This window comes from Danio rerio, chromosome 5 (assembly GCF_052040795.2).
Source record: "Danio rerio strain M-AB ecotype USA chromosome 5, GRCz13ab, whole genome shotgun sequence".
NCBI lineage: Eukaryota > Metazoa > Chordata > Actinopteri > Cypriniformes > Danionidae > Danio > Danio rerio.
The window spans coordinates 34,027,204-34,171,382 of NC_141025.1; the positions used below are offsets into that span (position 1 = coordinate 34,027,204).

Consider the following 144,179-nt stretch of genomic DNA (forward strand, 5'->3'; position numbering starts at 1 on the left):
CTGCTTGTTAAAAAATGTTTTTTGTGATAACAAAATGTTAATGTATAGAATAGCTAGACAGACAGAGGTCAAAAACAAGCATACCCAGCAACAGAGGAAAATCCAAAGCTTAATCCAAATAACAGGCAAAAAAGCTTGAGACGTGGCAGGTATCAATATATTTAAAAAAAAAATTTAAAATTCAAAAACACAGGAAGGCAAATACAATAGAAATGCTTGGTAATGCAACAAAAGCTAACAAGATTAAGCACTGGGAGACGGTATAAGTGGTGTTTAAGTGTGTGTTATCAGTGTAAATAATCTGCAGCTTTGTGTGTGTGTCAGTGTCAAGTGTTCAGCACTATCAGTTGTAGTAGGAGTTGTGCAATGTCTCATAGGAGTTGCAGTTTGGCAAGATACAGGAAGGGATCTCCACATAAGGCCAATCACAACAGGAAATGTGGACAGAAATGTGGAGTTGTGGAGGGTCTGGAGCATGGAGCTGTAGAGGGTTTAGAGCGTGGAGCAGTGGACTCTGGAGCATGGAGCTGAGGAGAGTTTGGAGTGTGGAGCTGTGGGGACTCTGGAGTTGGGAACTGAGAAGGGCCTGGAGCATAAAGCTATGAAGAGTATGGAGCATGGAGCTGTGCAGGGTCTGGAGCGTGGAGCTGTGGAGAGTCTGAAGCGTGGAGCTGTGCAGGGTCTGGAGCGTGGAGCTGTGGAGAGTCTGGAGCGTGGAGCTGTGCAGGGTCTGGAGCGTGGAGCTGTGGAGAGTCTGGAGCGTGGAGCTGTAGAGAGTATAGAGGATGTGACTGTCGAGAGTCTGGAGCATTGAGCTGTGAAGGGTCTGGAGTGTGGAACTGTGCAGGGTCTGGAGCGTGAAGCTGTGGAGGGTCTGAAGCATGGAGCTGTTGAGGGTTTGGAGTGTGGAGCTGTGGAGTCTGGAGCATGGAGCTGTGGAGAGTCTGGAGCTTGGAACTGAGAAGGGCCTGGAGCGAGGCACTGAGGATAGTCTAAAGCGTGGAGCTGAGAACGGTCTGGAGCGTGGAACTATGGAGAGTCTAGTGCTGTGAAGAGTCCAGAGCAGGGATTGGCAAACTTGATAATGAAGGAGTGGTGTCCTGCATAGTTTTGCTCCAACTGTAATCAAACACACCTGCCGGTAGCTTTTTAGTTATACACTATTGAAGACACAAAGAAGTGTGTTTAGGTGTGTCTGATTAGTGTTGGAGCAAAACTATGAAGAGACACCTGCCCTCAGGTACCAAGTTAGACCAACCCGGGTCTAGAGCATGCACTCTGGAGTGTGGAGCTGTAGAGACTGGTGCTGTGGAGAGTCTGGAGTGTGGAGCTGTGGAGGGTCTGGAGTGTGGAGCTTTGGAAAGTCTGGAGTTTGGAACTGAGAATGGCCTGGAGCGTGGAGCTGTAGAGAATCTGGAGCATAGAGCTGTGGAGGGTGTGGAGCATGGAATTGTGGAGGATTCAGTCTGGATTCAGTCTGGACCTATGGAGTTTCGAGCATAGAGCTGTGGAGAGTTTGGAATGTAGAGTTTTGAAGAGTCTTGAGCTTGGAACTTAGAAGGGCCTAGAGCGTGGATCTATGAAGAGTCTGGAGCATGGAACTGAGAAGGATCTGGAGTGTGGAGCTGTGGAGAGTCTAGAGCTTGGAATTGAGAAAGGCGTGGAGCAGAGAGCTGTGGAGAGTCTGGTGCTCTGAAGAATCTAGAGCAGGGATTGGCAAACTTTATCCTGTAGTGGCGGTGTCCTGCTTAGTTTTTCTCCAACCATAATCAAACACAGTAATATTAAAGTATTTCTAGTGACATTTAAGACACTAAGTAGTGTGTTCTGTGTTCGGGTGTCTCTGATTAGTGTTGGTGCAAAACTATTCAGAGACATTGGCCTTCATGAATCAAGTTTGCCCAAACCTGGTCTAGAGCATGGAGTCTGGAGCTGTGGAGAGTCTGGAGGGTGGAGAGTCTGGACTGTGGAGCTCTGGATAGGCTAAGATCAAGAGGCATCAGCGGATAAGGCAGCTGCATTTACAGCTCTTGCAGCTGTAGCTCTGGCGATAGAGGCAACCACACTTAGAGATCAAGTGGCTACATCAAAGGTTTTGGCAGTGACAGGGGCTCTAGCAGCTTCAGAAATGGTAATTTGTAAAACTCAGGAACAGACACAATGACAAGAAGAGAACCAGGACAGGAAGACATCTTGGGAGCTGGTGGCAGACTGAGTGTGACCTGAGAACTCTGCGGGCTTTAGGACTGTTAGATCAGCGTGAGCATTAGAAGCCATGAACATTGAGATGTACATCGGCTGAACAGAGGGAATACAGGTAAGCCAGAATTGTGGTGGTAGTGATCTTCAGCAAAATCAACAACACTGATGATCCCAACATGTATGAGGTCATTCAATGAAAGCTGACTTACAAACGCAACTTTATGCAGGATGGCCAGGCAGGCAGGGGTCAAGTCAGGAGCAAACATCAATGGTAAGTGTAATTCAACAAAACTAAATCCAGGAAACATGCAAAGTGTCGAGACAGGTACCAAACAATCATTAAAGCCCACATGAACCGGAAGCTGCAACCTTTTTTGCATTGTGATGGAGTAACCAGATTATTAAATGACAAAACAGTGGGTGTGACTTTTTTTTCTACTGCAAGCTGATTGGATGTAGTAAAGTAGGCATTTCATAAACAAATATCAACAAATGAGTTTTAGAAGAGTTATTACAACCTAACAGACAAGTCTCCTTACCATTTCTATTTGTTGTCAAAACTGACAGTTGAAGGGGCGTGGTTAAATATAGTTTCCACGCCCAATACCTAAATGATCTAAATCTGAGAATTTATATGACAAAAAACTAAGTGCATTTTCAGATTTCAATTATAGATTGCAAGGGCTAACAATTTTTTTCTTAAAGACATAAACAAATTAAGTGTTCACTACAAATCTTCCAATGTGAGCTAACAAAATCATATGCTTAGTTTGGATTTCATTTCTACTTCAAAAGACAAATGGTCCGGGAGTTCCGGTTATGGCGCCTGAGGAGTAGACGTGCGCGTGGTCAGCTCCCAAAAAACTTTTCAGTTTTATCTTTTAACATCAGTACTTTTGTAAGTTTCTGACAGTATTCGTTTATCTACTGTTCTATGACATATTTCAACTATGAAATGTCAAAAGGAAGGGGCAGACAGGTCGATAAAGAAAGAGAAGGCTCTCTTTTGCCAAATGCTAAAATCACGTTGGCCGAGATTCGTACGTTACATGACGACCTTAGAGCCTCGATCGCAGAGGATTTCAAAACATCTTTTGAAAGTTTGGCAACCAAGCTTAATATTATTCAATCCACGGTGGCTGATCATGACCTTCGCATCGGAAACCTTCTGGTGCTACAGAGTTTCGAGGCTCTAGAAGGACAACGAGTGGCAAAAAACTAAAGTCTACGATCTTGAGAGTCACAGCCGGCGCCAAAACATTCGAATTGTGTGCTTACCCGAATCAGTTGAGGGGCCGACAGCTTTTTTCTCACAGCTTCTGGCTGATGTCCTTGTCCTTGGTTCCCAGGTGTTAACCTCGTCGCCCGAGCTGGACAGAGCTCACCGCAGCCTCGCACCTAAACCTGCACCAGGACAAAGACCGCAACTTGTCATCGGACTTGGTCGTCCGTGAATCTTGCAAAAAGGGTGAGCTGCTGTATGATGGCCACAAGATCTGTATCTTTGAAGATTATTGCCCTGATGTTGTGAAACTTCGCGCCAAGTATAAAAATGTGATGTTATCACTCTAAAAACGAGGACTCAAGCCTGCTCTTCTCTACCCCGCTAGACTTCGAATAACACTTCCAAACGGTGAGAAGAAATGGCTTGCTTCGTTTTGCTGCTATGTACAGTCATTAATGTCTTTCTGGCCGCCTTCCACTCTAAGGATACTATAGGATGTCCCTGTGGATCTAAGATTTAAACCTGCTCAGTATACAGACTTTTTCGAGTTTGAAATTAAAAGCTAGTTTTATTTTTAGTATGCTGAATTGTAGGCTTTTAGTTTATTTTCCTCTTTTGCATAACATATTATGCTACTTTGTTTTTTCTATTCTTCTAAATGAGGTATGAGTCCAGTACTTAGATTTTGGTTTAGATTCACAATTAGCTCAGTCAGGCTTTATTATACTGTGAGCAGAATTTACTTTTTGACCTTCTTTTATTAATTAAAGAACAGCCTGGGTGGTTGGCCCAGCGGATTTTATATTGGACATTATGTTAAATTTGATAAAGCTATGTTGAAATTGCTTAGCGAAAAACTTACTCACTGCAGACTCTTTAATGTTAAAATAAAATCCAATTTACTTAGATTTGTGCTAATATCGTGATGCATAGTGTTACTGCCCTTTTGTATTTTGTTTGCAATTGCTTTGCCTTTCTTTTCCTCTTCCTCCAACTTTTTTGATGTCTAAGTTTGTCAGTAACCATTGAATGAAAATTTAAATTTAATATTACAGATGTAACTATAATGTTTGGGAGGACTAAGAGTTAGGAAACTTGCCTGTTATGGTAAAGTGGGTCCAGCTGCAGTTCTTGTTGTCAGCTGGGGAAAGGGAAAGGGTGGGTTTAAGAGTGGGTTTGTCTTTTTTTTTTTGCTTTTCTTTCTTTTTACCCTTTGTTACTGTTGTGTTGTGTTTTTGTTTTGCTTTTTTTCTCTTTGTATATTTGTGTGCAATCACTTTTACTGCATTTTGTATACTCATTAGGCTTCTAGCCACTTACTATGTTGGCTGTGCATGCATACTTGGGGGTGGGTTCTCAAAGACATGATCACGCTTGTAGTATTTGTAATCAATGTCTCTTATGAGTAACAAGGTAGCAACTCGTGGTGTACTAAAATTCACTAGTTGGAATGTTAAGGGGCTTAACTCTCCGGTGAAGCGAAATAAAGTTCTTAACTATTTAAAACATTTAAATACTAGCATTGCCTCTATCCAAGAAACGCACCTTATGCCTAAAGATTAGAAAGGGATGGGTAGGCCAGCGTTACCATTCTAGTTTCCAGAGTAAGTCCCGAGGTGTAGCTATTCTCATCCACAAATCGATTCTCTTTTCTGTCTCTGAGGTTATTTCGGATCCTAATGGGCGTTTTATTATTCTCAGAGCACAAATAAACGGAGCTCGCTTAGTTTTGGCTAATGTATATGGACCTAATTAGGACGATGAGGCATTTAAAAAAAAAAAAATGTTTTCCCTCCCTGATCCTTTAGTAGGATCATTCAGCTTTTTATGGAGCAATATGCTGTTTCTGATGTTTGGCGCTTTTTAAATCCGAATACAAAAAAATTCTCATTCTTTTCTCCTGTCCATCACTCTTTCTACCATATAGATTATTTTTTGGTTGATAATAATTTGCTTCCATTGATTATTTCATGTGTTTATAATACTATAGTAATTTCAGATCTTGCCGCTGTTACATTTGATCTGGCTCCTCCAGGCTTTTCAATGTCAAGGCCACCTTGGCGTTTTAACTCCTTACTACTTAAAGATCCTGAGTTTATAGCAGTTATTAATGATCGTGTTGATCTATTTATCTCTACAAATCTTTCTTCAGGAGTTTCACCTAAGACTATTTGGGAGGCATGCAAGGCTTACTTAAGGGGAGAAATTATCTCATTGCCAGCATACAAGAAAAAAGCCATGAACGAAAGTAGGGTCAAGCTTCAGAATTTGTTGTCAGACCTCCAGGCTAAATGTGCTAACTCAACACACTCGGACCTTTTCGCTCGGTTTCTTACATAAAAGATTTATCACGGATGAGGCAATTGATGCTCTACATAAAACTCATTCCAATTATTATGAATTCTGTGATAAATCAAGTAAGTTGCTTGCTCATCAGTTATGTCAGTCTGTAGCTTCACATCATATTACTTAAATTTCCACCCCCACTGGTTTTTCAGCCAACTCACTATTAATGACATGTTTAGAGATTTCTATGTCTTTTTATATACTTCGGAAAACGTAGTCGAAGAGGCTCAATTTGTCATTTTTTTTTATTTTTAAATTTACCCTGTATTGATTCGGATATCTCTGATATTTGGCAGCTCCACTTGCATTGGAAGAAATTAGGACTGCTCTAAATCTGATTCAGAATGGCAAATGCCCAGGGCCTGATGGCTTTCCTGCAGAATTCTTTAAGACATTTTCTGGCAAATTGTCTCCTCTTTTACTTAACATGTTTAATGAGTCTTACAGTTCAGGTATCCTTCCTCCTTCCCTCTCCGCAGGCTATTATTTCCCTTATTCTTAAAAAAGATAAAGATTCCTCCCAGTGCAGTAGCTATCGTCCCATCTCTTTACCTTGTTCTGATGTCAAATTATTAGCTAAAGTTTTAGCAAGATGTTTAGAGACTTCTCCCAGTTATAATTTCACCAGACCAAACAGGTATTGTTAAAAATAGGCATTCTTTTCATAATGTTAGTCACCTTTTGAATATTCTCTACTCTTCTTCTTCAAATGCATCTCCAGAATTAGTTATTTCTATAGATGCTGAAAAGGCATTTGATAGAGTCGAGTGGAGGTATCTGCTTTACACACTGAAGAAACTTGGGTTTCCTGATCAAATTATAGCTTGGATTAGACTTTTATACACCTCTCCGATGGCCTGTGTACAAACAAATAACAATTATTCTAAATATTTCTCACTTGGTCGCGATCCTAGACAACGCTGCCCACTCTCCCCTCTACTATTTGCCATTGAGCCGTTGGCAATTGCTTTAAGAGCCAGTGCAATGGCTGGCAGGGGGAGTTGGAGCACAAACTGTCTTTATACGCTGATGATCTCTTGTTATACGTGTCTGACCCTTGTACCTCTAATCCTTTGGTGTTGAAATTGTTAGCAGACTTCGACCTGATTTCAGGATATAAGTTAAATTTGAGTAAAAGTGAATTGATGCCCATTAATACAGCAGCCTTAGATTACCCATTAGGTTCTTTACCTTTCAAATCCTTACAAAGTTTCAAATATTTGGGCATAAATGTCACAAAATGCTTTTCAGACTTATTTGACCACAACTTTGTCCCATTAGTGAATCCCCTCACACAGGATTTTAACAACTGGTCTCTCCTCCCTTTATCTTTGATCAGTAGGGTTAAATGTATTAGAATGAATGTACTTTCTAGATTTCTATACTTATTTCAATGTATTTCTATTTTTATTCCAAAGTCTTTTTTTGTTACACTTGATTGCACTAATTGTAGTTTTCTCTTGAACAGAAAAACCCCAAAGATCCGTAAAAGTATTCATCAGAGAACAAAACAACTGGGTGGTCTAGCTCTTCCAAATTTCCAAATATATTATTGGGAAGCAAATATAAACTCTACTCTATAATGGCTACATTCAAGCAACTTAGTGAATTCCCCCTCTTGGCTGCACATTGAGTCTGCCTCTTTGGCTGCTCTTTTATGCCTCCCATATACAATGACCCCAATTTAATATTCAAATAATATAATTGTAAAAAACAGTCTCAAAATTTGGACCCAATTTTTACGGCATTTTGGTTTTCATAATATACCTTTATTATCACCAATACATTCCAATCCTCTGTTTTACCCTTCTATCTTGGACAGTGCTTATGCCTCATGGAGAGATCTGGGATTGGCTTCTTTTGGTGATCTGTACATTGATGGTGTTTTTGCCTCTTTTGGTCGGTTGGCCTCAAAAATTAATGTCCAAAACTCAAATTTTTTCAGATATTTGCAAATTCGAGATCTTGCAAGCAAAAAATTTGTTAACTTTCCAAATGCACGTCCTACTTCAGATCTAGACATCATACTGGGCATAGATCCCTGTGCTAAAGGTTCAATTTCTAAATTATTTAATATAATTGTTAATCTGCAATTTTCTTTTGATAACCTACGGACCACCTGGTCTCAAGACATTGGAATTGACATTACAGAGGAGACATGGACAGCTGTCTTGAACAGGGCTAACTCTTCCTCAATCTGTGGACGTCACAGGCTAATACAATGCAAGGTAGTGCATAGAGCTCATTGGTCCAAGAGCAGGCTAGCTCGCATCAACCCGACCCTGAGTGCGACAGGTGTCATTATGGTTCAGCTAATTTATTCTATATATTTTGGTCATGTCCTTCCCTGCTTTCTTTTTGGAGACAAATATTCCTCTCGCTATCAGCTATTACCACTGTTGATATCCCACCATGTCCAATTATTTGTTTTTATTTGGGGTTCTTCCACGCGACCACACTTTAACCTCTTATTTTTTAGACTTTGTAGCCTTCTTAACGCTTCTGGCTAGGTGATTAATTCTTCTGAACTGGAAGAGCCATTAAACTCCTTCTCACACTTGTTGGATAAGAAAAGTTTTTTTATTTTATGAAATTAGAAAAAATGAGGTACTCTCTTCACCGACATAGCACTATTTTTATTGAATTGTGGGAACCCTTTCGCAAACATGTCCAAACTCTTCAGCTTGACCCTGCTCCTTCTGATTGAGTTCACACCCCCTAATGCCCAGCTTTTACGGAAAACTATTTCTGGTCAGCACATTGTAGACTTGTTTTTTCTGTATCTAAGATTGCACTAGTGTTGTTGTTTTTTATTTATTTATTTATTTGTATTATTATTATTTGCCCAAAATACTCTTCAGTGTGTTTGCTTATTGTTACATGTTTATGTATTTGTATATTTTTGTAATGTTTCACAATGTTTAAATAAAACATAAAAAAAGATAAATGGTCCAAAGGCAACAGGGCAAAAACAGAACATTTACATGAGAACTATGTACTTAAAATCTAAACTTTTTCAGCAACATTGTCAAAGTTACTAAAAGTAATTTATTATGAATGCCAGCAGTTGACAATATCACATAAAAACACAAACACACACTACGCACCTGTGCACAGACGGTCCTGTGTTCCACCTTTGTTTTGGTTTTGGTCATGTACTCATTTATGGCTAGACTGAACACACAATACACATGTACACATACATGATTTCACTGTTTTCACAAAATCAAAATCTCATTACATAGATGATAGTTGTATTAGTGTTAACTTTATGCAGAGCATTATCAAAAACTAAACTTTCAACCCCATTTTAAAAAATTGGACTTCCAGACAAATTAAACATTAAACAAACACACAGTCTGAATGATTATACAGTTTTGTATTTTTATTTTCATGTATTAAAACAATAAGATTTTTTTCTCTTTCATTATCTTTTAATCCTCATATCAGTCTTCTTTGGTATTTCTTATTTGTGTATGCGTTTATCAGAATTTTAATAGTGTGTTTATCACTTTATATTAAAACAATTGTGTGTATATCGCTTAATGATTGTATCCATTGTTTATGTAATCTGCAATGCTTTTTTAAATTGAATTGAGAAAGAGATAGAGAGAAACTCACATACATAATATGACTATAAATTAGGGCTGCACAATATATGCAATGTTGGATATGAAATATAGTTGACCAGGAGCCACAGAACACATCTGATTTGTAGAGTCACTGCTAAGTTTAACCATAATTGAGTGAAAGTTTATCATTTACATGAGTTTTTAGACCTTTGACTGAGCATTTCAAGAGAGTTTGGGCATAAAAACATATGTTCGGAGGTGTAGCAAAGATTAATTGTATTTATTTATTGATGCAAAATTGTTTTTGTCTTGTTTCTAGCTCTAAATTTGAAAGTTTATTTAAAATTAAAATAAGTTTTCTGCAATTACTCTATTGGCAGATAGTTGAAAGAAAAACTCCCTATTTTGACTTATTTCTTCTAAAGGCGAAAACAAAACAATAGTTTTAGTTAATTGGACAAAAGAAAAAAAAAAAAAGCGAGACAAAGCAAAGTAAGAAAAGCATTTTTGCATTGTGATTATTATTCTATTTCTATACCTGAATACTGTTTGACTCCCACCCCCCAAAAAAGTCAAATAGAGCAATTCAAACCATCTTGTGAAACTGTATAGATGTCGCAATATTTAACGAAAAGAAAATATTGCAATAGCAGATGTTTCTAATATCGTGCAGCCATACTATGAATCTAAATTCATTTTACTTATTGTACATATAAAGGAACCGATAGTATCTCTATCAAAAGTTTGCATTTAATTAATATTTACTCTTTGCCAGAACAATTTTACTTGATAAACTTAGCGCATATGGCCTTAATAGCTTTTGGTTGGGTTTTCAAAAGGCTCTTATCATAAGCCAAAAAGACCAGAAGAAATTTCAGTGGGGGAAAAAGGGGGATTTATAGAGCACATTTTCATTAAACCTATCCTGTCAGCTGTCTGTGTCCGTATGTACTGTCATTGTGGACTGGCTTATACGGGTGGCCCATTCAATCTGTTCTTATGAAGAGGTGCTCCTCAGGCTCTAAGCATTTGTATGCAGTATACAGGGTGGCAGAGGCCCATCTGTGCAGCCTAAAACCATCCTAATTTATGTTTCACACCTCTTGCTGCCGCCACACTTTGTATCTCACAGCACATACTATCTCTCTCTCTCTCTTTCTTTTTCCCCATCTCTTTTTTTCAGTGGCAGTGACAGTGAAGTTGCTTTGGCTGTTAAAGAGCAATCCATCATCTGTTTAGAGCGCTTCATCAACATTGTGTACATAGCAGTGCTAAAACAGAGAGGATTTATGTTGCTCAGACAGAAGCTTTTTCTAGTGCCATATGGATGAGGTATAAAATCAAAAAAACCAATTAAAAGGAATAACATGCATGCATTAGGTTGTGAAAGCTGAGACAACAAAAGATCGCATTAACGGCTCTTACATGAGCTTGTGCTCACAGTATCAGTTTGAGGAATACAATCTGTTGTGAAGCCATTTCTTAGGATTTTTTATGATGTGAAGGTCTTGCCATTTGCTGTAGGTTCTTGATCTGAGTTATTTTATTGTATAACATCTTTTATTAAAAATATGGATTACAAGATAGAACTGAGCCTTTGCTAGAAATTAAAGTGGTTCTATACCTGGTACATATTAGGCATGCTCTGATCGATTGGCCGATAATCACATTAAATGACTCAATCGGTACTTGCTGATCCGGTCAAGCTCATGAACCAATCGCAAGCAGTTGTGTTAGTTGGAGATGAGCAAAATATTTGAATGCCCTTGCATGTGTTTAGGCCTATTTACATATAAGAACTGAAAGTTGTGTGTTTTTGACAATATTTGCAAGTTCACTAAAACCTGGCTGAAAATATTAGATACATTTAAAAAAAAAAAAAACTTTAAAATTATATATTTTTAACATGACTATTTAATAATAACTTCTTGTATTTTACTTATTACAATAAAAAATACTTTACAGACCGACTTCTTTTTAGTAAAGAAGTAATGGATTTATAGGTTTGCATTTGAACTTCTTATGCATCAAATATACGCTCCAAACTTTTTCTTGATTGAGACACACTGAATTCTTCTTCCATCATTTCCAATGTTTCCAAATTGCATTGTTAATCTTAAAATTATAATTACTTATACTGTACTTATAATAAATACTTACTTATAATGGTTATAAGAGACGTGTTTAAGGGAAGCATCCTTAATTTATTCTCTGCATTAGGAAGAGATCTCCACTTAAGTATTATCCTTAGAGAGATATTGTGTTTTACGCATTATAAAGCTTAAAGCATCAGACTCGACACTCAGTATCGGCTAATTACCATGACAAGGAATCAGTATCCAGTATCGGCTGCAAAAATCCTGATCGAAGCATCCCTAGGATAGTACTTATGGTTTTCCAGTTTTCAGAGGGACTTCACAATGTTTTTTTTTAAATATTTGCTAATAAATAATAAACAGTTGCAGTTATTTTTTATTTTAAGGCTGATGATTGGTAAATGGTGGATATAAAAATAAACAATTTTGTCTTATTGTGGGAATATAAAAGTAAATACCAAAACCTTAGAAACAACTTTAGAAATCACAACATTATAATGAAAATTGATATCCATTTAAAAATTTTAATTCCTGTTAAAAATTTTAATTCCCAATAAAATGGGAAACATGCAACATTAAACATCAATAAATATCAGTGATGTTTATTATTGTTACAATTATTGTTGGTTTTATTATTAGTGTTTTGAATTAGTTTTTATATTTATATTTTCAGTTTTCATAGTAAAATCAAACATCATGTGACAAATGTCATTTTGTTCTGTTATTTTTATTTGTACGTCTGTTTACTGTTTGTTATATTTATTTTAGTTCATTTAAAGGTAAACTTCATGAAGATAGGGGCGACACTGTCGCCTCACAGCAAGGAGGTCGTTAGTTCGAATCCCAGCTGGGTCAGTTGGCATTTCTGTGTGGAGTTTGCATGTTCTCCCCGTGTTCACGTGGGTTTCCTCTGGGTGCTCTGGTTTCCCCCATTCCAGAATTTAGCCTACATGAGCTCATTTGTCCCATTTTTAAAGATTGTTAGCCATCACAAATTGTGAAAATAACTGATAGAAGAAGGCTTTAAAACAAAATTAATTTATTATTATTTAAATGGCCAAATTTGTACTGAGAAAAGTTGAGCTGTCCAGTTTGTTATCGGCCTATAGACTGTTACAGTTTTTAATTCAAAACAAGTTGAAGGATGGATGATAACAAAGTTGTATTTAAAATGAAGTATTTTTTCATATTTCTTTATTTATTTTTATTTTTTGTAAATTCTTATCTCATAACATTATTTATCAAACTGTAATAACCTACAGTTTAAATGTACATTTGTAAACATATACCTTATAGTAAAATAGTATGGTGAGCATTTTGACAAAACTAATTTATCAGGCATACTGTGAACATACTGTGATATTTTTAGTGAAATTAACAGCATTTAAACTTGATAACTGAATAGAAAATGATGCAAATAACTGCAAAAAGGTCCACTTTTTGAAGAACCACCCCTTCCAAAACGCTGGCTAGGGGCCTTGTGTGTATGTTTGTTTCCTAGAACTGGGTTGCAGCTGGAAGGGCATCCGCTGCATAAAATATATGCTGGATAAGTTGGCGTTTTTTTCTGCTGTGGCCACCCCGGATGAATAAAGGGACTAAGCCGAAGGAAAAATGAATGAATGAAAATGACAAATATTTATGCTTTTATGGGCTATTTGATTTTTAAGTTGGATTTTAATTAATCTAAATAATTTTACATTTATAAATGAACTAAAATGAACCTGATATACCGTAACTGTGTTTTTAAAGTATCTAATCACCAGTTTGCTGAATTGTGCATCATCACATTAAACAACTTTAAGACATACCACCATTTATTGCATCGCCTGTGCACATTAGATGTATGAAATTTTACAATGATCCAATGTTAATCTACAGGAAGTCGATTTAGAAAATGGCAATGTCTGCGGTCACTGCAAGCTTATACAGAATCTGCAAACTTCAGACACCATTACTCAATAAATGAAGCCCTTCTCTGTGATCTTGGATTCACAACACAGTTAGTTGACTCAATTAATGTTCCTTCCTCTGCTGTGGACTGAAAGCAATTCAACCCGCAGTTTCATTCCTTCAATGTTCCATGAAATTGGGCCAGATTGTTGTGTCACGTTAATTAATGTAATCCGCGTTGCATTGAAAGAGCTTCAAGTTAATAAGAAGGCCGGACTAGATGATGACAACATTTTATATGATTTTTAAGCAAAGCTCAGTAAAGCTCATCTGAGGTGCGATTTAGCTGTGGCAAAAACCATTACGCACAATTCTGTGTAGCATGGTAGGCGTTCAAACGATGTATTTTCAGTGAAAATGTGACTCACGTACCTTTCCTTTTTTTTAAAGAGAACATTACAGCATAGACAAAAGTTTAAATGTTAACAGTTTCTGGACGTTTTCTGTGAAGTAATCGGGCCGTAATTCTCTGACGCTCAAATCATATGGAAGAAAACCTTTTCCGTGACTTTCCATCGCCATCTCCTGGCAAGAACATGAAATTGGGAAATTTATAACAAAAATGATTTTGGATACGTCAGGTCGAGTCAGGATTAAAAAACATCAGCACAAATGATACTCAAAGGCACTTTTGCACTGATTTCTGTCTATACAATCTAAAGTTGTTTGATCCATAGACAAACACTAGATGGATGTCTTGTTTCATTAAATGATTTGCAAAACTGATAATTTGATTTATTTCTCATCCATTTTGCAACTGCAAAGGGTCTTTAATCAATGCAAAGTTGCCAGCTGGTTTTCTCAGGGGATATTTCAGATAAGGTATCAGTTTTTTTTTTTTTTTTTTTGAGTTTTCAAAAGAAAATACATAATTTACATAATCTCTCATACAGAAAGAGAATTACAGAGCTTTGTATTTTCTTCCCTTTAACAACAACTATAAACAGTAAAAGATGGGGAGCAACAAATCCTTTACAAATTTCCTTAAAAGAAGAAAATATACTTATTTAGACACATAATATTACATTTAAAAGTTACAATTCAAGAAAATTTCGGGCTTATTGGTAAAATATACTCAATCCATTTACTAAAATTGGAAAAAAAAATAGATCAAGTATTCAGTCTGAGTTCTTAATGAAGAAGATAGCCTTTCCATGACATGTAGGTAATTGTCGTGACTGTAGGTAATTGTAACATTTTGTTTGCAATTACTTTTTTATTAGCTCCCAGAGGAATAAATAACAGGTTCTTGTTTTTATTGATTCATCCATCTACATTTTTATTACCTAAATATACAGATTCACAAGTGAAGAAAATCTCTTCTTTAAAAATGTGGTCTAAATGTTTTTTAATCAATTTCCAGTATAGGGTTAATTTCTGACATTCCCAAAAAAACATGTGATTTCCTACTTTTCCCCCCACACCATCTCCAGCAACTAGTACCCTTTCCTCTGTGTATTTTCTGTGATGGTGTGATGAAAAACCTTAGCACATTCTTCCAACAGAATTCTGTCCACATGGCTGAGCTGGTACATTTTCATTGAGCTTTACAAGATTAAGAATCAGTTTCATTTATTTTATTTTCGGCTTATTCCTTTTATTAATCCGGGGTCACCACAGCGAAATGAACCACCAACTTATCCAGCATATGTTTTACACTGCAGATGCCCTTCCAGAAATCAGAGCATCCGGTGAAAACCCACACGAACATGGGGAGAACATGCAAACTCCACCTAGAAAGTCCAACTTAAACCAGTGACCTTCTTAAAGTGAGGTGACAGCGTTACATACTGCACAATCCAGTAACAGTTTAAATTTCTCTTTAAATTTGACCAAAAACAGATTTATCTGAATATTCTGCTCACAGACACTGACTTCAGTATGGAAATGACTTACTGCATTCTTATCCCCTTTAGAAAAAAAAAAGCCTTAGTATGCAATTTGAATGAAATTTCTGAATTGTCATTGCCAATCATATTCACTTGTTTTGGCCAAATTTAACATTTACACAACCAGCGCAGAGCTTTGGGGGTTGAGAGGCTGAACTGACCTTACCATGATCTTGATACATTAAAACTATGTTTAAAAAAAAAAAAAAAAAAAAACACTCCCAAAGGATGTATTTGTACATTAAAGAAATGAAAATATCTAATGAAATGTCTTGTTTTGAGAATGTTAAGAAAATTGTCAAACCTGAAGACTTAAAATCACAAGCAAGAACAAATATCAAAAGACAGAAAAGACACCTCAAATAGCCATCAAGAATAGATTTTATTGGACATTTGTGTACAGTAACTGATTTTAGCTGCTTGTGAAACTGCTTCAGTGGACAAAAAGCGATTGGAACGAAATGACAAACAAACAAATTGAACAGAACACTGCACCAGAACTTGAGTGCTCCATTCTTTAGGCAAGCTCCTCCTCTCCCTCTTCCTCAAACTCTCCCTCTTCTTCTGCAGTGGCATCTTGGTACTGCTGGTACTCGGACACCAGGTCATTCATGTTGCTCTCGGCCTCAGTGAACTCCATCTCATCCATCCCTTCGCCTGTGTACCAATGCAGGAAGGCCTTGCGCCTAAACATAGCGGTGAACTGCTCAGAGATTCGCTTGAAAAGCTCTTGTATGGCAGTGCTGTTGCCGATGAAAGTGGCTGCCATTTTGAGACCACGAGGTGGGATGTCGCACACAGCAGTCTTGACATTGTTGGGGATCCACTCCACGAAATAGCTGCTGTTCTTGTTCTGGACATTCAGCATCTGCTCATCCACTTCCTTCATGGACATGCGGCCTCGGAAAACAGCAGCGACGGTGAGGTAGCGACCGTGGCGTGGGTCACAAGCTGCCATCATGTTCTTGGCATCAAACATCTGCTGGGTGAGCTCTGGCACTGTAAGAGCCCGGTACTGCTGACTACCTCGGCTGGTGAGGGGGGCAAAGCCTGGCATGAAGAAATGCAGACGGGGGAAAGGCACCATATTGACGGCTAGTTTGCGCAGGTCAGCGTTGAGCTGGCCAGGAAAGCGAAGGCAGGTGGTGACCCCACTCATGGTGGCAGACACGAGGTGGTTGAGATCACCATAGGTAGGTGTAGTGAGCTTGAGAGTGCGGAAACAAATGTCATACAACGCCTCATTGTCGATGCAGTATGTTTCATCAGTGTTCTCCACCAGCTGATGGACGGACAGCGTGGCGTTGTAAGGTTCTACAACAGTGTCCGAGACTTTTGGTGAGGGCACAACACTGAAGGTGTTCATGATTCGGTCTGGGTACTCCTCACGGATTTTGCTGATGAGGAGAGTGCCCATGCCTGACCCGGTGCCTCCTCCAAGGGAGTGTGTGAGCTGGAAGCCCTGCAGGCAGTCACAGCTTTCAGCCTCCTTACGGACCACATCGAGAACAGAGTCTACAAGTTCAGCACCTTCAGTGTAGTGACCCTTGGCCCAGTTGTTTCCAGCACCACTTTGACCTATGTTGGAAGAAATTGAGATTACTCTAGGCTCATTTATTTAAAACCTACATAAAAGAATTTAGTTTATTGAAAGGTAGTCATCACAAAACCACAAAGGATAATTTTGTTAATTGTTCCTCCATGGGAATTAAATAATCAGGTTTGTGATAACGACAACTAACATTGGCTGTTTTATTCAATATAATTTGTACATACTCATATTCCACTGTAATGTAATTAAAGCTTACATTTTTTGCAAAAAAAAAAAAAAAAACACACTTATGGGTATGTAATTTACATTGCAGAGCTTAGTTTTGTTGCTTACACAACCAACCATATTTTACCTATAAAAGTCTTTTTATAAAAACCCACAGCAAAATGTTTAAGCAACAGCTCTTAAACGCACTCACCAACAATGTCGGTTTGCAATAAATATACATTTAATACTTTGTTCTTGTAGTGCAGCCAAAAAAAAATAATTGAGTACCTGTACTTTAGAGTGCTTCATTGCAAAGCACAATCAAAATCACGTCTCACTATGTTTCATAAAACCGCTTCTTTCCTTATTTAGAAATGGAGAAATCCCACATACAATGTACATCAAGTGTACAAGTGCACTTTAACCCATTAAATCGCATCACACCAAATGATTCATTTTTGAGTTGAACTGCATCTGATTTTTGATTAACAGAATTTAGAGATGCAACAAGTAAACCCTGCTATTCCTGCTGTTCTACAAGCTCCACCTATCGGAAAGAGAGTGGATTTGCAGTTTTATTCAGTTTTTGCTTTGTACAGTTGTTTGTTTTTTTTTAATGTAGCATAAATCATAGGTATTTATGTTTTTAGTTCATGTAAATTAAGTCACTACCTGCTTTCTAGCTTTAAAAGTTGATAAACTCTGAATCAGCAATGTAAAACCAAGATTGGGTCATCAATAATAGGGTTCTTCAGTAAATACTTATGTGAGGATTTAAAAACCTTTATGAGTGAATATAAACCTTAAAGCTTCTTCTGTTTTGTTTAACACAAAGAAAATTGAAATCCGTAGGAAAAATAAATGCTATGGAAGTCAGTAGTTACAGATTTGCTTATTCACAAAATATATTTTCTGTTCAAAAGAAAAAAATGTGATTGAATTTTTGGATTAACTAACGTTAATCTTATTCTAACTTTAAAACTGATAAAGAGAGTACTTTAATTTGGAGTAATGTTTTATTTGAATATGTTTTTACTCAAGTGCTTGTTGTGTACTTCATCCGCCACTGCTTACCGAAGACAAAGTTATCAGGTCGGAACACCTGTCCAAACGGTCCAGATCTCACTGAATCCATAGTTCCAGGCTCCAGGTCGACAAGAACCGCGCGTGGCACATACTTTCCACCTGTCATTGGAAAGCACACCTTTATTCAAGACTTTTATGATGCTATTTGTTTTGTTAAACTAAACTGCAAATGCAAACTGACCAGTGGCTTCGTTGTAGTAGACGTTAATCCGCTCCAACTGCAGATCACTGTCTCCATGGTAAGTTCCCGTCGGGTCAATTCCGTGCTCATCACTAATCACCTCCCAAAACTGATCACACAGAGGAAAGGAGAAAAGGGTATTTACTTTTAGTTAAAGCCTAAAGTTATTTTAACTGTGATAGCGCAAATCCATCATAAATACGTTAAATAACGGATTAATTTTGCTATGCTGTCATGGCAACTCAAAACTACAACCAAAGTCCAACAATGGTCAGATCGCAAATCACTCATACTATCCTGTTATTTTCCAACAAAAAAAAGCAGTTACATGTTGTTAGTGGAGTACGTTAACGTTATATTTTATAGAAAACGTATTGCTACTTGCGACTAACGATAACCTTTAATTAACGTTAACAAACATTGTTAAGTTTATCGTCACTTACTTTGGCACCGATTTGGTTTCCGCACTGACCAGCCTGCAGGTGAACAATTTCCCTCATGATGAATAATCAAAAGCAGTCGCGTATTTAAAAAGCAAATGTAGTAAACTGAACTCTCCTCCACCGCGTGCCGAGTCGACAAACTTCTGCGCAAAGCATAACGAACGCTTTTCGGTTTTAAATAACGCCAGCCTTCGAGTTCAAACACAGTTGGATGAACGAGACGTCAATCATTCTTTGTCCGCTTTTGATTGGCTGAGGGACACAGGCTCTTATTTCGCCTCTGTTTTTGATTGGATCGGGTTTGTTTTAATATGTTGCTTATGGTTACAGCGAAGACAATTACCCAGAAACCGTTTTGTATTGGTAACCACCAGAGACGTATTTAGACAGACAGACCTGCTTTTATCATTGAGTAGAGCGAACTATTTTTTTCCCTACTGTGAATCGAGTTACCAAGCACCACCTGTACAAAACAGTGCATGGCATGATTTGACTTGTTGACTTGGACATTGAATGCGTTTCTGCACAGGAGTTTATCTAATTATGATTTAATTTTAAAACAAATGATCATTTTAAAACAATACAAAGCTACAGTATTTCTTCATGCACATTTACCTACATGGCAACTCTTTCTAAGGTGGCTTGACTGTCGAGATACTGCATTCTGGAACTGTTAAAATGTTTAGCAACGACCATTGCAATATATCAGTAAATCATTTAGTTTATTGGCTAGATATTTATACTGGAACGCTCACCTTAGTATCCTGAAAAATAACATAATAAATGTTTTATTTCATTAATTTGACTCCAGGCATGCCAGCTCAAATAGACATGAAAAAGCGATTAATAAAGGAAACTGCATAGATCATCAGTGGTATGTCATGGCTGGAGGAGATGCTTGTAAATACATGCAAAAAAGCTATTTTTAGCAACTTATTAAACATATATGGCTTACATTCAGAAACCAAAAGTGTCTGTGCTGATTCATAGCTTTTTATAGTTTTAAAGTATGCACTTCATAAGTTGTTTTATGGAACTTTTATAGTCTTGTATGAGAAATACTACTGTATATATAACATATTGTCAGGCATTATTAGAAGAAATGTTTGATGACATACACACATTCAAAAATACATACATACAGTACATACATACATACATACATACATACATACATACATACATACATACATACATACAGTTGAAGTCAGAATTATTAGCCCCCCTGAATTATTTGCCACCCTGTTTAATTTTTCCCCTAATTTCTGTTTAATGGAGAGAAGATTTTTTCAACACATTTCTGAACATAATAGTTTTAATAACTTATTTCTAATAACTGATTTATTTTATCTTTGTCATGATGACAGTAAATAATATTTTACTAGATATTTTTCAAGACACTTCTATACAGCTCAAAGTGACATTTAAAGGCTAAACTAGGTTAATTAGGTTAACTAGGCAGGTCAGGGTAATTAGGCAAATTATTGCATAATGATAGTATGCTCTGTAGACTTTCGAAAAAAAAATTGCTTAAAGGGGCTAATAATTTCGTCCCTAAAAAGGTTTTTAAAAAACTAAAAACTGCTTTTATTCTAGCCGAAACAAAACAAATAAAGCTTTCTCCAGAAGAAAAAATCTTATCAGACATACTGTGAAGATTTCCTTGCTCTATTTAACATCGTTTAGAAAATATAAAAAAAAGGGAAAAAAATGAAAGGGGGGCTAATAATTCTGACTTCAACTGTACATACATACATACATACATGCATACATACATACATACATACATACATACATACATACATACATACAATTGCAATCAGAATTATTCAACCGCCATTTGAATTTTTAAAAAATATTTTCTCAAATGATGTTTAGAATTTAGAAATGATTTATTAAACTATGTTTGGAAATGTGTTGATAAAAACTTTCTGTTAAACAGAAATTGGGGAAAAAATTAAACAGGGGGGCGAATAATTCAGGGGGCTAATAATTCGGACTTCAACTCTAATAGTTGCAGCTTTGAAATGGATATGTAGGTCTCTTTTTATCACTCCTTTATTTAACCAAAAGTGTTTAAGTAAAGTGTTGCTCTCTGATGTAAGATTTAATATTATGCAGTCATGTCCAAAGCACATGGGATTCACAACATGGATTAATTTTTTATGAGCATCGCAGGTGTCATCCATGCTTTGAGGGGATTCAGTTCATGCATGATAGGACAGAAGCACACGTAGGCTGAGCAAGCATAAAACAAAATAGGATTAATGATGAGGGCAGAATGACTTTACACCGCAGGACTTACTTTGCATTATGCTTGTGACGTACGACATACTTTGCAGTTCTGAACAATCTGAACAAAGTTCATGCTTCAGAACTAATTCAGGCCACAGAAAAGCAAAAAGCCTACTTTTGGACCAAAAGACTTGAGATTTAATTATGTGTAGAGTATAGATACCAGCTTTCACGATGGTTAAATTCTATTTTAGTAGGCAAGATTATGTTATTTTAACAGAGCAGCAATATCTGCTATGGGCTATGCACACAGACTTTTAATTTTCAGATAGCCAGCCCAAGGGATTTCGGTGAACTGTTTTTCTCATTACAAAATTGCCATGTTTAAGATCTGATTTCTTTAAAAATCTCTCTTAGATCGGACAAGAAGCACTGCCTTAAATTCCATTTCACCCCCCACCATGTCTTTAAAATATGACAGTTTCTTTTACCCTAGTATTTTCAATGGAATTTCTGCGCTAACTTGTTACTACTGATGGCGCTAGTGGTTACAATGGTCTTTTTTTTTTTAACCATCCTTAAAGTAGTTTAAGGAAGACGGTTCCAAATTATCATACGCCAATTGATATTGCATATGAAAATGCAAAAATTAGATGCATAAGACATTAGTTCTTCAAACTGGAGCAGTTTGAAGATTTAAAACCTGACAGAATGTCTTGAAATACAACATCTGAATAATATTTGATAGCTTTGTTTAAGGCAAAAGAATTTACTCTGGTGCTTTGAATAAGCAGAATATAATGCACACCACTTCTGGCAGTACATTATAATTCAATGCCCCATCCCCTGTTATTCCTTACTGTTCATTACTCAGCATTTCATCAAAGGAACAAAGACATTTTTAAATGTAAAATGTAATGCATTTAAAATGTATTAAACAAAAAATTGTTATTTCAAATTGTAGTAATGTTTAGGTTATCCCTGGTGAACATCAGGCAAATATTCATACACACCTCTAAACCCTTCAGAAGTGTATGTTTTCAAGATTGTGCAGTTATTGTTGTATTAAAAAATGTGAGTCCTTTGCTGAAAATGCATTAAGTCTCGTCGAAACTAGTGCACTGATGTGTGAATGAGGTACTCCCTCAGGGATTGGGAAAGTCTAAACTTGAAAGGTTGTCTATGCTTGGTGTGTGTAGTAGGGTTGTAACGGTATGAATTTTTCACGGTATGATAATCGTCTAAAACAATACCACGGTTTGACGGTTTCACGGTATACGGTATGTTACAAATGTTACAAAATAATAGAACAGTGAAGCAAATTTGACTTTTTCCAAATAATATATTTTTAGTTACTATAAACAACACCACTTACAATGAACAAATAAAAATAAGAAAATAATAAATAATGTGTCAAAGTCCAAATAAAGTCCAAATAAACATGGTGCAAATCCTCAGTAAAAAATAGATATAAATATTTACTATACTATAAATAGTTACATAACGAAACTACACAGCAAAATATGGGGACCCAAAACAACTCTATGGGTGTTAATTTCAACCCTTTGAAAGTGTCTCATGGGGTCCACTCAAAACAGACTTAAATCAACACTTTCAAAAGGGTTGGCACATTGACACCGAAGAAAGGGTTAATTTTAACTCTGGGCAGAGTTAAAATATGTAACTATATTTAACACCGCCTGGTGTAATATATTGTTATTTTATTCAACTCTCTTGAGTGTAAATATGGTAAAAAGGTAAAATAGACTGTAAATTACAAAATAAAAAACATTTTATTTGAAAACATTCACCACTTCAACAATTCATTCAGTTTTTAAAATGCAACAATGTCAAATATGCTTTAAATGTTTTATTAGTACAGACAGTATCAACAAAATATGTATGACCAGTGCTCAAAAAGGCTGTTTCAGTCCTTTGGTCCAAACTTGATGTTTCATCAGAGCAATTTGAAAGTTCAATATATCGTCACTCATAGTTTTCTTCTGAACGCATAGTTTTCTTTTGAAATTACATTTTAAACAACTTGGCGTGCAAATCTTTCACTTCTGGTGTTTCCTTGGTCCTCCATATCAAACACAGCAGTTTAAATGAAGGTATAAATGCTGTAAACTTGTGTGAAAACAAACTGGAGCTAGGAAATCTCATCAAGCATGTCCTGTAAATGAAGTGCTTCCCAGCCACAGGATGTCCTTTATATCCATGACGATGTAGCAGCTGCTGATCGCTCGTCTGGTGGTTTCTGATGCACGGATATACTGTAGGGTGATGCTCATCTAAGAACTCTTCAAGACTCCAGCATTACTAAGAAAAATGTTTGAAAACAAATTGCAATCAAATTCTATGATATATTTAAAAGAACATTTAAAGTAAATAAAACATTCAAGAAATCTAAACTCACCTTTTGAAAATCTTCATGATGATCCACAACTTGACTCTCCCAGCTGGTTGAGGTGACAGGATATGGAAAAGTAGAAAAAACACATATATCACTGTTGGATCTCCAAAAACAATTAGGTTAACCACTATGACTAGAACTGGAAAAACAGGCAGCTGTCTGTCCAGAATCCTGAATTTAACACAACACTTGGAGCAAAATTTAGAAGATCTTAAAATCTTTTATATCATTTAGTGATGCTGACTTCCCCAAAATATTGGCCACAGTGTAAAAAATATTCATAAACTTACAGTTTTCTGTGAGCGTGTGCGTGCATGTGTGTGTGCGTGTGTGTGTGTGTGCGTGTTTCTTTACCAGATTCAACTTGTTAGGCCCTTTCAGGTCCAGTATTGATGCCACCTTTCCTGGAGTCTAGCAGATGTTTCAGGTCCAAATATAATCTAAAATATTAGGATAAGCAGAAGAGGAAAAGTGCAAAGCAGAGCAAAACATTATTTAAGTAACAGTTCACCCACAATACAAAACTTATCACCTTCATGTCATTTGTTATTCTCTAATGCTCTAATACCCTCTCAGCTTATTGTGAAACAAATACAGAACTTTATCAAACATACCTTCATTATTATCACCACATATGACCAAGAAGGTGTGCTTGGTCATTTCACCAACTCTGGAAATACACCATCCGTCTCTAATCAGCCACCGTCTCAGGGTCTTGTGTTATTGTATAAAGAACTGTGGCTGTTAAAAAACAACAACACATTAGTATCAAACACATATGCATAACCTTCAGATAAAAGGAGAGATGAACATCACAAAGTATGCCTCACACTTTTTCAGATATCTTTTGATTCAGATGTTGATTATTGATAATAAATCTACAAATCAAACTTGTATCATCATTAGGCTGCTCAAATATGAATCAGTTGATTAATTTTACAGACAGGTGGCTGTTTACAACGCACTAAATTGTCTTTAATAAAACGGAAATGTTGTGTACAGTACATGCTAAGTTCAGACTATAGTTTTAAGCACAATATCATGTGGGAGAAAAAGCTTGACTAAGATGTTCCTGACTACAGAAATAGCCTAACTTACTAACGTCAGACATCCCGAGTTGGGAAAAGTCATTTTCGGGGGATACAGAGTTGATTTGCGGGAGGTAACGTTAGCGGGAGATTAGTACCTGAAGAGCAATGAGATGAGTTGCGCGCGACGTACCTAAAGAGCGGTGGGCGTGACTTGCGCGCGACGTACCTAAAGAGCTGGGAGGGATGCGGTGGAGAGGGGTGTGCAAAGTGTTTAATGACCGGGCGGGAGACGCGCGATTTCCAGGAGATTATCATTCATTTGCGGGCATTTACTTGGGCATCTGGGAGTCTCTGTGCATTTGCGGGATAACGTTAACGTTAGTCCCGCAACTTCCGGGAGACTTCTGTAACGTCAAATGTCTGATAAAGTGCAAACGCGGTCATTTAAAGACATTAATGTTAACATTCCGACTTTAATGGTTGTCAACACTTAATATAATCCAAGCGTAACTGTTACGTTATCACACGAGTCTATGGACTAACGGTATATGGACGGCCACGAATGAACCAGTTTAAAAGGGCTGCGGTGTTTAAAATAACCAAATTAACGTACACGAATAACAAACAATCATATGTTTCAGTCAGGAAGCCTTTTACAAGTAAGCATGTTCATTTACTCACAGATATGTTTTAGAAACTCCAGAGCTCATGGAAACCGTCCTGTGTTGCCGTTAGCATCTGGGCAGAGTAGGCTAGGCGCTCCGGGGATTCCCTCGCTAGTTTGCTTCGAATTAAAGGAGAAGTGTCGATTTTATTTTACAGATGGGTAACAACGCACAAAATAGCATTAAGCGTGACAGAAATGTGTTGAACATGTACATTTGATGTTTTTATGCACTATGTATGCGTGAGCATATATAAAAACATTCTTGAAAAGAAGTCAATAGTAATGCAGTTAAGCTAGATACACAAACGACCATGAATGAACCGCAGAAGTTTAAAATTGTCACTCCATTCTAAAGTTATTAACTTAACAATATGTTTACAACTGTATTTCCTTAAAGAAAGTCAGTAAAATACCAACATTTAGGTAGTTTGACTCACCAGTTGCTGTTCTAAACCTCAGATGGAAAATGGCGTCTGGAAAATTCTTCAGTGACTGGGGCTGCATGAATTCCCGGATGTTGGAAATAACACCACCAAGTGTTGAAAAGATAACTCCTTGATTTCGCACTGAATAAAATCAATTCTAACTCTTATTATATTCATTTATCAAAATCTAACTCTTTAACGTCAACACTTTACTCTGAAATGCTTCAACACCGAGAATTTAACTCTGATGAATTTGCTGTGTAGATTCAATATGGAACATCCTTAGGTTTTATGTGCCAGCATGGATATGGTTGTCTATCGATATGGATTTGGATATGGTTGTCTGCAATGCAGACAAACAGCTGCATCTTCATTTGTGTCTTTTGAAAAAAGCAAGAGCAGCAGTTCGTCTTTGCTGTGTCACTGTTTTGTCATGTTTCTGTGCTGCTGTGCATGCAAAAGTACTTAGTATGAGAATTATTTCATGCAAAACTTTTTTTTTGCGTTTTATTTAGCCGCGCAGAAATGTATGCCTATCTCTCATTCAGTGTTGTTCAAAAAGCTTGGTCCACAAACAAAAGCGAAACCTATGCTTATTGGTTGTGATATAGCGAGTTTAAACCAATCTGGGCATGGAGGAGGGACAATGCATCAATAGCCCCTTTCACACATACAGACCTTTCCGGAAAATTACCGGCAATTTTCCGGAAAGGTTGTATGTGTGAACAGGTCCTTTTTGAAAATACCGGTAAATTCGTTCTGGCTATTTTCCGGAAAGAGAAGTTGTAACATTACCGGCAATTTGCCGGAATGCTGCGCTGTGTGAACGCAGAAGGAAGATTTCCGGAATAAGCTCGTGCACGTCTAGAACGTGCTGACGTAAGACTTCTGCTTTAGCCAATCACAACAGTCAGACGCGTTTACGTCCGCGCGGTTTATGAGAATAAAAGCCTTTGAATATTTTTCCAGACACATTTAGCTGCTAGAAGTTAGTCAGATCACGTTTATATGTTCTTCTTAATGCCAACTGTGCAAATAATCATCGATAAGATGCTTATGATAAGCCGTTGTTTGTTTACCTTCAAGCTTTGCGTGTGCCCATGAAACAGCCTGTGAGCGTCAGCACACGCACATATTATGAACATCTCGACATGCGAATATGATCCAGTGAAAGTTGTTTACAATATTGATCATCAAAAGAGTTTGTAATTTAGTCAAATGTTTACAAATACAAGCGCAGCCGTTTAAAGCTCATTTGTGGTTGATGATGTCAGAATTTACCGGTATTTTGGAATGGATGTGTGAATGCTCTTTTCCGGAAAATTTCCGTAACGTCCTCGCCTGTGTGAACAGCGCTTTTTTCAATATACCGGTAAAGTCGTTCCGGAAATTTTCCAGATATTTACCGGTATCACTGTGTGAAAGGGGCTATTGTATCATGTCTGATTTGTCCGGAGACACAGTGACGAGCGTTTCTTTGTCAAATCAGCGTTGTCAAATGTTGATGACGTAACCGCACTGATTCCGGAGCCTCTGAAAGTCCGCGAATGTTATGTGATACAGCACTGGAAAGCTGAGATTCTCTTCTTTATGCCAATCTTTGAATTGTATGAATCGGATCAGCGGATCAAAAGTTATTAAACATTTAAGACTTATTAAACTTATTTTTAGCCGCGGGCGGCTGTCTCGGTCTTTAAGGAGACAGAAAACCGTTAAAGGTTAAAACCGTTGATATGAAATTGTTCATGGTATGATAATCGTGCACGTTCAAATCGTGGTAAACCGTCATACCGGTATATTGTTACAACCCTAGTGTGTAGAAGTGTAAGGCAAAACTATGCTCTGCATTATTGATTAACACTCAAAGTGTAACAACACTGCAAGCAACAGCTGTCTTGCACGCATACACACACACACACACACACACACACACACACACACACACACAAACACACACACACACACACACACACACACACACACACACACACACACACACACACACACACACTGATAAGTGCAAAATATATTTTAGTCTTGTGTACCAGGCACTCTGGATTATATGCTATTTTGGCAAAACTTGACCATTTTCATTTCCCTATATACTGTCGCTGACTCGCTGGTGATCCCTATGAGGTAAGCTAACCTAGCTGATAAACATGGGTCCAACAGCACAACAAAGCAGCTCTATAGAAACAGCAGCAGTACTGCTATAGAAACTCTCCACACACAGGCCTCATTTCAGACTCACACATAGTGATGCAAGTACTGTATACTGTATGTACATTCATGGCCAAGGAAACTCAAAACAAACACTTTTTTTCTGTCTAGTATCCAGTGTGTGGGCCAAAGACAAAACTATTTTTTTTCCCCAGTAGAAAGTCTATTTTCTTTCTTTGAAAAATAAATAAATAAAAATAATCATAAAAAAAGAAAGTATAAAATAAATAAATAAAATAATTATGAAATTAATATTGAATATATATAGAGTTAGGTCCACAAATATTGGGACAGTGACACAATTCTAACATTTTTGGCTCCATACACCAACATAATGTATTTGAAATTAAACGAACAAGATGTGCTTAAACTGCAGACTGTCTATGGGTATATTGACATCCAAATCAGGTGAATCGTGAAGGAATAACAACATTACGAAGGAATTGCATATGTGCCTCCCACTTGTTAAAGGACCAAAAGTAATAGGACATAACAATATTCATAAATCAAACTTTCACTTTTTAACACTTGGTTGCAAATCTTTTGCAGTCAATTACAGCCTGAAGTCTGGAATGCATAGACCTCAGCAGACGCTGGGTTTCACTCCTGGTGGTGCTCTGTCAGACCTCTGATAACAACTGTCTTCAGATCCTGCTTTTTCTTGGAGCATTTTCCCTTCAGTTTGGTCTACAGCAAGTGAAATGCAAGCTCAATCGAATTCAGGTCAGGTGATTGACTTTGCCATTGCATACCATTCCACTTCTTTGCCTTCAAAAGCTCTTTGGTTGCTTTTGCAGTATGCTTTAGGTCATTCTCCATCTGCACTGTGAAGTGCTGTCCAATGAGTTCTGAAGCACTTGGCTTAATATGAGCAGAAAATATTGCCTGAAACACTTCAAAATTCATCCTGCTGCTTTTGTCAGCAGTCACATAATCAATAAATACCAGAGAACCAGTTCCATTGGCAGCCATACATGCCCACGCAATGGCACTACTACCACCATGCTTCACTGCTTAGGATCATCAGCAGTTACTTTCCTTCTCCCTCTTCTGTTCTCATCACTCTGGTATAAGTTGATCTTGATCTCATCTGTCCATAGGATGTTGTTCCAGCACTGTGAAGGCTTTTCTAGAACTCTAACTCTAATCTGGCTGTCCTGTTTTTAAGGCTCACCAATGGTTTACATGTTGTGGTGAACTCTGTATCAACACTGGTTTAGTCTTCTCTTGATTGTTGACTGACACACATACACATACTGTACCTCCTGGAGTGTTGATCTGGGCAACTGTTGTCTTCACCAGTGAAAGAACTCTTTGGTCATCCACCACAGTTGTTTTCCATGGTCTTCCGGGTCTTTTGGTATTGCTGAGCTCACTGGTGTGTTCTTTCTTTTTAAGAATGTTCCAAACTATTGTTTTGGCCACACCTAATGTTTCTTGCTATGATGGAATCTTGAAAGGACATCTTGTTTGTTTCATTTCAAATCCATTGTATTGGTGTATAGAGCCAAAATGTTAGAATTGTGTCTATGTCCCAATATTTGTGAATCTACAGTAACTATATATATATATATATATATATATATATATTCACAAATATTGGGACATAGGCACACACACACACACACACACACACACACACACACACACATATATATATATATATATATATATATATATATATATATATATATATATATATATATATATATATATATATATATATATATATATATATTAATACCCAGATTAATAAAGGGACTAAACCGAAAAGAAAATGAATGAATGAAGAATTCTTATGCGTCCTATAAGATCACTGTTGTAAATGTAATGTGATTTTATTTATTTATTTATTTATTTATTTATTTATTTATTTATTTATTTATTTATCAGGATCCACTACCAAGGTAGGGGCTATTCTTCCTGGGGTTCATTGAACACAACGCAAAATTACATTAATACATAACAACAAAGACCAATAAAAACTTTAAAATACAAAATTCACACATAACATCCAGATCAACATTTAACAATCCACTTATTATTGTTCCATTAAATATTTCTTAAATGATTTTTAAACCTCATTTTGCTTGTTACAAAGCATGTAATGTCTGATGGCAATTCATTCCTTGTTTTCATTCCTCTATACATTACAGTCCGTTGCTTTGCATCAGTTTTTGAAATGGGAGGCAAAAAATGTCCTTTTAATGCATGCCTGGTGTTAAAATTATGACTAGCATTACCATGCAAAAGTTGACAGTACAATATACTTGGAACTCTTGACACAGAAATATTTATTATGAAACACAGCAGAGAAACATTAAAGACAACAAAATGGGATGTCTTGTCTATGACCAAAGTACTTTTGATAGAAGCAATAGTAATAATTTTAAACTACATAAAAGAATAAAATAAGAACTTACAGAAGTGCAGTTAGTTATAATACACTGAATTTTTATTTTATTTAAAAAAAATTTCAGTTTAACCAGACAAAACACATCCATTCAAGTAGAATTGTATTAACAAATGCATAAGTCTGAAAAAGCCTTGAATGCTGTTCAATATTGTGCATATTCCTGTTTTATAATGCAGCATTCATGTGTTTTGTTTGAAATGTTTTATTCTAAAGACTATTATTGATAAAGTAATATTTACATTTCAATAAGGTTTTTCCTTTTTTTCCAATGTGAAACTAGACCCCCACCACAGTAAAGGTCTGTGGATTTTAGCTGATCAAGTGTTTGACCTTTGTTTTATTCAGCCTGTGTATTCGTGAAAGAGGGCATGTATAAATGAAGATCAGAGCATCTCATGTGTCTCCAGCAACACAATGTGCTGAGAGGCTTATGCAACATGACACCTTGTCAATTCAATTTCGCATTCCCACCCAAGCTCTATGGTGCTGTGCAAGATAGATGTGCCCATCTAGATGCATATGTTGATAAACATTTGCGTATAAGAATGCAATCTATGAGGGTCTGTGTGCATGTGTGTGGCAGGGGATACTTTGTATTCATCACATATAGGTTTGTTTGTTTTTTAGGAAAACAGCTAATAAATCAAACAGATTAAAATAAAATGTACAATGTTTTATGTGAGGTTTTGGGAAGGGAGACAGAATATACAGTCTTTACAGGATAAAAATTATTAAATGAGAAGTCAAAGTACAAGTCTCTCTGTGTAGGAAAGAGGTCAAATAACTTTCAGCAGCAACATATCTCAAAGTTTTTTTTGTACTGACAAGATGTTCTGTGCATTTATCCATTCTTCATTTTCATACTGCTTTACAGATTGAATTTACAATATATTTCATGATAATTTAGGGAAATGCTTTAAAAATCTTGTTTTTTCTCCCTTGATTCCTATTTTCAGGTTTGTTGTACAGTAACACAGATTCTTTAAAATATAATTTATCTTCCCTTTTGCTTATAGTCTCTATTAGCACTGTTTAGTGAAAAGTTTCAGTGTTTAATATCTGTCAAACTGCAGAAATTACTTGAATTTTACAAACATTTTTATTAAAGCAACATATTTAAACATATATAATATGCAAAATCCATTTTAATGTTTCATTATGATTTATCACCTCATCTTTCTATACATTTGAAGTCACTTCTCATTAAAACCAATCATGCAAATCTATAGCAGGTGCATGCGATTGCTTATTAGGGTAAAGGAAAGAAAACCACCTAAGCAAATAATATTCATTTATCTACACCAGAACCTTTAAAAAAGCATCTACATTCAACGGTGCAGCTAAAATTTGTGAACTGATGTTTATGTTTATGATATATATTTAGATGACAAACATACTGTATGAATATATTGCCATATTCTCCCCTACAAAGGCAAAGTGCAGTAACTATGCAAACACTAAACCTGAGATAAATGCCTTTAAAAAATTTATAAACTAGCAAGTAAAACAAGATGCAAAATTTTCTTAATCTTTCTTATTCAGCAGGTCACCTCCCAGAAGGTCTGACATTATCCTGGAAGAAGCCAGGGTTGGTGATGTTTCCAGAAGGGTTGTAGAAGGCCACAGTAATGAACATGCCCTTTCCATCTGATCCCAAACCAACACCAACTTGCTCTGAAGACCTCCAGATCATCTGGGTAAAGTTACCTATACACATATAAAAGTTATTTTGTGATTTAAACTTGATGCAAAATTAACATCAAAATTTCCTATACACCTAATCACAGTACAGTTTTACACGATCATCATCACCCTAGCTGATAAACTGATATGAGTAAATAATAATGAATGACCAACCAGTTCCTTTCTGAAATCCAGGAATGGCAAAGTTGTACTTCACATTATCCTTGTACCAGTTTTCAGCAACCTCTTTTCCTACGGTTAAATGTAGATCAGTGTTTCTACAAACATTCTAATTATACTGTGTGCTTTAGACCCATCTGCAGAATAACCATTTTACCTGTTGGAGGAACCATACTGGATGTCCATTTGTAAGACAAAGTCTCTCCGTAACCTTTTCTGCTGTTCTGTAGGGCACCAATGCTGGCTAGATGTGCTGCCCAATCCTGAGCCTCTTTACTGAGGACAGGGCACAGAGAGAGAGGTTTTGCCCCATGTTGTCGTCTGTAATCATTTACAGCTTTAAGGAGAGACTGACGAAACTGGAACAAGCTCTCACCTTCATCACGAGAAAAAAAGAACAGTTACATTAGAAAGATTTATGAGCGGTAACTATAGTTGTGATCTTTTTAATGCACTCTTTTAGACATCATATGGTACTGTGAAATGAAAGCAATGAGTTTAACTGATGTCTTTATATTTTAAAGCCAATCTTAGAGGGAGCATGTCAAACTAATTATGAATTACAAATTAATTTCTAATTAAAACTAGTGTATGTAAGGATATGTTCGCAATTTGGAAGCCTCATTCACGAATTTCTGAGTGGGCTTCACACAGGTGAGTGGGTTGAACAAACCACCTGTGGAAAAACTCTTTTCTCTATGTGCACCAAACTTTTTTCTCAAAGATGCAGTAGGTGATCTTCCAAAATGCGAACAGCTTTTCTCTCGTGAAAGCGCAGCACGTCTATGCACAAACAGCGGTCAGCGGAGCTGCGTACAAACGGCTGCGCAGTTGTTCAAATCTGCATTTGCTGACAGACAGTTTGAGCTACTTATCGGAATTAGGAGAGATGTCGGCCTGACTCTATTTAATTGAATGAACATTTTTTAGTTTTATGCCTAACCCAAAATATAAAAATGCATATAAATACATTTACATAATTTACTCTAATCTTTACTATTAGAATGAGAAGAAACTTTCAACCAGCACAACAAAAATGTTTCTGAAGACAATCACCTACTGTACCTTTAAACTAAAATGACTCAGCATGGACTCAATAAAAAGTTTACTTGTGAATGTACCACCTATCATTTTGCACTACTTGCTTATTTAACCTTAAATACCTCTTTTACACATTATCCTGCACAACATTGCTCTGTATTAAATGAAGTGTATAGTCATTACATGTATAGTTAACTGTTTATATTAGTTAGATTACTGCTCCATAGAGTTGGTACGGAAAGTATTCAGACCACTTAAATGTTTCACTCTTTGAAGGTGTAAGGATCTCAAGGATGATCAGAAGAAATGGACAGCAGCTGAGTTAAATATATGAGTGTCTGTATACTTAGGACCAAGTGATATTTCAGTTTTTCTTTTATTAATAAATCTAAAAAAATGTCAACATTTCTATGTTTTTTTCTGTCAATATGGGGTGCTGTGTGTACATTAATGAGGAAAAAAATATCTAAATGATCTTTAAGTCTAAAAATTTAAGAGGCTATGAATACTTTCCATACCTATTGTATATATACATTTGAGTACTTATCTGAGTGCTTACTCTCTGAGTGGCTGCTCTGTGGAGAATGAGTCTTCGGTGGTGCTGGTCCAACACTGTGAGATGATGAAGGCAACAGGTTGGACGTAATGCTAAGGGCACCAAGAGCTTGTCCAACTTTGTCCACTGAACACCAAAATTAAATAGGCTTAAAATTATTGGGAGTATCATTCAAGCATCATATCATAGTGTCATGGTCACCATCAATCCAGCATGTGCAGTAACACTATTATGCTGGTACTCCTGTACCTTGTTCACCAGCCTAGACCACAGCTCGAGTTTCATTTCAATCACGCACGGTTCCTCTCCAGGGAAATCTTTAGTAAAAAGGGAAAGATTTATGCATGTCTATTGCCCCCTCTGTAGTTTTTCAGCGATCTGCACGAGCTGGATCGCTGGTGACCATGACACATAGACTGCCTGGCCAAAAATATTATTATTACTTAGTCACATGTTTGTTCTACAATAAACTCTATACAATTTTACATAGAAAGCACCTGTAGACTCACCAGGTGGGGTGGCTTTGAGGTCTACTTTGGATCCCCCCGGTAGGACATTTCTCTCAAAATAACCTGCATTTGTGATGTTACCTCCTGGAAGGTACTGTCCCACCACAAAACTTGTGCTTCCATCAGTGGCTAGTCCAACTCCCAACTCTTTTGAGTCCTTCCACACCACCTGTGTGAAGTGACCTGGGGAAAGAACCAGATGTGAGTAAAGAGACCAGAACTGACCCCAACCCAGAGCGTTTACACAAACATTCACCTGTTTTAGAGGAGAATCCAGGCCTGCTGAAGTTGTACTCTTTAATTTCATTGTACCAGCTTTCCACTGCCTCACGTCCTGTATCAATTAACAAACTGTGATGGTAAAAACATGCAAACTAAATAATAATAATTGCAAACTAAAAACTAAAAAGCAAACTAAATCAATGACATAATGCTCATTTAAAAAAAAACATATTCTCAGTATTATGCAAAAGACTTCTAAGACAGAGAGGTGAGCAAATGAAACATTAGTAAATGTTTTGATATTGTCGAGCTGTCACTAAACTCTGACCTGTGAGTTTTTTGTTAGCCGAGTTATAAGCATAATACACATTTTCTCCATGGTCTCCGTTGCTGTGCATGAGAGTCCTGATTGACAGCAGATGCTCTGCCCACTTTTGTGCAGAGCGGCTCAGGTTTATGTTTATGGTAAGGGGTGGAGCTCCATGATGTTTTCGATATGCATTGTGGGTCTGCAAGAACTCTGCCTCAAAACTGCTTTCTGCTGCAAATGAATATAAAGGATTTTTTATTGCAATGAAAAATACAACAAAGGTGCACATGCTGAGATTTAAAAACGTCAAAGACAATGTTACGCATGTTTGCCTTCATGCAAAGAACAAGGATGTATAAAAAAATGTACTGTACCTTTGCCCTCTGGTGTTGGTTTTTCAGCAATGTGAGGCACTGAGTGCACTTTGTTTGAATGAATGCCTGATGAACCATGAGCTTGTTCCACTTTGTGAGCTGAATGTTGCCAGATATATCAAACATTTATTATAGTTAACAGCTTTTCATCAACACCTCTGTCTTTTACAATATTCACAATTCAAATATAACATTTAAACTATGATTTATCATTGTTATTACTTATTTCATGATAACAATTTGTTAAATTTAATAAGTAATTATTGTCAAATTAATATTATTAATGTGTATAAATAGACCATTTTGAGGGATGTAAACAAAAACAATTGTCCCAATGCGTTTCTTGTTTAAAATCTTTAATTTCTATAACTTCAGAGAATACAAAAAGCTTCACATATTGATAATGTTCTGATAGCTGTTTTAATGTTGAGTTATGATTGAATTGCCTCTTGTTACAGTTCTCAAATAGTTTGATAACAAGATGGAAACGCTCATGGGCCAATGACATCTCCACATTGAAATGGTCTATACAGGAAAATATAGATGGATAACAACGTGAAGTAATTCACTAGAAAGTGTACTCACTTGCACCAGTGGACTTTTGATCTAGTTTAGAGCCAGTCGGCAGGACATTTTTTTCAAAATAACCTGCATTTGCGATGTTTCCAGCGGGAAGGTACTGACCCACGACAAAAATTGTGTTCCCATCAGTGGCCAGTCCAACTCCCAACTCTTTTGTGTCCTTCCACACCACCTGTGTGAAGTGACCTGGAGAAACCACTAGGAGTCAGTGTTGCAAAGGAGACCCGTACAAACTAAGCGTTTAACCACCACAGAATGTGTTGGCTGCTTGTACATTCACCTGTTTTGGAGCTAAATCCTGGCCTACTGAAGTTGTAGTCTTTAATTTCACCGTACCAGCTGTCCACTGCCTCATGTCCTTTAAAAAGTTAGGGAAAGGTATGTAACCTACTGTTTCCACATATAAAACAACACAGATGCTTTATATCATTTGCTTATTTTTATTTGTAGTACATAAGAAATCACATGGCCTGTTCACACAAACCAATCCAATAGATTATAAAATCTTGTATGTTTCTTTGTCTGCTCCATTGTATTGTACTGTAGGTCTAGCCAAGGAATCAAACCTAAAGTTTAGTTATAGCTTTTAATATGAGCATTTGAGTCTTATATGGTTATTGATATAATACATTTAGAAGATGTGTGCATTCAAAACTTGGATGGATAAATTATTTTGATAACATCACCCTGCATTTCAACTTGTGCCATTTACCGTTCTCTATAATCTGAAGTGTCCCTCACTCTACAATATGAAGAGAGAAAAGCTGTGGCTGAAATTGGTCACTTGATATCACTGTTCTTAATATGGACAATGGTAACGTTACATGATGCACTATATAAGGGACAAACGAATAATACAGTGGGAAGGTGTGGCTTGATATGACTTTATACCATTTTTGTGGTAAATAACAAGTCGACACAACTTGTTAACCATACCATGATGGCAAACATTTCTGTGTATCTGTAGTCAAATGTGGCATCTATTTATACAGCTCTATGATTATTGTCCTGTAAAGGGAGACACAAACGGATTCAAATTGGACCCAAACTCAGATTTTGAGTGCTCATGATATGACGGTCATTATGAGTGATAAGGAATAAACATTGTGGGAGGGTTCAATTTGGAAGGGCTCATCCCTATACCCTAATCCTTTCAAAGGGTCCCTCTGAAGAGATCAGGGAGATATTTCTCAACTTTGTTCCTGAAAGACCACCTAGATTGCATGTTTTGGATGTCTCTTTTGTCTGTCACACCCATTAAAGGTCAGCTGATGTTCAGAATCAGGTGTATTTGGTTAAGGAGACATGGAATATGTGCAGGGCTGGTAGTCCTCCTGGAACATGGTTGAGAAACACAGGATTATGGCATAGGTAGAGCCCTTCTGAATTGAGTGTAGTGTGTGACACTAACAACTTCAGTTGTATTTTTCAAAATTTTTGATTCCTTAAGGGCCCTTTGGAGTGTCCAGTTTTGAGCATTTTGGTTTGCAGTGAGGTCATTATTTTTCATGCTGATATTTCCGTTTGGAATGGACCATCTAATTGCAAGTAGTAAACTGACCTGTGAGTTTTTTGTTAGCTGAACTCCAAGCATAATACAAATTTTCTCCGTAGCCCTTGTTGCTGTGTGCGAGTGTTTTGGTTGAAAGCAGATGCTCCGCCCACTGCTGTGCGGAGCGGCACAGGTTTTTGTTAAAGGTGAGGGGCGGAGCTCCGTGCTGTTTGCGGTAGGCATTGTGCACCTGTAGGAACTCGGCCTCAAAACTGCTGCCTGCAGAGAGGAGCACAGAGATTTACAGTGTGCTGAAACAAATATATATACACAAGGTATTTATTGTATAAATATTAAATTTGATCAGACTTAAAAGGATAGTTCATATAAAATTTTGATATGTCTTCATTTGCTCACTTTCCACTATCCAAAACTGTTTAACTTTCTTTTTGTGTTGTTACATAAAAGAAGATATTCTGAAGAAAGTTGGAATGCAGCAGACACTGGCTTCCATTTAGAATCACTTAAGGGTGAAAAAAATAGGGAAATAAGTTTTTGGGTGAACTATCCTTTTAATTTCCTTTTGTCAGGTCTGAGTAACAAAACTAGAATATTGGCAAGTAAAAATATAAAAAAAAAAGGCCAAAACTAACCCAGTGGCCCTAACTTAAATATCAAAACTCTAAACATGCTAATCCCTTTCCAATCTAATTTATTTATATAATGTGTGAAATTTTGACTACATTTATTCATTTATTTTCTTTTTGGCTTAGTCCCTTTATTAATCAGGGGTCGCCACAGTGGAATAAACCGCCAACTTATCCAGCATATGTTTTATGCAGTGAATGCCCTTCCAGCTGCAACCCATCACTGGGAATACACTCTCATTCACACACATAAACTAAAGACAATTTAGCTTACCCAATTCCCCTCTAGCACATGTCTTTGGACTGTGGGGGAAACCCAGGCACCTGGAGGAAACCCATGCCAACACAAGGAGAACATGCAGACTCCACACAGAAATGCCAACTGACTCAGCCGGGGCTTAAACTAGTGACCTTCATGCTGTGAGGTGATCATTCTACCCACTGCGCTGCCCAATTTTGACTTAAAATGATTTATTTCTAGTAAACACATTCTCTTTTCTTAAATAAGCTCACTGGTGTTCAGATGCTGTCTTTCAGAGCAAAATTTATAATCTAGCCCAGTTCTGTAATTGGTAGATTAAACAATACCTGAAATGTTTCATTCATCCACTATGTATGCAATATGTCAAACATTTAACCTCAACGTGCAACCTTGATAAAACTGTTGTGGGACAATTTGACAACCCTAACAAATATGACTGAGTAAAAATATTTAAACAAATATTAGAACTGAATAAATGCTGCTAAACTGTTAGTTAAGCAGAAAAGGTTAAGCAACAAAAATACAAAAATTGAGTTGTCTTAGGAAGTTGTCTAGACTCACCCGCCATGCATGTAGTTACGTGAGAAACTGCAAAACAAACACATTAAACAGAGCAGTTACTTAAACCACAGTAATAATTTGCATAGATACAAATGCCACAGCAGAATACCTGAACCACTCCCATCGCATCTGTGGAATAGAGAGCAGCACAAAAGGGGCTGAAATGCTTTCATGTTGCTTTTAATGGTACAGAACAAAATTTAGTGCATCTGTTAATGTAGGAACATATTTTCAAATGTATTTTATAGACATGAGACGATGCAGTCAAGATTTAAAAACGGGCTAATTTTTTTTTGTTTTTAGGACAACAGTGTCTCCAGCAGAAAAGATATCCAAAGATGTCGTTTTAAATTGAAAAGAAATCTTGGTGTTTATTTAAAAAAAATATTTTTTAAATAATGAAGGCAGCAAAAGTCGATGATTAATTTGAATTATTTAGCCTGATATGTTTATTATTTTTCTCAAAGTTAAAATATATTGTGTTCAAAGGTGAAAAAAAAGGTTTTTGTTTTTTACTAAGACATTGATATTTATATATTTATATATATATATATATATATATATATATATATATATATATATATATATATATATATATATATATATATATATATATATTAGAGCAGTAATCACAATATACATATATTACATATACGGTACAATATACGGTAAACCGTATTATTTTTATCCAAGGTTTCATACCGTCAGAGTCTTATACTGGCCCATATTTTTTTAACATTCAGTTAATAGAAGTATGCTCAGTTCACTTCGCAATAGTCAAAGTACCAAGTCTCCTAATATGACTTAAAAATACACCATAGCATCATCACATTTTCACAAAGACATGATATAGCATCACATAGATTTATAGTGTCAATATACAATTATAGCTGCTGAAACAGTTCTACATTTCCATCATTGAATCAGTCCTCTGCACTTCAATAACTGTCTGGTTTAGGTCAGCTACCAAATCCGACCTACGAAGACTATGTCGAATAGTTTGGGCTGCTGAGCGAATCACTGGTACAACCCGCCCTACTGTCCATGAACTGTACTCCTCCAGAGCGAGTGCAGGGCTGCCAAAATCACTCTGGACCCCTCACACCCAGCACACTGCCTCTTTGAACATTTACCTTCTGGTCGACACTATGCACTAGCACTGTGCACCAGAACAACCCGACACAGAAACAGTTTCTTCTCTCAGGCAATCCATCTCATAAACACTTGATGATAGAAATTGTTAACCATACAACACTACTTGCTATAACATTTTTTACATACACTTATTTGACAGCATACCTCACATGCCAATTGCACATAACAGCTGCACAAATAACTTTGTATTTAGTAATAAACATCTACATACACTTGTCAATATGTATAATTGAATTCACTACTTTCTTCTATTTATATATATATATATATATATATATATATATATATATATATATATATATATATATATATATATATATATATATATATATATTTATTTTTAATTTATTATTTAATTTATTTATTATTTAAATTATTTATTATCTGTTTTTTTGTCCTCTCTCTATAATTCTGTACAGAGCACTGTAGAAGCTCTGTCACGAAAACAAATTCTTCGTATGTATAAACATACTGTACCTGGCAATAAAGCTCTTTCTGATTCAGATTTTTTCTAATTCTGATTCTGAATACTTAAATAGTTCATTTAAAAAAAAATATTTGCCATTTATTCTACCTCATATATTTTAAAGCTTTTATGAGTTTCCCATTTCTGTTGAACACAAAAAATGCAAATAATCCCAGCAATCAGCATTCTTCAAAATATCATTCTTTGTGTTCAACAGAAGAAGAAGCTCAAAGTTTTGAAAAGTGAAGAGTGAGAACTATTTCTTTAATATAATTACATATACATATTACATACATATACATATTACACTTACATATTTTTGTTTTGTTACAAGTTTTCCTGAAAAGAAACTCTGTAGACTATAATAGGAAGTGTCAAGTACCAGTGTCAGCACATGAAATATATTTAAAGTGTTGAGACAAAAGAAAGGCCTCAATCTCTTCACTCAGAAGAAGGAAGTGTGTCACTATCACCATACATACTAGCACACACAGTGATATAGTGATTCAGTTAATTAGAAATGGCAAAATGTATAAATATATATGTTTTTGTGAATGCTATGAAAAAAGTCATTATATGTTCCCTGTTACCCTATGAGATGGTCAGGAATGTAGACCAGTTTGTTTTACTCTTTGACTGAGTATAACCTTTAACTATAATAAGCACTGACGCAAAGATAAGGTTTCAATTCTTTTTTTTTTTTTCTTTTTTTTTGTGAGTGGCTGTCAATTTGTGTACATGAGACAGGAAACTTTGCTGTTCCTGCTTAGTCAGTCAGTGAAAGAGCAAATGGTGTTGCAAGACTATGGTTATTGCTGTGACACACTCGCACAATACTCCTCTTGCAGGACAGCTACACTCTGCATCTGCATGATACAGTATGGCTTGTCATTTACATACAGTATCAGTCAAGATGAAAATGAAGTAGAAATGAAAGCATTCAAACCGCACTTAACAAAATGCCTTAAAGCGATGAGCATGTTTGTATTTTTCTGTTTTCCTTAAGTCTGATCTGTTTATTAAAGCAAAACCAGTTTGATGGGACATCCTTATAGGTACTTTGCATACACCAAATACTGTCGAAACACAACTGAGGTCTAAGATGTCCAGAATGTTTAAGAGAGCTAGTCTAAATGTCATTTACAGTACAATTCAAATAACAAATGTTAAGCTAAATGCTCTTGTGGTTTTTAAAACATTAGATATTACACTACTGGATGCAAATATTTTAAAAATTAGACTGTGCAATTATTTAAAAACGTGACAGGGAATAGTAAACATTACTGACATTAGGTCCTCGTATTGACGCATATGCATTGTAGTCTTAAAAATACACACATACCTGTTCTGTTGGTTGCTCAAAGGCAGGAATTTGTCTTTCTTTAAGCGCTGTCTGCCAACTCTGTCTTGCACATTAAATCTCCGTACTATATATCTGTCAAGTGATGCAACGCCCTCTAGACCAGGGAAGTGCATTCTGATGGTAGCCTACTACACAAACACACACACACACACACACACGCATTTTCATGCTTGGTTTCCTTCTAAACAGACACGCACACAAACACACACACATACACTCATAATCGCAAATTAATTGAATTCTGTTAAGTACAGGAGGACAAAGCTCCGACTTGTTCAGTCATGTGATATTTCATGCCTTCAGTTCATGTTCACTCCTGCTATCTCGGCTGTTCAGTGTCGTCCCTGCCCTTGCATGTTGCGATAGCACTTCCTTTCTTATTTTGCGGTTACTTTTTTGGTTCCTTTTGTCACCCACAGTGAGTATATTGGTATAATGCACACCACAGTTTCTCAGTCAAATGCAGGTTGTTTTGTTCAGTTGATTTTGTTCTATTTAGGTCATAAAAATTTAAGCAGCCCTGTGATGAACTGGCTGAAAGAGAATTGATGGAGAGATGAAAATTCATAAATCATGTCCCATTAAAACGTACTACGAAGTACTAAGTACCTTATGAATGCATTTCCTTATGTCCTCTTTTCATCTGAGCTGCGATACAATGGGTAGTTCACCACCTCACAGTTCAAAAAAGAGAGAAAATAATTAAATATAAAAAAATTTGTTATTATTATACTTAGTTTTTTGTGTTGTCTTGTCTTTTGTTTTCTAAAAAATATTTAAAAAATAAAAATTCACAATGGGGTAGAAATAAAATGTTTGTTTTCTCTTTAATTAATGAATAATTTATTGTTTTTCTGATCCTGTTACTGTTTGGAATTTCATACTATAAACGCAAACTTCATTTTTGGCCCAAAACATTCAAATAAGAAAGAGAAGGTTTAGATATTTTTACACAGGACAAAAATGCTGAGCAAAATACACTTTAATACTTGGCAAAAACATTTGTTTTCATAAATTTATTTACATATTTCTTTAGTGTATATTTTGCAGATAGTTTCTCCCATGTAAATCTGAGGAGTTCCCACAGTTCGTAGAAAACCAGACTTTCTAAACCTGTTTCTGGAGGGAGACTTTCTCAAATGTTTGCTTTAGCCCTAATTAAACGCACCGGAACCAGCTAATCGAGGTCTTCGGACTCATTAGCTAAACCTGTAATCACATACTTCCCTGCTTACCATATGAAAACAGTAGTTGCACTTTAGTTTACATTTCATGTATTACAAGAACCGTGTTCTTGCCTAATAAAGCAAATGTATTAGCCCTCCTGTGAAATTGCAATACTCTTTCAAATCTTTCCTAAGTGCAGTTTAACGGAGCAAAGAAATTTCTGTACAGTATTTCCTATAATTTTTTTTGTTTTGGAGAAAGTTTTGGTTCTTGTATTATGGACGAAATAAAAGCAGTTTTTTAATTTTGTAAAATAATTTTGCCGTAAATGAGAAAGGACTGTGTAAACTAACTGCATGGTTTACAGTTAGGGGTAGGTTTAAGAATAAGTACACTGTAAAAACTGATATGACAAAGTAATAACACCATACTGTATGCTACTCAAATTTTAATCGGTTATTCAGATTTAAAAAAATTTGTAGTCATGCATATATTATATAATATATTAAGTTTTAGCAAAAGATTTTAGTCAGTTTGAATAATGTAAGTTGACAGACAAATTCATTTTATTAAATAAAATTTTAACAGCAATGTTTATGATTTAAATGATTAAGCAGCATTACATTTTTTGCAGTCTAGTTTATAAATGCAAAACAGGACCGTAAAATAAATCATTGCTTACAAAAGCAGTATGTATGTCTAAATCAAAAAAGTCAGAATGACAAAATGGTAATTATGGTACAGTACATGCAGATTGGATCTACAAACAGATTTATATTTTGGATTGAACTTTATAGTGGGTTTGAACCAACTATTTATTATAAATAAATAAATAAATAAATAAATACCCATAGAGAATATTTGATTTTAGACACAGCTATAATAAACCTTCTGGCAGGGGTGCTGGCTTTGTTGCTAAAATGCAGGATGTTGGCCCTCCAGAAGCAGGACTGGACATCTGTGATCTAAACCCAAAATACTGACCTGATATTATTGAGGTCAGGTCTCTGTGCCATCTGTTTTACTCATAAAAAATATCACTTACTACACACTTTACGGTGGTATTTTTTTCTACTGGCTTGTTAAAGGAATTAATAAACATCTTATAACACATTTTTTTTGCTTGTTTGTTTTAAGCATTTTGCAGCTTTCAAATGCTCTTGGATTTTTAGATTTGGATTTTGTTTGATCTGTCGTCCAGTAAGTTTAAAAGCATTAAAATAACAGAATAAAAACAAATGTAAAGACTAAACATGAAGAAGTGAATATAAAGACTTGCTTAAACATGCTTACATTTTTTAACTGTCTGTTAAGCTTTAGGAATTTCTTTGGGAGTTTCATGAAAGGCATACACCCTGCATTTCAATAGAACTAAAAAGGGAATTCCTCAGAAGTTTTCTAAACTAAAGAAAAAAAAAGAATAAAAATAGCCAAGTTTCACATTTTAAAAACAATTTGCTCTTTACTATTCAACCAGAATGACTAAAATAAAATATGATTAAAAAGTAAATATCACACATTACATTTTTAATTATAAATTGTTGTATTTAATGCTGTCTAATGTAATATTTACAACATGTCCACTAGTATGCAGCATAGACATATTACTGCGTAAAAAGTCTCAAAATAAGACCTTTTTCATTTGAGCTGCATTTCTGATGCCTCTGTGTGTGTGTGTGTGTGTGCGTGTGTGTATGCTTGCTGACCTAATAAGTCAATAACAATAGCACTTCAATCAAACAGACGTTGATTCAGTGCTTCCACATAATTAGCAGCAAGTACAACTAAGTCATACCATGTCATTTTAGGAACATAGTAAACAGAGTAAATAGTAGTATAGTATTACAATATATAGTAGTATAATAACAACAACAATAATAAAAATGCAAATAAAAAAATTATAAAATAATACTGGGGTGGCCAACCCTGTGTCACGTTAGGCGTGATCAAAACAATATCAAAACGGGAATAAAAGATTGTGGATTCAAGTGCAGATTTAATAGATGTTAAGTGCAGAAAACAGTGACAAAAAAATACAAAATCTCAAAAATAAAAAAGTAACAAATCAACAACAAAACAAGACGGATAACACGAACTAGACTTTGGCAAGATCAGGAACAAACTTACTAGGAGCAGGAAGACAAGGAAGACAACGACACGATGACAAACATAGGTGGAATGGTAGAATATATAGTCCAGATAATCAACGGTAACACAAAACAGATGAGATGACGGGTCAGTGTAAGTGTTCCGGTGTATGCGCGTGGGATGTATGAGAATGTAGTCTTTTCCTGGGGCACTGTAGCGCCTACAAAGTCCTAGAGCGCTACAGCGCCCTCAGGTGGTCACAGACGGATGTGACATTACCCCCCCTCTAAAGAGCGGCTTTCAGACGCTCCCAGACTGGTTCCAAGAGGGGGGGCGGAGCGGAGCAGGAACAAAGGGAGGGATGGGAGGGCCAGATCAGGGTCAGGCAGTGGGTCAGGCACCCCAGCAGGAAGCCAGGGTGCGGCCGGTGAATCCGTCCCAAGTAGTGGGAAGGACCACCAGGGAGGGTCGGGAGGGATGACCCATGGATGATCCCGCAGGAGACACAAGGCAGGGGGTTTTAGGAGAGCCGGCTGGAGAGGCAACTGGACTGGAGCAGGCGGAACTGGAGGCAGCTGCGCAGGAGCCGGCGGGACTGGAGGCAGCTGGGCAGGAACCGGCGAGGCTGGAGGCAGCTGGGCAGGAGCCGGCGGGACTGGAGGCAGCTGGGCAGGAGCCGGCGGGACTGGAGGCAGCTGGGCAGGAGCCGGCGGGACTGGAGGCAGCTGGACTGGAGCCGGCGGGACTGGAGGCAGCTGGACTGGAGCCGGCGGGACTGGAGGCAGCTGGACTGGAGCCGGCGGGACTGGAGGCAGCTGGACTGGAGCCGGCGGGACTGGAGGCAGCTGGGCAGGAGCCGGCGGGACTGGAGGCAGCTGGAGCCGGGCTGGGGCCGGCAGGGCGAGGGGCCGGGCTGGGGCCGGCAGGGCGAGGAGCAGGGCTGGGGCCGGCAGGGCGAGGGGCCGGGCTGGGGCCGGCAGGGCGAGGGGCCGGGCTGGGGGCGGCAGGGCGAGGAGCCGGGCTGGGGCCGGCAGGGCGAGGAGCCGGGCTGGGGCCGGCAGGGCGAGGAGCCTGGGTGGCGCCGGTAAAGCCAGGAGCCGGACTAGAACTGGCATTGTACTGCGCTCTGGGGCTGGAGCCGACACTGGCGGGCGCTCTGGGGCTGGAGCCGACACTGGCGGGCGCTCTGGGGCTGGAGCCGACACTGGCGGGCGCTCTGGGGCTGGAGCCGACACTGGTGGGCGCTCTGGGGCTGGAGCCGAGACTGGTGGACTTTCTGGGGCGTGAGCAGTCCTGTTCCTACGCCTCCTCCGTCTGGTGGTTTGAGAAGGGAGAGCATAGTTAACAGGTGAGGAAGCTTGCTCTGGAGCTGGAGCCGACACTGGCGGGCATTGTGGGACTGGAGCAGACACTGGGGTTCTACACAGTTCAAGCAGGCTCTCTAGAGGCTCAGAAAAAGGTGCTCTTCGGACAGCCCGACGCGGATAAGGCCGCAACTCCAGTCCTGCCTCTCTCCTCTTTCCCTTGGTTAAATCAGCTGGCCCCGAAAATATCCCTCTCTGTTGCCCTCCGTTCAGGCCTCCCTCCTGAGGGTTCTCCTCCCTCAGGGCAACAGAGAGAGGGGAGCCAGCGATCAACAAGGCTGCTTCAATGAAGCGGTAAAGGTTCCAGTCATCCTCGTACGGTGGCATGAGGGAACGAACTGGTTCCAAAAGTCCTCCCCGAAAAAACATCATAAGCAAAATATCACTATGAGAGCTCTTCGGGGCTAGCTCCAAAAACTCCTTGATATAACGCTCCACGGAGCGGTTACCCTGCTTTATACGCACTAATCTATCATCTGCTGAATCCATCTGGTGATCGCGTCGTTCTGTCACGTTAGGCGTGATCAAAACAATATCAAAACGGGAACAAAAGATTGTGGATTCAAGTGCAGATTTAATAGATGTTAAGTGCAGAAAACAGTGACAAAAAAATACAAAATCTCAAAAATAAAAAAGTAACAAATCAACAACAAAACAAGACGGATAACACGAACTAGACTTTGGCAAGATCAGGAACAAACTTACTAGGAGCAGGAAGACAAGGAAGACAACGACGCGATGACAAACATAGGTGGAATGGTAGAATATATAGTCCAGATAATCAACGGTAACACAAAACAGATGAGATGACGGGTCAGTGTAAGTGTTCCGGTGTATGCGCGTGGGATGTATGAGAATGTAGTCTTTTCCTGGGGCACTGTAGCGCCTACAAAGTCCTAGAGCGCTACAGCGCCCTCAGGTGGTCACAGACGGATGTGACACCCTGATCCTGGACAGCCACCTTCCTGCAGATTTCAGTTGCTACCCATATCAAACACACCTGAACCAATTAATTAAGACCTGAATGCCACATGATAATTACAGGCAGGTGTGTTTGATATGGGTTGCAACTGAAATATCCAGGAAGGTAGCTCTCTTGGAACAGGGGTTGGCCACCCCTGAAATACTAGATCAGAATAAACTGTACATTTAACAATCAACATTTATGGATAAAACTATTATAACAAATAATAATAATCAATATGATTCATTTATAGTAATTTAGGTTTGTGTGTGTATGTGTATGTGTGTTTGTTTATTTGCAAGCGCATCACTGATATTTTTATTGGTCTCTCTCTTTTTGTAACCCCACTGGTCCTACAACACCCAATCCACTCTCAGCTGGGATTGAACCGGCATCTTTCCACATGACAGTCTGTTGCTGTACTAAGGAGGCTAAAGAACATAACCTCTAGCGTCTGTCACTAGAGCAGCCTGTCTGTCACTAGAGGTCAGAGGAGTGAGGTTTACCTGCACAGCACTTCACTAGCTTGCCTCTGCTACACAGGCATTAATGTATTGTGCCACTAGTTGAATACAATCAGTTTTTTCCCTAGTAGATATTGGAGTTGTGTTGTATTGTCTAACTGAATTCAGGGTTAATGCTCTTGAGTTTGGGGTAGAATGTTTCTCTGATGTGCTGATAGTTTGTGCAGTGGGTGAAGAATTGTTCCTTCGTCTTCACCTCTGCCGGGGCACAGTGTGGGCAGATGCGGCTCTCTCTGGGTTGCCAGTTTCTATTGTATCTCTGCAGTCACATGCCTACACTCAGCCTGTTTTTTCCTCTCTTACTTACTCACTCAGTTGCACAGACAGACAGACAGACACACACACACACAAAAGTATGCATGCATATGTGCACGGTAATGAATGTAGAGCATCAGTAACATCACAGTTGGGGTCATATACTGTAGCAACTGCAGATGGGAGGAAAACATTTAAGTATTCCAACCTTGTTCTGCGCTAATTTGATATGAGGCAGAAAATAAAGTCACAAATGACCAAGAACCTGACAGGCTAAGTCATTTACATAAGTCCAATTAGTATTAAATCCTGCCACACTGAATTACCACTTGCAGCTGAAATCCAAATTACTGTAGATGTTCCTGAAACTGGTATGGAAGTATGTTAATACATGTGTATGAATATGTTTAGACTTTCAGTGGAGTCATTTTCATTTACTTTCTTTTGAGATATAACCTTTTAATAAATATGTATAGATCAATCATTAATTTAAAAGAATTTTAATTGGGTACAATATTGATAATTCCCCTGTGTATAGGCTACAAAATCAACAGATTATAAGACATGTTGAAAATAGCATTCAATGCTTTCACGATTTACATAATTTTTTTTCTTGAAAAAAGGAAGTGAAAGCCATGATATGAGGCAATAAAACACTCTATCACATCCGCAGGAAAAAAAATATGAGCTCATGTGAATAGTTCTCTTTCTCAAGAATGTGAAATATCCTCCTTTAATTGTCTAATAAGGCATGATGTAAAGTTTACAACATTGTCTATCATACAGATTTATCATTAAATAAAACTACAGATTTACAGATACAATGAACAAATTCATCGTATTTAATCTTTATTATTGATTTGAAAGAAATCAATAATAAAGAAAGAGAAGAAGAAAGCCGACACAGTGGCGCAGTGGGTAGCACGTTCACCTCACAGCAAGAAGGTCGCTGGTTCGATCCTCGGCTCAGTTGGCGTTTCTGTGTGGAGTTTGCATGTTCTCCCTGCGTTCACGTGGGTTTCCTCCGGGTACTCCGGTTTACCCTACAGTCCAAAGACATGCGGTACAAGTCAATTGGGTAGGCTAAATTGTCCATTGTGTGTGTGTGTGTGTGTGTGTGTGTGTGTGTGTGTGTGTGTGTGTGTGTGTGTGTGTGTGTGTGTGTGTGTGTGTGTGTGTGTGTGTGTGTGTGTGTGTGTGTATGTGTGGATGTTTCCCAGAGATGGGTTGCGGCTGGAAGGGCATCCGCTGCGTAAAAACTAGCTGGATAAGTTGGCGGTTCATTCCGCTGTGACCCCAGATTAATAAGGGGACTAAGCCGACAAGACAATGAATGAACGAATGAATGAGAAGAAGAAAGAGATTTTTATATGAAAAATAAAATTGTAAAAAGTGCTGGCTTGTGATGAAAAGTATAGATACAGTTGGAATGTTTACAAATGTCTTTGATCGATGGGGGAAAATATTAATTTTCCACTTCACATGCTTTCAGCTGCTTACATGAAAGGTGTGACATTTTAATCTCTCATTTCAAATGAAGCAAAAGAGTGATTTGTCAAAACACAGCGAATGAGAGCAAAGAAAATTAAGCTACATGAGTGTGTGCTGGAACATCTCATAATTTAACATTTTTGAGGTCATTGAAAAGATATAACTGAAATTCTGAAACTTGTTTGTCATTATGACATATCTGAAGCTTTACAGTCATTATTTTGTTTAGAGATTCAAATATTGTTTTTAGATTTGTTTAATCAAAACATTTATCAGCTTCATCATTAATTAAATTCTTTATTACTAAGAAAAAGAAAAGAAAAATACTTGTTTAACTTTTAACACTTGTTTACATTCTGGGCACATGGATTTGATTCTTTTCATTTATCTTTAAAGAAGTATCCTTCAGCTGCCAGTGGACTACAGAGCAAGCCACACAAGCCTGGTTTATCTGAGAAGAGAGCATTATTCACATTTCAAAGAAAGACGAAACAGACTATTTTAAACCATTTTAAAGAGTTTTTATTTCTATTTTGCATTTCTGTTTAAAACCGCTGTACGTAAAAAAAATATTTACACATTGTATAGTCTTTAATAGTAATTCCTTTAATGTTAATTGGTACGGTTTCCATTTAATGCATTTATTTTTTTTATTTAAAATCATTTAGCATTTGAAATTATCTTTTTCAATTAAGAAGTAAATGCAGGTTACAGTATTTTTTTTACATGGAAGGGGGTTAAAGCCTGTGTGAAGTTAATATTTACAATCTTTATTTTAGTATGACCGTTTGGTTTAGAGCATTGTTTTTTTTTTTTTTTTTTTTTTGCTGAACTAGGCAGGTTATTCCATATTTTTATAAAAAAGTGCATTTATTTGCACTATTTATGTGTACATTTATGTGCACAAACAGTTTCTTTGTATAATTTGCTATTCTTGTGTGTTTTGCATCCTCTTGGTGACTTGCTGAATGCCTATTCATTGCCTACTAATTGTAAGTTGCTTTGGAAAAAAGCATCTGCTAAATTACTATGGCGTCATTTAAACTAATGTTTTCATTTTAAAACGCATGCGTTTTGCTATGGTTCTGCCTATACCCCCCGAAAACGGAGTGTTTTAAAATCCCCAAAGAGGTTGTTTTTTATTTTGAAGTGCTGCTGCCCTGTCTCACTGTGGATGGGGCAAAACTGAGACATCTGAAAACAGAGGTACGGCTACAGATATTCACCTGATATTCTGATATTCTGATTAGAGCTTTTTCCTCAATATTAAGTATCCTACATAAACATCAGTCCTGCATCCGAGGACACGTTGGGTAAATCTTCAAAGGGAACAGTGTACTTTATAACATCATTCACATCACTTGCTACGCTGTTTCACTTTCTTAACAATAAAATGAAAAAACATGATATAAGAAACTGTCAATTTTCATTTTGATATTAGCAACACAACTGCCTATTTTCATTTTCAATGAAAAAAAAAAAAAAACTCTTTTACTGAATATCAGTTTTAAAAATCAATAATAGCCATTATAAAAGTATATTGTACAATACGTTTATACATTATAGGAAATAAAGACAAGAAATCAGTCAAATGTGCAGAATTGTGTATGTGGTTATAAATTAATTTATTAACTTATATTTGCGATCAGTCAAAACACGTTATTGAGAACAAGTTATAGATTCAAAAGACCAAAGTCTAGGAATATGTGGTTAGACATAGACATGATGAATTAAATATCATGTTTAACAAAATATAGTGAGATGAGATCCAGCGGTAGATTCGGGATGAACCGTCTGACGTGCTCTGCTCTCACCTGGAAATCTGTGCTCGAAGCAGCCTCTGACTGACTAGAGCTCAGCAAATGCCCGAGTGTGTGTTTGTGGTCACATGATGTTGTCACTTTACCTTAATGGATCGTTTGACATCACCTCACACTTCAAATCTTCTCAATCTCTACTAAATATTTTGTTTCAGATGGAAGTACATCAACATATAGTGAATAAAAGGCTCAGCAACTTCCAGTTTTTATACTTTTAATCGGATTTATTGGAATATAACTTGCGAGTTAGAAGAACGCATACTATACTCTATTCTTAATGTTATTTTTCATATTAAACTAGTGGATACTCTACTCCTCTTCTTGAGATTCTGAGCTTTTAAGTTTATGTTTTTTCTCTTATATAGGCATTATATGGTTATTACTGCCATTTTAATGTGTAATTTGAATAGAGTTTCCAGACCCCCAGTCATGGTAAACGCTCTCATTATTTCTAAAAATACACTATTATGCTGCAAATTTCAGGTTTTGTTTACTCCAAGCAAAGCTTTCTTTGAAGGCTGCTATGAAGAACAATGAGTAGAGTCCTATAGTTAATTCAGTTGAAAAGGCCCTTCTGTGAAATTGTGGCTGATCAAGATAAGAGGCTCCAGCTTCAGGTCCAAGCACAAGCAGAGGACAAAAAATTTGTGGCCTACTGAAAATAATTGGAGAAGCAGCTAGTCTGCAGAATAATTGGGCTTCACATGGAACACATCTTACAGTACCGCAACAGTAGTGTAGCACTGGAGTAGAGATCCTTCAAAAACTAGCCCAATTTTTTAATTAGTACCAATAGTTGTTTCCTGCCTCAAATTGCAACTTTAAATTAAAATATTAATCCTATATTGTGAAAGGTCTGTATGAAAGGTCTTAGATGGGTTAGCAGTCATTTTAAATTCTTTTGAATAATTTAGAAAAAACATGTCAGTGCAGTGGGTGGCACCGGTGGCTCAGTGGTTAGCACTGTTGCCTCATAGCAAGAAGTTCACTGGTTTGAGTCCTGGGCCAGTTGGGATTTCTGTGTGGATTTTGCTTGTTCTCCTAGTGTTCGCATGGGTTTCCTTCGGGTGCTTCGGTTTCCCCTATAGGCCAAAGACATGGGCTATAGGTGAATTGAATAAACTAAACTGGCCGTAGTGTATGAGTGTGAATGCAAGAGTCTGTTGGTGTTTCCTAGTGTTGGGTTGCAGCTGGATGGGCATGCACTGCGAAAAACATTGGATAAGTTGGCGGTTCATTTTGCTATGGTAACCCCTGATTAATAAAGGGACTAACCTGAAAAAAAAAGAATGAATGCATAATAATAATAATAATAATAATAATAATAATAAATATTAATAATTATTAAAATTATTTATAATAATATAAATATATTTTTACATTTATTGAAAACAAATTGATATATTTTAGTATGTATTTTTATTAAGTTTTTGTTTTGGTTGCAGTAAAAGAAGAACAAACTTGCACGTGCAAAATACGCCACATGCGAAAGCCCCCTAACATCTTTTTTCTGGGATTATCACTCTGAATTAATACACTTGCAGATAAATCATATCTCAAAGCTTTGCACCGCTGATTTTTACTGGGGGCATGGGGCATGCTGCCCCCAGCAAGAGGCCGCCCTAGGCGATCAATCGCCCGTATTAACCATGCCTAAATAATACCTAAAGGTATGATGATCTATTTTCAGAATTTGTACTCTGCATTTAACCCAATTAGGCATGAAACAAAGTGCTTTATTGTCCCATAAGGTAGCACCATTTCATAAACATGATTATTTACTCAATATTATTCACACTTTTTATAATAAAGCCTTAATAATTGAACTTAATTGTTGTTTTTTTACAAATTTAAGTGGATTAAACAACACAAATAAGTTGTCCCCAAAAGACCTTAAGAATTATGTTGTTTCAACTCATGAAATAAGTAGTTTGAACAAGCAGCAAAATACTTTTTTGAGAAAGTGATCATAGACAGTTTCATTGCTTTACAAGTAGTGAGCAGAAAGTAGATACATTGTACAATATCTGTGTCCAGACAAAATCTTCATTTATAAAGGCAGAATGTTGTATTCATTTTAATAACTGGCATATAGATTCAAGGTCCACTCTCTTAAATACTGTTCTCCTGTCACTGCTGTTGCTGAAAGGATGTTTTTAGGAACGTTTTAAAGATTTTAATCTCCTGTTATTCCATGTTATTCCATGTTGGTGTGTTCCATGAGCACGCCACTGTAAAGCTATAGTGTGTAAAAATTGCCATTTCTAAAATGGCTGTGTCTGCCGGAGTTTTTAAATAGATTGAGTAATATTTTGATTATCTTTTTCATAATGGATTGAAACACTGCTGATCCTTCTCATAAATATGATCACTTTGTAACAAAAAGGAGATAGCAAAAAAAAAAAAATTATAACAATGTGTCTTTTACTCAAATCAATAACGCTTTGAAATTTTCATCACTTGTAATTTGTTAATCTGAAGACAAAAGGCAAACAACCGCATTTCTGAGTACATCCACATGATGCAATAAGCTGTTCGTTCCACTGTAGTGACCCCTGATAAAGCAGGGAATAAGCCAATGGAAAGTGAGTGAGTTCATTGTAGTCAATACATGAACTATCATTAGCTTTATTGTAAAGTAAGACCACAATTTATTTTCCTACAGTTTTGAGAAACCTGAAGAATTTGAATAGCTGACATTAGTAAAATCAGAGAATTTCCAGCCAGCTTTGGGTTAATTTGGACCAGTTCATGTTCTTTTGCAAACATTATCTAAGAAAATGCCAGTAAATATGAACAAACAGTTCCGTGAAATGGTTTCGTTATTTTGCTTGCGATGCCATCTGCTTTCTATCACAGGCTGCCTTAATCATTTTATTTCTTTCTGTTTTATTCAATGTGGAATACACTGGAAGTCTCTGTAAAGATTTTCCTCCACTGACGAAAAGCAAGTGGCTTTTTGAACAAGCATTGGTTTCTTTTAAATAAATTTAGAAGTACATATTCGATCAGAGAATACAGAGCCATATTTGCAAAAGTTTTTTTGGTAATTGAAGGAGATGGACAGCTCTGTGCGTGTCCTTCCTCTTTGAATGTTGTTTGTTTGCTTGATTCTTGCTGTAAATGCTGTATTCTGCTAGCATGCATCAAACCCCTAAATAAACCTGTGAACCTGCTCTTTCTTTGCTGTTAGATCTCATTTGAGCATCTGTATCGAAAAAATTCAAATGCATTGGTCTGTCGAACCTCAGTTATCAAAAGGAATATTTCCTGCATTCCCTTTCGCTAAGTTTTCATGCTTGGACTGAGACATCATGTATTATTCATTTGTGATTTTAGGGAGTTTTAAAAAGCTTTAGCTATATTTCAGTTCCCGTTTAAATATATTTATGAATTTATGCTATTCTGGGAGTTGTACAAAAACAATTCTGGGTGTTAAACATGATTAGAAAGATGATTAGAATCATGTAGTGTTTTCAAATTTACCCAAAAGTTAAACATTACAGAATTTCATTTGCAATTTATAAAATATTTCCCTTTTATTTATGTTCTTTGAGTTGAGAGTTATTATGTGTATATATAATCTCCAGATTTATGTCTCGCACCTTATTTGTAATTCAAGACACAGATCTTAATTTAAAAAAGTAAGCAAATATCAGTGTTTATTTCCCCACGTTGAGAACTTATTTAACATCAAAAGCAGTTTTCCTAGTGGTTTTGAAGTGTTTCTCTAATCAGTCCATACTTTATGTGCTTCAACACATGTGATTCATTAAACACGCATCAATCCAACAAGCCTGTGGGCGTTTGGACACACTTACACTCTAATTGACTAGAAACATGCTGGGTGTAAGTCTGCTTCATTAAACATCACTATGGCAGTGATACACTTGCTCTTCAGGCAATTGCTTTTTCAGAGCATGTGCCAGAAAAACTTCTCTCTTGGCTGTAAGTTTGATGAGCTACCTGTCAACAGTTTTAGTCTGATGGCCACCAGCTTGGAACATTACTGTGAACCCTGAGAGTGATTGTATAAAGGCCTATTTGCATCATATAGCTATAAAGTTAACAATATAGGCATTGTTCTAAAAATGATTTTGAATGTAAAACATAGGCAGAGTTTTTTTCTTTTTGTTCATTTTGAGCTTCTGTGAGAATAAAATAACATTTTCAAACTGGCAAAACTCTAATAGGCACACTGTGGTCAGTATAATAATACTCAGATAACCAGTTTGAGAAGCCCAAAGTGTGCCAAAAATTGATCTGCCACACAATTACACCACCAACCTGAACTGCCATAATTATTCAAATCAAATTCTGGCTCTACCTCTCGAATTTCACAGCAGAAATTTAGCCTCATCAGACCAGAGGACCTTTTTCCAATTTTCCCATCCTGTTTCTGCAGATTGTTGTAATCATGTCTAAAAGTGCTGGCTTTGTAAATGGCTGATTGGAATTTTTTTTTTTTTTTTTGTTAATGAGCAGTTAAACTAGTGTATACACAGTCCCCAAAGTGAGAATAGTAGTTTGTATTTTTATGCAATTTCTGTGCTTATTCAAATCCAAAATGGATTTGCTGTTCGTATTGATTAAACACTTTGCTAATTAATTTACATATTAATTTATCTGTTGTGGAAAAATGAGAACCAGTAGTGGAATTGAGGAGCTAGAGATGCTTTTTAGGATACCAATGCCTTATATACAGTCAACGTATGAAGTGAATCAAAAATGTTTTTAAAAATTGTCCAATGATAAGAATGGGAGTTGTTAAATAATTTTAAAGAAATGTGATGATCCACTTTAAATGTTGTCTACTGTATATCTGTGTGGTATAGTGGACATGTTTCTAAACTGTAGTACATTTTATAAAAAATAAAAATAAAAAAGCTCTCATTTAAGGACGTGTCTTTTCACATGATAGCTATCATTTTTATCGGTTTCTGAACTGTAGTACTTTCTGAAGTACTTTTTATAATTAGTAAAATTCAGTCACACTGCAGACTCAGCAACACATGGAGCTCTCATTCATACATTCCTATATGACAGTTATCAATAACCTTACACAGGATGGTGTATTTGATATCATTAAAATTGATGTTGTTAAAAGGGTTAAAATGCATTTCTTAGGGTTGTGGCAAATCTTTAAAAAATAAGAGTATGATTTATAATGGCTTTTTTTTTAACTCTTTATTTTTATTTTCATTGAAAAAACCTTCATACATACAGTACCGCCTAAATACTTACAAGAGATATGGACCATACATTAGTTCTCTTGGAAGTACTCTATCACAGTAAATTTAGCTTACTACAAAAAGGAAGTCTTAAGTCTTAAGAGTAACATTTACAATCATAATAAGAAACTGGCAGGGACAAAAATTAAAAATTAAAGCAAGTTGTACATGGACAATGAAACCAAAAGAGACATTATAAAATTATTAAAAGATATTTATAAATAAAAAAATAAAATAAAATAATTAAATTAACACAATAGTCTAATCAGTTCAGTTTGTCTGCAAAAATAGTATGAATGGTTCTCAAATCTTTTTGAAAATTGACAATTTGTCACTTAATGTGGATCTCAGTTCTTCTAAGTGTAACATATTTCCAAGTTCCTCTGCCCAAATTTCAAAGGTGGGGACAGCATCAGACTTCTATACATTTGTAAAATCTTTTTTTTTTTTTTTTTTTTAAATAAATTTTTTTTTGAAATACACATACAAATATTGCTTGTGTTTGGTTTCTTATGCAAGAGCTGCCCTCTGCTCCTAAAAGTAAAGTCCAATACTAGGATCAGGTTCCACATTGACTGAATACACTAAAAAAGTAATTTAAATAGTTTACTGCATGACCACAAAGAATGAAACAGAGTTCCTGTTGATACATTGAACTTATTACAACATGAAAAGATTGTTGGGAATGTTTTATGAAGTTTTAATTTAGAATAATGGAACTTATGAATGACCTTTAATTGGATCAGATAATGCCTTGCGTTCACAAAATACAATTTATATTGTTAATTAGGCTAACTAGATTATCAAAAATGCCCTTGTCAAATGCGCTACATGGCATAAAATTGCTTAGTTTAGGTCTCTAAAAAACTGCAATGTTTTATTTTCTACCTGAGTGTGAGCTCCATAGGCACATGTAGAAGCCATTAAGTCTAATCTATCAACACTAAGAGAAGAAAAATATTCACTAGATTTCCAAGGCTATCTATTTTTTGTCCCAGGCTATCACATTCACACATCAGGTTTTACAGGGTTAAAAATTCAGGAATTACAGCCAAGATGCTGTCTTCTATACGTGTCCCTGTGCTATCGCACTGCTGTAAATAATTACAGTCTTCATTAAATCCCTTTTTCATGGTACAGAAGTACACCGTGTCTATCTGCACTCAAGACAACTCTGCTATTTTTGTGTCACTTCACTCACACAAGAATGGGTAGAAAGTTCTTCTTTGCGTTTCATTTATGTGTCTGTATTTCTCCTCATGTTAATTGTCTCTGATATATCTGGGGCTCAGTCTAGATTGTTGAAAAATGGGAAATAGAGATGCAGCAAGAGAAAAGGTAAAAAGTTATAATCCTCCTAATTGGAAATTTGTTCAAAGCTTTAAACTGTTTTCAGACTTTCAGTGCAGTCAATCTGAATTTGTTTTATTGTAACCCTCAAAGCGTTTGCATTAACAGACCGTAAAGTGCAGGTGGCTTGTCTGGTACAATGCTTGCTGTCCTTCACTGTGACCCTGGCTGTGTTTTACATTTACATTTAGGCATTTAGCAGATGCTTTTATCTAAAGTGACTCACACTAGTGAACACACATCTGGGTCCCGTGCCGTGCTGTGGCATTGAGGATGGAAGTGAGTTTTGGTAATTCACTCCCCCCATCTACAATCCCTGCCAGTGCTGGTGGCTACAAGCCCTGCCAGTACCAGTAACAGGTGTGTTGTTTCAACAACTAATTTTTTAATTAAAACGTCAGCCTGCATTTGAATTTTATTTTTTGTTATCATTTATTCTTTATTTTATAACAGTCATTATACCATTGTGATTTTAGCACACAATAATAGAGAACAATCCAAAGATTTCAAACCTAGCACAAACATAAAGCAATGTAAATGAAGCTGAGCAGACCATGGTTGAACAATAAAACTGAAATGCCCGGTTTTAGAGTACAACAATTCAATTGTATGGTGAAGGGCCTCCTTTTGCAGCCAATACAGCATCAATTTGTCTTGGGAATAACAGATATAGGTCCTGCACAGTGGCTAGAGGAATTTTGAACCATTCTTCTTTCAGAATAGTGGCCAGGTTACTATGTGATGCTGGTGAAGGAAAACGTTCCCTGACTCGCTTCTACGAGACTCCACAAAGTGACTCAATAATATTTAGATTGGGTGACTGTGCAGGCCAGAGGAGATGTTCAACTTCACTTTCATGTTCATCGAACCACTGTGTCATCCTGATACACGGCACCGCCTTTAGGATACAATGTTTGCACCATTGGTTGGACATGTTCCAGAATGGTTCGGAAGTTTTTGGCAGTGATTCGCCCATCCAGCACTTGTATTGGGCCCAGGGTATGCCATGATATTGCAGCCCAAACTCACAGTAAACAGTCAGAAACTTCGAAATGCCTTCAAAGGTTTAATACTATAGAAATTGTAAAAACGAAGGCGTAATCATGGACAAGGAATGCTGCAGAAGGATGACAGAAAAATGGATGAGATATTTTGCAAGTAAAAAGATATACCTGAAAAAGATTTTAATAAATAAGGTGAAACATGAGATGTGAAACTGCAAATTAAAGTATTAAGTGTGCTTCAGGGTGCCAGTGATCTTCCAGACCTGTATCCAGAAATACATTGTTATATACAGCTGAAGTCAGAATTTTTTGCCCCCCCCACCCCCCCCCCCCCTGTTTATTTTTTCCTCTAATTTCTGTTTAACGGAGAGATGATTTTTTTTAAAACACATTTCTAATCAAAATAGTTTAAATGTCTAATTTCTAATAACTGATTTATTTTATCTTTGCCATGATGACAGGAAATAATATTTGACTAGATATTTTTCAAGACACTTCTATACAGCATAAAGTGACATTTAAAGGCTTAAATAGGTTAATTAGGTTAACTAGGCAGGCTAGGGTAATTAGGCAAGTTATTGTATAATAGTTTGTTTTGTAGACTATCGAAAACAAATTAGCTTAAAGGGGCTAATAATTTTGACCTTAAAATGGTTTTTAAAAAATTAAAAACTACTTTTAATCCAGCCGAAATAGACTTTCTTCAGAAGAAAAAAATATTATCAGACATACTGTGAAAACTGTTAAACATCAATTCGGAAATAATTAAAAAAGAAAAAAAAATTAGGTAGGGCTAATAATTCTGACTTCAACTGTATATCTTGTACCACTGTAAAACAGTGTATCATAGAACTAAGGTTTGAAAGTTCATCTCCTACACTAAAAAGTGCATATTGTACATTGTTATTACCAGCTCAACACATGATTTGAGCAGGGCTCTTGTTTCAGGATTATTTCTCAAAGTTTCTGAAAAATCAAACATCTTGTTTCTGACTCAACCAATTATACAAAATTCATCATCATATTCCTTCGGCTTAGTCCCTTTATACATCAGGGGTCACCACAGCGTAACGCACCGCCAACTTATCCGACATATGTTTTACACAGCGGATGCCCTTCCAGCCAATTTAGTACAGTCAATTCACCTATACCATTTGTCTTTGGACTTTGGGGGAAACCGGAGCACCTGGAGGATACCCATGCCAACACAGGGAGAACATAAAAAACTCCATACAGAAATGCCAACTGACCAAGCTGAGACTCAAATCAGCAACTTTCTTGCTGTGAGGCGACAGTGCTAACCATTGAGCCACTGTGTCACCATTATGCAAAATTACTGGAGGTTATTAAAATTTAGTTTGGAACTGGTGAAATGTGCTTTGGAAAGGCTTATGATCAGAATATCAACTTAATGATTATTGACAACATAACGCTCATCACCGTGTACGAAGTGAAGTCTCACAAACTAATTTTGAGAAGAGCACTAGATATGATTGATTGCGGCTGGTCTCTCATCATCTGTAATCATTAGGAAGCAAATCAGAATAATCCGAACTGAGTATAAGTAGCCTGTCTAGCATAATTCCCCTATCTTTGTTTTTGAGTCCCCCATCTACTTCTTTCCTCCTTTACCAGGGGGGCTCTCATAAACTACTTGATCTCAGACCCCCTTACATGCTCATTGACCAGGCAGGAGACCTGGGCTCAATTATCTCTTCTGGGACAGCATGCCAAACCTGCTATTATTATCAAGCAATATGGAAGTGTGAACTCTTGAAATACAGTATATTAATACCTGTCATTTTTATCTTGTAGGGAATTTTTTTGTTCCTTTGAGTGAGAAAATCAAACAAATTTAATTTTTTTTGAACACGAAATGAAAAAATGTAAAATCAGACTGTTTTCATTTATCCAGTGCACCCCAATTACAAATCAAAAGTATTTTAGTAGACTGACAACAGCAGAAGTTTTAGTTATAAAATCCCTCAATGTGAATATGCGCAGTGTCATAAACTTGTTTTCTACTTCTGCATCGCATATCATTTTCTAGTGGTCCCCTGCAAGTTTGCCTACTTTACAGAAACCTTCACCTGAGAAGATTGAATTCCCTATGGTGATGGCTTTGAACAGCTATACGGCCTTCAGATACTCCATCGCTGGTTCACCAAGAGCCGTTTTCCAGTCTTTTATTACGTGCTGCACAATACACATGCCATGGGTAAGAGATTTCCTGTCAGCCAAAGCCCTATATTCTTCAGAAGTGGCACAATTGAGTTGTTACTGCCACAACCGTAAATTAAATGCTACTGAATCAGGTAATAAACAGGTAATTTAAAACCAAATTAAAAATGGCCAGTCTAAAGCAGATGTCGGTCAGTCCATTGCAGCTCACTGTAAACAGTTTCTTTGTTGTTTCTTTTTGTAATAAATGGGTGAATCTACTTTCAATCTATGAAACGCCTACTGCTCTGAAAATCAATCTCTAGATCTCTCGATGCGCCGTTGAAGTTTGGAATTTTCCATTTCAATCATATCTGAAGGGACGTGCAAATGTTTTCTCCTAACAGAAAATTCAGAAAATAATGGAATAATATCTTGAAAACTGCAGTCGAGGGCTCTATTGAAGTTCACTTGTCCTGGCAAAGGAAATTGGATTGGATTAGAGTTCTGTGCACTGCTATACATGACTGTTTTGAGACTGTTTGGATTTATTATTTACACATTTTTTTACAGTCAGCTATGGAAAAAATTAATAGACTGTTTTTTGTTCTGAGACTGAGATTTAGTTCTTTATACTGTATTGATGCAGTATCTTCTAAATTTTTAAATAAAATGCATTCATGAACATTTTTGGATTTAAAAAGGGATCATTTTTAATTAGTACCAATAATAATAATTATTGATCCATTTATTTCAGACTCTTAGGTCCATATCCATACATATAAATCAAAATACAAAAAAACAAACAAAAAAAAAACATACAGTGCCTTACAATCATAAATATAAAAATTACAAAACAATTTAAATAAACATACAATCATTTATTTTAACACTGAGTGTAAACTTTTGCTGTAAAAAACAAGGCAGTTGTTTTTTTTCTGTTCCTATTTTTTTCCTTTAGTACTTTTTGTTAATCACTTATCTTTTTTAGCTTACAATTAACTTGTATATTTTTTAGCTATTTCTTGAACCCTCAGTAGTGTGGAAACTTGAAAGTGTTCATTTAAAATTGAGAACTTAGGGTTTAAAGGGTTAAAGGTTTGAGATGTAAAAACGCAGTGTAAAAATGTATTTTAACAGTAATATACAGTGAATGTAAACTACAGGAGTGGACTGTAAAAACACAGTATGTGGTTGGCAACCCTGCTGCCAATATATATATATATATATATATATATATATATATATATATATATATATATATATATATATATATATATATATATATATATATATATTTTTTTTTTTTTTTGTAAAATCAAGAAGAAGAAAAACTGTATTTTACTGTAAAAATACAGTACCTGTAGCTTTCTCATTTTAGCTTTGCTGTATTTACACCACAGGAGTGCTATATATAATGAAGTACAATAAGCTCTAAAAAAAGCTTTAACATCAACATATTTGCTTGACCATATAATATACAACACTGGCGCTGCACATCATCATCATCATTGAAATCATCTTTAAAGAACCTTACTCACCATATTTAAATCCCTTAGGGACATATTTGGTTTTAACCATCCAAATTACACCATTTTCAAAATTACCCTTTTTATCAAATTGCACAGCATAACTTGAGCATATTCAAAGCACTTGTAAGGGGCCATAATAACTAAATCACCAGCGTACATCAGATGATTTATAAGATGCTCCCCTACTACACATCCAGTTTTACAATCATTTAACTTCAAAGAAAGACCATTCATGTACAAGTTAAAAAGAAGCGGAGACAGTAATTCACCTTGATGCAGCCCATAAAATGACTTCAGCACTGGTTAAGAAATCAAGATATTTCTAATCGTTTTTTTTTTTTGTGGGAAAGCAAATGCTATAAATTACATTATTTTTATTTGAAATTTTTATTAGACGTTTATATAATAAGTCAAATATTACCATTTTAGGCGAGGCAGTGGCGCAGTAGGTTGTGCTGTCGCCTCACAGCAAGAAGGTCGCTGGTTCGAACCTCGGCTCAGTTGGCATTTCTGTGTGGAGTTTGCATCTTCTCCCTGCCTTCTCCCAGCCAAAATTGATCTTCAGCCAAGAAATAAGTTGGCGGATAATTCCTCTGTGGCGACAACAGATTAATAAACGGACTAAGCCAAAAAGAAAATTAATGAATGAGAAAACATTTTTACACTGAACTTTTTAGAACACAATTGCAAAAAACATGATTTCTAATAAAGTTTGGTATTTGCTTTGGAACTCATCATAGATGCAAGATGTTGCTGTATTTTCAGTAGCACAAATGTCTTTGAAAATAAAAATAGGACTTTTTGAATTTAAGAGTAGTGTCACTTTCGTCAATGAAAAAAATGACTAAATATTTTCATTAATTTATCTTAAGACATGGTGAAAATGCTGATCACATCGTGATGACTATAACAGAATTTTATATTTATATATTTTATAAAAATATGATGCATTATTGTTGCTGTATAAAAACGAGACTAAATGTGGTTTAAAAAAATGAAAACTTTGCTAAATATTGTCTTCATTTTCTTTGACTAAGATGAGAAGAAAACAGCTAAAAAGTTGGGATTCAAAAAAACTCTAAATGCCGTCTGAAATGTTCCTCTAAAATGAGCATTTTTGTCAGGCTCCTGTGTGTATGTTCAGTAATATCACTTTTATGGGAAAGAATAAGTCCTTTTCCTGTACTTTAAAGTGAAATATCTCAACAAAGCAAAGAAGGCTGAGAATCTTTTTTTTTATATGGAAATTTCAAACGGCACTTAAAAGTTTTTGTATCTGAACTCTTCAAATGTAAATATAAAAAAGTGGAACAATCTTTTTGAGCCTCTGGCTTCTGAATCACTGACTATATGCTATTAGACCATTTTTATGTTATGTTGTGACTAACGTTCTTCAATTAACAAATCTCACTTCAGCACAAAAGTCTTCAGCAAAAACATTGTCATCACTTTTCCTGCATTATTATAGGAGTCTTTATCATTGAACTTTTTCTCTTTTCCTTCTGCAAAAATCTGTTCTCTTTTATAATGTGATGCTCAATAAGCCCTGGCTATTTAATTGCATTTCTCCCCCAAGTTAGGAGTAGGTTTTCAAAGTGTTTTTTGCAGAGCATGAATCACAAACTGGTGATTCAAATTAATTCTGCAGCTGATCATTATACCGTGTCTGTGCCTAGAATCAAACAGATACCTTTCTCTAAACTAGTGTTTCTGTTCCCCTCTTCAATCTTGACTTGTTTCATTGATGAAGTCCCATCCAAAAACACTAGCTTCGAATGTTATCACTTGATTAAATGGGCGTTACCTGTGGTTATCAGCTGATAGATATGGGCCACTAGGGGCCTTCTGCACCTACTGGTTGCCTCAAAAGGCTGTTATCATCCATCCACATGGTTAATCAGCTATACTAGAGAAGACTCCAGATGCAGATCTGTTTTTACATTACTGTGACGTTTAGGGTTGGGGTAGACGTTAATAAAATACAATTAATGGAAATTTAATAAGTAATATAAATAATTATCATGGTTAATCTGCTATACTAATAGAGAAGACTCCAGATCCAGATCTGTTTTTACATTACTGTGGCGGCTGGGTTTAGGTTTGGGGTAGGGGTAGACATTAATATATCCACTATATATACTGTATATATCCACCTCTATATATCCACAGTCTCTTAACCATCCTATTAATAGATACTGGATTGCCTCATGGATCTCTGCACAATCTGCCATTTCCAGTCCCTGGGACAATTTTCCTGTGTCTGGTGAAAGTACAAACCATAATAGACATGTTCTGCCAAGACACTTTTTGTTCTTCCTCTTCATCCACAAACAGCACTTTAATTACTGTCTAGGCTGTTTCCAGAGACATTTTATGATACAGTGCTCAGCATAAATAAGTACCCCTCACAAATTTATCTTTTAAAATAATATTTTTAATAGAAACCTATACAATATTATATTTGTGCATAAACATTAGTCAGTACTGAAGCCAAACCTGGAGCTTATCTAACAAAATAACTAATGAGAAAGGTCCATAAACGAGAACACCCAAATTTATATGTTATAGAAAAATCGTCACCTTGGACTTCTTTCTATAACTTGCCTATAACTAGGTTCTATCTGTGTTCTGAATGATTTTGAGATATTGAGCTTTCAAGTTTTTGCATTCCATAGCAAACAGTATGTGTGTAACATTTGTTTTTTAAATAAAAAGTCCTAAAATGTAAACAACTTACAAAAAAACAATGTAGATAAGATGTCATTTAATAAGAATATGTCAATAACTCAATTTTGACAAAAATGAAGAACTTTAAAATTCTAAGGTGGAAAATCAAGAGAAGCAAAAAAATGTTCAAAAATTCAGTAAAAACTAAAGTAGTGAAAATTCAGTGTAGTTAGTTGCAAGTGGGTGGCATTGAGAAACAATTCAGGATGTCTAAAGTGAAAAAAGGAATTTTCACAGTACTAGCAAACACTGTGAAGACACTGCAAATAGAGAAAAGGACATGAGAGTCATGGACTAATACATTTTAACAAGAGGAAGACATTTTCTTTGTTTCTTTCTTTCTTTTTTTCTTTCTTTCTTTCTTTCTTTCTTTCTTCTATATATAATGTAAACGTTGGTGTTATTGTATACAGTATGTGTGCTTTTGGTGAAAATATTCTGATTTCAGAATCGAAATACGTTCCATATATAGCAGGGAAAAGGGCAATGTGTCTGATTTTGATGTTTTAAAAGAACATGTGAGGCACATACACAAGTGGCAGTATTCCAGCCTGCAGAACTGTTCTGCAAAGAATTAGCATATGTTTTATGTGGGTTTGGAAGCAGATTGTGCATATTTTCTTGTCCAAGCTTGCTGGGTATTGTGTGAAATGAGTAAGGCAGGAAAGAAAAACGAAGGTGTGCGTTTGAGACTGTGTACTACAAAATATCAGTCCTCTAGAATATTTGTCCTTAAAAATGACACAGGACGTACTTGATGGGCTGTAGAAAAAACTTTTTGAAAGCTCCAACAAAGCACATAATTTACAGTGCATTTTCACTCTTGTAGAAAAACCTTCAGCTGTTTCTTTTATATATATTTATAATAGTTAGCATGAGAATGTCAACAAATTGGACGTTTCTACCTCTATATACACACAATCTGATTCCTCTAATAATCAGGCGCTGTCACCTCAACCTCATAGCAAGAAGGTCGCTGGGCCAGGAAGCATTTCTGTGTGGAGTTTGCCTGTTCTCCATGTATTTGCATGAGTTTTCTCCAGATTTTTCCTCTCAGTTCAAAGATTTGTGCCATAGATGAATTGGATCAACTAAATTAGGGGCAACATGGCGGCTCAGTGGTTAGCATGGTCGCCTCACAGCAAGAAGGTCTCTGGTTTGAGTCCCAGCTGGGTCTTAAACCTGTCTTCGCGTTGGTTTCCTCCTGGTTCTCCGATTTCCCCCACAAACCAAAGACATGCACTATAGGTGAATTGAATAAATTGGCAGTAGTGTATGTGTGTGTATTTGAGATTGTATGGGTGTTTCCCAGTTCTGGGTTGCAACTGGAAGGGCTTCTGCTGTGTAAAGCATACTGTATGCTGGATAAGTTGGTGGCTCATTCCGCTGTGTTGACCCTTGATGAATGAAGAGACTAAGATGAAGGAAAGTGAATGAATAAACGATCAACTAAATTGGCTGTATTGCATGTGTGTGTATGCGTGAATCAGCTTGTGTATGAGTGTTTCAAAGTGCTGAATTGTGGCTGGAAAGACATCCGCCGAGTAACTGGTTGTTAAATGGCAGCCTCAAAAAATCAAAGACAAAGCAGAATAATAGTGACTGAGCTATACATCAGGCAAGAGATACTAAATGGAAGGGATAATGTGATGAATAAGTTACCCTATATGTCAGCACTCCAGACCAACTTATTTATACTAGCACTGTTTTTCATTAATTACCTGAATTTCCTAGAAAACAAAAAAAGATGTATATTTAACTTTTATCCTTAATCTATTATATTTGCTTAATGATTCACAGTATGTCTGATAATATTTTTTTTCTTCTGGAGAAAGTCTTATTTGTTTTATTTCGGCTAGAATAAAAGCAGTTATGAATTTAAGGTCAAAATTATTAGCACCTTTAAGCTATATAATTATTTTGATAGTCTACAGAACAAACCATCGTTGTACAATAACTTGCCTAATTACCCTAACCTGCCTAGTTAACCTAATTAACCTAGTTAAGCCTTTAAATGTCACTTTAAGCTGCATAGAAGTGTTTTGAAAAATATCTAAAAATATTATTTACTGTCATCATGGCAAAAAAAAATCAGTTATTAGAAATGAATGATAAGGCACTCATACAGTTGACCATGACCATAAGAGTGAAGATCATTGGTAAAGGGATGTTTCACTATGAGTATTTTGCATTTTGAATAATTGGTTCAAAGTAAATAGACAGACATAAGGAGAGAAAGATGTACTGTGGACAATTTGTGCGCAACTGATTATGAACTTTAAATTTTTTTTACTGTCTTCACAAATTACTTGATAAATGTTTATTAGCTATAATATCAATACAACCATTATTTATTATCCCTTTTACCACAAACAGACAGACAGACAGACAGACAGATAGACAGACAGACAGACAGACAGACAGACAGACAGACAGACAGACAGACAGACAGACAGACAGACAGACAGACAGACAGACAGACAGACAGACAGATAGATAGATAGATAGATAGATAGATAGATAGATAGATAGATAGATAGATAGATAGATAGATAGATAGATAGATTCAGATTTTGACTAAAGTACCTTAATTTAACAATAATCCTATTGGAATGGCATAAGGGATGAAATGACAGAATTTTCATTGTTGGATGGACTAAAACTTTGAAACATTTGAATGTGTCTTAAAAAGAATGAAATTCATATAGGTAATAATAATAATAATAATAATAATAATAATAACAGATTTAATCCCAGAGTCAGCTATTTCAATAGGCTAAGTCACAAAATACCATCTGAATATATGAATAATATTATGAAACCTAAAAAAAACTTCACTGTAGGCTATTATATAAATCTAATATAATTTGTTAAATTGGTGGGTCTATTAAAGAAGAAAGTCCACGAGGGTCTATTAAAGTTACCATGGTGATCATTCATTTTTTAAAATGAGTTTGCAGGAGGGAGCATGGATATTTTTCCTCCGTAGACGGAATGTGGACGGCTGATCGCCAGTGCCACCTCATCTGTAGAGCCTTGAGTGAAGTCGCAGCTCGTGTGTAGTTTGTTTCTCCTCCTCTGTTCTTCTCTCAGCAGCAGCAGCAGCAGAGCGGGAATCTCTTCGTCTGGTTTTAACAGTAGGAGCGCGGCGCGCGCAGCACTAGAAGCAGTTTACTAAACAGCGCGCAGCGGGTAAACAGCACAAGTTTACTACGAAAAAAAAGACACCAGTGTGCACATCTGTTGTGGATCTTTCCTTGCTGTGAGCAAAATTTACCTGAAAGAAGAGAAAAACTATTGTAAACCAAGTCCGGGAAGGTTTGTCTAATAAAAGGTAAGAGATTTTTGCATTGTTTGTGTTATTTCGAAGGATTACGTGACATGAAATTTATGACAGTATGAAAGATTAATCAACATTTATTTTATTTACTTCACCTGATGTGAGTTTGAATTTGAAGTCAATTTAATCTTTTCCCACTACAATAATATAATACAGTAAGAGATTATATATTTTAAGCGTTAATATAAAATGACGCAATTTTATATAGGCTATTATTATCGTAATTAAATTGCGTTCTAGGTTTGCATACTTTACATATCTTTAATCATGCTATTAAGTCGTTAACGTCAGTTTTTTTAGTCTTTGAAGTGCGCTCTTGATTAAATCAGTGAGTTTCAATAAGAGCACACTTCTGTTTCGAGCTGAAGTTCGTGTCTTCATTTCGACTGTATGATGATGTTCAACGCGTTCACCTTCAGTAGCCTAGACTTTCGGCATAGGCTATGGTGGGTCATTGTTCCTCAAGCCAGCAGGGGACAGCACATCCCAGTGCGAGTCAAAAAGCTACAAGGGTAAATACATAGCTATATTATAGGTTAAAAATCAAAACAATTCTTCAAGCGCGTAAGATCTGAATGATGATATGACACCTTTACAAGTTGTTTAAGGGCATTATTTGTTACCCTCCTCTATCTATCTATCTATCTATCTATCTATCTATCTATCTATCTATCTATCTATCTATCTATCTATCTATCTATCTATCTATCTATCTATCTATCTATCTATCTATCTATCTATCTATCTATCTATCTATCTATCTATCTATGTCTGTCTATCTATGTCTGTCTGTCTGTCGTAGATAATAAATAGTTATATTGATATTATAGCTATTAAACATCTATTCATTAATTTGTGGAGACAGTAATTAAAAAACTGAATAATCGATGGTTTACATAAGTGACACAATACTTCTCATGTGCTTAATTATTCAAAGGATTGTGTGCTGTTACTAGTTGGCCTGTTTGGAGCACCTTGCAGATTCAGTTAATGTTCCCATGACATGCCATCACCACGGTGACTGTTTATAATTTGTCAGAAAATAGAATTATCATCACTGCATAAAAAGGCAAAAATTAGCTTTTCTTGCACATTAATTGTGACTTTAAAATAATGTGTGTTTTAGTGATTTTAATAATTATATATAACAAAGATAAGTGTGGATTCAGTGACTTGGTCAAACAGTGCATTGTCAGCTCAACGTTTTTGAGTGAAATTGTCCCTGTTTTTTGTGTGATCTGTCTTTAGAGACCTTGCAAAAGACATTTTTAAAAGGTGCTCTAGGATGTAATTGTATTATTAAAAATATTACTAGAATTTTTCAAATAATAGAGCGCTTCCCACAAGATGTGCCAGACTGGATTAGGCTCACTTGCTAAATATTTCTTCTCTCATGGAACTGCATGTGTGAGATAAAGAATAAGATAAATATTAAAGTGTCTACTGTAACACTTGTTTTCATTTAACCACTTTACTACATGTTTTTCACACATTACTGTATACACCAATGAAATTACTGAATACACACACACACACACACACACACACACACATACAATAAAGTGAGTTTATTCTTAGAAAGCTTTTCGCATAAGTTGATGCTTTTTCTGATGATGTTATTGAAAAAGTAGGTGGTAGGATTAGCTGACTTCAGCTTATATTTGCTATTCCCATGTGCTCACAGCATGGGTGAGAAAACTTTTTAAATGATACCATGGTAGCCTGAAAATAGATGCTTATATGTGCAGACTTATAATTCAGCTTTAATACAAATCTTCAGACTGAATGAGAAATTGAATTTATATGAAACCTATTACACATAGTGGGCTTTGAAATAAATACAGCCGCAAATTCTCTTAAGAATCTCTGTTTAATATAGTTTTCTATTTCAAACCTTCTCAGCAGAGTTATTGAATGAAGAATAAGTTATTCCCACAAGCTGCTTTTGAAAGAGCGGTCTTGTCCACAGTTTATCATAGATGCTCAGTTGTCTCCGCTTACATTCCCCTTAAAGCCAGCACAGAGCCACAAAGGGACAAAAATACCAAGCAACCTGTGAGCAGCTTTGCAAATTGACAAAACGTTGTTAATCTTGTCAGATCCCGTCTCTTGCCATCCCTCCAGTATGTGCGAGTCTTCATGCGTTATGGATGAGTGTTATTGAGCTATTAAGTAGATGTGAACTCCTGACTGGCACCAAGAAAGCATGAGGTACTCAGTGCAGCACGCATAAGCAATGTCAGCACACTTCCAATATTGCTTTATAATCCTGAGAAAGCCGGATTAATTGGATTAGTAATATACAGTATGCAAATTATTTTACTTGTTCCTGGCAAAATTTTTTGTTTTAAAAGCAAATCTGCATTGTATGCACTACAACTGAACCTCATGGAGGGAAAAAATATGTAAGGGGATTAAATGTTATTAAGTCAGATAATGAAGCGGGAGCACAATGCAGGCGGGTTAGGTGTGGATAATGCTGCCCAATTCAAATACAACATACTTTATAAATGATCATGACTAAGACTGCCATTAAAGCGCATTAGCAGCTCTGTGATTTCTGTTTTAGCCACATTCTGTGCCATTATACTCTCTAATGATTTATATGTCTTTTCAAATCAGAGGAAGAAATATGCAGTGTAAAAATGTATCTAAAAGAAAGAAACCACAGATGTTAGAAATGTAGCATATATAATATGCTGCTAATGTTTCAGGTTTTACAGGATGGCAATGTGGTACCTTTACATTTTATATTACTAATTTAATTGTTGTTGTTGTTATTATTATTATTGGTAGTATTATTAATATTGTTGTTATTATTATTATTATTTTTATTATTGGTATTATTATTATTATTATTGGTATTATTATTATTTTTCATTCATTCATTCATTTTTCCCCCAATTTCTGTTTAACGGAGAGCAGATTTTTTCAACACATTTCTAAACATAATAGTTTTAATAACTAATTTTGAATAACTGATTTATTTTATCTTTGCCATGATGACAGTCAATAATATTTTACTAGATATTTTTCAAGACACTTCTATACAGCTTAAACTGACATTTAAAAGCTTAACTAGGTTATTTGGGTAAACTAGGCAGGTTAGGGTAATTAGGCAAGTTATTGTATAATGATGGTTTGTTCTGTAGACTATCCAAAAAATATAGGCTAAAGGGGCTAATAATTTTGACCCTAAAATGGTTTAAAAAAATTTAAAACTGCTTTTATTCCGGCTGTAGTAGTACAAATAAGACTTTCTCCAAAAGAAAAAATATTATGAGACATACAGTGAAAATTTCCTTGCTCTGTTAAGCACCGTTTGGGAAATAGTTAAAAAAGAAAGAAACATTCAAAAGGGGGCTGATAATATATATAAAATATGTATTATTAGCATATAATGCATATATATTATATAAGCATATTAAATCGTGCTCTTTGGACAGAGATGTCAGATTACATGACAGATGGTATATATATATATATATATATATATATATATATATATATATATATATATATATATATATATACACCATCTGTCTTACAATCTGACATCTCTGTCCAAAGAGCACGATCTAATATGGTTCAGCATTTAGTTTCTAGCATTATACTAAAAATTCAATTTAAAAAAACATCTGTAATGTGCTGTCAACTCATAAACCAACTTGAACTCGCACACCTCATTTCTCTCATCTCTTTCATATCTTTTTAGTGCATACTGAATTTTCAGCAAGGGCACTTTCACACTGGAGGTATTTTTACCTTACCAATTACTCTATTCTGTGAAGCATAAAAGAAGACAGCTTTTATACTATAAATCGGGTGGACTGCATAAATGAGTGCATAAGAGTGAGCTTATTGTATCCAATGTTTTAATATTTTAGTTTTTATGTTTTATATTTTCATTCTGCATACATTATCTCGCCTTAAGCTTTAAAGTCTTTGCTTCCCACATTGATTCAAGTTCATAACCAAACACACTCTTTAGCAGTACTCTGTGTGACTTCTCATAATGAAATTTTTCTTACAGGATGTGACTACAGTTTCAATAATTCATTGCCTCCCCTTTTAGCCTTAACAAACACAAATAACACTTGAGTTCTCGGTTAGATAGATGGTTCTTTACTACTATCCTAAAACCCCCCAACATGTATTTTGCATGTCTCCTAAATCAAACACGTTTCAGGTCATCACCTCATTAGCCAAGGCTTGAAATGTGTGTGTCAGTGCAATGTCGTTGAGAGCCAGTGGGTCAGATAATTGAATAGGATTTATAACATGTAAAGCTCTCTGCATGCTAATGCATGGTATTGTGCATGAAACTGAGCGTGGATCTGCACACATCTTTTAGATCATTAAAATAATGATACTTGATTGCACCTTGTTGCAATGTGACAGAGGATATTAAAGTGGTGGAACTATTCTTCTTAAATTAATGTGAACCATGTGACAGAGGGTTGTACCATTTTCTAAAAAAATCAAGCTACTGGCCACTTTTTTTGCTGGTTTGTAGGTTTGATTTTTTTTTTGGTTGCACTTCGTCAATAGCAGTACATGAATACTGATGTATTAATGTGTAAAATAAACATTACTTTATCATGGACTAATGATGAGAATGATGATGTATGCACTAATCATGAACTTTAGCTAAAACACGAGTCACTTAAGTTCATGTGGGAATAAAAGCTATACCTTGATTACTTGTAAGTACATGACTATTTGTCATTTAATGTATTAATTACCACATTAGTTTATGCTTAATTTAACCATCATGAACTCATATGTTTATTTATAACTACTGTAATGACTTTACTCAAAGGAGCACATCATCATTAACCCATTCTTAACTACCTATGAACTCCTTATGCATGTCCATCTAGTGTGTTTACACAATAGAAAAGTGTTCTGTCAACATCAACAGTTAAAACAGAGGAGTTCATGGATAGTCAAGGATGATGTGCCCCTCCAAGTAAAGTCATGATGTAATTGTACCTCAAATTGTACATCTTAGCTTAAGCGTAAATATAAATAGCCCTATAAATCATCATTATATTATAATAAAGTAATGTTTGGATTATATATTAATGCATCAGTGTTCACATACTGTTATTGTAAAGTGTTACCATTTTTTTAATGAAAAGTATTTGGATTTGAGGTAATAGTTGAAACAGTTGACAGGGATAATTGTTTACTCAGCCTCCACTTTTTATCTGTAGTTTGTATTTGGATCAGTCTCTTTTTCAGATTTTAAAGATGAGAAAAATCCTGGTTACCAGTTAGTGGGAGTCAGTGACTTCCACAGTATAGTTTTAGTAGCCATTGAGGAAGTCAAAGCCTCTCAACTGTCAGTTAAAAAAGGATTTTTAAAAAAATCTTTGAATTTTTTTTTTATTATTATTTAAATAAAGACAGCAACTCATGCAGGTATAAGACAATATGAGGTTAAGTAAATGTAGAATAAAGGGAATATTTGGGTGTACTGTCCCTTTAAAATAGCCTGTGATTAAACCATAATCGAACATCTAACTGTTGACAAGTCACATTTATATTTCACTCCAAGAAACACTCAGCGCCCTATCATACACTCAGCGCAAAAAGGGACAAGACGTGTTTGGCACGATTTGATGCTGTTTTCAGACCAGTGCAACCCTAATTTTCATGTTTTGTGCTACGTTGCTTAAATAGCAAATCCATTTGCACCACTTTGTGGACTGGGTGTGCCAGACTATAAAGGAGGTGTGTTAAGGCGCATTGTTGGCTCATTGAAGTAGAACTGAAATAGATTGCGCCGTTGACCAACCAAAAACTGGTTTAAAGGCCAGTGCAGAGCACGTTAGAAGTGCTGGTCAAAAACGCTTTTACATAGCTTAATACACACAGGATGTACAGCAATGCACAAATATCTTTACATATGAAAAAATTAAAGGATTAAAATTGTTACAAAAATTAGTATTTTCTACACAAATATAAAAACCACTGCTTCCACCCCTTCTTCACCTCAAGGGGGTTTTGAGGGCGTTAGGTAGTGTGGGGAAGGGGTTTCAGTTAATTCATGACAATTTGCATTTGTATAATGTTATTATTATTATTAGCATTATTATTTCTTATATGCATATTTATATTAGTTTTAATAAAAACAAGTTTAGATTTGTCATCCTGTTGGGTTTCTAAGACATATGCATCCCCATATGAGGCATAATAATGGGACGTGTGCTTGGATATAACTTTTTCACCACACTCCGTTATTATGTTCATTTATTCATTTGCTGGAAATTAGAGCTAAAATTAGAAATAGTTTTGCAACAAATCTTTGTGCTTAACAAACAAAATTAAATATGTAGGCTGATGGATGTCTTCAGTGGAGTGAGTGCAACACTGTTTCCTTACTCCACCAAAGTAAAGGAGTAAAGTAAAGAGTAAAAGTAAAATAAAAAGAAAACAAAGAAAGTGAATGGAGGAGGCTCGTTCTTTATCTTCGTTCTGCAGATGCTCTGTTAAACTGTTTTCTCGCTAGTCAAGCATTTTCCACTAACAAATTCCACCATGTAAATAGCAAATGCGCCATGCATATTTTTCCATCTTTAAAATAGCAAAAGTGGTTTTGGACACACCCTCAATGCTTTTGCGCAATGCACTTTAGACTTTGCACCTAGATCATTAAAATAGAGCATTTCTTTTCTCTCTTTCCTCAGGAAAATGGCAGTGACACTCCTGGATCTCAACTCCACTGGGTCACCTCCACTTTACTCCCCTTTGGAGAATGGCCAAAACATCTCAGTGAACCGTTCCACCTTTCGTCCAAATTATTATACAAATATTACCTATGTGGACTTCTATCTACACGAGCCCTTTGTGTCCGCTATCTTCATTGTGTCCTACCTCCTCATCTTTATCGTGTGCATGATGGGCAACGGAGTGGTGTGCTTCATTGTGTTAAGGAGCAAGAACATGCGTACAGTCACTAATCTCTTTATTCTTAACCTGGCCATCAGTGACCTGCTGGTTGGCATCTTCTGCATGCCAACAACATTAGTGGACAACATTATCACAGGTAAGAGCTTTTTTTAGTGTGCTATAGATGCTTTTTTTTTATTATTATTCAAACTGCAGTAATTGATCATTAAAAATTTCACTCAGATAAAAATGTGATGTTAAATATATGTAATGTTTATATTTGCCTTAAATATTATTTTTTGGCATCGTTGATAGTGCCCAATTACATCTGCTGCAATTTTCATCGTAGATAATTATCATCAAAATAAAACTCCTTTACTGTAATGATTGTGTTAGAGTCCACTCTCCATTCCAGATAAATAACATAATAAGACCCTGTCAGAAAATACTTTTAGAAGGCAGTATAGAGTGGAATTAGGAGGAGAAGCAAATATAGATGTATTATTATCTTTATTGAAAATGATTCAATGCTCACTCAGTCTGACCATCACAAATCCAGCAAGTGGTATTGTATTGTAAATGTCACAAACTATGGGATTGGAAAATTACTGCTTCACAACATTGTCTAGTGACAATAAAATCATTGAACTGGAGACATTTTCTTATCTTTACTTATAACAACTATGCCTTCAGTGTCAGAAAAAATTTGTACCTGTTGCCATTAATGTCAGAAAAAAAGGACAGTGGAGGTGCAATTTTGCACCTGTTGTACAAAACCGATAACTATACTTTGAAAGGTTAAAAACATTCAATTCTGTACATAGAATCAATCATAAATTTTAAAATAGAGATACAAAAAGGTACCATTCAGGGCAGCACCCCAATATCTAACTTAAAAAGTGTTTTGTGTCTATTTTCCAAAACTGTTGAGTCATAACAATAAAGTTAAAATGATAATTAAAAAACCATCAACCCAAAATGGCCATGCATGCTTTTATTAAATTATGTTATTACATAATGGGTGAATATAAAATAAAATTATTTAAAAGAAAGAAAATAAAACACAAATAAATGGTTGCTTTAATGCAGGGTTTCCTTAACTTTTTACCTCGCAACTCCCAAAATAACAATGCCAGTGACTCGCAATTCCCGATATCCTCTGAGGTGGTTATAAATATATAAACCGTGCAGACATATCAATAGGCCCAAGTCTATTCGTTGTTTTCATTTCTATTGTTTAATTTAATCCTCTATGTTTAGTTTTGGCCTGAATTTATTTTTAATATGCTGTAAAGGTGTCAGAAAGTTTAGGGTGGAGCCATAAATCAAATCAAATTAAATCACTTTTATTGTCACATCATCAGCAGCACATGTGCTATGATGAGTGAAAAGCTTAAGTGCTGGCTCCAGACAGTACAAAATACAGACAGTGCAAAATACAAACAGTGCAAAATACAACAGCACACTCCCAAAAAAAAAACAGAACAATGTAAAATTGACAGTGATATGTACAATGAATAGGTGTCCACATAGTTGTAGGCAGTGTTGTTTTAAGTATGGATTGGTTGAAGTGCAGTGCATGCTACATATTGATGGTGTGCATTGAGGGGTACGGAAGAGTCTGTGTGCTAGTGCGTGACCGGATGCTGCGGAACCGTCTGCCTGAGGGTAGCAGAGAGAAAAATCTATGGCTTGGGTGGCTGAAGTCGCTGATAATTCTCTTGGCTTTCCTCATGCACCACCTAGTGTAGATGTCCTGGAGGGAGGGAAGCTCACCTCCTACTACGTATGCAGTTCGCACAATTCTATGTAGGCCTTTGCGATTGCTACTGGTACAATTTCCATACCAGGCAGGTGGTGTTACAGCCAGACAGGATGCTCTCCACAGTGCAGGTGTAGAAAGAGAAAGAGGATGTGGGGGCACATTCCAGACCTCCTAAGACACTTGAGGAGGAAGAGGCGTTGTTGTGCCTTCCTCAGCACTGTGTCTGTGTGGGCAGTCTTTGTCAAATCCTCAGCGATGTTTACTCCAAGAAACTTGAAAGTGCTGACTCTCTCCACTGGTGTCCCGTTGATTGTGATGGGGGTGTGATCTCTCTTCTCTTTCCTGAAGTCCACCACCAGCTCCTTGGTTTTGCTGATATTGAGTGAGAGGTAGTTTTCCTCACACCACTGCATCAAAGCGTGCACCTCCTTTCTGAGGAGCCCGCAACACGGGGGCCATGCTCGGCGCCATCTTGATGATGTAATATCGTACATAAAATTCTATGTTTTTTTATCTGTAGATTAATTCTAATAGTTTAATAAAATAAATGTGATTTTTGGAAATCACTAAACGACCCCCATTTTGGAAACCACTGCTTTAATGAACCAATGCAAACACAAGTTGCTACACATATACTTAAATTCTTTGTTAGATTCTGCAGATGTTAGGGTCTTTGTATTTTATAAATATATTGTTATTAATCAGTTAATAACCCTAATCATTAAAATAATTTTATTGCAGAAAATGTGGCCTCTTATTGTCACTGTTTTGAAACCTGGCTAAGAAACATTTACAAATTGAATTGGTTCACTGCTACCTGCATGGAAGCATTGGTCTGATGGCTTTAATGAGCTGTAATTCTAGTAATATGTTTATAAAATGATGCTTAATCGCTTCTAATTTACCTGGTTGGCAGGCTTTGCCTACTGACACACAGAACAAGCAATAATAAAATAACACATCACACAATTTGCAGAACTTTTTTATTGGTATTTAAGTACTTGCAGATTATATTTAACATTTCTGTAGAAGGTGTCTTTACACCTTTTTACCTGTAACATTTATACATATTTAAGCCACAGACTTTGTTAGTCTGTGGTGCTGCTTAAAAAAATCCATTTAGCAAAGCATAACTCTTAATAATAGAATAGAATAATAAGAGAAACCTGGCAAAATGTATTTTAATCCAGTTTTTGAAACATTTTAAAACCTTTTAAAGGGGTTTTAAACCTTTTATGCCCCATTTTACAGGATATAATAGGCTTGGGTGTTTCCAGAATATTTTTGTCAAGTTTTAGCTCAAAATATCGCACAGATCATTTAAAATATGTTAAATGTTTTTTTTTTTTTTTGCGACATGTCTAGAAGATATTTTTTAGGGTGTATCACTTTAAAAGTAAATATTCTGTCTTTGCTGATAGCCTCATGGCCAGTGCGCTGGCATGTAAACTGACATAACTAAGACTGTCAGTCATTTGCTGTTGGTGGGGCCTAAACAATATGACATCACTTTGCTTAGAACCAAAACTGAATGCCTAATGGGATTGGTTTGGTTTATTAATGTAAGGTAGTTTTGTTTCCAGACTTGTTGGTAACATGGCTTTATTCATTCATTCATTTAATCATTCATTCATTCATTCATTCGTTCATTTTCTTTTCGGCTTAGTCCCTTTATTAATCAGGGGTTGCCACAGCGGAATGAACCACCAACTTATCCAGCATGTTTTACGCAGCGGATGCCCTTCCAGCTGCAACCCATCACTGAGAAACACCCATACACACTCATTCAAACACATACACTACGGACTGTTGGGGAAACTGGAGCACCCAGAAAAAAACCCACTCAAACACTGGGAGAACTTGCAAACTCCACACTACCTTCCATGTGACTTTCTTGCTGTAAGGTGATTGTGCTACCCACTGTACCACCATGCTGCCTAGCATGCCTTTACTAGACGCAAATTCGCAGGTCAGAGTTCAGCAACAATGATGTTTGGAAAGCAGCAATATGTGAAACAGCTGCATACAAGCTTGTGTTCCAGTCATCTACATTGCCATACCCATGAGTGTAAGGCAATGGGGAGGTGTAGAGTGACAAGGAACACAAGGAAGTTACACTATAACACACAGCTGTTCACAGTCCCTTAACAACACATCACAAGTTGATAACAAGTCCTTTTTTAGACTCTACCGTGCAAATCTCTCACTTGCTGACTTCAAACAGTAAAACCAGCATGTGTGTTTGCTTGACATTCATTTTTGTTAATCCCTTTTCTAGAAATACAAAATGTACTGTAAGGCTACACTGTAAAATCCAGCAGTGCAATTCATTAAATGAAATGAGTTCATTTGACTTATATTTTTAATGAAAGTTAATTGTACTTTGAAGAGACAAGTTACATCAAAATTTAGTTCAAAACTCTGAATGAGTTCATCATGCACATTTCTAGTTCCCAGCATCATTTATGTCAGACTGGAAAATAAATGTAAAAGAATGAAATGTTATTGTGTATTTTTTTGCACATTATTCATTCATTAATTTTTTTTTTTTTTTTTCCGGCTTGGTCCCTTTATTAATCTGGGGTCGCCACAATGAAATGTTTCTCTGACTTATCCGGCATATGTTTTACGCAGTGGATGCCATTCCAGCCGCAACCCATCTCTGGGAAACATTGTAAAACTTGTGTAACCAGAACACCCAGAGGAAACCCACGCCAACACGGAGAGAACATGCAAACTCCACAAAGAAATGGCAACTGACCCAGCTGAGGCTCGAACCACCTTCTTGCTGTGTGGCAGTCGTGCTACTCACTTTGCCACTATGATGCCCTGCACTTAATTAAAAATGATTAATTTCTGTAAAAATGTAATTGTAAAACTACTTGTATTACAGCTTGGGTTAAATCAACAAAACTTAAATGGTTTAAGTAAATGTGTAATAAGGAATATTTTAAATATATTTGTAAGAAGTAAATACTTAATACATTCATTCATTCATTAATTTTCTTTTCAGCCTAGTCCCTTTATTAATCAGGGGTCACCACAGCGGAATGAACCGCCAACTTATCCAGCACGTTTTACACAGCGTATACCCTTCCAGCTGCAACCCATCTCTGAAAAAATACTTAATAAAATTAAGTCAAAATGACTTATTTTAATTAGGCCAATGAGTTTGTGCAATTCAATTTAATTTATTTAACAAATGTATATTTACAGTGTATGATTGCAACAGTCACCGTTTGTTTTAAAATATCCGATATCATTTTACCTAAAAATACACACACCAAATAAAATTATATCATGAACTTCTCACATAATTGTTAACATAATACATTTATTCATTCATTTTCTTGTCGGCTTAGTCCCTTTATTAATCCGGGGTCACCACAGCAGAATGAGGCGCCAACTTATCCAGCAAGTTTTTTTACGCAGCGGATACCCTTCTAGCTGCAACCCATCTCTGGGAAATGTTAGCATAAAAGAAAACTTATAATTAAACTAAATAATGACTTTGAGTTTTAAACAAAACAAAACCCAAGCTAAAGACACAGTTCTGAACAATTATCTGATAAATGCAACAGGAACAGCTGATCAGAATTATTTCCCGAAGCCACTTGCCAATATATGGTAATTATATTTGGCCATTTTGTCTTTTTGTGCAGTGCACAAAGTATATTTACATGTATATTTGCAGCACTGAAATATGTTCTGTTCAGTGATGGCAAAAAAAGTTTCCTCAGCAAGGAGACAATTTTGAAAACACAAGGCAATCAAAACAGCCACATTTTGGAAATTGTTTATATGAGTAAATTGTGTAATAGTTTTGTCTTATGTAGTATATTTTTGTTGATATTCTTAAACAGGTACTTGATGCGCATTTATATCATTTCAAGAAAATCAATATTAAACTTTATAGAACGAATCATAAATCTAATTGTAGGTATTCAAGTGAATCTCAGTAAACAAGCTCTTCTTTAACACATCCAAATTGGTCCATTCTTCTACATCGCATTGAAAGCTGTTAAATGGAGAAGTGCTTTTTTCGCACAAAAGGAGTATCTTTTTACTAATGGCTTCTTGAGAGAGAAGCAATATGTGGCTATGTGTTCTCATTTCTTTCATCTGGTTTCCATGCAGTCATTACTTACTTTGAAGCCTATCAAGTGTTCTTTCACTAGGGCACCATCAATCACCTTGGACCTAATGCAGTTTTCATGAATCAAAGTTCTTCTCAGTTAATCCTCACACCTGGATGTGCTTCCAAGAGCTTAACAGCTCTGAATCGGTTAATGGGAAGAACCGTGTTTTTGTGATAAAGAAATGAACAGAAGAAATTATGCTGCAGTACTTCAAAGACAGTAGCTGGGAAACTCTGCTCAGTGGTTTGATGTTGTTGTTTTTCAAAGGAATAGGAAAACATTCAGGGAATTTTAAGCATTTGTTGTTTTCCATAAAACATTAGCATAAAAGAACTTGCAAAGTTCTGGAAAGGATTGGTTTGTTGCACTAGGTACATAAATATAGAAAGATAATGTAAAATAATAAAACGTGATTTGAGTCTTCTAAATGTTTTTTTAAGTTGTGTTTTGGGCACAGCTTATTTGCTTTAAAAATTTTACTTTGGGTTAAATTTGGTCTTTCAAATTTAATTTAAATTAACACAGCGTTTTATTTGGTCATTATTTTACCCTAAATTATGTTGAAATAACCCAGCATTTAAGAATTAAAATGAATACAGCGGTTTTGTCATTATTTTACCCTAAATTAGGTTGAAATAACCCAGCATTTTAGGGTGTATGCTAACACATACTGTTTACATAGCAAATGCATTTGCGCTCATATGTGCGCCCATAGACATTCTGGTCTAAAAAGGAAGGTCATCTGAGGCGCATTGCTGTCGCGTTTCTATTTTGAAAAACTATAATAGATTTTTCAATAGACCAGAATAAAGCCGGTCTAACACGCAGAGCGTGTTAATTGTGCGCCTCGTTTACACACTGCTTAATACACACAAAAGCAATACGCAAATATCTTTACAAATGAAAAATAATTAAAATATTAAGGATATGTATAGGATATAATAAGGATATATATAGGATATAAAGATAAAGGATTAAAATATTACAAAACATATTATTTTCTAGCCTACATAAATATAAAAACCACTGCCTTCATGCCTTCTTCATCTTGGGGGGCTTTTTCAGTTTATTCGTGACAATTTGCTTTTTTATAATGTTATGATTATTAGCCGTATTATTTATTATATCCATACATTTTTTTAAATATTTTTTTTATTAACAACAAGCTTAGATTTGCCCACCTGTCGGGTTTCAGACCCTATGGGGCACAGCATGTGTTTAAGGATATAACTCAGGTTTTTGAACAAACTTCGTTTTTATTGTTCATTTATTCATTTGCTGGAAATTAGATCTGAATCTATAGGCTATCTATAGGCTAATTGATGTCTGTGCGTACAAGGTTTCCCTATCCACGAGACTGAAAGTGAAAGTTAATAATTTGTCTCTCATTCTCGCGCTGCGGATGCTCTTTTTAACTGTTTTCTTGCTAGTGAAATGCTCAGTTTTTTCACTCACACTTACTTTACGTCATGTAAATAGCAAATGCGCTTATGGCGGGACACAACTGGCTCTTAAAGGGATTGGGAGATCAGACTCTGATTGGTTTATTCTCAAAACACCTATAACCTTATAAAATACCTTATAAAATAAGCTCAACCCTTTTAGATTATGCGCCATGGCGCAAACTGTATTTTTCTATCCTTATATTAGCAAAAGTAGATTCTGACACGTTTGCGCATGGACCGTCAAAATAGAGCCCGTCATGTTGTAACCGCTGGTACAGACATTCAGTCTGCTCACTGAAATAAACACAAGAATCTCGTGGCCGTAACATTATTTCAACATCTATTTTCAAACCAGAAGAACAAATTTGATCAAAATAGTGCAAAAAAACTATTTTATAGTAAAATATATGTGTCCTAATAGTGTTTTTAGCAGCATGGGACATATATATGACTCTCAACATCTCAACAAATGTGTTTTGGTGTTTTATGACCCTTTTAAGCTCACATTTAAAACACCCACTGTAATCTTTAGCAGATACTTCCATTAATAATATTATGCCTAAATTTGTTTGAATCAGTAATGCTACAGATTTTCTGCTTCATTTAAGACCTCATTGCACCAGGCTGATGATTCAACAACTTTGTTAATACAATTAAGATCGTTGTTGAAAGCACTTCTCAAGTACACGACTAGGGAGAAGGTGACATTTATATTTTATGGCATTTAGGAAATGCTCGATTTAAAGAGCAACTCATAAACTCATTTGCTTTAACATCAGATATGAGAACGCTGTGATCAACAGATGGCAAAACATGCAATCTGGAACTTATCTTGCTTAGAAAGTAGGGATACCACTAAGATTAAACCACAAAAATAAAATGACGTGGGAAGGAAATGATGCAGCTTGTCATCTTGCCAGTGAATATATCCTGTTTTCAACCAGTGGAAAAGAGAATGCCCATAAGGACTGACAACATTTTAAACACTGCAAATAAATATGGAGATCTCAAAAATAAAAGTGCGATGAACAATGCTTTTATGCAGAAATGCTATGTGAATGCAGACCTCAAGGCTTCAAGTGCTTGCAAGAACTATACCTTCAGTGCACAAATTATTCAGAGCTGGATGTCCTCCAAGATTTTTCAATTTGCTCTGAGTGAACATAATGTGTCTGCAAGATCTGCTTGCACATGGTAGAATTAGGCATTCCAGAATAACCAACATCTGCCATACAACAATGCTGCAATACATGGACATATTTAAACACAAATGCCTTTAAATTGTGAAAAATTTTCGCTTTATGACAAGTAACTGATTCAGTTGTGACTGGCTGGAATGTGTGCATGGGCAGATCAATTTTGGAAAAAAAATCACAATCATCATTCTTATATTGGTCAGTATTAAACGTAATTTATTTCTAATTAAAGCAAAAAAAAAGTCCTTCAGTCAAGAGCAGTGAGTGATTTTTGTCCTTGTCTTGTCCACTTCTTGTTGGTCCAATTTACTGTTACACATGCATTTTCAGTCTCAACTCCTTTTTGTATTTACCAGATAACAAATGTTGATATAGGGTGGCAAGGTGGCTTATTAGTTAGCACTGTCACATCACAGCAAGAAGCTGGCTGGTTTGTGTCCCAGCTGGCCTAGTTGGCATTTCTGTGTGGATTTTGGATGTTCTCCACGTGTTCGTGTTCACGTGAACACAGTTCAAACACATGCGCTGTAGGTGAATTGGGTAAACAAAATTGGCCATAGTGTGTGTGTGTGTGTGTGTGTGTGTGTGTGTGTGTGTGTGTGTGTGTGTGTGTGTGTGTGTGTGTGTGTGTGTGTGTGTGTGTGTGTGTGTGTGTGTGATTTATTTGAATACACTAAGTGAATATTTTTACCAATTTGTTGCTATGTTGGACTATACAGAGGAATGAATGCAGACTATTAGAAAGAGGGCAGGATATAAGTCAATAATCATTTTATCTTGATTATTATTGTTATACAATCATTGAATGCCGAAATTGAAATTGAGTTTTGATTAACTGCACAGTCCTAATCAAACCCTTTATTGCACAGGTAGTTCCAGGCAGGTTAATTATTGTCTGTGTGATTTATTTGTATAATTCATACAGCACATTTCTTACACAGTGGCAATTTAAAGTGCTTTACATAAACTGAGGTAAAAGAGACAAGTATATAAGAAAATAAAAACAAACAAACAAACAAACATATAACAATGAATTAAAAACAGAATAAAATGTGTTAAAACAGGTTTTAAAAATGAAAATAAAAGATTAATTATTGAACTTCCTGTTGGTAGACCTAGTTTAATATAGCTGCATACGAAGTGAGATTATAAACTATTATAAACACACCTTATATTTGTGTTACTTCAATTAGCTGATTATGGCAGATTGGATAAAGTGCACAAGATGAACCACTGAAGATGATGGTAAACAAGAAATGTTATGAAAACAGGAATCAACCAAAACATAATGTTGCACAGATGTGATGTGTTTCAGAGCAGATATGAGCAGCATCGCAAAGCATCATACACTGAAATAAACTAAACCCATAAGATTTTAAATCAAGTGGTGCCATCTTTAAATCAGTTAAATACTGCTTGAAAAAGACATGTTCATTACCCTGTGAAAAGTCTGACTCGGAGGAAATGGCAAATATATCTGAACTCTCTAAGCTAAACTAAATCTAACAAAAACATTAATGAAACAAACTAAAAAAAACTAATCTAAAACCGAAAAAGAATAAAAAATAAAAAATAATAAAAAAACGCAAAAGCATATTAATCAGTGTTGTAAAGTAACGGATTACAAATACTCAAATTATTGTAATTGAGTAGTTTTTCTCAGTAATTGTAATTTACTAAGTAGTTTTAAAGAGGTGTACTTTTACTCTCCCATGAGTACATCTTTAGTGCAGTATCAAAACTTTTACTCCACTACTTTCCTTCAACCTGCAGTCACTACTTTATTTTTTCTTGTCTATGAGGATTTAAAAAATTAGTCCTGTGATTCCTGTCCAATCAAATCACACATAGAAAGTTAATCTCATCATAATGAACTGCCCCAAGATTTTGGCGATTTATAATGGCAACAAACTGGAAGCATTAGTGTGCATGAAACTGTCCAAAACCTTTACACACAACCCAAAGACTGTTTAGATGCATGTCACTGAGGAGAAGATGACAGATGTTTACTGTATGATTATCGAAATGGCCTTAAACACCCAGCAGGTACAAAATGTCAACATGACATCAGATTGACTTTGTACCCCAAAGTCATAGATAGGGATGTTGCATTTTGTTTGGAAATGAAAATCTGGTTTACATCAGAACCCAACATCAGACCAATGTCAATGTCCAACGTCCAACCAAAAATAAACAAATATCAATGTCTAATGATGTTACAGCTTGACCTTGTGTGGATATTACCACTATACCTATCAGACGTTGGATTCTGGTTGCCATAACTGACGAAAAAATGCCTGCATTTGACGTCAATATGATGTTGGTTTAAGATGTTGAATTTTAGTCCCTTTCTAACACAACATAAAATCGACAAAATATCATTGTCATTTGAAGTCGTTATTGGACATCAAAGGTCTACTTTTTACTCATACTTTGAGTAATATTTAAAACAGATACTTTTACTCACACTACATTTTAGGCAAGTAATGGTACTTTAACTTAAGTATGACTTTTCACTCTTTCCACCATTGATAATAACCTTGCGACAGTGTGGACAAATGCGAAATGTCAAACAGAAAAAGAAAACCCGGAACTCCCACAGCTCCGTCCTCTCCAAGAACCGAGCTGCTAAAGAACCATCACTAGTTATTCAATTACCCTTCCAGGTCAAGGCAACACATAAACCTTCAAGCAAAGCAAAGGACTGACCCTCACAATAGCTGTTTTTATAAGTAAGACCTCACGAGTAGCACTTCCATGGAACTTGCTTCACACCCCTAAAGCCAAGGCCACTTTACAAATAACTGTTGACATCTGGCAGGAAGATTTCCCTATTCTTTGTGTGAACATTACCTCAAACTGATAATAGATAGCTTAAATGAATGAGACTATGGCTTAGTTTATATCTGGTATTTTTTAAAGCTTGGTGATCATTGATTCAATCACATGTCATACGATCAATAGTCAAGATTGTGGAACTTTTAGGAGGCTTATGAGGAGATGAGAAAGCAAGTGAAAGAAACAGCCATATAGTATACGATTGTTTAGTCCTACATTATTAAAATATACTTAATATACCATTTAACCAACACCCCTTCTTAGAAAAGGACATAATGCTATTGTACTGAAAATTCAGGGTTGGTGTATAGCTCAATTGGATGAATTGCATTAGTCGTAAATCAGTAAATCATTGGTTTGACCACAATAAGCCCACACTGTAAAAAAAAATGGTTATCCCAATAAAAATTAAGTTAACATAATATATATATTTGTACAAATATAAGTGGATTGAACATAGAACAATTAAGCTGTACCCCTAAAAAACATTGGGAACTCATTTTAAATGAGTAGTTTGAACAAGCAGCATTTATCTTTGAGTGCAGGCATTGGTAAAGTGTGTATCTTGAATAGAAGCTGATATAGGGGTACTCAAGATCAGAAGGCAAGGGGGCCACATCAAAACCACAAATAATAAAAAGGCCACAAATTAGAATTTGCATAACAACAGTTTTACCCACCTAACAATATATTAATTTTAAAGTTCGCATATTAGATCTATTTAAAATACTGAACATAATGAACATGAAACATTCATTCACTTTTCATTTTCCTTCGACTTAGTCCTTTATATATCAGGGCTCACCACAGCGGAGTTAACCACCTACTTATCCAGCATATGTTTTATGCAGCGTATGCCCTTCCTCCTGTACTGGAAACATCTATAATCACATTCACACACACTTATACTCTATGGCCAATAGTTAATCCAATTCACCTATACCACATGTCTTTGGACTATGGGGGAAACCAGAGCAGCCAAAGGTGCTCCAGCTGTGACATGAACCAGCGACCTTCTTGCTGTGAGGCGACAGTGCTAACCACTGAGCCACCATATTGGTATTAAAGTGTATAGTATTTACTCAAACAGAGTCTTAAACTTTGAGCAGATATGTTGAGCACTATTAAATATTGGCCAATATTATTTATTTAACAGGGGATAAAGTACATCAGGTATATTATTACATGGCTAAGATGTAATAGTTTGTACATTTTTAAATGAACGCAAAGCTGACAGAAACTAAAATGGCCGAATGGGGCCTATATATTAACATACATATGACACAGTCACAGGACAACACAAACAGTCAAGAACAGTAGCATAACAAACAAGGATATGTATATATGAATGTTAACATATTTGCTGATCAAGACGATTTGAAGTACCCGGATGAGCCTGTGTTATTCAGTGGTTGTTATTTCCGAAAAACATACCTTGGAATGTTGTGACTGACCATTCAGAATCAAGTTTTCCAGATGCAGGTATATATTTTAGCTGTGGCGGGTTAAACAGGTGCTCCCACTAGCCACTTTGGCTGGTTAAAAATCATTTTTAAATTGTAGTTTTTTTAAAAAGCAGTGTTCAGCAATAAGGATGGCCCAAGGCCAGCGTAAGAGATGACAAAAATGATTGTGTTTGAGTGAGCAAAAGAAACTGGTGAATAAAGAATGAGAGGATGATTAGATGATCATGCATGGTGAGACTATCCTCAGTCACTGATGAGCCCTTCATTGTCAAGCAAAACTGTGAACGTGACTTGATCATCCTTTCATTACCGCACACCGGTATGTTTTTCACCTGCTTTCTTTTGGTTAGTTTTTTTTTTTTTTTATGGTTTAATTATCATCCTTTACAGTTGCTTTTATGTGAGATTAACTCTCCATTTACATCCTGTTACCTGAAGATTGTTTTAGATAGATGACAGTAATTCTTTTTTAAGTGCCAATTTTTTTAAGAAAAGTTTTGTTGAATAAAAAGTGCATGTATACAGCTATATTTAGCTTGTTTTGACACAATATTCAGATTTTTTAGTTATGAAATATTTATTTAATTATTTATTTATTGTGTGGCTAGAAAAAAATAGGTAGATCCTTAATGTTAAGTCCTGAAAAGTCAAGTGAAATAAAAACAAATCTCAATACAACACTATGATAGCACAATCTATTTAATTATGCTCATTGATCAAGTTCATACATAAAACACAAAAAGTCAAATGAATAAGGAGTAATGTGGTTATAACACAACTTCTAAATCAAGTAATTTTAGCATACCAAAGTCAAATTTATACATGATGACATATATTTTCCCAACAACAAAATTGTGGCCAGTAAAAATAACAATGGCTAATGAGTAGTTGAAAAACTACTAGCCACAGTGGCTGGTGATCAATAAAGTAATGTTAAGCCCTGCATGTAATACTATTTTATAATTCACTATGCTTATAATATTAGATTATAGAAAATGCAAGTGCCTCAAATTCTATTTTAACTGCTGCTCAGCTTTTTAAAAATGCAATGGCCATACTTTCCTGTAACCAAGAACCTCAGTGACAGTGTCATTGTGTACGATCCAGCAAGAGCAGTCAGCAGCTTTCTGGAGAGTAAAATAGGCATCACACTTAATCGCTGTAAATGCAAGTTTAGTAAGTCAAAGGTTGAAGCCCATGAATTTGTGTCTTTAGCAAATAGCAGATAATACTGTACCTGCAGACATGAAAAAGGTGAATGTAGTGCTACACATTAGTGCTCAAACCATTGCCAGTGAAATGCTAGTTTTATGAACAGGAATCCTGAAAACATGTCAATTGTTTGCAAGTATTATCAACTTGACAAAATTACAAATATACACTACCAGTCAAAAGTTTGCGGTCAGTTTGTTATGTTTTGTTTTTAAGAAAATTATTCTGTTCATCAAGGTGGCATTTATTAAATGTAATTTTTTAAAATTGTTAAATATTGTGACTCTGAAGACTGGAGTAATGAAGCTGAAAATTCATTTTTAAAATCACTGGAATAAATTAGTAAATTAAATGCTAATCTACTTTTGAACATTTATTTTAGCGCAATACCATTTCACAATTTTAAAAATTGTACAGTATTTTTGACTAAATAAATTAAGTCTTGGTGTGCAGGATAAGCTTACTTTAAACCATTTTAAAATAATACTGACCGCAAACTTTTTACTGGTATTGTCATTTCAAATGTAAATTGAGTATGCAGTTGTTCAGGCTCAGTTGCTTGCTTAAGCACAAAAATGTACACTAAAAACATTACCAGATGCTAAAACAAGCTAAAGTCACAGCAATTGTGTACAAAGCTGGTGGTTTAAATGAAATGGCACTGTTTATTTATTAAGACACATTTTTATTAACACAGGAGTGGTCCTAAAAGACTGGATATGGGTGTTCTATAACAGTATAAAGGATTATGTGATTCCAAAATGTAATATTTGCATATTAAAGTTTAATAATAATCTCTAATAATATACTGTATTAAATCATGAAGTAAATAAAATAAAAAAATTTTATTAAAACAATGTAATTTAACTATTTATTTTAAATAACTCACTCCCAGGGCCGTTTATATTGAAGTTGATATTTAACCTCGCCATGTTGGTGTCAGGAACGGGGTTTGAACCTTGGTCTGCTGTGTCAGAGTCTGAATGTTTAACCACTCAGCCACAGGTGGATAATGAATCCAGAAGCGAGAAAGTACTTGAACTATGAGAGATTTATTATTTAAAACACAAAAATCCAGATTTGGAACAACAAAAAATGCAGAGATAAGAAAGGACTGAGTTAACGGAGAAACAAAAAGGCCAACAGGCAAAATATCTCAGTAAAAATACTAGAGCAGATGCATCCAAAAACAAGGGAAAACGGTTAAGTAGCATAGAACTCAGAAATGAACAGATCTTAAGAAAGCAGGGCAAGACTCACGGTAACAACGAAGGGCTAGCATCAACAATAACTGAGCAAAGAAACAAGGGAAACTAGTGAACTTAAATACACATGACATAACATGTAACATGTGAAAACAATCACTTAATTACTAAACTCAAACAACACAAGGGGAGAAATGAGGACATCAACAAAATCATTACATGTAAAAACTAAAGTCATAAAATGACAGGTCCTGACAGTTGGTGTTTTTTAACATGTAATTCTTACGAAGTGGGTCATTAGCCAATTGCTCAATCTCAAACCTGGAAGACCAGGACATATACACATGCAATATGGGCAATGTAGTACATTCAATTCACCTATATCGCATATGTTTGGACTGTGGGGTAAATCGGAGCATCCAGAGGAAACCCACACCAACACAGGGAGAACATGCAAACTCCACGCAGAAATGACAACTGGCCCAGCCGAGGCACGAAACCATGACCATCTTGCTGTGAGGTGACAGTGCTATCCACTGTGTCACCCATTTATTTAGACTTACTATCTTTTATTGATTTTAACAGTATCTTAAGAAAATGTTATTAAAAAGGTGTTGTCACTTTTGTTTTATATACTTTTGGTAGGTTTGCAAAATGTTTCATTGCCACTCTAATGTAACACTTGAGAAAGCTCACACTGATTTGTCACTGCCGAACCACCTCAAAAACAATCTACCTATAATGGTTGTGGTATTACTTGGACCCTAGAGAAGACATAGAAGACAAAGGCTCATAATCATGTGCTGTCAGTCTCTGAAATGATATTACAGCCAATGCCTCTAGAGCTCATATCAATGGTGAAACGTGACACTCACAGACCGAGCGTGAAGGTTGTCATTCTGTGAGATGTGAACACTTTCAGCTCTACATCTATGGCTGTCCATTTACACTTGTAGGAAGTCATCAAGCCATCAAACTCATCTGGAAATAATCTGCTCCAAACTGGTTTCATGTCATTTGCATGAATGGAGCATTTCCATTGTTGAATGCAGAAAAGGACACAACAGTCCCAGTGATTATCATGCCAGTCTATTTTCACATCCTCACTCATCCCTGCACAGAAGAACAACAGCAGCAGCCACGATACCCGAATAAATCAAAGAGGAGACTTCACACAGTCAGCTGCACAAAGTGTTTTCCAGCTTTTGTTGGAATGGGTTAGCTTTTCAAATCAGTAATTATTAGCTGTCCTGTGAGATTTGCTTCTTCATTACATTTTAAGACGTCATATTTACAAATATGAAAGCCTTGTCTTGCTGATTATGTTAAAATGTGTTGCTTTCTTTCATTTCAATTACCAAAACAAACGTTAGAAACCACAGTGAGAAAACATAGGCTATGACTATACTAATCTGAATCTATCTATCTATCTATCTATCTATCTATCTATCTATCTATCTATCTATCTATCTATCTATCTATCTATCTATCTATCTATCTATCTATCTATCTATCTATCTATCCATCCATCCATCCATCCATCCATCCATCCATCCATCCATCCATCCATCCATCCATCCATCCATCCATCCATCCATCCATCCATCCATCCATCCATCCATCCATCCATCCATCCATCCATCCATCCATCCATCCATCCATCCATCCATCCATCCATCCATCCATCCATCCATCCATCCATCCATCCATCCATCCATCCATCCATCCATCCATCCATCCATCCATCCATCCATCCATCCATCCATCCATCCATCCATCCATCCATCCATCCATCCATCCATCCATCCATCCATCCATCCATCCATCCATCGACACACATACAGTGCTCAGCATATATAAGTACACCCCCCACAAATCTCTCATTTAAATTAATATTTTTATAGGAAGCTTTACAATATTATATTTGTGCATATACATTAGTTTAGTCAGTACTGAAGCCAAATCTGGAGCTAATATAGCAAAATAACACAATGATTCAAAAATTCGTAGCCTAAATGTATATATTATAGAAAAATATTAGTTTTTATTCAGGGTTTTTTTTTTTTTTGTGCATTTCTCACAACACTTGTACATTTCTGCACAACAGTTAATGCATTTCTCAAAACAATTAGTACAAACTGCAAAACCTAGTTGATAACCTGCAAGAGCATTTTAATATGCTCAAATTGGATAGTTCATTCCTCAAAAGCAAGTATTGATGTCAATCAAAGTGTTAGTGTTATCAAAATAAAAAGTCCTGACACCATTGTTTATGAACAAGATAGTCAAATGGCTTAGTCTTGTTTTCATTATGACAGTTTACTCTGTACATTTTTTCAATGCAAAAAAAGTGAGATTTTGATGACTCTTCCTGGAAATGCTCAAGACAGCACTATATACTATTTGCACAGGCATTTGAAAACAACAGTACAGTTAGACATCACTGGATTTAGTGAGACTCTGAGTACAAGACACTGAATATGTATGTTTCACAATTTTACTGCACATGCTCTATGCAATCCTAGTTTTTTCACAGCATTGTGCAAAATACTTAATAAATACACCCTTAATTACAGCAAACATAAGCTTCCTTTGGATAAAACTGTGCACAACTGTAGACAATAATGCAGTACATATTGGAACTGAACCTGCAACATACATAGGTATAAATAAGTTGTAAATCATTCATGAAATTGTTTATTTAGAAGACATTTTCAGGGAAAAAATATTAAAAATTTTTCCATAAAATTTGCTTTACAGATTTTGACAATTAGTTTAACATTTTGGTTTGTAATGACTCAAGTGAAGAAATGAGGACTATTAACTTTATATGGAATGACTATTCAGCATTCACAAGTTTAGTTAACTTTGACTGACATGACATAAGCAAATGATAATGTTATAAACAGCAGAGAGTTGTATGAAAGCAATTGATGCATGTCCAAAAGCATTTTCGATTTCTTTGAAGAAATGAGAAACTGCTACTATGATGTGCACAATTGACTAATTGTTTTGACAAATGCCTTAACAGTTTTGCAAATGTAAATAGTGTTGTGAGAAATGAACCAAAGCCACTGAGAAAAACTGTAACTACATTTTTGAAAAATAGCAACAATTAAGAGAAGCAAAAAATATTAAATTCACTTTTATTAGTATAGCGCTTTTACACTGTAGATTGTGTAAAGGCAGCTTCACATAAAAGATCATAGTAAACTGAAACAGTGTAGTCCAGTATTTAGTGTTTAAGTTCAGTTCATCTCAGTTCAATGTGGTTTATTAGTCACTATTGAGGGCCTGAACACTGAACAGCAAATCCATCGATGGGTAGCTCTACCGATCCCAAACTATGCAAGCTAGTGGCGACAGCGGAGAGGGAAAAAACTTCACCGATTGGCGAGAGTGAAGAAAAAACCTTGAGAGAAATCAGACTCAGTTGAGCATGACTATTTTAATTTCTCCGCTGGCCAAACGTCTTGTGCAGAGCTACAGTCTCAGCGGCGGAGGCAGGAAGTTGGGCCTCAGCGAAGACCCGTCTGTCCCTGGAGCGTTACAGGAATCAGGCTCATGCTCTCATGTTTAAAAAATACATACAATTTTGTTGATGGGTTGTAGTCTGTAATTTTTTTGGCAACATTTGCTTGAAATTAAATGTATTATCATCCATTTCTAAAGATGTTCTGTGACTTATTTTAATAAATATATATGTTTAATAAATCTGTTTTATTTAAATGCACCAATATATACCCATATCCACTGAGAAATGGATACAAATCTTCATTTCAAAATGGGGTGTACTCATTTATGCGTAGCACTGTATTACGTAATACAATTTTGTCCTTTAATACCAGCAGTAAGATATATAAACTGTACCTTTAATTTTACCTGCTCAAAGAAAAACTATTTTTAGAGGTAGATGCTCTATAGACTGTAACAAATGCACAAATAAATGCACAAAAGACAACATGAGCATTTATAGCAATCAAACGAATGAAATTATCCCGTCTGCTTTTTGAGCTGTGTCAAGTGAGTTCTTACATACCTATGATTGGTCATTTTGTTCACGCTCTCAACAAAGAGGACTGCTATTGGCTCTAAAACTGTCTTCGCTGTTCACAGATAAGTGACATGGACAATGAAAAGCAGACTTAATTACAGTCTATATGCGCATAATGCACGGTTTTCACAGGTAATCAGTAATAAACACGATGTAGAAAACACGCACACTCTTGTCTGGATCCACAAGTATTGCTTTAATAACTGAGAGGAGAGGAAAAGTTATCTTACAAACATGCTGGAAGTTCAAAGTTATAAAGTAAGAGAGATCGTGATGGTGTTTAACAGCTGTCATTTTCTCCCTAGCAGTGAAATAATGTCTCCTGGTTCTGCTGTACATTCAGTGCCAGTGAAAGGCTGTCCAGCAAATTCACAAGCAGTGAATTGTGCACAATTATCTGCTTTTTAAGTAGTTAAAGAATTTTACTCACTCGCCCTCCCCTCCCTTGCCATAGCATTCTACCGCGACATAGCGATTATGAGATAAATGACGACAGTACATGAAAACCGGTTTTGATCTATTACTGAACCGATGCAGAATTGTCTGCGTCATGCAGTGCATTGAAGAAACAACAACCCTATTTAAGAGTAGTTGAGTTAACTCCTTTTTGTTCATAAAATTACAGTGCAGATAAAAATCATTCAGCATCATCTCGAGCATTAATTTCATGTGTCATAGTAAGGGCCAAAATAAACACTGGTCTTTTGTAGACAACTTGGAAAGTCAAAGATAGAATGTTATCAACTGTTCGTACATCAACGCAAAAAGTATGAAGAGTCTTACATATACTGTATACCGTTAGGTTAAAAACGTTTTTTTACTTAGCATATAATGAATTCAGCAGTGTTTAATTATTTATATGAGTTTTATGAATGGTCTCGTATTTGCCATCCTACTTTGCAATCATTGTAGGGCACGTGTTGTAGCTGTGTGCTTTATAAATAATTGAAATCAATCTTTTTGCTCAATCAAACTGATATCATACAAGCCCTGAACAGATCTTCTGTTGACTAATGAGGCAAAGACACAGACACAAGATCTTTTTTCTTAATTGACACACAAATCTGTTTAATAAATCTTTTAGGTCTTGCAGTTAGGACAATAAGATCCACCATGGAATCCAAAAACTGCAACATACATGTTGCAGTCAGAATTATTAGCCCCACTTTGAATGTTTTTTCCTTTTTTAAATATTTCCTAAATATTGCAAGGAAATTTTCAGTGTGTCTGATAATGTTTTTTTTCTTCTGGAGAAAGTCTTATTTGTTTTATTTTGGCTAGAATAAAAGCAGTTTTTAATTTTTAAAACACAATTTTAGGGTCAAAATTATTAGCCCCTTTAGGCTATATATATATATATATTTTTTTTTTGATAGTCCACAGAACAAACCATCGTTATACAATAACTTGCCTAATTACCCTAACATACCTAGTTAACCTAATTAATCTAGTTAAGCTTTTAAATGTCACTTTAAGCTGTATAGAAGTGTCTTGCAAAATATCTAATAAAAATATTGACTGTCATCATGGCAAAAATAAAATAAATCAGTTATTAGAAATGAGTTATTAAAACTATTATGTTTAGAAATTTGTTGAAAAATCTTCCCTGCGTTAAACCGAAATTGGGGAAAAAATAAACAGAGGGGCTAATAATTCAGGGGGCTATAATAATTCTGACTTTAACTGTACATTTTTTATGAAAGAAAAAACATACAAAGTGACTGGTATTCAGCACTACAAAGTAAATGCAAAGAGAAAAAAAAAATGTCCTGTATTACTTTTTAAGTATGAATTGTTGTGGACTGTTAGTCAGCACACTGTAAAAAGTATTTAGTGACTAGTTGCATAGATTTAAAAATATCTATGTGAATATGTTCATTCAATTTATCCTGTTAAACATTGTTTAGTTTGCCAAAACTTGACTTCCATATTTTTGTTTATTCATCCGGTTAGCTTTAACCATTCTTAATGCTAACTGTAGTATTTACATTAAACTAAGTTTCAAGAGTTCCCACTTAGCTGATGATTGATTATAAAGCTTGTTTGGCATGCTGTCCCGGGAAAGAGCCCTGCGCTCATAAGATCCCCGAGCCCGGGGCTTCCTCCCATTTGCAAGGCATGAGGGAAGTTTGAGCTCAGGTAGATCTCGAGAATTCCCCTGCTGTAGTAACTAATAAACAGATAATGATTGCTCTTTAGAGATAACTACTTACTAGGAGCATATGGTGCCGATTTGGATTAGTCAATTAACATAAGTTTCATGTTTTTGGACGTGGGAGGAAACTGGGAAACCCGGGGGAAACCTACGTGAGCACGGGGAGAACGTGTAAACTCCGCACAGAAACGTTGGCTGGCTTGGTAAGGACTAAAACCAGTGATGTTTTTGCTGTGAGGCAACAATGCTAACCACTGGGCCCCGATGCCACCCATCTAGGAATGACGAGGAGTTCGGGTGCAAGGGGGTATTCTTCAAAAAGAAGATGGCTGTCATATGGAATTTAGGGTATTTATAGTGGCTTAGGAATCGTCTGATTGGTGAATCATAAATTAAATAATGTGAGGCCGGCTGCAAGCAATCATAAGCACCTGATCCTCTCGAAATTAGTTTATAAATAAACTTTATTAATCATGTTCTAACTTAATTTTAGAAGTTTTAAGTAAGTTTAACATAATATAAGTTTTAATGGACTCATTAGGTTTTAGTTGATTCAGCTTAAAAATTTAAGGCAACCAGCATCTTTTTTACAGTGCAAGCAAGTATATGCTGTAGTTCATCTCAGATAGTTTTGCTTCTCCAACATTTGTATGCTAAGCAATATGGAAATAATAAAAAACAAATGAATTAACATATCAAGAAGTAAAAAGTCTCGCTTTACAATAATAGTTCAGGAAGTTTGCAACATTGCCATGATTTTGCTTTTGTAAGCTGACACCATTTTGGCTGCAGGCGAATAGATCTTCTGAAGTTCATGCAGTCTTCAGACAAAACATTTCACAAAGCTGCAACAACACAGATTTCATGAAAACAGTGACAGTGTGTCTTTTTTAGAGAACACTGCGTAGACCTACAAAGATGTCTCCTGCTGCGTTAATGTTCCGAGGCAAGATACAAAACAAACATCCCAACCTTTACCACAGTAAAAGTCAGAATTATCTGACACAGACCTACTGTTCAACAGTGAGACAACACTGCCAAATCAAAAAACAAAATAAAATGGTAAGGTCTCTTCAAAACTCTTCATCACAGACTTGGGAAGTTTGGTAGTTACTCCTCATTGAGATTCATAAGCATGAGCTTTGTAATCAGTTGCAATGCAATCAAGACACTATTCAGAGAAACAAACAAACTGTGTATTTCTTTATTGTATAAACCAGTGGATTGCGACCCCTGAGGTATTAATTACATTATATTAAAGACCCAGCAATAGCGTCAGATGCAGCTGATTAATTTTATAATACCAGGTTAAACTTTCAGCACTGACATACATAAAAAAAAAACTTAAAAGTAAAGAAATAAATAAACACAATAGATAAATAAAGAATATTGGGTCTATTGGTGTGTGCGCGCCATTGCATGCAAGAGTTCTCTATTTATAACCACCTCAGAGGATATTGGGGGTCACGAGTTACTGGCATTGTTATTTTGGGAGTCGCAGACTGAAATGTTTGGGATCCCCTGGTCTAAACCACCCCCAGATTATATCATACTACCGAAAGAATTTGTAACAAAACATTTTGTTCTCAGTAGCACTCGCTGTATGTTTAATGTAGATGTCAACAGGTTTATTATCTAAATTAGGCTTTTTTAGATGTACTGACGTTAAAATACAGAGATTACACAACCCCTTTATGTGCTGCACTTTCTGAAATAAAGGTACAAAGACGTACAAAGGCTGTCACTGCTGAAATTTCCCTTTAAAAAGGTCACATATACCTTTATTTCAGAGTATGTGAAGCAACACAGCAAAGAACAGATCTCCTGATCATACATTGTGCATTTGCTATTTTTTATTAGAACTAATAAAAAAACACATACAAGAGTGGTGATATCTGGACTAACAGCACAAACAGCATGATATTGCTTCAAATGAGTTCAGCATTTCCTGCTTCAGATAGCACAGTTAAATAAAAGTCAGATTACCATGTACATTACCTGGGGTACACAGAATTTTAATGTGCTTTCATAAAAACTGACCTGACTGTAGATTTCTAGCACTCAGACCTTGATTAGTTTGTGTACATGCATTTGGCTAGGCTTGAAGCAAACCTTTGCAAATATTATATCATGCCATATAATAATCTGAGTATTATTTTACATTTTAGCAGTCAGGTTGTGCTTTCAGACAGCTGGTTAAATAAAACAGCAAAAAGGTCTGAAAAATTTTCAGATTCAAATGATTAACCATTCACTCATGCACTACATATTTAGGCAGCAATTTCTCATGCTCAAAAAAATAAAAGGTGGATGAGGTGGATAAGGCTTTGTGCAATCCACTATAGAAAAGAAAAGTAACAAATGTTTTTGCTGCTGTTGTTATTGTTTCTCTGGGATTAGGCAGTGTCCATGATTGTGCAGTTTGTAAAGGACTGAGGTGTAAAATATGTTGCTCCACACAACAGTAAAGTGTATTTATATTGCACATTTATCATGTATGGCCATACACCCAAAGTGCTTTACAATTATGAGGGTGGTCTCTTCACACTACCACCAGTGTGCAGCATCTATCTTGATCACAGGTGCAGTTACTGGAGGGCTGCAGCTCTGCACAGTTTAGTTCCCACTCTGCTTCAACACACTCACCTGTAGGTTTTTAAACAGAACTGAGGGATTCAGTTAGTTGATCAGGTGTGTTTAATTATGATCGGAACTAAACTGCAGAGCTGCGACCCTCCAGAATCTGCATTTGACACCTGTGACAAATCCAGGGGACAGGACGGTGGTGCCAGTGCTCTCATAACACACCAGTGCAGGTAGAGGTAAGAGACGGTCATAGAGCCAATTTGGTGGATGGGGATGGGGAGTTAAATTTGTAGCCTAATCAAAAGGTTGCAGGTTCAATTCACAGTCCCGGCAGGAATTGAAAATGGAAGGGAGTGGATGAACTGCACTCTCTCCATCTTTGATACCCAGCTGAGGTGCCCTTGAGCTGAGGTACCCTAACCACTAATTGCTCCCTGGGTGCCCACTGCCCATTACAGCTGCCCACTGCTCAGTGTGTGTGTGTGCGCGTGTGCTCTCACTTGAATGGGTCAAAAGCAGAAGACTAATTTTGGGCATGGGTAATCAAACTTGACAATACTCACTTCACCTTCACTTCTCTGTTCTGTTTGTTGAGAATAATCCTGTATTTTTGGGGTATGTTTGTGGGCTGTTTGCTGTATCACTTGAAAAGCCTGAGTGAGGAAACCTGTCCTTTAGGGTTAGATTTGTACAGCACATGCTGTAAAATAATAGGATGATTTGATGTTCTTTCCTGTGTGTTTTTGCTTTTGATTTCACCTGTCTTCCTGTAATAAGCTGACAGTGCTGCTGTAAATAGCTGTCTATTCATACTTTCAGCATTCAAGGCAGTGGCAGAGCACTTCATAGCCCCAGTCAACCATAGCACTTAATTTAATCAATCCTATTATCAAACAAGGTTTATTCTTACAGACGATTTATGTACAGTTTAGATGAGGGGTTTGGTTTGCTTAGATATATGGATCATGAAAAATTGCAGAGGAAACATGTGGATCAAAAAGCGTCTTCTGTGTTTTTGAAAGTGCATTTGTAGTGCGACACTGACATTCTGTCATGAATAATACAAGCAAACAAGTAGAGTGATACCAATAGGCAAAATTGAGAACTGGAGCTAACTATAAATAATATTCACTATATGCTATTCACTATATCTGCGCAGGGACTATTAATTAGTATTTGTTCGCCTTGGAATTATGAGGTTATGTCTGCGTTTTAAATGATTCTGAGCTATTGAGCTTCAAAGATTTTGCATGCCATATAGCAAACAATATGTCTGTAACAGTTCTCTTTCATACATCAACATGACAGAGACCCTAAATGTACTCTAGTTGTACATTATCTAAAAACAAAACAAAACAGGACAAATGCAGATTGAACCTTCTAATTCTAAAGTCATTTTCCACTAGAAATTTTAAGGTTCTGTCTGGCTGATAATTCATTGAAGCAGTACTTTTTAAGAAATACAATCCCAGAAATAGTAAGTGGTGTTGTTACAATATGTTGATGCTTGAGAAAGAAATTTTTTGCTTTTTATAATAATGATTTAATGTTTTAGGATTTTTTTCTTGTTCAAATTAAGCATACAAGGCTGTGCTAAATATTTTGTTCGGTGCAGATAGTTATTTTATGTAATAAATATGGTTATATTTATTCAATTTTATGCTTTATATAAATTATTAAATTATATTTATTCAATTAAATGTTCTATTAAATCTGCCCTTCAAGGATTGATTTCAAAGACTTTAAAATAAAACAGACAATGAGCTAATGAGTTGTTTAACAAAGTTTAATAAACACTGAAAATGTTTCACTGACTATATTTACACAAATAAAAATATTTCACAATTGATATGTTACATTTTTAATAACTGTTTCTTTTTCAACAGTGTAAAAATGAACATTTCTTCTTAATATCAAAAATGTTTATAAATCATCACATTTTACACATCTTTTCAGGTGTCTTCTCCTCGTGCTTGCATTTGAAATGCTCATTGGTTCACAGAAAGAACCAAATAGAGCCAAGCTAGAGTTCGACCTTGTACATAAAATCTTTTTTTTTTTTTTTTATAAAAAATCCTAAAACCAAAACTTGTATGCAAAACATCCCATAATGTAGATAAGTTGTCATTTAATAAAAATATGTGAATAAAGTGAATATGTGATGATTTGCTGTGGTAAATTTTCCTCAAAAAGTCCTCATGACATATAATTATAAGAGTAAGAAATTAAATTTCTCCCCATGTTTATTGCTATTAAAAAGGAGAACATTTTCTTTATTTCTTGTTCTTTCTCTTGCTGGAACAAAACAACATTCATTCTGTAACCTTTAGAGCCGTGAGAGCTTACTGAAGAATGAAAAACTCGCAAAACAGAGAAATGAGAATTACACCTACAACTTTTATTTATTGTTATTATTATTATTATTATTTTATTATTTATTATTATTTCTTTGCAGTTTCAATAATAAGTTTAAGGCATTCCAAATGGTTTTCGTTCTCTGTTTGAGGGTAATTAATCTTTAATACAGAATCAGCTAATGAATTTGTCTGTACATTTTTTTGTCTTCCATTTTCCTAATGAATTCATTTGTTCATTTGGTGGTTGTTTGGCACACTATTTCGATATCTTTCTCTCTCTTGCTGTCTCTTTCCAATTCTTCTTTTCCCTCCTATTTTCCCTGTTCTTTAAACTCATTTTCTCTTTCACCATCTGTCTTTTTAAAACCCCTTTTGGTCTGTCAAATCATTATTCACACCCACACGTCGGCCAGCTGCTGCACAATATCTCCGAATTTAATCAGGCTCTTAAAAGGATCTTCTGGGTTTACTCTTGCAAGAGGTGAACAAAAACAATAGGTCCCTGAGTGACAGAGCTTCGTTCTTCTTTCTAATCCTCTCAGCTAACACCACTCAACACACTAAAAAGTGCAGCTACTACACTTTGGAAGCCTGAAAAGGCAAGGGAATTGTGGTAAAGTGGTGTCAATGAGTGAAAAAGAGAGTAAATGAGAAAGAAAATGGAGTGGAAGAAAAAAAAAAGAGATAAGCAAGGTCAGATTATGAAGTCTGTCTGTCAAGTTGCATAAACTGTTAAAGAAGAAAAGGATGAAGAAAAACAAGGTGGGAACATGAGTTGCATGGTGTGGTTTTATGTTTTATTATGTTTCAATCCACCTATTTCTATGTACATTTTGGAATATTGCATTAAAAATTAATATGCACAATGAATATGCATGGTATTATTGGACATTCTAAAATTATTGTCATCAAGTTCAATATTATTACCACCAGAATTGTCTTGAGCAGCTGCACTCCCTAACCTCCCAATTTAAAGCAAATTCTATTTTTCTTTTTGATATTTGTTGCCAGTTTCCAATTTTGTACTTTTTGACTCATTGAATGAAAACAGTGCTTTATTTGCAAATGTTTTATGTGGTATTCCAGTTTTGCGAATAAGTCTGATTGGCATCTTTGGATGGAAACATAGCTGTTTCTTGGTATATTGATTGTCAGTCCTTAAGTTTTTAAGCTCTTGGCTCTCTCGGTTCTTGCTCATCAGTAATAAGAATGTGTAGGGTGTTAGTTGTTCTTGTCTCATTTAGGTCTCCTGGTGTGGTTCCTAAGATTGAAGTCATACAATCTTTCATTTTTAGCCTAGCTGATTTACAATCTTCAAAAACAACTCAAAACCTTTCATATGTTTATAAATGGAAAAATGCACATTTTTATTTATTTATTTATTTAATCAGGAAAATTTATTTGATATTTCCTTCTGTAATATTTTGGACTTTTATTTATTTATTTTATTTAATACTTTAAGCAATATTTAAATAATAGTTCAAAGCTGTTTTTCACTACATTCATTATTATTATTTTTCACTTATAATGTTCTGGAGATCATTTTTCTTTTTTTTCAGTTAACAGCAAAAACATTGAAGATTTAGGACCAAACTAAATTATAAATTTATGCATAGGATGTATCTGACTCCTCTTCAATTGAGCAAAATAAACACCTTATATACTCCAATGTATCATCCAGGTGTCACAGATGTAAAACTTATTCAGAATCAATTGTGCATGTTTTTTGTGAATGCAAAAAGCTACAAATTTTCTGGAAAACAGTACAAGACTTTACAGTCAAAGCTTTGCAAACTCCATTGGACAACACACTAACACTATATCTTTTTGGTACAGAACGGAACAAGACACTTGAACCTACTTCTATAAAGAGACTCGGCATTATTTTCTATTTAGCAAAAAACAAAAACAAAAAAAAAGCATTTTGCTCAACTGGAACCAGCAAAGACAACATTTGAACTGTTTATACATCTCTTGAATGAAACAATTCTCTTGGAACAATATGCATACTACTTAAGAAACAAAAAGGATGTCTTTCAAAAAATATGTATGCCTCTAATTAACCTTTGACTTGTGATTTTTTTTGTATTCTGTTTGTATTTTTATTTATTTATTTATTTATTTATTTATTTATTTATTTATTTATTTATGACTTTTGCTGCTATACTTGTGTCTACTGGTATCCTTGTCTTTGCCCTTTTTTTTGTTTTTGTTAGTGTTTATTAAAAAACAACAAGCAATGATTTTAAAAAAAGAATGAAAATTTTAAGACCAAATTTGAGGACTAGCTGTTGCATATAAATCAATGAACTGAACTGAAGTACTTATATGACCTTTATCCTAGTTTCAACACAGTAGGATGTAATATTTGCTTTGGGATATTTCCTTCACTGACACTTAGTTCTCATGATGTATTTATATAAGAATGAGAAGTGACACATGTCCCCATGTTAATTATGATTAAGATGAGCAGAGCTTTTGGAGATGTTATTCTTTTTGCTATAAAACAAAACCATTTTATCTGTAATCTTTATAAAGCCTTGAGAGCTTGAGGTATGAACAATCAGCAGTTTTGATCTTAAAACTACAAGGGGTTATTTTTCTTACCCTTAAAAATGTGTATGTGTGTGTGTTCACATAGCCATCATCCCATTCTACTAAAGCAATAATTTCAACATTTAAAAAAGTAAATCTATTTTTTATCTATCGGTAAATTCTGACTGAAGAGGCCCAAACAGCTGATGTCAGTACAAATAGTTGTAAAAGATTTGGGAAAGGGTCTTTCATGAATAATTTTTCATGTTTCTCCTGCAGGCTGGCCTTTTGGCAGTTTGGTGTGTAAGCTGAGTGGGATGGTGCAAGGAATATCAGTATCTGCATCAGTATTTACACTAGTAGCCATTGCTGTGGACAGGTGAGCCAAATATTAGTGTGCTCAAGACATTTTATTTCAATAAATCTCAAGAGTCAATACCACCCACATAATCACTGTATTTGCATTACTGTTAACATGTTTTGGGTCAGTAAGTTTTTTCTGTAAGATGTCTGTTGTGCTACAATTATTAATTATATTATTATTCTTTAAATAAGCCATTCTTTTTAAATATAATTTTAGGGTATAGATCAGGGGTGCCCAAATTTTTTCATATAAAGGGCCAAAAAGCAAACTTGAGTGAGGGGTGTGGGCTGAATATATACCAAACCGTATACATTACATTTTCCATGGGTCATTTTCTAATTTATTCTGTAATATTTAAAATTAACTAGAAAACACTGCTTTAAATCATATTGACTAATGCAGTATTATTTTAATCATTGTATAATGAACGTATTATAGTAAAACATAAACAATCCCATTTATAACAGGTTCAATGCTGAATATACACTAGTCAAGCTTACTTTGATTCACTCACAGATGTCTTGTGCAGTTTGCTGACAGTATACATTTTAAAAATCCGAATCATTTACAGTGTCTAATTGACCATTTAATTTAAATTAGCTTTTTTTTGTAGCTCAGCAATAAAACAAAGAAACAAAAGTTTATAATAAATTTCGCCCCAACCACCATCATTCTGTCTCTCTTTTCAGATGGGATGGCCAAATCAAAGGTTACCAGCGGGCCCTACTTTGGGCATCTCTGGTATAGATATTTTAAATTAAGATACTGTATGTAGGGTCATGAAATGCATTTTAAATATTTTACTTTTCTTTAAGGTTATTTTAAAACTTGTTCTTTTTTACAAAATTAAAGGTCAAAGTTAAAAAATGTAAAGTTCCAATTGTCAGTTTTACTGAATTGTGTTACCTATGGCTGAAACTGAAGAACATGTCCACTAATATGATTGTTAGGTTCAGATATTCATGCCCACAATTTTGTGGCTTTCCCAGATTGTTTGGACCCCTATACGTGTTTACAACATTATTGGCTTGTGGTGTATTCTGAACACATTTACAATATGAATGCACAGTGAGAAACTCAAAACACAGAACCTATTCTTATGTCTTGATACCGATTACTCCTGACACTGATTGACACAGTCCTTAAAAGACAATGTCATCATTTACTCTCACTTCACTTGTTCAAAAACTTTATGAGTTTCTTTCTTCTGTTGAACACAAAATAAGCTATTTTGAAAAATGCTGGTAGCTGGCAGCTGTTGACATCGATACAATTTTCTTCACTGCTACAGTATAGAAGTCAGTGGGCGCCAGTAACCTTTATTCTTCAAAATACCTTCTTTTGTGTTCTACAGAAGAAAGAAACTCATAGGCCGCATTTACACTGCAGATCTGGACAGTCATTTCTAGTTAATTCGCCACTGTATACGATTTTTTAATGACCCGCTTACATCATCTTTTAAAAGTTACTCCTATCTGATTGTCTGTATTTACACTGCACCCAATGACAAGGCAAAATGACCAGGAAAAAAAGAGCAGGCGCTGACTGACAGCTGATAATAAAAAAGTGGATCCAATTCATATCAGATAAATTTCCACATATGAACAAGGCGTCATATTTACACAAACCTGATTTGTTTAAATCGGAATCCAAGTGATTTTGTCCTGCACATATTTGAAGTCTAATTTATTAGGCCCCATTAATTTTTTGTATTTTAACTGAGAGATTTTTAAAAAACTTTTCTAAACATAATAGTTTTAATAACTCATTTCTAATAACTGATTTATTTCATCTTTGCCATGATGACAGTAAATAATATTTGACTAGATATTTCTCAAGACATTTCCATACAGCTTTAAGGAACATTTAAAAGCTAGGTTCATTAGGTTAAGTAAGATTAAGTTAGTCTGACTCCAATATATAATAATTTAGGATTTAGATTAATCTAATTCAAGCTGATTATCTTATATGTTGTGATTAGGTCTAATTTTGATTGATTAACCTAATTAATCCTTATTTTTAGTTAATGGTTCATTGTTGACCCAAAGTCGCTTCGAGTCAGTATACTGGCCAGTTTCATCTGCTCACGGACACATCCTCGCCAGTTCTGATTCTTAGAAGATAAGCTAATTTCCTTTAAGTAATAATAGGCCACCCCATGCTTGCTCATACTTAAAGAAAGTTTGATTTAGCCCCTAGATTATATATTAAGTCAGTGATTGTCAGAAATCAACAGTTCTCTAATGCTGTGCCTATGCTCCATCCATTGAGCCTGAATGTATGACTAATCCTGGTCGTAGGCTGCGGAAACATCAGCCAAAACAATCTAGATTTAAATGATTTCAGGAGATAGTAGAGTTAAACATGAATTTTACATTTATTTGTCAGGCAAATACGTATATTCCATTCCAGTTCACATAATTAAACAAAATAAGCCAATCAAGATTGTACAACATCAATTACTCACAGATACATTTAAGAGTTAGAGATGAATACCTGACCATGTAGAAATACATTGAAGCATATTAGTCCTGATGCAGAGCTCAGACACTTACAAACTGCAATGAGGTATCCTGTCTACAGGATCCCACAGACACTTCTGCACCTGCACTTTGCCTAAATACTCAAACCATCATAAATTCAAGACAATAAAAGCTTCACCAAGACTCTTGCCTGGTCGTGAGTTGATGTGAAGACTATTTTCTCAGGAGTGAAGCATCTGGCAAAGATCTTATCAAAATCAAAACCCAAATTAACTAATATAAGAGAGATTGTAAAATATTACATTGAAATTATGACCACTTTACCAATCACACAGAGACATTTAAAATGATACCAAACATGAATATAAAGCCACAAGATACACCATATTAAAAACTTAAACATTCTGTGTGGAATGTGAGTGAGCTGCTCTGGTAGAGAAGGTAAAGTCCAGGGCAAAGAGGGGGCTCAGGATGCATGATTGAGACAACCTGAACAACTGGTTTTCTAGCTGATCTTCTTCTCATAATCGAAAGTTTATTGTTTCAGTGCCTGACCATTCTCACGGTCTTGTCTCGTGTGGAGTTCCATAACAGTTTCCAGGGTTTAATATTATGGAGAGACATAGCCATCCTTACACTATTCAAGATTAAATTGCATGTTTGAACTGTCTTAACTCAAAAAAAACTTGCGGTGAGATGGCTTGAAATACATCAGTGTAATTTTATTTTATTTTATTTTTATTTTATTTGTTTGCGTCTAGGTGTACACCAGTTAAATATTTTTCTAAGTATAATCTATAATCTAAGCCCTGTTTGTGAAACTGGGCCTAGGAGTTTGTTTTATAGCGTGACGTGCTGGCTTTATGAAGAAATTGTAAAATGAAAAATAATCTTAATTGAATCAGAAGACTAAAGGTTTTTTTTTTATTGCCAAATCCTTCAGTCTAATGAGTTTTGCATAACTCACAAGAATTGATTGTAAAATGTAAAGAACAGATAAAGATTTAATAAAACTCATGCCTGTCATTAAAAATAAACTACTGCCTTGCATTTCAAATCTTTAAAATTTTTTGGAGGTGCAATTAACATTTACAGACAGAATAAGATCTGAGTAATTAATCTTATTTACCATTTTGAACCTCAGCAGTGTCATAGTTGTTATTGACAGACATCTGATTATTCAGTGGGGACTCACAGTTTATTTTTAATGACAGAGTGATAACTATCTTCTCAGTTTGTTGTAATAAAACATCTTCCTTCAAATGCTTATTTTCTGTCTCTGACTCAATCTTCTCGGCTCTGTTTTCTGTCATCCATCTTTTTTCTGTTCTCCATTTCTCTTGTTTTCTATTAATATGTCAGATTCCGCTGCATTGTCTATCCCTTCAAACAGAAGCTCACCATCTCCACCTCCACCCTCATCATCATCATCATCTGGGTTCTGGCCATCTCCATCATGTGTCCGTCAGGTGTAATGCTACAGGTCACCAAAGAGCACAGAGTCTCCATCCTGCTAAGCGATGGCAACACTACGCAACCCTTCTACTGGTGTCGTGAAAACTGGCCCAACCAAGAGATGCGCAAGATCTACACCACGGTACTCTTCGCTAACATTTATTTGGCACCTCTAACCCTCATTGTCATAATGTACGCCCGGATTGGAATCACACTCTTCAAAACATCCATGCCGGCCCCAGTGAGCCAAGTTGGCACCTCAGGCACCGGTTCTGGCTCGGGGAAACAGTGCAGATATGAAAGTCGCCAACTGGTGTCCCGGAAGAAGAAGCGGGTGATTAAAATGTTGCTGGTGGTCGCCCTGCTCTTCATCCTGTCTTGGCTGCCATTGTGGGCACTCATGATGCTGAGCGACTATGCGAGTTTGAGCGAGCGCCAGCATCGGGTCATTAATATCTATTTTTATCCTCTGGCCCACTGGCTGGCATTCTGTAATAGCAGCGTCAATCCTATAATATATGGCTTTTTCAATGAGAACTTTCGCAAAGGTTTCAAGGCAGCCTTTAAGCTGCAGCTCTGCTCAGGGCATTCAGGCAATAGGAGGACTTACTCGCACCGACTGCAGGGCAATGCTGTTTTACCAGCCAATTTACCACTAACCAAGCAAACAGCACTGGAGGCTGGAGCTCCCAGACCAGGACAAGGACTCATCCAGGGGCTGGTGTCTGTGAGCAATGGGAAGGGTTTGGGTGAAAGAAGCCAGTCTTCAGGGAAAGAGAACATGAAAGAACAGGATCTGATCATGGAAGATCTGGAGAAGGTATGTGTGTATGCCTGTGTGCATGTGCGCATGTGCGCGTGTGTGTGTGTGTGTGTGTGTGTGTGTGTGTGTGCGCGTGTGTGTGCGTGTGTGTGTGCGTGTGTGTGCGCGTGTGTGTGTGCACGTGTGTGCGCGCGTGTGTGTGCGTTTTATTTACACCAGGTCACTTTATTTACACCAGGTCACTTCATGCGTTTTTCTTTTTTTTAGATGAGAAAGCTATCTGAATCAAGATATGTGCAGTTGTAAATACCCTCCGACACACATTTGAGATATAAATCCAATCGCTCAGACCACTTCAGGAGATGGTTTCTAGACCAAACTAAACATGTCTAAATGCATCTGGTTATTAAACCACACATTTAAATTTTACTCCTCCTGTTTTTGTTTTGTTTTATTCTTCACCATGAAATTCTGAAATTAAATTGTTAAATAATATCAGATGGTGGAATTAACAACAGAGATACCACCAGTATCTTCTGTGAAAAGAGAAGAATAAAAATACAGGGCGATTCAAAAAGAATACCACAACTTTCGCATTTAGTTTTTTGTTAAGTACTCATCACATTGATTAATTACTCAATTTTCCATTATGTTTCTTTGATTAAATGCAGATTTTCAAAGTTGTGGTATTCTTTCTGAATCACCCTGTATAGTGCTGCGTTCGTTTACGATGGCATGTTGTTGTTTTTATTTTCGGGAGAGTGTGTTATACACAAAAAAAATCGGTTAAATTTGAATGATGTCTTGCACATATCTATATGACAAAAATAGATGTTTCTTTTAGCCTATACTAAAAGTAATCACAGAGTCTGCCTTGTGCACTTGTAATGATGCTTTACAGCAAGGGTCACCAATCTCGTTTCTGGAGGTCCGGTGCCCTGCAGGGTTTAGCTACAACTTACCTCAACACACCTGCCTGGGTGTTTCAAATATACTGAGTAAGACCTTGATTAGCTTGTTCAGGTGTTTGATTAGGGTTGGAGCTAAAATGTGCAGGACACCGGCTCTCTAGGAACAAGTTTGGTAATCCCTGCTTTACAGCATGCACATAAAATAATTTGAATGCCAAACAACATATATACAGCTGGTCAGAATGATTAGCCCCCCTGTTCATTTTTTTTTCCCTTAATTTCTATTTAATGAAGGGAAAAAAAATTTCAACACATTTCTAAATATGATAGTTGTAATAACTAATTTCTAAAAGCTAATTAATTTTTATTTTCGCCATGATGACAGTACATAATATTTTACTAAATATTATTATAGGCATTTCTATACAGCTTAAAGTGACATTTAAAGGCTTAACTAGGTTAATTAGGTTAACTAGGCAGATTAGGGCAATTAGGCAAGTCATTGTGTAATGATGGTTTGTTCTGTAGATTATACAAAAATATATACCTTAAAGGGGTAAATAATTTTGGACTTAAAATGTTTATTAAAAATATAAAACTTTCCTTGCTCTGTTAAACATCATTTGGGAAATATAAAAAAAATAAAATAAATAAATAAATAAAATGGGGGCTAATAATTCTGACGTAAACTGTAGTTTACTTTTCTGTAAATAGTAATATTATTTATTAGAAAATGCTGTGTATCTGTTGCTTTTTGTTGACTTAACCTAGTTAAATTTGCATATAGGGTGGGATCTGAAAATTGGAATCATGGAGCAGAGACACATTCATGTGGTCTAGTGTAAATGGAACCATTTTCAGAAATCACCTGATCAGATCAGAAAAAAGGATGAATTTAACAGGTGTTAAAAGGCCCTTTGTGACGTATGAAGACAAATTTGTATTATGACATGGGTATGATATACTGTAGGTATTAGAAGGTGAAGATTGGTTATGAGGACATTGCCCCATTTTTGAAAAAGCTTATAAATCATACTTTTTTTTTTTTTTTTTTTTTTTTGATAAAGTACATTTCAGCTGTTGGTGTAGGCTTGGTGAAGGATCATAGAAAATATAGTTTGTAAAGTGTTAAAAAAATAAAAATTCCACCTATGGAATGTCAATAAAATTACACTATTCACAAAAATAAACTGGGCACAGTGGTTAGCACTGTCAATTCACAGCAAGAAGGTCTCTGGTTTGAGTCCTAACTGGGTCAGCTGGCATTTCTTTGTGGAGTTTGCATGTTCTCCCTGTGTTGGCGTGGCTTTGCTCTGGGTGCTCCAGTTTTCCCTCACAGCCCATAGACATGCAGTATCAGTGAACTGAATAAACTAAATTGTCCATAGTGTATGAGTGTGAATGAGTGTGTCTGAATACTTCCCAGTACTGGGTTGCAGCTGGAAGGTCATCCGCTGTGTAAAACATATGCTGTATAAGTTGGTGGTTCATTCTGCTGTGGTAACCCTTTATGAGCAAAGAGACTAAGCCCTAAATGAATTAACAAAAATAAACCCATGTGTGTGTGGGTCTGTGGAGAGTTCTGTGTGCATAATATTATAGAGTAATTTTTTCTTATTTCAAATTGCAATATATCAAAAAACAATATTGCAATAAGAAATGTTTCTGACCACCAAATTAGCATAATAAATTATAACGCATTGATAGGAATCATTGATATTAATCAAATGTATTGATGCTACTGTAAGAATATTGATACTTATTCTAGATTGTATTGATACTTATATCTGCACACCTGTGTGTAATGGTTGTTTATGCATTTACAGTAAAATGCCCTTTTTATATGCGTGTACAGTAAACTAGTACAGGTAGTAGTTGCTAAAAACCAACACAGATCAATTTGTTTCTGTTATTGCATGTAAACAATTGTTTGGAAATATTTACTGTTTGAGGAAAATCCATTTCATTTGTTAGCATTGTCATTAACAGATCTGACATACTATTTATCCATCTAATATCTATTCCTCTATTCATCCATCCCTTCCTTTCAGTGAGTTAAACCTGCATCCTTGACATCGTTAGTGCTGTGCTCTGCTGTGTAAGCAACAGGAAAGCAAAAAGAATGAACAGATGGTTCAATTAAATAATGAGAAATGGATCTGACAAAATGGCATTATTCAACAGGATCTGTGCATGACTTCATACTGAAATTCCACACCATTAAAGTGTGTTTGCAGATAGTGTAGTAACAAACATAATTATAGCTAAGGCAATTGTACAGATGTTCTTTTCTAAATTGTCACGTTTCTTATTTCATCATTTGGTATCAGCAGATTTTTCTGATAGGCCTTGCTTTGTCCATTTTTATAACAGAAGGTTTCAGTCTTGCTGCGAAGAGAACATTCAGGCTGTTATAAATGCAATAAATGTGACCATTGTTTGTCTGTTTTTCTCTGCAGGTGATGTACGATCTATAGTTGCCTAATGATGGAGTCCATTCAAAGATACTCTGCACTCAGATGACTTGGTGCTCATGAAAGGCTGATTTTTCTCTTCTCTTTGACTGCGGTACTGCTGAGAGGACACCATGAGTTCATCTTTCATCTCCTGTCTTCTCTTTCATCATATAGGCAAGGATGTGCTCTGCTTTTCTTTCTCATGAAATTTAAGACAATAATCGAGCCAGACAGGCAGTCTCAGCTGGAAGGGTTAAAATCCAGACATCGTGTGCCACAAACACAAAAAGGCTATTTTGTGGACTTGGTTTTGACCTAATAAGATGAGAAATGAAATGCCATCTCACTGGATCCCAAATTAAGCCCAGTGTCATTCTCGGATGTTTGAGCTGATTGCATTCGCCCTGTTTAACCTGAGGAATACACCCCGAGGTTCATGTAAAATTACACTTAATGTCAAGGCCACAACTCAAATGGATGTTCCCAAGGAAAAGGCCATGAGTCTGAACCACATTTCAAACAGACTGAAGTGCCTGAATGGGAGAGGCTTGCAGAGGGAACTCTGCATCTTTCATTTTAATGGTAAAATGATGCCATTTTATTAAAATGGCCTGCTCAATTTCCCTCTTCTATCCTAGCTGTAAAATGACTAGCATTTCTTTTTTAGACTGCCTGCTCAACAGGTTCACTTATTAACCAACACTGAATGATTGCCAGCTAAAAAGCTCGCTGGTCTTTTGCTGGTGTGTTTACAGGGTGAATGTAGCAGGTCCTGGTCTGTTGCTATTTAAATGAGAAGCATCATGACTTCGAATCTGAATTAGCATAAAATAGTTTGCAGTGTAACAGGAAGGGCATTTTGCCAGTGAGTTTCACAAACACTCAACAGTTTGTGCCCTGACATGAGGGACAGTGCCTGAGGACCTTTTCAGACTCATGCATTCATTGTAAAAGAGTCGCCGAACAAGAGCTCTGCCTTAAAATGAGGGCGTCAGCGATCGAGCTATCGAACGCTTGTGTATGGGGAGTGAGCCAAGAAACACCTCCACATGAGCAAAACGGCAAGTGTCCAAACCATCACAGGTCATTGCCACTGACATTTATGTCTGTCATTTTGGTGAACCTGGAATCTGGTATTTGTATGACCTCATTTCTAAAAGAAATTTGGTTGTCTCTTTTTGTATTGTAAACCTGGCAAAGTGCACACTTTATTGCTGCTATATAACTTTGTTTTCTATGATGCTTTGAAACACTTTTCATTTTTGTAAAATATCCTCTTGGCATCTTACTATGCTTGCAATGCTGTATATAAAATCAAGATTCAAAAGTATGTACCAATGGAGGTTGGTCTGGAAATGTGGTTTGACTAAAAACCCTGTATGTGTTGTCTCTGAATGGTTTCCTGACAGCAAAACATACATCTAATGAATGTTACTGTATATTACAGCTGCACCTGTTAAACATTACATTGTTTAATGCTAAAATTACAAGGACAAATTATACCATCACAATTGTTATATAATGTGCATCACTGAGACAAAAGCAGGACCTTGTTGAAATGTGCAGCTGGTTAATGGACACAATGAAAAACAAGGTGTCAAAATACTCGTCAAACACATGTTTGGAGAGGATTTTTTGGATGTTGGCACTGTTGATTTCTCCACTGGAATATGCATCTCAATGAGGCAGACAGGGAAATGTAACCTGTATTCTGTGCAGTTTTTTGAGATACCGCTGCGAACACAGAAGATGGGAAAATTATACAGAAAGAAAAACAAAATTATATGAAAATAGCACCTTCTCCTTTTCTGTTTCAAAGTTCCTAAATGTCTTGCATAACAGCCGGTGGTGCAGTCACACAGTGTTCTGCACTGAAATTATTCAGCCTTACTCTTTTTTTTTTTTCACAACCTGGAAAACATCAGATGAGTGAGTTGATGACAAGTATGTGATATATTTATAGATAATTCCCATGCCAGTCATATCATCAAGGACTTCAAAAGTCTGTCTCCACACATTACCGTGAAATGTAACACACAATATGCCAGAATAATTTCTAAACAAAAGTCATCACCACAACTCTCATTAGATACACCGATTGCCATAGCAACAAGCAGTGTCATGCGATGTATGTTTGGGATTGTGCAGTAGCCTGCAAAAAAATAGCTTTTTTCTATAAATCTAATGTAAATCTTTGATAGACAGTTCATTAAAGAGCCCCTATTATAGGTTTTTATATAAGTCCTCCCCTATAAGTCCTCCCATGTGGTGCGTAACACAGCTCTAAGTGAATGAAAACATCTGAAAGTGTTTAAGTCTGAAAGTTTAAAACTATAGATTCTATAACAAAATGGTCAATTTAGAGTTGAATAAATAAATCGAGTTGGGTTCAGATCTTTTGCATGATCGCATCGACGTTGATACAGTACATCACCAATTATGAAGTGCTAGATCGAGTAAAACGTGAATGCACCTTTCCCTTCATGACATGAGGATGCCAATCACTGACAAATGGAGATTCGACTCTGTGGAATAAAAGAGTTCATTTTCACAACAATACCATAGTGTAGCCAACCTGTGTTTGTTCCTGTAATTTTTCTGAGGATTAATACAATAATTTACGCTGCAGCACTGGATTTGCCGGCCATTTGCTATTAAAGGAAGGATTAGCAGAGACTTTTATTCATGGGACTTTGTCAGTAACTGTTACAGTTTATATGGACCAGTTTCTTCTTCCTCTGATCGTAACATGTAAGTGTGATTAAAATTATTGCCTCGTTTTCTGTAGTTTGCAATATACATACTTAACCCTCGCATTGTGTTGCCATATGGCAACATGATATCTATGTTCATTTCACTGCCACTGTTTCTTTAAGACTAATGTTCTAAATTTTTTGTTGGAAAGAGAAGACTGTAGTGGAGCCAATGATATGACAAGCTGTGTTTTTCTGTGGTGTGATTTCTGACAGACTGGCGTTTATTCTCAGTAATTGCTGAATGCAAATGAAAACATCAATAAAAAACAAAGGATCAAATTATGTCAGATCCACAAAAAAAATCTGAGACATCACCTCTAGTAAGTTATAATGACATATTCACAACTCAATTTTTTTTTTATCAAATAAGGTTTTTTTGTAAATCAATTAAATGTGTGTGCTGCCAAATGTTAACACTGTGCAATAGTGGAACATGCAATACTGCAATAGGTTCGCTGGCTAGCAAAGTGTACAATTAACAACATGAAAGCTAGTAATGTAATGTTGATTAGTCATGTGTTAATGGCATTTGCATTATGGATAAAATCATTTTAATGGCAATACTACTTTTGAATAGATTTGAGCACAGGGAACAGTGTATTAGTGAGGACCACCATGTTCTATAGTAAGTGAAAGAAGAAAAGGACAGAACTGGCTCTTCCTGCAGATGAAAATGAGGATGAGATGGGTTTTAGTGATATGAGAATGATGCAGATTGGGCATTTGATAAGATCAGTGATGGAGACAGTTCAAGTAAGTAACATTGTTAGCTAGAAGCTAAATTATTCTGATGCATCTGGATATATTAGACTTGTTATTGATTTACTTTATTCACTGGAGAAAATATTTATATTTACTGTTGTATACATGATAATACAATATTATGATTGTTTTCAATAATGTTCAACAACAACAAAAAAGAATGGAATAAATGAAAGCTGTTTAAATATCAGTTGTTGGAAAGTATGTATAAGATGTCATTTATAAGTTAAATCTTATTTAAATCTTTTAATACTGCAACACCAATGAAATCATTTCAAGCAAATAAATTATTAAATATAAGGAAAATTCTAAATTTGAAATGTTTAAGTTAGATCCACTGTTGGACATTGTTTCCATATGGCAACATATCTTAAAGTAAAGTTTTTATTTATTTATTTATTTATTTATTTATTTATTTATTTATTTATTTATTTATTTATTTTACAGCACTTCAAGTTAAACCATTCTAAGAGAAGAAAAACAGTCAAATATTTTTTAAATTTAGATTTATCATAATATGTGCAGTATTTGTGTGTTGTAACTTGTAATCGCTCCGCGTGGCATGTAATCACTTATCGTTAAACCTTCATGATGCTATTTCAACAAGTAGTTGAACTTTTGCCACTGTGTGAATTAATACTGAATGTGTGTCAGTTTTACTTGGGGTTAGTATTAAGAGCAGAGTAACATGCTGATGTTTAACTACATTGCGTTCATGCATTCCTGCATTTCTCTCTGTCTCCCGCTAAACCCAGTTGACTAATCACAAAAGACTCAGAAGCAGATCATATTAGCCTAAAACAAAGGAGCAGTTTGGAATTATTATAAGACAATGAAAGTGTTTTTTGACAATGATGCATATCAGCCTGTTGTTGGAGACCCCCAAAACGAAAATATGAGCTTTTATAATGCATAATAGGGGCTCTTTAAAAGCAGAAGCTATGTACAGGCAAGTAGATGGACACTGATGTGCATTTTCATCCATTAAGCCACTTTAAGTCATCTTCACGTTAAACATTTCAAACTGTCCTTATGTGGATCTTGTACAATCTTTTTACAGACTTGAGTATTCATGTTAGAAGATATGATAAATGACGAGGATCATGCCAGATTCTGCACTTTATCTAATTGGTTGTTTTATATTTTGTGGCTTAGTTTCTTTCTTATCAATTGCTTTTAATAAGGATTAATCCCTTTTTGAAATTCTAGCACATTTATAATAAACAATCAAATGTATGATATATGTATACATGGGTGGATACATACCAAACACGTATTGAATCGCATTTGTCTGCATTCTAACATTGCTACAACACTTTTGTCAGAATATCAGTGAGACATCCGGTGTTTGCACTGACACCAAATGCAGCACAGCACCTCTAAGACAACAAATCTGCACAATATTGTGATTATAGTTTAACAGCCATGACCTCTGACCTACAACCACTTCTATTTCTTCTGTAGTGAATTGGAAATATTTCTGTTTCCTGTACTGTAGCTTACTTTCATTTACCAAGGGGCAAAGATCATGTATGTAAGATGACTTCTTGAACAAGAAAAATTGGAATCGTAACCTTCATTTGTAAGGTCTGTTGTTGTTTTGTTCTGGTTTATAACACACTGGTTTTGAGGAACAGGCTTTGGGAAGAGTAGGAATTTCTATTTGACACATTCTGAAATTTATTTTAAGATATATCAGAAGATGTGTACATTTACAGGCCAGATAATGAATTCAGGTGGCTAAGGTGTGATAATCTCTTTATGATGATGATGTTGTTCAAGTGTAAATTCTGTGATGTACGGTAATAATCCCTGTTCAAGCGCATCAGAACGGTGTTTGTGTTTACATGGAATGTCAGATCTCTAAATCTGCATGATGTCATATTCACAGATTTTCTGAGAATACTTGTTTTTGTTATTGTTAAACAGATGCCCACCTTTGTGGGACAGTTTGTGTGTGCAAATCTCTTATCAGAGAATTTAGAGTAAACTGTTTTAAGAAATAATCGATTTGTATTTTCTCCATCTTTCAAGATTTGTATGACATTGTGCAACATTACAATCTCTGTTGTAAAAATATAGAACTGTTGGTATAGACTACATGATGTGACCGTTAAGTTATTGCCTCAGTAGAGCATATATTACCTAAAACTAATAAATAAAGCATTCTGTATTGTTAATTGTGTCTAAAAAAATGAAACGTGTGGTGTGTTTTTGGACATGTTTTACATTTAGTGTGTTTGTAACATGTGTTTTTATTATTTACACACATCCTTTTTTTTGCAGGGTCAAAGATTTAAATATTTTTTTGGGATGAACTTTATTGTCATTGTCATTCATTGTCATCAAGTCAAAGTGAGCTTTATTGTCTTTCCGCTACATGTGCGGACATCCAGAGGGATGAAATGTCATGTCTTGCAGGACAACGGTGCTACATAAATTAAATAAAAACAACTATAGACATAAGAGATATTTAAAAAACTATGCATAACTAACATATACTATAAGATACTTAACTATACACATAAGACAATCTATACAAGTACTTTAACATGAGACTGAAAAATGTTGTGCAGGATATTGTGCAAAGGTATTGTGCTAAAGAGGTTTATTATTGAGCAGAAGTTATTTAAGGTCGAAATAAGAAGTGTTGTTTTCATTGGTGGCGCAGTGGGTAGTGCTGTCGCCTCACAGCAAGAAGGTTGCGGGGTCGCTGGTTCGAGCCTAAGGTCAGTTGGCGGTTCAACAGACATACTGTGAAAATTTCCTTGCTCTGTTAAACATAATTTGGAAAATATTTAAAAAAGAAAAGAAAATACAAAGGTGGGCTAATAATTCTGACTTCAATTGTATTTTCTTGGTCTACATACTTCAGTTTCCTTACCTGACTTTGTTTTTTATGAAGAATGATGAAGAACCGTTGAACCATTCGCTGAATAAAATGTTCTACTCTGTGGACAAAAAAGGTTTACATTAGGAAAAAAAATTTTTTTTAAACAACTTATTGAACGATTCTTTATGGAACCAAAAGGGCATCTCTTCAACTGAGGCATAACCATAAACAAGAAAAAACATTTTCAAATATTTGTAGTGTATCTGATTATAAAAGGGCATATGTGCATATAATATGTAGTTCACTGTTCTTCAAATGTTTGTATTAAGTGCTTATATCAACGATTTCATTATGCAAAGCTGTCCTTTAAATATGTAAAACGTGTGTTTTGTTTCTCATCCAATTAAAGTAATGCTCAAAGGAACCATTAGGATAGATAAGAACAGAATGGAATGGTTGGGGGTTTTAACTTTAGCCAATTGAATTGGTAGGGCTGAGTAGACTATAAAATATCAATCTATAAAAAAACAATAATTTTTTCATAGAGTTTTCTTGACAAAATTGCTTGAATTTCCTTCACTCCAAGAAACACAACACCCCTGAGAAAGCAATATGCCTCCAACAGCTACCATTGATTGTGAAACCGATTCTTGGTTGGCATTCAGTTCAAAATCACATCTTAATCTGACTCTTAAAAAATGTTTCGACTTCAAAGTGCATCTATCTTTTGGACTCTTGTTTTGGCTTAAATTCCCTATAAACATTTATTTCTGCTAATAGAGATAAAGCAGAACACTGTTTGACAAAAAAGGGCTTGTTTTTCCTGTCACCCTAATCTGAGTGATGACATTTGCTTAGAAAGATTGAGTGATTTGACTGTCATGTTGTAGAGAAGAAGAGGTAAATTATCTCTTAAAGGGATAGTCCTCAAATCAAAATTATTTCATTTACTCATCCTCCACTGGTTCCAAACCTGTTTTAGTTGACTTTTGAACAAAAAAGTAGATATTTTAAAAACATTGGTAGCCGCTCACTCAATCACTTTCCTTCAGATTTTTCCCTGCTTTACCAGGGGTGACCACAGTAGACTAAACTACTAAACAATTATAAACCAATTACTTTGGCAATTGTTTTATACAGCAGATGCCATTCCAGCCTCAACCACACACGCACGCACGCACGCACGCACGCACGCACACACACACACACACACACCCAATTACACATTACGGCCAATTTTGTTTATCCAATTAACCTATTTTACATGTCTTCAATAACTTCTGGATGCAGACTTGGATTTGCAAGCTGAGACTGCATATCTCAGACTTGCAACATCAGACACAATGCACTCAGTGGAGCTAATGACCTCACTGTGAGGACTATGGTTAGGTGTGAGCATAAAAAAGCATTGTATGTAGCTCATTTTGCAAGTCTGCATCCAGACCCATGTCTTTGGACTGTGGGGGAAAACCCGGAGCACCCGGAGAAAACCCATGCGAAAACATGGAGAACATGCAAACTCTACACAGAAATGCCTCCTGGACACCGGGATTTGAACCAACAAACTTGCTGTTAGGTGACAGTGCTAACCACTTAGCGACCACGCTGTCTTTTTTGCTTTTAACAGAGGAAAAAAATCTCAAAAATGTTTGTAACCACTTTAGGTTGATTAAATGTTAAGTAAACTTTGATTTTTCGATGAACTGGCCCATTAAGCCTTCCCATGACAATGCTGTACGTAAAACAAAATGAGGGTTGGCACTTCACCATCTATTACAAGAGCTTCCTGGGGGAGGACAAATCTCCCATTATTAGATTATCTCTAAAACTCTTTAGATAAGCGAGAGAGATGCTGGTTGTCCATTAGAGGATTACTGTAAGTGCTACTAATTAGACAGAAAGAAAGCGATGGAGACTTGATCTGCTGATTCGTAAAGAAGAAATTTTGCTGCTCTGTTTTTGTCTCTCATTATTACTAGTCTCTCAGAATTAATAAAATCGTACCTGATGGATGTGGTATGCTGACAGGATTTCTTTAGCTTGAAATGCATTTTAAGAAATGACTGTTAATGCAAAATTGACCTAAATTGGAAACCATATCATAGGAAGTAAAGCAGCTTGTAATTGAGTTCACATTGCATTTTCACTGTCACACATAACAAAATGAATATAATTAACATTCTCATTTGAATGCCGAAAACATCTTTTATGAACCTCTTAAAAATACCATGTTTTTATTATTAATTATTTATTTTATTTATTTATTTTTTTTTTAATTCCAAAACTGTCCTATGGTGTGACTCTCTCAAGCAATGTTCAAAAAATTGGAGCTTTTAAAAAAAGAACATTGTAAAATCATTAATAAATACCTCAGGCCTAATTTATATGTGGCTATTTTAGTAAATAGTGATCATTTTTTATCCACATATTTGTAAAAACATGGGATCTTTATTTGGTCACTAAAGTTGCCAGAGCCTTCACTTCTCTAAGTAAACTCTAGAACAGAGGTGTGCTTTACCAGGGAGCCTATGTTGATTAAACAACTCACAAATATGCTTAAAAATATTTGTGAAGATGTAACTTATACCTGTTACTGTGTGCTATTATCATGGGGTTGACATACTTTTTTTGCTCTCCAGCCACTGTTGCTAGTAGTTTTCCAGGCCTTCGATTAGTTTTACTTGCCACTCTGATTTTTGACTAGCCACAATTTTGTTGTTTGGAGGATATATTTTTTTAAGCCTAAATTTGACTTTGGCTTGCTAAAATTATTTATTTAAAACCCCTCTGACCACTTATATTGTCATATCAAGGTATCCACAGGGTCTTAAAAAGTCTTAAAATGTCTTAAATTTTAAAAACTAAATTTTAGGCCTTAAAGAGTCTTAAATTGACTGAAATATTGTGTTGCATGTCTTAAATCATTTTAAACTGGTCTTAATTTTCCTCTATCCAAGTAAAGCTACAGACATCCGGTATTGGGCTGACATCCATCAGATCACCACCAATCCATCTTCATAAAATCAGTGGGAAATCAATTACACACTTCCTCATGATAATAACAGAGCAATTTATTCCTTTACATTATCTTATATTCATACAAAAATTATTTACAGAAGTAAGAGTAGATATATTTTTAAATAGACATGAAACAAGGTTTTATAACAGAAATTCATTAGGTTCAATCAAATAAAGTTATTAATCAATTTGGACCAAAAGCCAACAAATATATAATTTGAATTATTTATGTACATGCCTCCACAATAAATATACTTTTAACAATGTTAAACTTGTCATTCATTCATTCATTTTCTTTTTGGCTCAGTCCTCTTCTTAATCTGGGGTTGCCACAGCGGAATGAACCGCCAACTTATGTTTTAACTGGAGCAACCTCCTTGCTGTGAGACAATTGTGCCACCCACTGTGCCACCGTGCTGCCCTAAACTTGTCATAAAAAAAAAAATTATATATATATATAGATAGATAGATAGATAGATAGATAGATAGATAGATAGATAGATAGATAGATAGATAGATAGATAGATAGATAGATAGATAGATAGATAGATAGATAGATAGATAGATAGATAGATAGATATGAGCAATATCACACGAGTAGCAGTGTGATATGGCTGTATATCAGCACTGGTGGGAGATTAATTAGACATTTGAATTGGATCAAAAGTTTTATTTTGATCCACTTCAAATGTGGAATAACCTCTTTAATAACATTTCATAATTAATACAATTAATGTTGTGCAGGGGTGTATAAGATTAACTGTGAATATACTTTAAATATTTTTTTTTTAAATTAACTATTTGTTTTATTATTTTCAATAAAATGATTAACAACAGCAATAACAATAGCAATAAATGTACAAGTACAAAAAAAATCATAAAAAAAAATACTAAAATACAATTCACAAAACTCTTTAAAGCAAATGCACATTTTATATGGTTATGAGTGACTTGAGAATGTTGTGAAGGAGAGTTAGATTAAAAGTCATCATGCTTTTCATCACCAGATTCCTTCGATTCTGGTCTTACACTGGGTTCACAAGTAAAATGCATACACAGTCAATGCAAACTTGCAAATAGAGGCAAATTATCATCGCATAGTTCAAATTTGTGACACATTTGCCATGAATGCGAGGAATTTACTTTAATCCAGTCTACAAGGCAAGTTCAAATAGGCTAATTGAATAACTGATGCAGGAATTGCTCATGGGAGCAAAAGGTGGTTTCTCACTGTCGCATTACAATTAGTTTTATTTGACATTAAAGTAAAATAAAATATCCCACATGTCACATCTGAAATCCACCTACATTTGGTAGGTGTTAATTTTAAGCCCTGGTTATTATATATGCCAGTGTCATTCGCATGCCAATACATATGCATGCTCTCTCTCTCTTTCTCTCTCTCTCTCTCTCTCTCTCTTTCTCTCTCTCTCTCTCTCTCTCTTTCTCTCTCTCTCTCTCTCTCTCTCTTTGACTGTGACTGATTCAAAGCTAGGAGATCTAACATGTCGTAACTGATGAAAATTCTGTCAGATAGTGCACTACAAAGAACAAAAGAAGTTTTAATGTCTTTCACTTAAATGACCACAGAAAAAGCTGGATTATCAATGGCTTGCCATGTATTAAAGGATTTAATTTGGATTTTGCATTGGGTGGTTCTTTGCCTTTGCGTCATGCATTTACAGTAAATTCCTTTAATGCATGAAAATCCAATGATAATCCCTCACATAACATTGATTATCCCATACATTGTAACACTCTAAACTATCACATTCTAAACCATCATTAAAACTTTGTGTGACTGAGACCACCAGAAGGAATAACCTCTGTTGCCCTCATCCATCAATGAGCCTTACCCAACAACCCTGTCAACGAGTTGTGGTTTGTTCTTCTTCTCACCACTGCTGACCGAAAGCAACCCACAAGGCTTGCTGTTTCACAGATACTCTGACGCAAATGCCTTACAATAGTTGGTCCTTGTCAGAATCACTTTAGATCAGATCTTAATTCCTGTCCAGTTTCTCCAGCTGTCAAAACATTAATTACATGAAAGGATTCAATGTTTTCCTTCTACATTAAGTGACTACAAAACAGATCTTTACTTTTTTGTTCACATCACTTAACATTTTCTTGGGTTAAGCATAATTGCTAAAGGACACACATATGCACATATGTTTACCGTTTGAGAAAGTGAAAAATACATCTAAAGAAAAAAATACCTTGTAAAGAAAAAAAGACAATTCTGTTATCTTGTTATCAATTTGCATCGGGTGGCATAGTCACTGTCAAAACCTGCTTTGAATTATAGCACTCAATTAAAAGGGCATTATCAATGGTTATCAGCTGATAGATATGGGTCAGTAGGGGGCTTCTGCCCCTACTGGTAGGCTCAGAGGGCAGTTATCATCCATTAACATGGTTAATCACCTATACTAATAGAGAAGACTCCAGATGCAGATCTGTTTTTACTTTACTGTGATGGTTGGATTTAGGGTTGGGGTAGATGTTTATAAAATACAATTAATGGGAAATTATATAAATAATAATTCTCGTTAACTTCCGACCACAGCCGTATGCGATATTGACCTGATTAATGATGTTTATGGATGATAACAGTCATCTGAGCCTACCAGTAGGGGCAGAAGGCCCTCACTGGCTCATACCTATCAGCTGATAACCACTCATAACGCCCATTCAATTGAGTGATACATTCAAATCGACTGCTGTCAAAGTAATTTATAGTGACTTTATTCTGCGTTACACGATGGCTCAGTGGTTAGCACTGTTGCCTCACAGCAAGAAGGTCACTAGCTCAAGTCTCGGCTGGGTCAGTTCCACAGTCCAAAGACATACGCTATAGGTGAACTAAATAAGTGAAGATTCACAAACTAAATTCGAGAGGACCACTTGATATAGTTCATCGCAGCTGGTCTCTCATTTGTAATCACAAGTGAACCAATCAGATTAATCCGAAATAACTCGTCTAGCATTACTCAGTTATCTTTGTTTTTCAAAGAAACTCCCATCCACCCCATCACCTCCTTTTACCAGGGGGAGCTCTCAAGAACTACCTGACCTCAGAACCCTTTACATGCTCATTGACCAGGCGGGAGCCCTGGGCTCTATTATCTCAGAGCTCAGGGTTCTTTCCTGGGACAGCATGCCAAACCTGCTGTTAGTATCAAGCAATATTGAAGTGTGAACTCTTGAAACTAAATCGGCCATTGTGAAGGAGAGTGTATGGGTGTTTCCCAGTTCTGGGTTGCAGCTGGAATGTTTGTTAGATAAGTTGGCGGTTCATGCTGCTGTGGTGACCCTTGATGAATTAAGGGACTAAGCCAAAGGAAAAAGAATGAATGAATGGAATTATTCTGGAGACAAAATAAATATTAGTATTAAATCAATACATCATTTTAATAATATTTTTTTTGTTTAAACATCAAACCCTTCTTGTTTGTTCCCTGTGAAAATGTGAAAACAAATGTCTCTCATTAAAAATAAAATTCATTGAACTGCTTAATGCTATAATCATCCATTCATATTTACAAAAATGTAAGAAATCAAGACACAGTAAAAGTATAACCAGTTGCGTTGCCGAAGGTGCATTCAGCTGAAAACACACTGCTGCTTTTAGTTGAAAAACAGATGGAGAGATGGAGAAGGATGATCAGAGATGAATTTTTTGGACAGAGATTACAGATAGTCCATATCCTGAGACACTAGCGTTCAAACATGTATGCATGTGGAGCTGTTAAAAGCCTTCCAGGAGAATTAATGTCATATATTCCGGAGACATTGTGTGATATTTCCGCTTCAGGGAACACTCTCTTGGGCTCTAAAGTAAGTTGAGCTTCACTGTAAAAAGGGTGAGAGAGAGTGAACGACAGAGCTTTAGATTGGAAAAAAATGTGCTGTGTTGCTATAGTGCTTATTTTCTCACCAACTGTCAGAGGAAAAGGCTTCATGCATACAATAACAAAGTGGTGGTAATGAAAGTGGCCTTCAAATAGAGAAAAGGGAAGGGTATTGACATGCATTTTATTAGTCTTTTTCTTCATCACTCTTGGATAGATGTCCTCAGTAGTCCTCAGGGAGTCAATCCAAGTGGCCACATCCCACAGCTGTTTCTTGTGATGCTCTGCCAGCTGTGCCCAGCTAGGAGTCTCTTGTGTGTCTTTGATGTTTTAAAAGGGCTCTGTAGTGCTTGTAATTTACAAAAATGTCAGGTTTTTTTTTATCAAACCCTAACAGCCCTTAAAGACCTTAAAGAAAATAACTTTGTCACTATTGTGAATGTATACAACTAATAAATTGTACATGTTCTCAAAACCAATAAATAAACTTGTAAAAATGTATTTATCCACTAAAAAAAGGTTTTGTTTTGTAAGGATGTTTCACAGCTTAATTTAATAATTTAGCAACTCAATTTAAATGCACTGTGTGTCACAGATGTGCGTTCAGGAAGAATTAGGATTAGGTGAAGAGATACATTTACACATTTAATCAACAACAAAGTGTGACACACATGCAAACACTCAGAAACAAAGACCTGGAATGACACTGGGTAACACCAGACCATCATTCTAGCAAACATTGGACCATAAATACACATGCTGCATCGGAAATCCCCCCCTATACCATATTCACTATGGCAGTCCAATCATATAGTCCACTTGAAGGAATAAATAGCAATGACCGAGTGGTTTTGACCACCAGAAAGCAGGCTTTGTTTGTGCTTTGCTGGTTGATAAATCCCTCAGACTGATTAGATTTTGGTCAGATCTTCCCGGTGATTGTTATTTAACACATAGTAAGCTGTCTATTAGTAGTGTAAGTATTTAGATTTCTCTGTGGATAGGATTCCTCTGTGGATGCTTTCTTTTTGTTAGACGCACACTGTAAAAAAAAAAAAGTTGACAAAATTTTTGAGTTTACTCCACTTAAATCAAGTCAAATGCAGTATTTGATTTAAAAGTTGGGTCAACTCAAAAATGTCCTGAAATTTGCTGATTCAAAATTTTTTAGTTGCCAATTTCCCTTTTTTATAGTGCAGAATCCATTTGGTCTGCAAACTCTCACTGTGTATTATACTCATTGTGGTGTAAATTTTGGGATTGATTGAGTGCACTTCATAATGTCCACTGTCGTTTCAGACACCACAACAAATGTCTGCTCCCTTGAAATAGTGGGCTATTTAAAGTTGTCATGAAACAAACGTTAAGATTGTCCTTTTTCCTTATATTGTGACGTACATCTAATTGAAAAAAAAAGCAGGTGAATGATTCGGGAGCTTCTCCCGAAAGGTATTCCATGTGACCAGAAGTGAAGAAAAGTTTTTTGAGGGGGGAGGCAAGGTTTTGGCATTTGATAGAAGATTATGAGGGCAAATACATTTTTACAAAATAATGAATTGCAGAGATAAATCATTTATGACAAGCACAACTTTACAAAAATTTAAATAAGAAGACCAAACCTTGCTTTCATGCCAGCTTTAACGTATAGGGGACAATTTCAGATCCAGCCAGGGGAGAAACTGGATCATGGAGTACATGTGGAAAGAAAAACAACACGAAAACACATTAAACACAGAAAGATACGCTTTAACCCTCAGTTCCAAGAATGCAGAGAATAGACTCGTGTTCTCGGGGAGACCAAATTTGGAAGAATGAACTCGGTAGACCGCAAAAACACAGAGTGTGAGAAATGAGATGCTGCAATCCCTGATGACCTTCTCTCATTTTACTAAAAAATAATTAAAACATGACAACATTCACACAGGCTATGCGGTGGTGCAGTAGGTAGTGCTGTCACCTCACAGCAAGAGGGTTGATGGTTCTAGCGTCAGCTGGCTTTTCTGTGTGGACTTTGTTCTCCCTGCATTCGCGTGGGTTTCCTCTGGGGGCTCCAGTTTGGCCCACAGTCCAAAAACATGGTATAGGTGAATTGGGTGAGCTAAATTGTCCATAGTGTATGAGTGTGTATGGATGCTTCCCAGGGATGGGTTGCAGTTGTAAGGGCAGCTGCTGCATAAAACATATGCTGAATAAGTTGACGATTCATTCTGCTGTGGTGACCCCAGATAAATAAAGGGACTAAGCCGAAAAGAAAATGAATGAATGAACATTCATACAACGATTTATTGTTTTTTTCTTTTTCAATGTATAAAACGTAAAAAAGCATTAAAGAAATTTTGCACAATACAAATAAAACAGATTTTAACATCAAATTCAACAAATAACCACCTTTAATGTTTACGCTTTACAATTTTTCTTGTAAATTTTAAATTTGTCATTTGATGAAACACCTGAAATAAATAAGTTATATCTCTGATATTTAAAAATGAATAGGAATACAAAATTCTGTGCTTCCTCTTTTATTTAACCACAATCACTTCTGGGATTCTGCATTCGGTGCATTCTTGAAATTAAGAATCCCGGTTCTTTAAAGAGTTTTCTGTTCTTAAGGTCTTGAGTATTGGAACTGAACTTTTCCTGCGTTCCAGTGTAAATGCAATTACATTTTTCAACTCAAATGAATGAACTGTATAAGTAACACTCTTAATACTGACCTATTATTTATAAATCTTGTTTATCAGTTGTGAATTCTATATATTTCTTCCAAAAAAAAAAAAAGTTTTATACGCTGACAGTCATTTCCTCATTTCAAAAATGTAATTTTAAAAAATGATTTGCTAAACGAGCTGAAAGTCTAATGTAATTTAATTTACTTAAACGTACACATATCAAAATACTTTTAGCAAAGTATATTTTATTCAAATATGGTTGTAACTGATCTCCCGGTAATTCAGTGCATAACTCCTTAATTGACAAAACCAACTTGAACATCAGTGTCAATGCCATGTGGCTCATAAAATTCTCCACTTTACATCTTAATACTGATAAATGCCATCTGTCTGCTTATAATAAAGAACAATACATACATTGACCAACATAACAATAATGCTAATAATCAAAGATTGATTTTGGAAACAAACACAAAGTTACTTTTTTTTATATATATATCCTTTTTTTATACATGTCCTTTTTATACAATTAAACATTAAAGAAAGATTTTTACCAAAGCTGCAATTCTTTGTGATTTATAAAATGCACGTAAACAGCTCTCTGCACTTTGAGAGTTGAAAAAAAAATACATCAGGTAAAACAAACTTGACACTCTTGGCAAATGTCCCAAGCTCATTCATGACAGTCTGGAGTGTGAGCTTTCAGACCAATAATGAAGTAAACTTGGATGCAAATACAAGAAAAACACTCTGCCTTTAGGCAGATAACAATATTTCTTCAAGACTCGGTGAGTATAAAAATAAAATTAAACATTAAAACAGTTGATAGAATAACTCATTAAACATTTTTTTAGGTTTCAGATGTTAAGATTCTGAAACTGAAAAGACCATCTGCCCTGCTAACTCTAAACTGACAAACATACAGAGACAGCTAACATGCGAGTACCAGAGCCAGCAGCAGTGCCACATTAATGACCCACAAATAACTGAAGTTCAAAACAGCCCCCAAAGGGTTAAACCAGGCATGGCATGGGATAACGTCTCATTGAATTAATATGTTCTTAGTTTCTCTAACAGCAAGGTCATGTCTGATCCTTCATTTCACTCAGGCAGTTTCGATAGTGTTTTTGACTCACTGCCATCTTAATCTGGGAGTTGCGCAAATATAATAGCTGCCATTTAACAACAATAAAGACCTTTTATTGTAATTTGTGAGGATATTTATACTTGGTGTCTGCAGCAACAATTTCCTGCTGTCTAAAGCTGCGTGAGCGTGTTAAATGTGTTGACCGACAGATTTCTTCTGGTTGATTGCTTTGATCACAGTCACAGCCTCAATGTCACAGCTGATAATGCACACTCAGAGGAAATGCAACTGAGCACATCTCAGAATCATAAAAAAAGAGACGTTTTTGATGTTGCTTTAGAGTTTGAAGTGGCTGCACTTTCATGTACACATTGTCAAACTATGTTACTTTTTGTATTTATTTATTTTTTTATCATTGCTTTTAACAAGAGGTTGAAAGCATAGCAGTCCTGTGTGCATTATGATTCCGATATAAATTATTACTGTTTAATGTAGTAATGTGGGTTACCAGTCAAGAATAAAAGCAATGATGTTGGAAACTGCTTGAATAATTAATGGATTTCCATTCCATAACTGGCTGAACACAAACAATGAGCCTTACTAACATTATTTATTCTGGGTAATGTTTGTAATTTAATGCCTATCCACACTTGTGTCATTTATGTACAAAGAAAGCAGTGAAAACAGTGTTTTTTTGTGTGTGTGTGTGTGTGTGTGTGTGTGTGTGTGTGTGTGAAATGTTTTATTTACTGCTTTTTGCTTCCAGAAATAAGGTAATTTTTATATTCTTTGAGTTATACCTCATTTGGCCACATTAGGATTAGTCGTTGTTTAACTTTAACAAAACATAGCTAACTATTGCATCCTGCTGCTTTCTGGTTATTAAAAACATGTGATTTAGTTTTAATTCAAGCGGTGTTTGTCCCAAAAACAACAACTTTTAATTGCTTTTTAAATTTAAATATTATAATCAACAAAAGACTGAGATAAACTGACATGCTTTACAACATCTAAATGCATATTCCTACTCATGGCCAGTTTAATTAAAGATACAGTATATGCTAAATAATTAAGACATATCTAACAGTTGAAGTAAACTATAATGATAATATTAATAATAAACACTCTTCTCTGCAGTTGTTTTAGCTAGCAGTTTGAGGACTTAGACAATGAATGATTTGCCTGAGGTAAATGTAATACTTTGTGACATTGTTTACAAGTTATCTTTTCACAGCTCAAACGCTGATGACATGATATGTGAAATGTTTATTTGTCTTTATCTTGTGCTATAAATAGTAGTAAAGTTAACATCTAAACTAAGGCATAAATATAGAGATCTATCACAACAAATGAAAGGCTTCAAAACAGCATTTATTGTTTGAGTTAAATAATCTATCAGCAGAATTTGACAGATAAGTCTATTTTTCTTTAAAAGTACTAAAATTAAATTCTTCATCTGATTATTAGATATGGATAGGCTGTGTAATGTCTAGAAAAGTACCCTTAACAATACCCTTTACTGGAGATCGAACGGTAACACTTCATTATGATGGTCCATTTAAGTATTAGTAGACGGTCTGCTTGATATTTGTTGATATTGCTGTCAGACTATAAGTAACTTTGTCCACTTACATTAACCTGTAAGTACGTCAACTTACATTAACCCCAACCTAACAGTTTACTTATAATCTAATGAGAATTAGTTGAATTGTAGATACAATGCACCTTAAATTAAACAAACGGACCATTAAAATAGTATGACAGAACGAACAAATCATACTAAAATGTATGAGATCTTCCAAATTAATATGAATTAGCAATTTCATTCTAGTTTTAAATTGCCTAGAGCTCACAATGTATTTTTTCAGTTCCTGTGCATACTGAACTGAAAGGCCTATCCTGAAAAGAAATATTTCTACATGAAAATGAGTACTCTTACACTATACTTGAGGTGTTGGCTTGGGGAGTGGTGGTGTCTGAATAACAGGACTGAGAACCGGGTTAGTAACTGTACTGTGGTGTTAGTAATTGTACTATGGACCAGGTTTTGGGGCGGCTGTTGAGATCGGATACCAAAATTGGAGACCCGGGGTTGTTACAGATCGTACCAAATAGCTAAGGACCAGGGGCAGGGTGAAATTACGGGGGGTTTTGGGGAGAATTAACAAAACGGGAGGGTGGCGGGAGATGGGTCTTAAATATGGGAGACTCCCAGGAAAACCTGTTTCCAGCAAAAATTGCAAGATGAATACGTAGTTGTAAGATGAATACGTAGTTCATTTACGAATTAAAATGTAGTTCGATTCAGTGTGGTTTAAATTTCACTGCTGAAAGTCCAAACACTGAAGAGCAAATCCATCGTTGTGCAGCTTCACAAGTACCAAACCAAACACGCCAGTGACAACAGTGCCAAGGAACAAAACTTCACCTATTGATGAAAGTGAAGCAACAAACCTCAAGAGAAACCAGGCTCAGTTGGGCATGACCATTTCTTCACTGGTTTAACTTCTTGTTCAGAGCTGCAGTCTAGGCACCAGGGGCTGGAGAATGCTGGACATCCATTATGGAGAAGTTGCAGGTGTGAGTAGGCCACCGGCTTGGTGTTCAGGCTGGCCCATGGGATCAATGCAAAGGATCTTCCAGGAAATTCCAGTTTCATGCTCTCCACTCCTTCATGACCGTCACATCAACTGCTCAAGATACAGCCTTGTCCAGGATTTTAGAGACTTCTAGAAGTCCTATATGGTCAGCATCATTTCTTCACAGGACTTGGATCACATCAATGGTGCTGCACAATCTCTAGAGGTCTCAAGATCAGTATCCCCTTATGGAAATAGAGAGCAAAGAAAACATTTATTATAGCAGCTGTTTACAATCCATTTGAACAAGAGATATTAAATATCAGTGGAAGAAAAACATGCCATAAATAAAAATAGCAGTTATATAAACAAACAGGTAAAACATAGGAGTGTTTCTAACGAAATGTGCATTAAGACCGGATGAGTGTGTCCTACAGGCGGTTTGTGAAGCTTTGGAGCATACTTATGCATCGTGCTGTTATGTGGTGCATTGTATGTATGCTTTACCAAAAAGAGAGGTCTTTAATCTAGTTTGAACTGAGAATGTGTCTGAGCCTCTGACATTATCAGGAAGGCTATTCCAGGGTTTGGGAGCCATAAATGAAAAAGGCTCCACCTCCTTTAATAGACTTTGCTATTCTAGGGACTACCAGAAGCCCTGATTTTTGAGATCTTAAAGAGCGTGTTGGATTTTAGTGAGACAGAAGGTTGGTTAGATAAACAGAAGCTAGATTATTTAAAGCTTTATAGGTCAGAAGTAATATTTTATAATCATTACAGAACTTAACAGGCAGCAGGTGTAATGAGAATAAGATTGGGGTGATATGGTCATATTTTCTAGACCTGGTAAAAACTCTGGCAGCTGCAGTTTACATTATAGTTAATCAATTTTGTAATAAAAGTAGCTTTATTAATTTTAATATTTAAATGAGCTACATTGTTTCTTTCAATTACTGCCCACATTTACATAATGCTGGTGTTTGAAAGTTTGGCTCACTCAGTTATGGTAAAATGTGAAAGCGAAGGTGTTTTGAGTGTTTTTGTGGAAGAAACATTGTGTAAGAACCCTTGTCTAACATTGTAAGTGGGCCTCTCGAAAGGCCACACAACTCATTGAATTGTTTTAATACATGCTCTCCAACAGTTACTTTCTCATAGTTAATAAAAATGTGTTTTGAGTTTACAATAAGTGAGTTAAAAAAGAATGTTTGTTGTTCCCCAACAAAAAATGTTCTAAATAAACTATATGCTCCCGTAAGTTGCATAGAATACACACTCGTTCATCTTTCTGACACTTTAACACTGCACCAGTTTTTGCATCAGACACGTTCTTACAAACAAAACAAAATTTACTATGTTTATGAAGTGGCTTCACACAAGTGGGCTTGACAAACCACCTGTACAAACACTAATCACTCCCCTCACCTTGGACAAAAGCTTTTGTCAAATGACTGAAAGTAAATGTAATGTAAATGTTTAGAGGTTTAAAGCACTTTGTGTAATTTATCCCTCAAATGACTGATGTTCTTTAGTTCAGAAACAGGTTCTTTTAACAGTAATGGTTGTTTCAATGTGAAGCATTTATTATAATAGAAACATTGAATGCATGAGTGAAATTATATCTAGTTCAAAGTAAAACCTCAACAATTATGTTAGAAAATTAAAATGTTGATTAAATATTGTGAACTTCAATTAAACCAAAAGAGAAGAGTATTCATTCTTCAGCATCTATATGTCATAAATATAAATTGACATAAGTGGACTTGGCGCAGTAGTTATCATTCAGTCAATGGAGAGTGGCCTCTCATCATAAAAGCAATCACTGCACAGGACTTCGAGACTTCAGCTCATTAATGCTGTCAGCAAGAGGGGAAAGAACCACAGGAATTTCCATTCAGTTGCAGCTTTTACTGATAATTGACAAGAAAGAACACACGCAACTGAGGCGAAGAGAGAGTTAAGGAAAAATCGAAGACTGCATCTGTTTCTGAATTCAGCACAGCAGAGAAATTTGATGTTTACCCAGCTCTACAGCAGATTGTTTATGGTGTTCCACTCTACATAATGCCAGTCTTGCTACACTGGCACTTGATGTTCAAGCATGTGTTCAAAAACAATATTATAACAATTGTGCGTTGGAGTACAGAAGCAAAGACATAATAATAAATAATAGATGTGATTTCTCTACCAGCTCATAGTACATATATTAAATTGTAAATGTACAGTGTCATCAGTAAGCATTTGCACATGAAATCTACACCTAAAGGTATAGTTCATAAAATGTTTAATTCTGCCATGATTTTTTTTTTTTTATAAATAACTGAATATTATTCCACCAACAAAATGATCTGCCATTCCTATACCAATTTATTCACAGGATTAGAAAAGAGAGAAAGAAACTGAGTGTGCCTAACAGTGTACATGTGAGTAAACCTGTGCTGTGAGCTGTTGGAAATGAATCATAATGACTATTGACTGCCTCAAAATATGTTTGTGCTTCAGGCTAATTCACTAAGAGCCAGAGGAGTTGAATAAAAATGCTGCATTTACTGTACCACACGACTTTATAAGTGCTGTGAAAGTGTTTGAAAAGCCTGTTGTGCTTACCGTTGGAAAATAAAATAAAAAGAAATGCCTGTAGATTCACAAGTGCTTAAAATCTGTGTTTTTGTTTATCAAACCATAGGAAGTGGTTTAGCCACACAGATGCCTATATTGAACTGACCTGCAAGTGCGAAGAATAAAAATGGAATGGAAGCCCATTTGAGAAGCTGGAAACTGTTTAGGCACTCTAAGAATCAACATTTGGTCTTGAGTCAATATGCTTTTTTTTTTTTTTTTCTTGTTTTAAGATATCATGCATGAGCGCTTTATCTTCTGTTGGTGTCCGTTGGGGATTTTTTTTTCTGTTTTGTCAACTCAGAAATCTCCTCAGGTAGTGTGAAACCACCTCTTAAGCTGTTGTGCTGAATTTATCCATGTGCCACAAACAAAAAATACAGTGTCACCACCAGTGCACTTACACGCATGCCTGTGAAAGTGTGAGAAACTTTTTCTTGCTCTTAAGTGAAGCAACAGTGCGCCAACTATCATCCGAATCAAAACAAAACCAAAACTACAATCATATGTTCTCTACTTTAACTTTCTATGCAAACCATCATCATTCATCCAATCATTCATTCATTTTCCTTTTAGCTTAGTCCCTTTATTAATCAGGGGTCGCCACAGCGGAATGAACCGCAAACTTCTTCAGCATTAGTTTTACACAGCGAATGCCCTTCAAGCTGCAACCCCTCACTGGGAAACATCCATACACAGTTATTCACACACATACACTACGGACAATTTAGCTCAACCAATTCACCTATATACCACGTCTTTAGACTTGTGGGGGAAACCGGAGCACCTGGAGGAAACCCACGTGAACACGGGAAGAACATGCAAACTCCACATAGAAATGCCAACTGACCTAGCTGCGGCTTGAACCAGCGACCTTCTTACTGTGAGACGACAGCACTACCCACTGCGCCGTAGCCATTTTCATACATAGCTAATATTTGTTGCTATTGATTTAATTCCTTTATAGATCTTCAGGCTCTATGTTGGTGGGATATTATAGGAGGGTTTAATTGCAATCAATGCATTAATAGTGTTAGAATCAATGCTGAAACTATTAACAGAGGTAAAGACAAAAAGGATTAGATTATTAAATCATAATATTACCCATGTATGACAGTATTTCATTTTTTTATTTAAATGCAATTTCTGAAAGAAAAGATTATTTATGGCTGCTAACTCAATTAACTATTCTACACAGGTCATTAAAATATGTTAATATTTGTGTGATAAAAAAATTAAATAAAATAGATTTTCTTTATAGAGCCCTCCAAAAAACTATCATCATGTGATCTAGATCTGCACAAAAGAGTTTACTGACTACTGACATCAGCTGGAGTAGAGACAACTCAAACCATTAAACCCCATTTCCACACTATCATTTACAGCTAATAATACCCTTTCAGACAACATTTATAATAACTACACTCTATGAATCATATATTAAGCATTGTCAAATCGTCACCTTGGAATTATAAATTTCTATCTGCATTCTGAATGATTTTGAGATATTGAGCTTCAAAGTTTTTGCATTCCATTGCAAACAGTATGTGTGTAGCATTTGTTTTAAAATAAAAAGTCTTAAAATGTAAACAACTTATTAAAAAAATGCCATAATGTAAATGAGTTGTCATTTAATAGGAATAATGTCAATAACTCAGTTTTGACAAAAATGTCAGATAGAACCTTATAATTCTAAGGTGACGAAATAGAGAATTTATTAATTGTTAAGCATTAACTCTACATTAATAGATGTTAGTTAGAAGTATATAACTGCAGCTAAAGTGAGGACTATGCTTTATAAATCCTTTATAAATGACAATTAAAGGCTCAGTATCAAATAAACAATACATCTATGCAATCTTATCTAATAATGCAATTATTGCAAAGTTTAAACATTGCTGAATAACAGGAGTGTCAACATATAACATAAAATTGGATAAAACAACCAAAATATAATAATTTAGCAATATATTATTATACAACACTTCAATGTTATTTAGCGATGTTTAAACTGCACAGTAAATATATTTTATTTAAGGTTGCAAAGATTTTCTTTTTTTTTTTTTTGATACAGTTACATTTGTGTATCTTGAAAGGAATAGAAATGGATAAAGTAGATTATTTTTTTTTTCCTGTTTACAATATAACTGAGATTTTTATTGTCGTTTATTAGGGATTTATAAAACATGAATAGTCCTCACTAGATCAAAACTGGATAAGGTTAAGTTAATAATTTAGGTCTGGGCTCTGGCTGGGCCACTCAAAGATATTTACAGAGTTGTTGTGAAGCTACTCCATTTATATTTTGGTGGTGTGCTTTGGGTCCTTGTCCTGCTGGAAGATGAACCGTCGCCCCAGTCTAAATCTTTCCCTCTATTCTGACTAGTCTTCCAGTTCCTGCTGCTGAAACACAAGGATGGTATTAGTCTGATGATAAGCAGTGCCTAGTTTTCTCCGAACGTAACGCCTGGCATTCACTCCAAAGAGTTCAATTTTAGTCTCATCAAACCAGAGAATTTTGTTTCTTATGGTCTGAGAGTCCTTCAGATGCCTTTTGGCAAATTCCAGGCAGAGAGTGACTTCTGTCCGGCCACTCTATTATACAGGCCTGATTGGTAGATTGCTGCACAGATGGTTGTCCTTCTGTAAGGTTCTCCTCTCTCCACAGAAGAGCGCTGGAGCTCAGACAGAGTTAGGACTATTGATCACCTCCCTAACTAAAGCCCTTCTCCTCCGATCACTCAGCTTAGATGGCCGGCCAGCTCTAGGAAGAGTCCTGGTGGTTCCAAACATCTTCCACTTATGGATGATAGAGGCCACTGTGCTCATTAGAACTCTCAGAGCAGCAGAATTTTTTCTGTAACCTTACCTAGCCTTGTGCTTCAAGACAGTCCTGTCTCGGAGGTTTACAGACAATTCCTTTGTCTTCATGCTTGGTTTGTGCTTTGACATGCACTGTCAACCCTGGGACCTTATATAGACAGGTGTATGCCTTTTCAAAATCAACTGAATTTACCACACATTAACTTCAATTAAGCTGCTAAAACATCTCAAGAATGATCAGTGAACACACAATGTAGCTGAGCTCAATATAGAGCTTCACGGCAAAGGCTGTTAATACTTCTGTACATGCGATTTTTCAGGTTTGTTATTTTTGGTAAATCTGCAACAGTTTCAAAAAATCTTTTTTTTTTTTACATTGTCACTATGGGGTATTGTGTGTAGAATTTTGAGGAAATCAATTGATTTAATAAATTTTGCAATAAGGCTGTAACATAAAAAATATGGAAAAAGTGAAGCGCTTTGAATACTTTCCGGATGCACTGTAAGTTAGCTGAACTTACAGTATAGTTTAATTTTTTATAGCAGTATACCTATGCAGTACAGACATGGAAGTATAGGTGAGCAATGTGCAAAGTTTGGAGATTACAGAAGTAATGGTATTTTAAAATGTGTATTGAGAAAATTACAAAAATACAACAACAAAAAGCTTTGTCTATAATCTGGTTCAAAACCTTTAAGTAATAAAAATTAATGTATAGTAAAAGTAATCCACTCAACTTCATTGATGTTTTTAAAGTCTTGAAGTCTGAAGCAACTACAGACTGTGGACGTGGAAGTTAGCATGATAAACAGAGTGACGTCTAAAAAAACTAAAATCAAATCAAAATAACAACACATTTATTCTCAAGCTCAAATCAAATATGGTTGGTATGGTCATGCTCACTGTTTTTTTTGCAAAAATACACCATAATGTCCTATTTTTGATCAATTGGTCACTCTTTCCAAGTCCAACACATCTAATGAGGTTGTTTCATTGATTCATTAAAGAATCAATGAGATTTGATGTTAATCCTTGATGGTGTAATTTCACAAGCCATGTTCCATAACACTATCACTCACATGAATAACACTCCAATGAAAGGTTTGGTTAACTATACACAACTTTGATCTTGTGAGGATTTTCACTCAGTGGTTTGTCTTGCCTTGGAAATATTTTCTGTGTTCTCACTTCAAGGCCACTGAATGTCAGCACAGAATCAATTATGTTGCTGCGTTACACTTATTATTGCTGGTTTAATAAAAGAGTCGTGCCCAGTTTCTTGATGATGTGTATGTGGCAAACTTGCCGGAAGTTTGGGGGCGAGCAGATGGCCACATGCTAAGAGATACCCTTAATTATTGTAAGAGTGCCAGTGAGATATCAATTAGAGACTAGACTGAAACATTGTTGTAGACTGTGCCTGCTAGAATAGAAATCAAATTAATATAACCAAGTCACTGAAAACTCTACACTTTAAGTTAGGCACTTTTTAAATATTTTAATTGTGTCTTGATTAAGTCTCAAAACATTGGTATACTGTAGGTAATTTTGTTTGTAATCATTCATAGCTTTCGGTATATTTGGTGGAATTGGTGAAACTATATTGATCCAGCACATCCCACTGGTACTATATTGGGTTGAATTTTGGAGATTATTGAGGAGTATTAATTGTTAAGTTCAAGAAACCAGTTTGAGGTGATTTGAGCTTTGACGTATACATGGTGTTTTGTTCTTCTTGAAATAGCCATCACAAGATGAGTACACTGTGATCATAAATGGATGAATATTGTCAGCAGGAATACTCAGCTGTGATTGAAAAACAATACTCGCATGTTACTTACAGGCCAGTTTTGTAACATCTATATCAATGTTTGAAACGTGGCATGATTAATCCATGCTTTCATGTTGTTTACTGTACATCACATTTTAATCCAATCTAAATGCTGCAGCAGAAATTGAGAGTCATCAGACCAGACTTCTTTTATCCAATCCATTTTGTGGGCCTGTGCCCACTGAATGTAGCTGAGAGTCGACGTTTGATGTTGAGGATTCAACTCTTTAACAAGTGACTTTATTGACATTTTAGTAATTTGAAATAATAAAATGTATAAGAAATAAGTAACAGCCCATCAGAGTGATGTTGTACCCCAACGTCGTGGCACATTGCATTTTGGGTGGAAATGAAAATCGTGTTGACGTCAGAACCCAATGTCAGATCGACGTCAGTGTTCAATGTCAGACAGACATTTGTTTTTGGTCACTTTCCACTGCAACCTAAAAACAACTAAATATCAACGTCTAATTATGTTACAGCTTGACGCTGTGTAGAAGTTACCACTTTGACGTCTATCAGACGTTGGATTTTGGTTGCCATACCTGATGCATAAATGTCAGTATTTGACATCAATATGACGTTAGTTTAAGATCGACATTGGATTTTGGTCACTTTATAATACAACCTAAAATCAACCAAATATCAATGCTGTTTGACATTGTTATTGGACATCAAAATGCTGTTGTACTGTTGAATTTTTGTCACCTCACATTACGATCTAAATCTAACCTAATATAAACGTCTTATGACGTTGTGTGCCTGCTGGGAGTACTTGCAGTTTATTACAAGGTTTTTGTACCATAATATATAACACCAACTCTGACAATAGATCATTTTAAATATGCAAATAAAAATCCCTTTTTTCAACTTTTCAAGGTTAAAAGTTGTTAGACGAAATATTTAGATCTCGTAATGCAATTCAAAACATAAATAAACAGGGAAAAGTAAAAAAATAATAATTGTAATACCAAAAATTAAAGCATAAATCACAAAATTCAGAAAACTGCTAATTTACTGATAATTTGTATAGCATGTTCAGTGACTGAACAATAAAAGGAAAATTCTCATTTCTAATTACAGCATTTTTATATTTGTTCATTTTCATGAATGTACATGTTTAACTTTTTGAGGTATATGAAGAGTTTTGTGAATCTGAAAGACAGTTTTAGGGGAATGCCTGTGTTATGTGAAAATTACTTACAATTTACTTCTATTTTTTTACACGTTTTATGAATAAAGTCATATATTTAGTAAGTGTACTTCTGTACAAGTTTCATCTTGATTTAAAGACAAAACTATGACAAATTAAGCCTTATAAAACTGGATGATGAATCTCCAAGAAGCAATGTATAGCACTGCAGCAGAGCACAGTGTTGAGCGCTTTGTACGTCATTTTGCCAGTCTTATAGATCCTGCTGTTGGGAGCACTCAGCAGTAGTGCTCATGTCATTAATGTTCCTCGAAGCAATGATTCATCACTTTCAGCAACCACACTTCCAAAGTAATCACTAGTTTTTTCATTACAGTACAAAAATGATTAACTATTTGGCCGAGTATATACATTTCCAGTTGCTGAAAATGATTTCAGACAGCATTTTTTCCTCTCCTACTCCTCATCTCTTTTACCGTGTCTTCATTTTCAGCGTTATCAGTACAAAAAATATTTTGGGTAATTTAAGGGATATGCAGCCAAAGAACCGATTTGATCTTGTTTCAGTAACTCTTTTAATAATTGTTACAGTATCACTGTAGTACTGTACATTTTGATTTGCCAGCCGGGGCATTTTTGGTGAACTGCCATGTCATTTAAGATCTGTCTTTTTTAAAATCAATCATAAGCTCGGCCTAATTGAGATGAAATTAAAAAGTGGGACGTGGTTCACAGACATCAAAAACCCTGTGCAACTTATATGCTTTTGCATCTCATCTTATGCTCAAAAACCTGTGTTCTTATGTCTATTAACGGACTATATTCTGATTATGAACCAAGTATTACACTATCAATGCTGAGGAAAAGAATGTCATAAATTTAAAGATTCAGTCACTCCAACCTTTCAGTCACTCCTGCATGCTGGCTCAAGGAATGTTCCTTGCATTTGATCAATTAACAGAAGAAAAAAAAAACATGCGCTACTATTGTTTCTTTTTAACCTTTTTACCACGTGTAACTCAACATGAGGAAGAGATGAGAAGAGAATTAAGGAGAGGAGAATTGAGGAGAATTAAATGGGAATTGAGCAGAATTGGAACAGATTCTTTCTGATGCCTTCTTATCATGTATGAATCATTCAAGCCAACATAACATAGGCTACTTTATGTCTTTGTAACAAAAATGGAAAAATACATTTTTGTCCATACAATGGACAACGGCATGGTAATTTTTTATTTTGTGTGACCTTTTTCTATGCCACTAATATGCTACATATGTAATTATAAACATTTACCAATGTAACAGATTAATAGCGCTTTGTTCAGAGTGTAGGACCCCAATTGACCCATATGGAATCCTCAAACCAGACCTCCACCACTCAACATCACGTTCACTTCCGCAAAGACACTTATCAAGCACTCGGGCTTGGAGGCAACATGCAATCTATCAGAAACACAGCTGGAGAAACCACTTCAAACAACATATCAACGACCTGATGGGTCTTCAATTGCAGTGCACCTTAATAGGAGAAATTCTGGAACATCATTTATGTGAGAATCCTGTCTATGGACTTCATCAGGCTTTTAACACTATCATCCCATTAACACAGCTCTATGTGTTCACCAGCTTCCTGATAGACAGGCAGCAGATGGTAAAGCTGTGAAAATGTTCATCCAGCACATGTATGATAAGCCTTGGCACCCCCCAGGGATGTGTTCTCTCCCCACTGCGCTTCTCCCTATATACCAATGACTGCACTTCAAAGGACCTTTCTGTCAAGCTCCCGAAGTTTGCAGATGAAACCACACTCATTGCCCTTATTCAGGACAGTGGCGAGTCTGCTTAAAGACAGGACAGTAGTTTATCTGGCAGATCGCTCTCTGCAACTCTTACATGGTCGCCCACTGAACTTAAGCAGGGCTGAACCAGTACCTGGATGGGAAACCACATGGGAAAGCTAGGCTGCTGCTGGAAGTGGTGTTAGTGAGACCAACCGGGGGCGCTTAACCTGCAGTCTGTGTGGGTCCTAATGCCCCAGTATATTGATGGGGACTCTATACTGCTCAGTAAGTGCCATCTTTAAGATGAGACGTTAAACCGAGGTGTGGTTGTTTAAATCTCAGGATGTCATTCGAATAAGAGTAAGGGTTTAAGTATGACATCCTAGCCAAACTTCCCACTGGCCTCTGTCCATCAAGGCTTTCTCACCAACCACATATCATAATTCTCCTCTCCACTAATCAACTGGTGTGTGGTCTGGCTCAATATGACTGCTGTCGCGTTATCCTGGTGGATGCTGCACACTGGTGGTGAATGAGGAGATTGGCCCCAATGTGTTTAGTGCTTTAAGTGTCTAGAAATATATATATATTTATGAGCTCTCTATATATGTAATTTTATTATTATTATCAAGAGAAGACGGAAAGTCAGATAGTCTAGACTGCTGAGTGAATCACTTGTACAGCTCTCTATACTCTCGAAGAACTGTACTTATCCAGAGTGAGCACAAGGACTCCAGCACACTACCTTTATGAACTGTTACCATCTGGTCAATGCTATACACAGCACCATGCACCATAATAGCCAGGCATGGTAACAGTTTCTTCCCTTAGGCAACACACAACAGTATTTATACACAATTAGATCATTTTTCTAATAAACATACTTTGTTTACATTCCAAATTTGCATGAATATAATTATCCACTCTACTGGCCATACTGAGAGAGAAGGAATTAAAAAACTTAATTGCTTGAGGTATAAATGATAATGTTGTCCTATTTCTTACACAATTGGGAACACAATCTTGACGACCTCATGGCAATATTCAGAAAGTGTATGATGTATGAAAGTGTAAGGATGTCTCTCATCATTGACAATTATGACCTTATTTGGTACTTTTTCTTCATACAGTGTATGCCAGGGGTGTCCAAACTACGCGAGGCTTTTTATAAAAATCAATAGAATCTGGCCCGCTATACAAAAATGAATGTAATTCAACAAATAACCAAATATCAATTAAACAGCAGTTCTTGTTATGATCTATCTATCTATCTATCTATCTATCTATCTATCTATCTATCTATCTATCTATCTATCTATCTATCTATCTATCTGTCTGTCTGTCTGTCTGTCTGTCTGTCTGTCTGTCTGTCTGTCTGTCTGTCTGTATATACACATTTGAAGTCAGAATTATTAGCCCCTCTTTGATTAATTTCTTCTTTTTTAAATATTTCCCAAATTATGTTTAACAGAGCAGGGACATTTTCACAGTATGTCTGATAATATTTTTTCTTCTGGAGAAAGACTTACTTGTTTTATTTCAGATAGAA

At 35.7% G+C, this 144,179-nt stretch overlaps 4 protein-coding genes and 1 long non-coding RNA gene across 21 annotated transcripts; 1 reads left to right on the forward strand and 4 right to left on the reverse strand.

The window, feature by feature from the left end:
* Nucleotides 1–144: 144 nt before the first annotated feature.
* LOC147844028 (uncharacterized) lies at nt 145–13,890 on the reverse strand. Its single transcript, XM_087253640.1, has 4 exons — nt 13,767–13,890; nt 8,881–8,947; nt 721–3,606; nt 145–671 (listed from the first exon to the last, which is right to left on the reverse strand). The coding sequence occupies exons 3-4, from the start codon at nt 927–929 to the stop codon at nt 344–346; spliced, it is 537 nt and encodes a 178-aa protein (XP_087109766.1). The 5' UTR covers nt 930–3,606; nt 8,881–8,947; nt 13,767–13,890; the 3' UTR covers nt 145–343.
* Nucleotides 13,891–15,647: 1,757 nt separating this feature from the next.
* tubb4ba (tubulin, beta 4B class IVba) lies at nt 15,648–18,901 on the reverse strand. The gene is given in 4 exon segments (NM_213490.1): nt 15,648–16,861; nt 18,117–18,227; nt 18,310–18,418; nt 18,753–18,901. Coding segments are annotated over 4 exon segments (1,338 nt in total). The 5' UTR covers nt 18,810–18,901; the 3' UTR covers nt 15,648–15,800.
* A 3,860-nt stretch (nt 18,902–22,761) lies between these two features.
* Nucleotides 22,762–25,585, reverse strand: LOC147844029 (uncharacterized). The gene is made up of 6 exons (XR_015491361.1): nt 25,539–25,585; nt 25,116–25,218; nt 24,018–24,144; nt 23,758–23,843; nt 23,407–23,449; nt 22,762–23,309 (listed from the first exon to the last, which is right to left on the reverse strand). It is a non-coding gene; the product is annotated as an uncharacterized LOC147844029 (long non-coding RNA).
* Nucleotides 25,586–30,183: 4,598 nt separating this feature from the next.
* glipr2 (GLI pathogenesis-related 2) lies at nt 30,184–41,913 on the reverse strand. 9 transcript variants are annotated; one of them, NM_001423664.1, is given in 13 exon segments: nt 30,184–31,869; nt 32,020–32,097; nt 32,183–32,401; nt 33,626–33,748; nt 34,132–34,314; nt 34,388–34,465; nt 34,682–34,894; nt 35,038–35,136; nt 35,623–35,805; nt 35,900–35,977; nt 37,181–37,390; nt 38,582–38,608; nt 41,545–41,913. In NM_001423664.1, coding segments are annotated over 12 exon segments (1,632 nt in total). In that variant the 5' UTR covers nt 38,589–38,608; nt 41,545–41,913; the 3' UTR covers nt 30,184–31,708.
* LOC561565 (neuropeptide FF receptor 2) lies at nt 35,898–116,212 on the forward strand. Of its 9 annotated transcripts, none has more exons than XM_087253644.1 (6): nt 35,898–35,997; nt 75,278–75,636; nt 104,712–104,811; nt 105,486–105,537; nt 108,673–109,554; nt 112,868–116,212. In XM_087253644.1, exons 2-6 carry the CDS (start codon nt 75,282–75,284, stop codon nt 112,883–112,885), a joined length of 1,407 nt encoding a protein of 468 aa, XP_087109770.1. In that variant the 5' UTR covers nt 35,898–35,997; nt 75,278–75,281; the 3' UTR covers nt 112,886–116,212. The 9 variants fall into 9 exon arrangements, with proteins under 9 accessions (XP_087109770.1, XP_087109772.1, XP_087109774.1 ...); XM_087253645.1 differs by lacking the exon at nt 35,898–35,997 and adding an exon at nt 68,193–68,576; XM_087253646.1 differs by lacking the exon at nt 105,486–105,537 and having other exon boundaries at nt 108,642–109,554.
* The last annotated feature ends 27,967 nt before the right edge of the window (nt 116,213–144,179 follow it).

Coding starts and splice junctions, on each gene's coding strand:
- LOC147844028 (XM_087253640.1), bottom strand. CDS start 929: ATGCTCCAGACTCCACAGCTCCACACTCCAAACCCTCAACAGCTCCAT. Junction 672..720: donor CACGCTCCAGACCCTGCACA/GCTCCACGCTCC, acceptor GACCCTGCACAG/CTCCACGCTTCAGACTCTCC.
- glipr2 (XM_087251295.1), bottom strand. Junction 35,978..37,180: donor AGCTAACAAAAAACTCACAG/GTCAGTTTACTA, acceptor AACTTTTTAAAG/GACATGAGGCAGTGGACAGC. Junction 31,870..32,019: donor TGGATTTCAGAAAGGAACTG/GTTGGTCATTCA, acceptor ATATGTGTATAG/GTAACTTTACCCAGATGATC.
- LOC561565 (XM_087253642.1), top strand. CDS start 75,282: ATGGCAGTGACACTCCTGGATCTCAACTCCACTGGGTCACCTCCACTT. Junction 75,637..104,711: donor AGTGGACAACATTATCACAG/GTAAGAGCTTTT, acceptor TTTCTCCTGCAG/GCTGGCCTTTTGGCAGTTTG. Junction 109,625..109,716: donor GTGTGTGTGTGTGTGTGTGT/GTGCGCGTGTGT, acceptor TATTTACACCAG/GTCACTTTATTTACACCAGG.